General features: G+C 42.4%; 1 long non-coding RNA gene across 3 annotated transcripts; it reads right to left on the bottom strand.

The window, feature by feature from the left end:
- Positions 1–61,396: 61,396 nt before the first annotated feature.
- LOC140634767 (uncharacterized) lies at positions 61,397–114,108 on the bottom strand. 3 transcript variants are annotated; one of them, XR_012032148.1, is made up of 5 exons: positions 114,016–114,108; positions 89,600–89,680; positions 88,385–88,631; positions 62,320–62,412; positions 61,397–61,533 (listed from the first exon to the last, which is right to left on the bottom strand). It is a non-coding gene; the product is annotated as an uncharacterized lncRNA (long non-coding RNA). The 3 variants fall into 3 exon arrangements; XR_012032149.1 differs by lacking the exons at positions 61,397–61,533; positions 62,320–62,412 and adding an exon at positions 84,437–86,419; XR_012032150.1 differs by lacking the exons at positions 61,397–61,533; positions 62,320–62,412 and adding an exon at positions 87,684–88,193.
- Positions 114,109–128,876: the final 14,768 nt, after the last annotated feature.

Here is a 128,876-nt window from a genome sequence, read left to right as displayed (position 1 = left end):
CCCTTCTCTCTATGGGAGGTGAAGAATCCATGGAACCAAGGATGTGTGCCACCCTGAGCTCATGACTTGTCACCTTCACTTTCTAAATCATGCTCTAGTTTCAGAAACTTGAAATTCCTTGGGCTTCCAAGTCCAGCATAGACTGTTTCTTTGGCCAGCCCCCTGGAACACAGAACAAAATACTCTTGTGCACACCCTAGATCTGAAAGTTTGTGGGGAGTAGCGGCTTGCAGAAAGCATATTTGAGATTTGGGCATGTGGACTGGAGTGTCTGCTGATACAAGAGGCTTATGCTGTGCAGGATGGAGCCACAAATGGAAAGAGAAAAGGCAGCAGGGCAGGATCCTGGGATTGGCTTTTTCTATATATCCCAGGCCATGCACAAGTCTGAGTGCAAGAATTCTCATTGTGAAATTGGCTTTCCAGGTTGGTCTGAAGGTGTATTTGTAAGGTATGAACATAGAAGATATTTTCTTAAGCAGTTTGTTGACTTGGTATATATTAGACATGTCCAGTGTGGACTTCATTTGTATTCCTGCCCTGGGCATGCAAATGTTCCCTCACCTCCTCAAGATTATTGTTGAAGATTTTCCTTCGGTGGTAGCTGTTCATTGGACAGAGGATGAGGGCAGCAGAGATTGGGCCTCCATTTCCCACTGATGAATCAGACTTATTCTGGACAAAACACAACATATGTCCTGACAAGTAAGGCTAAGCTCCATGAGTTCTTCTCTCTGTGCATTTCGTTTGTCACAAGGTACCAGTTCTCATGTTGTGGTGTGTATAGGACAGGTGTACTGCCCATGTTCCCAAAGTTCTCTGACTCTCTCTGATAGAGAAGGAAAACTTGTAGAAGAATGAATTGTAAGAGAGATTTGCCTATGAGCATGTTCATTCTCTCTCTTTCTTTCTATCTCTCTCTCATATGTGTGTGTGCATATGCGTGCGCATGCACACACACACACATATGCTATTTGAGGAGCTTCCTTCCCATCCCTTTTTCTTTGTACACTTGGGAGGCTCTATGGAAGCTTTTCTTCCACCTGTTTGCATCGGCTACAAAAGGGGCTTGCAAAGAGAGTTGCTATGGCACATCTTTGCAGATAACAGAAGTTGGCAGATGTTTTTTAATTAAAGAAATTCAGGTTATGAAAAAGATGTCATGGGTAGAGAGAGTGGGAACTTGCCAGCCGCAAACCCCTGCTCATATCTGCTCAGCCCCAACACGGAGCATCTGCTTCTGGATTTCATGAAATGCCATTGTCGGAAGTGGAAGGGAGGGGGGAGCAGATGTAGGTATCAAGACGCTGCCAGCTCTTGATTATCTACCAGTACAGGGCCAAAACTGGAATGATCTATACCCATGGAGAACACAAAGCAACACTGTAGCACAATGTTTTGCCTTCTTTCTTTGACAAACTATCCATAGAAGCTCTTTAGAACTTGCAGTATTCTTGACTCCCTCCCCCTTCCTCTGGGGCCAATTATAATAAGGAAATAATGTACAAAGGACAGAGAAGCAAGTATCAAGTCCTGCTTTTCCATGTAGCTCTGTCTGATTGCTTTAGCCAGCAAAGCCATCATATTTTGGTCTTCAAGAGGAACTTGGAGGCCTTCACTTTGTCATTGAGGGAACAGAAGCCCATGGAGGAGAAATGGCTTGCTCAAGGCCTGCCACTGAAATCATTGACAACCTCGTCTAGAACCAGGTCTACTGACTCACTGTCACCAGACTGCCCATGAAGACTCCTTGCTTTTGAAATTCTTAGAGCCGTTTTGAATCATGCATGCTAACATTTGACTGAATGGTTGTTTTTTTTGTTTTGTTTTGTTTTTTGGTATTTCTCCTGTGTCAGTATCTTTTAATATGCCTAGTGCAAAAGGAGCATGACTATAAGAGTCACAAAATTTAAATGCTTACAGAAGTCAGGTAAAATAAATGTGTAAATAAGTCAAGTGACAACATAATAGGGAGTGGCGAGACCTGGGGCATACCTGAAGATACATGCCCATCTTTAAAGGCATCTAAACAATAAAAATATTTAAACACTGTCCTGGCCAAACAAAACATCTGTAGGACACAGTTGGCTCTTGTGTAGTCAGACTGCAACCCTGCCAAAGGGCCTAAGACTTTGGTAGTAGCCAGGCACAGGCATCAACAAGATCTGATAGAAATGCAAATGCAAGACTCTTCCGTATGTAACTTTAATTTCTAGTAACCATATTGACTGTTAAAAATAAAGAGGTAAAGTTAATTTTAATAATATACCTTGCTTAATCACATATATCCAAAATATTATCATTTCGACATGTAATTAACTTAAAAATTATTAATGAGATGTTTTACCTACTAAGCCTTTACAAGTTAGTGTATATGTTATGGGTCTGGGATTTGACTTTACCTTTCTTATAAGATACTCTCACAATTTCATGGAAGCTGGCAGAAGAGATCACATCCTTGGGTCAAAGATAAAGGACTTTATTACTCATGGCACAGGAAGCAGTGTGAGTACCAGCATATTTGCCTCAGCTCCCCTGGTCCCTGAAATAGGTAGAAGCCTAAGGTGGCCCCAGAAACCCTTAGTCCCTTATATACTCCCACCTTCTCCTAGTTATTTAATCCCTGTGAAGGGATTTTGCAGTCATAATTAAAGTCTGAAATCAGTTGACCCTAAAATAGGGTGATTAGGCAGGTATGTCTGACCTAATCACATGACCTTTTAAAATCTGGGTCTAGAGGTCAGAGATAGAGGAGTCAGAGAGATCAAACACATGGGAAGGATTTCACAATAGGAAATTCTCCATTGTTGGCTTTGACATGAAGGACATCATGTGGTGAGGAATGCAGGAGGCCTCTATGAGCTGACAGTGGCCCCTGCTGACAACCATCAAGGAAAATAGGGGGCTCTCAGTTATGCAATCATAAGGCATTACATTCTGCCAACAACTTGAATGAGCATGGAAGTGAACTTTGCCCCAGAGTCTCCAGATGAGAACTCAGCCTTGTGATACTTTATTTTTTTTTAATTTTTAAAAAAGATTTATTTATTTATTCATTTGAGAGAGAGAGTATGTGCATGCACACATGCAAGCATAAGCAGGGGGAGGGGCAGAGGGAGAAGCAGACTCCTCACTGAGCAAGTAGCCCAGTACAGGGACTCTGGGATCATGACCTAAGCTGAAGGCAGACACCCAACCAACTGCACTACCCAGGTGCCCCAACCTGGTGATACTTTAATTTCAGCCTTTGAGACCCTAAGCAGAGAACTCTGCATGGCTCACAACCTACAACACTATGAGCTAATGACTGGGTAATATTTTAAGTTGCAAAATTTGTGATAGTTTGTTATTCTGCAATAGAAAACTAATACCCCTCCAAAGTCCCATGGGGGTGACATTGTGCCCAGGTGGTTACCACACATGTAATGGGTTTATGTTATAGCTGAAGAACCCTAAGCCTGGGAAACTCACCTTTTCATAGAAAGCAGAAGGTAAAGCTGTTCTTTGTCCCAAAGGCAGATATTATCTCATCCTTCAAGGATGCTCACTGTGAACACAATTCTGATACATGCCCTAGGTAAAAAGTGATCAGTCTTCCATTCTTGGCATACCACTGTAGACTGAATGTCTGTGTCCACCCAAATTCATATGTTGAAATCAAGTCCCCAGTATAGTATGATGGTATTTGGAGGTGGGGCTTTGGAGAGGTGATTAGGTCAAGAGGGTGGAGCCCTTATGAGTAGGATTAGTATTCTTATGAAAGAGATCCCAGAGAGACCCCTCACCCTTTCTACATGAGGGCACAGCAAGAAGATGGCAGTCTACAAACCAGGAGGCAGGCCCTTAGCAGACACCAAATCTGCTGACAGCCTGACCTCAGACTTCCAGCCTCTAGAAGTGCGAGAAATAAATTTCTGTTGTTTAAGCCACCCAGACTATGGTATTTTTATTACATCAGCCCAAAAGGGCTAAGATTCAAACCAAGCAAAACATGTGGCAGCAAGAGAGATCCATGAAAGCATGTCTCAATATTTTATACTCATGGCATAAGTTTAAAAGCTCTTAATGAAGGACAGTTTAGTTAATTAGTCTGACCATTGACTAAATGGAGGATTACTTAAGGGCAAGATCTGACTGCCAGACTCCTTTGTATCCACCTATTCATGGGTACTATCATCTGTCTTCCTGGATATTTTTCAAACTTTCTTTTTTATTTTTAAAATCGCTGCCCTCTTGAGGATGTGGAAGGAAACCCATCGTACACTGTTGGTGGGAATGCGAGCTGGTGCAACCACTCTGGAAAACACTATGGAAGTCCCTCAAAAAGTTGAAAATAGAGCTACCCTATGACCCAAGCAATTGGGCTACTGGGTATTTACTCCAAAGATACAAATGTAGTGATCCAAAGGGCATCTGCCACCCCCCCCCCATGCTTTTATAGCAGCAATGTGCACCACAGCCAAACTATGGAAAGAGTCCAAATGTCCACTGAAAGATGACATATATATATATGATTATATATAATGATACCATTATATATAATCATATATATATACAATTATATATATAATATTCCATCATATATATATCATATCAGCCATCATGAAATCTTCCCATTTGAAATGATGTGGATGGAGCTAGAGGGTATTATTTTAAATGACATAAGTCAATCAGAGAAAGACAATTATCATATGATCTCACTCAAATGCAGAATTTAAGAAACAAAACAGAGGATCATAGGGGAAAAGAGGGAAAAATAAAACAAGACAAAATCAGAGAGGGAGATAAACCATAAGAGACTCTTAACTATAGGAAATAAACTGAGGGTTGCTAGAGGAGAGGGGGGATGGGGTAACTCGGTGATGGACATGAAGGAGGACACATGATGTAATGAGCACTGTGTGTTATAGTGTGACCTCTACCTCTGAAATTAATAATACACTGTATGTTAATTAATTGAATTTAAATAATAAAAACATTTTAAAAAATAAGATTGTTGCCCCCTTATGGAGCCTTTTAGGATTTTTTTTTCCTAATTGTTCCCTCCCCCCATGAACTTTTATACCACAGATATACTGTATATCTAATTATGTTCTATGACCCTTTAGAAGGCCATAAATCATTGTAATATTTAAGTATTTTTACTCCCTCCCCAACCAAATTTTGCTCCGTTGGGGGTAATATTGCCTCTGCTGAGAATGTATCCTCTAGAAGACTATTGTTGTAGTTCTCAGACTCAGCAGAGGCAGACTGATAAACTAGGTTGACATTGTATTTCATTTAAGGTGGAATAACTTTAGGGATGATCTCATGGTGTCAGGAGCTTAGAGCATGGGGATCCTGGGGGCATGCAGATTGGAGATCCAGAAAGTCAGGCTACCTTGTCATTGTCACCCTATGTCCGTGTTGCTGCATGAAGTGCCTCACCTCTTTTTTCTAGACTCTTATCCTGCCAGACTGCAACCCCTCCCCTAGGAACTACAATTTCGATAGAAGCCAGGCATATAGGCCAGTACTATCTTTCCTTGGAGACCACTCTGGATAAAAACCGAAGCATTTTTGTTCTTTTTTTAAAGATTTATTTATTTATGATAGACATAGAGAGAGAGGGAGAGAGGCAGAGACATAGGAGGAGGGAGAAGCAGGCTCCATGCAGGGAGCCTGATGCGGGACTCGACCCCAGGACTCCAGGATCCCGCCCTGGGCTAATGGCAGGCGCTAAACCGCTGAGCTACCCAGGGATCCCCAGCATTTTTGTTCTTAAGGTCCCCCTCACCCATCAGTTACACACTCCAATCCCAGTGACCAACCCCTTTTTTCTCAAGCAATTTTAGAAAACATATAGCCCAATTCATCTTTGAGATAGTTGTTTTGGTCTTTGGAAGAGTGGGGCAGAAATGTGTCTGCCCTAGGAAGAATATGTTAAGCCAAACTTTTCAGGTGAGAGTACTTCTAAATTCCTGAAAGTCAATTGTTGGAGCGGCAGGCCTAGGGGAGTCAAGATTGCATATTCAATATCCTTGGAGATCAGATCCTTTCTTTCTTCTGGGGCCACTGATTTAATTTTTAAAAGGGGATGTATTATCCATTTTACAAGTATACTTTTAACATCGTCAAAGTTTTTTTGTCATTAATTTCTAACTTACTTGTATAATGATCAAGGCATTTGATCTGTATATCATTTAAAAAAAATTTTTTTTAAATATTTTTATTTATTTATTTGGAGAGACAGAGAACAAGTGGTAGGGAGGGTCAGGGGGCAGAAAGAGAGAAAGAGAAAGAGAAGCAGGGACCCCAGTGCCAGGATTGATTCTAGAATCTGGATATCATGACCTGAGCTGAAGGCAGATGCTTAACTGACTAAGTCACCCAGGCACCCCTGTATGATACCAATCCTTTGGTTTTTATTGAAACTTGCTTAGTAGCCTAGCATATGACAAGTTTTGTTAATGCTTTCTGTGTGCTTGAAAAGGATATATTCCATAAAATTGCCTGAAACATTCTTTATATGACTTTAGGTAAAGTTTGTTAATTATGTTGGTGAATCTTCTGTGTCATTATTAAGTTTTCTATCTGCTTGATTTACTAATTTGAAAGAAGTATATTATCATCTCTTGTGAGGATGGATTTGTCAATTTCTTCTTGAAAGTATATTAATTTTTGTTTTGTTTATTTCAAAGCTTATGTCAATAGAAGTTTGTAATTATCTGATTTTTCTGATGAGTTGTTCTTTTTATCATTAGAAAGTACCTTTCTCTATCTCTAATAATTCTTGAAATCTATTTCATATGGAATTAACATGGTGACACTGGATTTCTATTAGATACCATTTATCTAATATGTTTTTTCCATCCTTTCATTTATAATATTTATATGCTTTTAAGTTTTAGCTATGTCTTTTATATAGTATAAATAGCTGCCTTTTTAAAAATCACAGTAAGAAAATCTCTGTCTTTTACTGGGGAAGTTTATTTCATTCATAGTTATTGGAATCACAGGTATATTTAAATTTATTTCTCCAAAAGATTTAGTGCTTTCATTTGTTGTGATTTAAGCTTTTCTTCTTTTTTCTCATCATCCCTATTTTATTTTGAGTAGGTAAAAAATATATTTATTCTGTATTTTACTGATTTTAATATTGTTCATCCTATTTTTGTTCTTAAAGGCAACCCTGACATATAGCACACATATTTGACTTAGAATGTATCATCCAGGATTGTGTTGTATACTTCTAGGGAGTATCAATTACATTGTTTTCTGTATTGTTAAGTGGTAAGACCCTGAAGTCTACCTTCTTTCCAGAAATATAAGGAGCTTAAAACATTAAAAAAAAAAATTTTTAATTCATCATTTCTTCCTGTCTCCCAGATTGTTGTCTAACATTTTAATTATCCCTTGCTTTTATACCACAAATTAGCCATTTTAAAATTATCATTGATTTATACTGTTCTTTCTCTCTCTCTCTTTCTTTCTTTTTTAGATTTGATTTATTTATTCATGAGAGACACACAGAGAGAGGCAGAGATATAGGCAGAGGGAGAAGCAGGCTTCCTGTGGGGAGCCTGTCATGGGACTTGATCTTAGGACCCTGGGATCATGACCTGAGCTGAAGGCAGGCACTCAACCATGGAGCTACCAAAGTACCCCATACTGTCCTTTTTATTTATATTTACCCATAACTTTACCAGTTGTTTTGCTCACCATTTTTGCCTCACATTTTAATTTTCCTTCTGGATTCAATTTTCTCCTTGAGGGGAAACACTTTAGTAGTTCTTGCATTGAGGGCTTGTTAACTTATACACCCTCAGTTTTTGATTGCCTGAAAAAGTCTTAGTTTACCTATATGTTACATATTTTCTCTTGTATGTATTGTATCAAGTGTAACAAAAAATTTTTTTAGCCATTGCTGTGCCTTGAATGATAGGTTAACTGGGTATAGAAATCTAGGTTCATAGGTATTGTTTTTCTTCAGCCCTTGGAAACTATTTGTGCTTGTTATTAATTTATTGCCTCTCAGCTTCAAATCTGCCCTTCTTTGTCATACACTGTGATATCAGACCTGAACTCTCTAGATTACATTTCTCTCTTGCCAGAGGGCTTCATGTTGGACTCTGCCAAGGGAGGGCGCCAGAGGGACATTACAAGGCTGGAAGAGGAAGAAGGAAAAAGGAAATTTTTTTCTTCTGTTCTGTTTTTTGGCTTAACATTGAACAAATCAAAGTATAAGGATCCTTGTTTATCTGTGGCACTCTCTAGCTAGTTTCTTTGTTACCATGTTGGAGAGTGGTTCTTAGATCTTATGGCTTATCAATGCCCAATTTCTTTGTTACCACATCAGTGGGCATCATATTCTTATGGCAACCATGTCCTCTTCTCAGAGGTCTGAATTTCAGCATTCTCAGGTCCTGTCCCCTGATATTTTAAGTTCTTTTCTTGTTCACTTTCCTCTCTTTTATAAGGGTGGCAGTTTTCCTGTGTGTATAGTTTCTATCTCTCACACCTTAGAGTTTGTTTTGGATTATCAGTTAATAATCCATTACATTAAGTTTTCCCTGTTTAAACTGCTGGTTTGGTTTCAGTCTCCTGATTGGACCCTGACTGATAAAATACTATTCTATTGTTTTCTGTTTTATATTGTTGCTATGCAAAACAATGTTCTCAGCAAAAAGGTTTGAATAGATACTTCATAAGAGAAGATATAAATCTGCCAATAAGCCTATGAAAAACTCTTCAACAATTATTAGTCATCAAAAAAAATGCAAGCTAAAATCACAATGAGATACCACTACACACCCACAGGAATGGCTAAAAATAAAAAGATTGACAATAGTAAATGTGACAAAAATGTGTAGCAACTTGTTGGGAATGTAAAATTATACAACCAATTTAGAGAAAAATCTGGTGGTGTCTTATAAGTGTACACCTCCTACCCTATGACCCCAGTTAGTCCACTCTAGGTATTTATCCAAGAGCTATACTGTTCACAAAAAGAGCTTTTCAAGAATTTTCATATTATTTTTTAAGTGACATGTTTCATCTATGGTTTTTTTCCTTTTTTTATGTTCTTTCCTTTTTTTATGTTCTGCACTTTCACTGCAATGTGTTTAGATACGAATTAATTTTTACTGCACTCAGAGTTAATAAGTTTACATCTTTTTTCATTTCTTGAAACTTCTCAACCCATATTTCATTGAATATTATCTTTTTTTCCCCTCTTTTTGCTGGAATTCCTGTTAGATTTGTATTTAAATTTCTTGTCCTATCATCCTCAGATCTTAGCCTCTCTTTTATATATCTTTGTCTCTCTCTGCTGCATTTGGGTGACCCTACCTTGCACCTTCAGGTATGTCATCCTGGTGTCCACTTTTCAGTTTACTCATTCTCTCTTTGGCTGCATCTATTATCCTGGTTACATACAGACTATGTTTTTCATTTCTAGAAATTCCATTTAGCTTTTTCTCAAAAATAATTATTTCATTGTGTTTTTTAAAAGATATTTTTATGTGGTTAAGCTTTTAAAACATATTTGTTTTTTAGCTTAATTCTGATAGTTTATTTCAAGTGGGTCTTCTCAGGGGTCAAAATCTGCTCTTTGCTATCTCTGCTGATTCCCACTCATTGTGGATTGCCTCCTTCATAAATTTGGATTGTGATTATGGTAATGGATATTTATCTGAGGGACTCTTCCAGCTTGAGGAAGTTTTGTCCCTCCAGAGAAATTTTCTTGTTTGTACAAGATGTACCAGAGTCATAGGCTCTAATCACTTTTTATATTAGTCATTCATATCGTGCATCTAGAGCAAAGTTGAACCCAAAACCCACATGAAGGCAAGCCTGTGCTCATGAATTATCAGAGGAGACTATTTCTTTTCTTTATCCAGAGCCTGGTTTAAGACAACTAAGCTTCTTGATCATCTTCCTGAGCCTGAGTATAGATTCTACTAAGATAGCACTTTGAGGCTTCTGGTTTTCTGTGGGGGAAAAGGAAAGAGAGGTGTTTGAATTCCACTTTCTTCATCATGTGGACTCAAGGCCTGTTCTCCTAACCACACAAGGATATTCATACCTAGGCCCTTGCATTACCAAATCTGGCCACCACCCCCCCATAGGCAGCTAGGGCATCTGTTCAGGCTTTGCACTCTGGAGTTTAGTTCTCCTTTTATTTTGAGTCTCTGGGAATTTCCCTCATTTTCTTATAAACCTAGCTATTGCTTTTAAAAGAATGTTCATTATAATCTACTCAGCATTTTCTAGGTGTTTCATATTGGGAGGGTCTTTAAGTAATTTGATCTTCCATAATGCCAGAAATGAAAGCTGTGTTAGGCATTTCACATGGATTATTTTGTTAATTCTTCACAACAAACATCTATGTATTATTAGTTCAGGAAATCCAGGCATAGGGGAATTAGGCAGTTTCCCCAGGTCTTACAAGCTGGTTGATGTGGAAAAATTGGGATTCTCCCATTGTCTAAATAATTCTGGTATGCAAGCTTTAGTTCTCTTGTGTTCCAAGGGTAGAGAAACCTACCTTCTGCCCTTGGAACATTGTTTTTCCTGGACCAGCAGTGTTACTCAATTAGTATTGTAACAATCTCCCTTCTGGGTGTGCATTCACTATCTTCTCACTCAGCAACAAGGCCTGAAGAGTGTTCTTCGGACCATGAGAAGCAGGTGGCTTTTGGAATTCTCCCATTACTTGTCATGTCCAGCCTGTGGGTTGTCTTGAAGACTAGCATTTGAGGTCCTTTAGGGGGCACTCTTAAGTGACCCCCTGCTGCTTGACCAGAAGACTCAACCACAGGAGCATGAGACTTCTGTGTCTCCTATAGATTTTGGACTGTTTTATTTGAGTTACCTGCTCTTATTTGCAGACTTGAGAAGCGATGAGCTTTCTGTTTGTCTCTGAAACGGCCTTGCAGACAATTAGGGTGACCAGATGCCCTGGTTTACCGGGGATGTGGTCTTTCCTAGGATGTGGGACTTTCAGTTCCCAAACTGGGTGAGTCCTGGAAAAAACAAAATGTTAGTCACTCTGCAGCCCATTCCAGGGGATCATTAACAAGATCAGTCCCAGTTCTTGGCCATGAGAGACCAGAGAGCATCTTCTGGTTTCCAGATTTCCCCAGAGATGAAAGGAAGGGGGTTTAATGGTGAGAAGAGGAGCACAGAGGACAGAAGATTCATTTCAAGGACATCTGGAATGAAGCAAAACATCAACAGGTATTTCACAGCTGTTTCTAGTTACATCCCAGCAAAAGATGGAGCAGCTTGGGGGTGGGGGCAGAAAGTAGGAGCGACAGTGCAAAGAACTGAGATTGACAGAGCATGGTTTTCTGATCCAGATATTTGGTTAGATTCTCAGTCTATATCATATGTTTTAGTCCTGACCAGAACTCTAAGAGGCAGACAATAGTATGCCCATTTTGAAGAGGAGGAAACTGAACCTCTGTACCTCTGCAAGCTTGAGCCCCTTGCCTAATATCATGTTTGTCAATAGTGCCGTTTGGATGCAAACCCAGGTGAGCTGGACCCCAAAGGCAGGCCTTCAAGTTGACCTTTGTGAGGGGATAAGGAAGAGTGCTCATTATCCCAAGCTGTGAGTCAAAAAAGGAGACACCAAAAAGAGGTGGGCTCTGCAAGCTGTCATAGTCTCACCAACAATCCCCACTGTTAGGAAAAACAGATGGTGACCACTGCTCCATCAGGCCTGGGAGATCCAGGGGCATGGACAGGAGAACATGGGGTGCCTCTACCTGTACCCTATCTCCCTCTTCCTTTTCTCCTCCCCGACATGCTGCTACCCACTGTCGGGTTCCATGGAGTGGTCAGGGATGCTGGGCTTGGAAATGAAGATTCTTTTCCACTCAGCTGTGCTGTTTATAGATCACTGTGCAAGCAGTCCCACCCTCTGGTGCCTGGTCTTTGCGCTTTGCTGTTGAGTGCCTTACTGCCTGGTCTGAGGTCATGAGCTTGGTCTATCATGCCCCCACTTGCTTATCTTCAGAAAAACAGCCTTCCTATTGCCTGTCGGCTGCATTGTAAAATGCTGTATCAATATTAACCATTATTAGGGCATCCTTCCCTAACAAACACATCCTAAGGATCCAGTGATCAGGGCTGCTTTTAAATGCCTCTTCTAATATTTACCTACCCTGCTTCCTTCTACACTCTTTGCCATGTTTTTCTGAAACAGCTGTGTAGAGAACAGAAGGCTCTTCTGTGCAAACTCATAAGTCACCTGCACTTATTTTGTGTATCTAGGGCTGTTATGCTCTGCAGCAAGCATTTAAAAAAAATAGGAGTGGATATTTGATATAATAGATTATTACATGTTCAGCATATAAATTACTAGGTCTTAGAAGCAAGAAATGAGTAATTTTGCTCTGAGGTAATATAACAGCTACTGTGGAGTCACTAAAATCAATTAAATAGATCATTTGTGGTCAGGGCAGAAGTGTGGAATTACTACCTGAATAGCATTCGGTAGCTGTTCCCTCATTTAATCATTCAACAACAGGTACTGAGAACCCAAGGTGAGTTTGGGACATTATCTAAGTGTTGGGCAAGACTACAAAGAAATACAAAACATATAGTCTCTAGGAAACCAAAGACTTTAGTCAATTCCTTTCCATAGCAAGTTAATGGAAGTCATTGCTCTGTTTGGTGGATATGAATAAGCAAGAGAAAAGTGGGCCTCTTAGAAAACAGCTGGACATGGAACCAGAAGCATGAGGGGTGACCTATATGGCTTTGTTTAGGATGGCATAGGGTGAATATGGATCAGACACGGAAGGTTCTGCCTCCAGAAGACCAGCTATAAGACAAGACATATTCAGAGCTGGGGGGTCTTGGTACCATGCCCAACTCAATCACTTCTTAGCTGAATGATTTGGGACAAGCTACTTTACCTCAATGCATTCCAGTTTTTTCATCTGCCAAAAGGGATAATCATACTATTTGCCTCAGAGTTATTATAAGAATTAAATGAGATCTCATATGTGAAATGCCTGGCACTCAAAGAAAAGTGTGGTCATGTGCTTTTAATACAGGCCCACATGAAAAGATGGGGTGCCATTCTCACCATGGGGATCATCCCACTCTGCCCAGAAGCCCAGAGCTGTGAAGGTCTAATCTTACCCTGGTTACTGACCTGTGTCACAGTTGAAAAAGAGACTCCAGTTTTCTCATGGCCCCCAAAGAAGAATCCAATTTTGTATGAGTCATGGAGAGTGCAGCATTCTCTGTCCAGGATATAAGACCATTTGCTACTGGATTCTCCTTGGGAAGAGAATTCATTTTTTGCTAGTAAGGAAATTTCATTTGCCTCTCTAATTGAAATAGGACCTCTGGGTCATGGGGTCAATATCATCTGGCCTATGAGTCATTCAGGGCAGTTGTCCACTTTATATCAAGTGAATTAAGAATCTATTGACCCAGGTCAAAGGATGTGGAGGGGTGTGAAATTATGTAATGAATCTGGGTGATCTAGCCCCACCCCTCTTCTGCTTCAGGGGGCATACCAACCTTCAACCCTGATGGCACCCACCCTTCCTTGTCACTGTAAAATCCATCTAACAAGAACGGGTGGGCCAAATTGGACTTCTTTTATTAGAGCACCAGTGAGTGAAAGATACTATAAAATAACTTATGTCAAAAACCAAAGTTAAAATAATGTCATACTCTGATAATTAATACTATCAGGCTTGACAGTGGAATATGCTAAAGAAGTCTTTAAATGCTTATGTTTCTTCCAATTATAGGTTTTGGGTCTAATAATTGCTTCACTGAATAGATGAATCGCCTCAATACTCTGCTTACTTTTGCCTGTAAAGATGTGACCTTTACAAACCAATATTCAGTAGAAATACTGCCCCCCCCCTTTCCTGGTCTCAATCTGTAAAAGGGAGGACATTTTGAAGATTATTAAAGGGACTCATGAGCATGATTTCAATTAGACGACCAATTTCTATAGGATATTGTCTCAATGTAAGGAGTAGGGCTGGCCACTGAACGGGACTCAGAGACAGGGAAGGAAAGTGGTTGTGAGGACTATGAGGGCAATAGAAGGCAGAAAGGGCCTTGAGGAGTAGGGTCAGCACAAAGCATTTTTAATGTTTTGTCGGTGGCTGGACCTTGGCAGCAGCGAAGAGGGTTGAGGAGAGTCTTTTGGTTTCCAAGACATGGCAAAGACAGGGAAGGACAGAAGGAATTCAGGGCCCTCAGAGATGGCTGTTCTTGGGCTCTTTGAACTTAATTCATGTAGTTCCCTGAATGTTAGGAATCCTGTGTCCCTTTAGCTCATTTCTAACCAGCTTGTAGTTGCTGGCAACTTGTGTCTGTCTGATGCTTTTGAGCATCTCACTACTGGTACTTAGACTTGAGACAGAGCAGATCCACCCAGGGCACTGTTGAGACACAGAATCCAGGATGTCACCCAGGTCTTCCCCAAAACCTCAGGTTGGAGCCTGGGCATGTGTATATTGATAACCTCTGGGGTTGTGCTTCTCAAACCTTATGTGCATAGGTCCCCCGAGGAGCTTGTTAAATGCAGGCCTGGGGCAGGGCCTGAGAGTCTTGCATTTCCTACCAGCATCCAGGGGAGGCTGAAGCTCTTTGTGCTTGGAGACAGGTCTACCCTTAAACAAGCAGGGTTCTGGGTTTCTGAGTCTTGCCCAAAGTTGACAGTCATCACCCTGGTCTATATGGTGTCTTATTTAGGTGTCTGCAAATATGGATACAACCATCCAAAGGGGATAGAGTGGCTCAGAGCTGAGAGGCGGAGGAAACCAGGACGGGGCTGAGCTGTGGAGTTCAAACTAGCAGAGTTTTAAGGCAGAGGGACTGGCAGGCAGATCTGTGTGTTTCAGAGAGGCCTTGATGGCCAAGCTCTATAGAAGGCAGGCTGGAGGTGATTCCATCCCTGCCAGATCCCACACACAAGACCCTCAGAAGGACCCATTGATTAAATAAATGTGTTCTCAATGTAGGAGGAAACTCCAGGTTTAAAACTAATTTCCTTCTGTGGGGCTCTTCCTCCCTTCCCCAGTATTGACACACATAGACATTCTCAGAGGAAATAACTGGGTGCTTTGAAACAAACCCACATGAGGCAGGCACACACACATTTTGATAGAAAGATGGCCTTCCTGATTTTTTCTGGTTCCCAGACTGGGGAAATATTATTATGTTCCAGTTACATTGAAATGAAACACATTTTAAAGTTGTTTTTTTTTTCTTAATAATGGAAAAAACAGGTAATCTGAAGAAGTGAATGTAATTCCTTTAAACCATTTTAAAAATAAATGAATTTTTTTAAAATTTTAAATCAGGAAATAGTTTCATTGTTTGAGTTTAGATATAATTAAACCATTGATTTGGCCTCATTAGAAAGTGAGTGTTTATCAAAGGGACAGGGACACTGTGACAAGGATGTAGGTGAAAGGGGGGGGGGACGACACAGACTTTGTCCAAATTCATTCCGTTAATTTCTTTATAAAAAGATAAAAATTAGGATTAGCGAGTGGCCTCAATAGGGAAGTGTAACAAATATCTTCTCGTTTTCCTAAGAGCCCACATCTTGGCAATATTGTGTTGCTTAGGAACTAACAAAACATGTCTGTGTGTGTGTGTGTGTGTGTGTGTGTGTCTTTTTTTTAATGGTCCCTTTGTGCCCTGATATTTTTCCAAGTTGGCAGCTGCGAGGAAAAACAATGTGATTTGGTTAGATGCAGCCTCCTTCTCTCAAGTCTGGAGCAGAATAGATAAGAACTTGTATGTCAGAATACAAGGTTTACTCAGCACCAGGCAAAAGCTTTTGATGTCGCCTGCCCAATCTGGCCTCACATCTTTGAAGTTCTATTACACATGCTAGGGTTCCGTCAATAAGAAACAGACCTTTCTTTCCCCTGCTAGTTAAAACATCTGCCTCCTGGAAACGCCCTGCATTAAAGCAGGTTACAATAGTCCCAGGGCTAATAGAGACCTGGGCTTTGCCACGTTAGTGACAAGAAGAGAAAGGTTTAGGGAATGGAAGGCATTTAAGAAAACCCTCAAGGATCAGGGGTGATGGTATTTTCTTACTCCGAGATTTCAGAGGAAAAGATTCAGCTTGGTTGGGTCTCTCATAAGCAGAGTGGCTGATCAAGGCAGACTTTCCGTGTGGCTCTTTATACAGAGCTGTATTCACGTTATAAGTCACATGTGATCTACACCCTTTATCTGGGGCATTAGCTGTTTTTACAGTGAATAGGAGCAGAGAAAACAGGCTCATTGGTTTGTAGTGTCACTCTTTGCAATGTCATTTAAACTGCTCAGCAAATGGCTTATTTGTCAGAGAATATTGCTTTTTCCTGGAACAAAACCCAGTTACTGATTGCTGAAACCTATGGATATCAGAAATGATATCATGATGTGCTTGCTGCTGCTGCTACAGAGTGGTGCCCTTTGAAGGGACAGAGAGGTGGGGGTAGAAGAGCCTTTGTTCCTGGAAATGAAAGCATCAAAACAATGGAGTATCTGAAGGACCTTACAGGCCAGGCTTCACGCCCCAAACTCTGGCTTGCAACAAAAGCCTTCAACTCAGAGAATCCAGTCCTGGAAATGTTGGAAGTGGGTGGAAGTCCAAGGAACATTGGTGAAGGGCAGGTAGGCAGACAAGCAGTTAAGACTGCAACCCAATGGCCAATGTCCCAATTGCAAGTCCTGATTCTATGGCTATAGACCTGCTGCATCAGCTGTTAGCGGATGTGGAGTGAAAGTCAAGAGGAAAAAACATGAGCCCATGCTTCAGAAAAATCTTTGCCAAAATGTTGAGCTCAATGTGCAAGTGGCAAGGACAGGGGCATGTGAGTGTGCTATGGGGCAACAACATTATTGGGCAGAAAAATTGTTTGCAGGCATCACTGACACCCCCTTTCTGTGCCTTTTCCTCTCTTGATAGCATCTTTTTTGTCTCTTAATCTTTACATTTTGTGCTCTCTTACTCTTTCGTTCCTATTTCCCTCCTTTTCCTCAAATGCTGACACAGGATTAAACTTACCCATTACAAGAATGAATGGCTTGAGATGCTCAATTAGTAACTTCTGCTTAGTGCATTTTCATTTTAAGGGAATACAGTGTTAAAGAAATGAATCTCTAATGGTGGAATTTTAGGAAATGGTGGCTGAATTTCTTTCCCCTGGACTTATACCATGGGAGAGCTCTACCAACCTTGCTAAGGAATGATAAACAGTCCTCAGTCACTTTGAAAAAATAATAGGGAAAAAAGTCACAAGAATTCTAGAATTCTTACTCTTGAAACATTTACAGGTAAACCAAGTCATGGTCCTGTTATGATATGGATGGTGGAAGGTCGATGGTGAGGAGGAGGCTGTGCAGGCTTAATCATATCTCCAAAGCTGATGTGAGTAGGTCCAATCTAAGTTTTAGGGATATGGTTAACAAGGAAGAAAGTCTGAGGCCCCCCCCCCCCATAGTGGTATGTAGGTCAACTACGTGTCGAGTCAGACAAACTGTGTGAGGGTGCTGGATGACAGACGGGAGAGGAAGATCCTGATCCCCAGGCTGGAGTTCGGGGCTTGCAAAACCAAGCCACCGTGAGAGGAACATGCTGATATTTGTGTCTGGAGAGAGCCACAGTGCATAGGCTGACTTTGAAGAGGCAGTGGGAAGGTGGAGACAGGGAAATTGTCTGAGAAAGATCCCAAAAAACAATCGGGTAAGGTGTTGAAAACAACTCTACACCTTGACTACCTGCTTGATCCCAGCTCTGCCATCCTATAGCTGTGTGACCCTGGGCAGATGATTTCATCTGAGCCACAGGGTCTTCTTCTATATGATGGGTTGATACTAGCATCTGTCTTTCAGTGGTCTGAGAAGGAGGAAGTTATATATATATTGAATATCTATTATCTATCTATCTATCTATCTATCTATCTATCTATCTATCTATCTCTCATGTGAAGCGCCTGATCTGTGCCTGGCACACAGCATATACTGTCAGCGTTAATATTTATGGCTGGTATCCAAATGTGAGGAGGGGAAGTGCAGACCCTCCATGTCCACCAGGCGTGATGCTGGTGGAACAGTCCCATGAGACCACAAGTAGGTCTTCAGACCTACTGTGACCCCCTGGATCTGTTGAGGCAAGGCAGGCCCGCAGAAATGTGATGCAACCTGCATGCTTGTCAACAGACACCTTTACCTCATGTCATTCCTTGGGTAACCTGTTGAGGAATTTAGCACCAATCTCAATAAGAAGATGCCAATCTTCAAATCTCTCCTCACATTCCCATTTAGGGAAAACTAAGAAATGGGCTCAACGTGCAGTTAGACAAAGAGTGGTACAAGCTGCAGGATGGGCTTCCCAAGAGTGAAATGGGGATTTTTGGATCTCCATTCCTGGGTTGGAAAAGGACTGTCAGCACCTCTGGGAGGGGTGGGTGGGGTGAACTGGATCATCTCTTAACTCTGCCTGTGCCACTCTTCCCAAGGGAGGGCATGGTGAAAATATGGGCCCAGAGAGTAGTTTCTGTGCCCGAAGCCTTCACTTTCTGCTCACAGCGCCAGGGCACCAATGACTGAGGTCAGCTGTCACCCTCTGAAAGAGAAGTGGCCTCACGGTGTCCACTGCTGCTCTTCATGGCTCCTCCACCCCTCCTCCTGCTTCCACCAGCCCCACCCCACCTCTGCTGTCATTCAAGTGACATTTTAATGTTACTTTTTTCCTTAGTTGCCATTCAGAGTCTATCCACTAGCTCTTTCCTATATTGTTTTTGTTCACAAGATACAGCCTTTGATGGGGGGTGAAAAGTCAGGAAAAGGAGCCATTTATTTAAAGAGAGAAACAGGGGAAAGGTACTTTTCTTTTTATTTGAGAACTTTTAAGATCTAGTCTCTTAGTAACTTTCAAATATACAATATAGTGTTAACTATAGTCACTGGGCTACACCTTATATCTCCAGGACTTATTTATCTTATATAACTGGAGCTTTGTACCTTTTGGCCATCTTCACCCATTTTTCCCACCCTGCAACCCTCACCCCTGACAACTGCTGATTGTTCTCTGTATTGATGAGTTCATTTTTTTTAAGATTCCAGATATAAACAAAATCATAGGATATTTGTCTTTGTCTGCCTTGTTTCATCTAGCAGAGTGCCCTCAAGATCCATCCATGTTGTCACTAGTGGAAAGACTCTCCTTTTTTAGGGCTGAATAATATTCCATTATATATGTATATTTTAATCCATTCATCCATCAATGGACATTTAGGTTGTTTCCATATCTTGGCTGTTTTTTTTTTTAAGATTTTATTTACTTATTTGAGAGAGAAAGAACATGCACAAGTTGGGGAGGGGGGTTGAGGGAGAAGGAGAAGCACACTCCCTACTGATCAGGGAACCTGATATGGGGTTCAATTCTAGGACCCTGAGAACATAACTCGAGCCAAAGGCAACCAACTGAGCCACCCAGGCACCTCAAGTCTTGGCTATTGTAAATAATGCTGCAGTGAACATGGGGGTCCAGATATTTTTTCCAATTTGTGTTTTCATGCCCTTCAGATAAATTCCCAGAAATGGAATTGCTGGATCATATGGTAGTCCTATTTTTAATTTTTTGAGGAAACTCCATGATGTTTTCCACAGTGGCTGCACCAATTTACATTCCCTCTAATAGTCTACAAGAGTTCCCTTTTCTCCACATCCTCACCAGCACTTGTTATTTCTTGTATTTTTTTTTATACTAGCCATTCTGACAGTAAGAGACACAGGGAGATATTTCATGGTTTTTGATCTGCATTTTGCTGATGATTGGTGATGCTGAGAATCTTTTCATGTACCTTGTTGGTCATACGTATGTTTTCTTTGGGAAAAATTCTGATAAAATCCTCAGCCCATTTTTAAATCAAGTTTTTTTCTTTTTTCTTTTCTTTTCTTTCTTTCTTTTTTGTTGGTATTGAGTTGTATGGGTTCTTTATATATTTTGGGCGTTAATACCTTGTCAAGTGGTTATTTACTGAAGCACTTTGTCATCATTATCCTAGCTGGGGAGAGCAGCTTGGAGAAAAACATGGGTGTGGGAGATCTGGATGGTATTTGCTGAATAAGAAGTAGTACTGTCTGGCTGGAATATAACTGACCAAGTACTTTAAACTGACCTCCCATTTGCTTGTGTTCCTGGTCATTCTTAGACACCACTTAATGATAGAAAATTTATCTGCTTTTCATAGGTAACTGTACTGAGTTACAGTAAGTCCCAGTATCTAGTCTGAGGTGACACAGCTACTACCTGCCCTGAGCTTCCCTCACTGCTTTACGTCTACTCAGTGGTTTGCATTGGGAAATGGTGGGAGTGAGTCTGGAAAACTAAACTGTGAAGGGATTAAGAAGAAACTTGAAAGATCAAGTCCTTTTATTCTGATAGCAATAGGGAGCCATCCATCAGAGGTTCTTGAGTAGGACAGGGATGTTGGCCAGACATCTGCTTTATTTTTTTAATATTTTATGTATTTATTTATTTACTTATTCATTTAGAGAGAGTGAGTGAGCTGGGGGCAGAGGGAGAGAGAGAAACTCAAGCAGATACCTCACTGAGCATGGAGCACAATCTCACAACCCTGAGATCATGAGCTGAGCTGAAATCAAGATCCAGAGGCTTAATTGACTGAGCCACCCAGACACCTGCTTTAGAAAGGGCAGTGAGAAATGGTTCGTGGAGAGCAGGGGAGCAGGGTGGAAATGAATGGTCATAAGCCCTGGGCAAGGTGGGCAGAGGGACATGGCAATGTGGGATTGAGGTTGGGGTGGGGGTGCTGAGCTGAAATGAACAGAGGAAGCCAGTTAACTGAGTGGTTAGGAGGCAGAGGACAGAAGGAGGGATGGTGTCAAGAGTCTCCATACCCTGCAGCCCAGAGTAGATCTGTCCACAGAAAGATGGCAATTTTTTAAAAAAAGATTTTATTTATTTATTTGAGAGCAAGAGAGAGCAGGAGAATATGAGCTGAGTGAGGAGCAGTAGGAGAAGCAGACACCCCGCTGAGCAGGGAGCGCCATGCTGGGCTCCATCCCAGGACCCTGAGATCATGACCTGAGTGCAAGGCAGATGCTCAGCAGACTGAGCCACCCAAGTGCCCCAAGATGGCAAACTGAAAGCCATGTCCTAAAGTGCTGGGGACTCCTTTCATGAAAGTTCTTGGTTTTTTCCATGGTTGAGTCTGCAGGGGGCACAAATGAGGGGGAAAACAAAAGAAAACCAGAAACAGGGGATCCCTAAGTGGCTCAGTGGTTTGGCACCTGCCTTCAGCCCAGGGTGTGATCCTGGGGTTCTGGGATCAAGGGTCGTGTTGGCCTCCCTGTGTGGAGCCTGCTTCTTCCTCTGCCTGTGTCTCTGCCTCTCTCTCTGTGTTTCTCATGAATAAATAAATAAAATTTAAAAAAAAGAAAAGAAAAAAGAAAACCAGAAACACAATATGTAGAGGCTGCCCTGGGCCAGAAATCAACTGTTTATAGGGGGATCAAATTTTCCAAGTGCAGTGGTGTTATGCCTAGGGACTGAAGCTCAGGCCTCTTGGCTTGGGTTCTTAGGTTGGGTTCTCTGAAGCAGCACTCAAGTGATTTATGGAGGGTGAGCTCTCAAGAGAGGTCGGTAAGGAGGTGAGGGAAACAGGATCAGGTGGACAAATAAGGTGTGCACAGGGGGCAGTTCTGCAGCCGGGCATCCCCTGTGTGGGCCCAGGGGGCCCTCTGGAGCCTGAACTCTACCTCGAGGAGGTGGTGCTGCCCAGAGCCAAGAGGGATGGGCTCTACCGCTGCAGGTCAGCCGCTGTTGGCCGGGATCTTCTGGAGGTGTGGGGAGTAGAAATGCCCAGGTGTCTCCAGGTAAGGCAGCTCCAGTCGGCCAAGGGCACCTCTCGCCAAGAGGGCAGATGTGAGACCCTCAAAGCTCATATTTGCTGCAAGTGGGGAAGCAAGCAGCTCCCAGTGTGTGTGTCCACCTCCCTCACATGAGCCTGGGGTCTGCTCAGTCTTCACTCCCAGCATCAACTGTTTGCATCCCCTGACCTTACCAGGCCTTTTCAGGCTCTGTGCTGTTCCACATGCTATGCCCTGTGCTCCGAAGGCCCTCGTTCCCTTGTCCTGGGTCATCATTTCAGACCAAGGTAGTGTCAGCTCCTCCGTGGACCCTTCTTTACTCCTCCCAAGCAAAAGCTGATTCTGACTTCTTCTGCCACATGCAGATGTGACCTCTGGCTATATCACAGCATGACAAGATATTGCTCTCATTTTTTTCTTGTGTATCTGTGATCTGAATACACTTTGGGCTCTTGGAATATAGGAAATGTATATATTTTTAAGATTCATTTTTGAACAGCCAATGGCTGTCCTCTGTGCCTGACAAATATTCTAAATATGTGCGAAATGAGAAGGTGTTGAATACATGAAGGAAGGTTCTGCAACCTGTAGGTACAGTTGAAAGGGGAGCAGACCCCGACTTCTGGCATAGAGTGCTACCTTCGTGCATGATTTTGGGTGAATAGCTTAGTTTTTCTGTGCTGTAACAAACTATTAGTAAACATGCGAGCCCCAGGACACTTCCAGCTAAACCCTGTTTTCCAGCAGCTTTAGGACCCTCCTGCCAAGCACAGACAAAACCCAAGCAAAAGATAGCCTCTCTCTACTATTTGCCAAAAGAACCTAAAATCCCCCCGACTGTATGTGATGTTGCTGCTAACCTACATCAGCCAGGATCACATTATTGATGAGGGGCACATCCTCAAAAACACCACAAACATTTAAAAATGAATATAAACATTTGAACTGTGACTCTTACCTATTAAAAGATGGCTATATGTAATCAAATGGGGCTCCTAGAGTTTTAAAGGAAGAATGGTTTTGGGGTGAGAGGCACAGTGGAAGATGGGAAATTCCTTTGGATTGGGATGAGGAGGAGGAAACAGGAAAATTAAGCACTTTGGCCAAGGTCACATAGCTAATAAATGATGGGAATTATCTGAACTTTAAAAAATATGTAAAAAATCAATTTTATCGAGTTATAATTTACATACAATAAAATGTACCCACTTGAAGTGTAGTTTGATGAGATTTTTAAAAATTCAGTAGGATTATATTGTTATGAGCTCTCCATGCAGTCTAGTAAATTGGTACTGTTTTAAACATCCATATACAAAGTAAATTTATGCTAATTTATAGTAGGAGCATTATTTTATTATTTTAAGTACTTGCAAATGTTAGTTGTGTTTTGGCATACTGTTGAACATGCCTTCATTTTTGTAAAGATGTTTTTTAATCCAGTTAGTTAACATACAGTGTAATATTAATTTCAGGTGTAAAATATAGTGACTCAGCACTTTCATACATCATCCAGTGCTCACCACCACAGATGCCCTCCTTAATCCCCATCACCTGTTTCACCCATCCCTCCACCCACCTCCCGTCTGGTAGCCACCAGTTTGTTGTCTATAGTTCAGAGACTATTTTTTGGTTTATCTCTTTTTCCCCTTCTATTTGTTTTGTTTCTTAAATGCCACATACAAGTGAAATTGTATGGTTTTTGCCTTTCTCCAGCTGACTTACTTCACTTAGCGTAGTTCTCTCTAGATCTATCCGTGTTGTTATTGCAAATGGCAAGATTTCATTCTTTTTTATGGCTGAATAATATTCCGTTGTAAATATATATGCCATCTTCATCCGTTCATTTATCGATGGACACTTGGGCTGCTTCCGTAATTTGGCTATATTGTAAGTAATGCTGTAGTAAACATAGGGGTGAATGTATCTTTTCAAATTAGTGTTTTCATAGTCTTTGAGCAAATACCCGGTAGTAGAATTACTGTTTTTTTGTTTGTTTGTTTGTTCTATTTTTTTTATTTTTGAGGAAACTCCATACTGTTTTTCAGAGTGGCTGTACCAGTTTGCATTCCCACCAACAGCGCTTCAGGGTTCTGGTTCTTTTTTCTCCACATCCTCACCAACACTTGTTGTTTCCTAAGTTGTTGATTTTAGCCAGTCTGACAGGTGTGAGGCCATATTTCAGTGTGGTTTTGGTGTGCATTTCCCTGATGAGGACTACTGAGTTTGATGAGCTTTAACAAATATACTTGCTTTGTAACACCTCCAAAATCAAGATGCAGAATCTTTTAATCACCTCCTAAAGTTCCCTCATGCCCCCTGTGTAGCCACTTCCCCTGCCCCTGGCCTAGGCATCTATTGATCTGCTTTCTGTCACTGTAGATTAGTTTTACTTTTTCTAGTATTTTATTGAAAAGGAATTATACAGTATGTAGTCCTCCACATCTGGTTTCTTTTTTCACTTGGCATATTGTTTTTGAGATTCACCTCCGTCGTATTTGTTGATTTGTTGATTTTTATTGCTGAGTCATGTTACACCATGTAGATGTTCCACATTTATTCATTCATTCACCAGGGGATGAGCTTTGGGCTGGTTCCAAATTTGAGCCTACTGTGAATAAAGCCACTCTGAACATTTGTGTGAACACATTTTCTTTTCTCTTGGGGAAATAATCCAGAGTAGAGCTGCTGGGTTGTATAGTAAGTATATGTTTAATTTTATAAGAAACTGTCCAACTGCTTTTCCAGGTGTTTGGGTCATTTTGTATTCTGAACAGCAGTGTGCATGTGTTCTGAGTTAAGGTTCACCTGATTATGAAGCTCAGGTCTTCTCTTTCATGTATACCACGTCTATTTTCAAATCCAGAATATGCATGTGAATCATCCAGGGACTCTATTAAAAATACAGATTCCAGGACCCATATGCTTAGAGTATCTAATTCAGTATCCTGGCGTAGAACTTGGGAATTTGCATTTTGGACAAGCACCCCAGAAGTTTGGGTGCTGGTGGTCCCTAGAACAGTCTTTGAGAAACCATGCTGGGTGGTTCACTGGATTTTCCAGAGAAAATCTCCCCAAACAGGGACATCTGGTATTCTAACAGGGAAATGGCTGCAGTTAACAAATGCCAACATCTGGCTTGTCCAGCTGTTTCTATATCACCATTATCTATGGATGCTCTAGATAAAGAGATAAATGACACTGAATGGTGGATAATTTCCAAATCTTTCTAAAGTGACTTTGAAATGTATGTTTATACTTATTTTTTCTAATATTATGCTCTAGGAATTCATGTCAAACAAATAAAGAGGCTACATTTGGAGGAGAGCAGTCAGGAACTGCTGGGAAACTGTGTAATTCCCCTTGCTGCTTAAGTCCTGCTGGACACCAACTATAGGCCTTGAAAAGATACATGGCTCTCAAATGTTATGTGCATAAGAATCTCCTGGGCATGTGTTAATATGCAGATTTTGGAAGAGCTCCCACCAGGAAACTGCATTTGATTAATATCCCAGTTACAGCTGCTGATGGCAGTGGGCCGTGAACCTCACTTTGAAAAACACTGAAATAGCCCAGTTTTTGAGTCTCTCTCCAGGGCAAGAAGAAATGGTCAACTGTCTGGATTCCTAGGAGTTATAGACAAATGAACAGAAGCTGAGTATATATATTTTTTATTTTGTAGTCTCCTCAGTTGGGTTATGATGCGATGGGTAAGAAATTGGTTTTTAGAATCAGATGTGAACTAGAGCTTCGACTACCACTTACTAGCTTTGTGATCCTGGGCTAGTTCTGTGGTACCCTAAGCTTCAGGTGCCTCATCTGTCAAATGGAAATAAAAATATCCACTTCATTTACCCTCCTTAGTTTTCAGTGTCTGTGAAGACTGATTGAGCTCCTTTCTGGAGCTTAGCATACAGTTAGCACTAAGTGGGTGTCAGAAGGAACAGCAGTACTGCCTGCTGTCATTCTTCTGGCCCATATTAGTCCAGGGCTATAAGCAGAGAATCTTCATCATACAGACTTTCCCTCTGCAGAGCCTGGGCCTTCAGAAACACACAGCGTTAGCTTTTCTCTGCTGTGCAAGGGACTGCATTTATTCCAAACCTTTCTCTTCTCCCAGGGGAATGAAAAGTACCCCCTCCTCCCAGCCCTCAGCCCTGTGGGCCTCAGTCCGTTTCCCCAGTGAGCCAGAGCTTATTGCCACTTGTCACTTCTTATCTGATCTCCAAATAACACAAAAGCAACTCCTGCCCAGTGAAGGTCTGATTGCAAGTGACCTTCAGACACCCGGGCGTGTGAATGTGTGAGAACAGCGCAGGCTGGTGCAAGGAATCTGTCTTCTCCCAGCTCGGCACTCCCTGGATGGAATCCTGCCCCTCTCTGGCCACTTCGGGGAGGCCTCCATAGCTGCATGAAAGTGCTTCCCCTCCTGAGGACTCAGCCCCAGGAAAGCGTCTGCAGGTGGAGGCAGGAGCATACTTTTCTGGGTCTCTCCACTCAAACCTGTGGCATAGCTCGACTTGACCTTTGCAGATGGTTCACTGTAATCAAGAGTGTATGTTCAGGTCAGGCTTCAGATTAGGGGCCAATGGCTGCGTTTTCTGGGGGTTTCCCAACCTCAGGTGGAGATGAGGCATGCTGAATTGACAGCAAAGGATCTCGCATCAGAATAAGACTATTTTTGTCTCTCTTGTTCCTCCCAGACACCAACCCTCAGGTTTCTTTCTTGCCCGTCCCATCCAGTCTCCCCAGGAGAACAATCTTCCTTTGGAATTCTTTGCTCCTGCTCTGAATGCATTCCTCTCGCCTCCCCTCCCCTTGCCATACACAGTGACCTTGGCATGTCTGCCAACACTCAACATCGTGAGGCTTTATAAACCTCATATCTCAGAAGGGGCTGACATTACATTACAAGAGGATCTGTAAACCTCCCCGGGATGACTGATGTCTTTTTTAAACAACAGACCAAGACTTCATTTAAATTAGTAACATGGAGATTAGAGGCGCTCTCTCAGCCCCTGGCTCGGCCACGCCGCGACGCTGGGAATATCAGTCACATGAAAGCTGTTAAGTTTGAGATGGAAATAAATCTGGGAGCCTGTAAAAACTGTCAGCAGGTCAGGGAAGTTTATGAACTCTTGCTGTATCTAATCATAAATCATCAGAATAAGCTAAAACTGAGAAGAAAAATGTCCTCTTTTGTAATCTAATGCTGTCTGTTAGGGCAATAAAACTCAAATGAAATGCATGCATTGCAATTTTTAGCTGATACTTTACATTATTAGCAAAGTGAAGGAAGAGACTCCAACTTAAGAGTGAGACAGATGAGGGGAAGGGCACCATCCTTCTAAGGCTCTGGCTCTCTCTCTGGCTCTGTGGCTCTTTCCTCTCTGCCACCTCCTTGGGGCTCAAAACAACAAGTTGTCAATGGTACAGATCCCAGGGACTTGGGTGCTAAGTGACAGTGTGAGAGTGTCCTGGTGATGGCCTTGAGAAGTCACACGGCCTGGTTCTCAGCTCCCAGCAGGGGGTTCCCACACTGGCCTTGTTCACCCAGTCAACATATTCCCACAGTTTCCAACCGTGGAGGGTGGAAGGTGTGTGCCAGCTTTCCTTGTTCCCAGCTGTCTGGACATTTACCTTCTATCCTTGAAGCCCTTTGAGGGTGACTCACTTCCAAGCTGAAGTTCTTGGGCACTTCTCAGTATCCCTGGAAACCTTCCACAATAATTCACCTATCCCATGTCTTTCTTCCATTTATTGTCTGTGATGTTTGATGTTAAGGATCACCTTTTGCCTTTATGTTTCCTGGGACCTTCCCAGGGATTATTAACAGTGCCCCAAGCAGACACAGAAGTTGTGTGAGGAACAGGCTTTTTTTTTTTTTTAATTTATATCAACTACTTATTGAGTGCTAGTATTCAAAGGAAAATAAGTCAATGTTCTACAATAGGATGGAGGTAGGGAGGAAGGTGGGAAGCCCTGGGTTCCTGTTCTAAATATCAAGGATGGCATCCAGCTTACCATGGCCTCTTGTCGGTCTTCCTAAACACTGGGAAGACATGAAAGATGAGAGATGGAGCAGGATGAGAGGCACAGATATGCCTTCAAGGAGATGATGGGTTTTCAGGAGGTAGACAAAGAAACACTGTCATCCACGACTGCTGATAATTGCAAAAGAAATGGGCTAACCTAGTGTTTGGCCATTGTAGGCATTGGAGTAGTTGATAAATAAAAGAATAAATGAATAAAATGAGTTTAAGGTAAAGCAATCTAGACTCTGACTGGATTTACTGTAGAAATTCCTGATCTTTGAGATGTTCAAACATTGGAATAAGGGAGCCTGGGGAGCCTGAGAAAACTGTATCTCTGAAGATCATCCAAAAAATATTAAATATCTATTTGTGTGAGTTTTGATATCCTACTGCAAGAAAGCAAAAGTCGAGTGAGTTCGTCCCTGGAGGTCCTGTTAGGTGCTTCTTTCTACTTTCAACTCAACTAAATTATAGGGTGGGAAATTCTCTTCCAGGTAGGTGGCAGTGTCTCTCATATCCTGTGCCACAAAACAATATCTCCCTGGCCTTAGTCACTGGTGCTCTGTGATTCTCTTCCCCTCAGTGGAAATTGAGTAAAGGTCAGGTGCCTCTGCAAGAGGTACATATACATCAACTTGGTGTAGGGATCAGCATGGCAGTTGGTCATTTCCATTGGCTCCTAGGTTGGGGGACACAGATGAGACTTATAAAGAATGAGCTTCCAAGAGTAGGCTCCCAACCCAAAGATAAACAGAAGAGGAAGGAAATTCAGAGATGGGCAACTTTAAAAAAAAATTAAATCTATAAGGAGCACAGGGAAGCAGCTACTAGAAGAGCATCTCTAGTTTGGCCTCTTACGGTAGAGGTGGGAGGTAGTGGGACATCTCAGCAGAAGCTTGATGCCTGCAGAAATCCCCTTCACCAGTGGATCTGTAGCCTTGAGTGAAAAACCCAAACCTGAGTCTTCTGGGGGCTTGTAGGAGGCCCAGGACCACTGAACTGTACATCTCTTACACTTGCTTAAATCTTAATCTTTCCTTTAGGCAACATGTACATTGGAAGAGAAAATTCAAAGAGATTTTGAATTTAAATTTGCCCTTATGGATATGTTACCACTTCCTATGAACTTCCACATATACATTTTTAGTTTAGCTTCTTGATGGTCCAAGGAAGAGGGTTGGTTGCTCAAAATCTATTCCCTTATTTTTAAAGTGGGAAAACAAAGAGCTTAAGAACAGCTAATAAGTGGCATAACCATGACTAAAACCCAGGTCTCTTTGCTTTCAGAGTTTACTATTACATTATTCTACCTGTTAGTCTTCTGAGATTCTGTTGGTCATAGAGGACCAGAGAATTTTTGTGAGCTAAAAAAAAAAAAAAAAAAAAAAGGAATTGGCTCTGCTACCCAGAGGCTGGAGGTTATCAGGTAATGGGCTAAAAGATGGCTAGTAAGATGGAACTCATGTATATTTTGTGGGTATGTTTTTGTCTCATCTTTGTGATAAGTGATGTGTATGTGTCTATGTCTGTGTGTGCACGTGTGTAGACCATCAATAATGGAGAGGAGTAGCATTACATAATGTAAATTTTTGTGTAAGATTCTGAAACTTCTAATACCCTCCTGACTTGGGAAAACCATTTGTTATACGTAGTACCCTCTGTTATATTTCCCAGGGGCAGAAAGAGAAGTTGATAGTTTACTTGTAAGGAATGTGAAGAGTAGGAGAGCTAATGATATCACAGCAATCCATTTATGCAGATGTGGGCATAAATCTTCTGCCAGTAGGTAGCATCCTATCATCAGAAAATCCTCTCTTTCAAGGAAAGGCTTCTATGATAAGCTTCATTTACCTTTAAAGAACGGGAGGAAGAAGAGGAGCATCCAGAGATGGAGGTGAAAGCTACCAGAGAGATAGGAGAAATGCAGCATTTGAGAATTAAGGGGCACTTAAAGAAGGAAAAGTCAACATGTCAAAAGTTGAATTTTCGGGGTTAAAGATCTGAGGAAGAAGATTAATGTGCAAGAAGTTTTTAGGGAGTGTTTTGGGAATCAGCACCAATAGAAGAGAAGGGGAAGAAGCAAGACTGGGTAGAGGGAGACACTGAGCCATATGTTCATTCTCAGCTGAGGTCACAGATGACGTAAGAGTGGTCGGAAATTGGAATGACACTTTAAAGATATCCTGAGATGGGGTGAGGGGACTGAACCTTTATACCCCCACACCTATTATACATAGGATGTGGGCTGCTCTGGAAAGGGGATATGATCTTGGGCAAGAGGGTTCTTATCTCTTGAGGCTACTCCCATAGATGACATCTTAGGACCATCTGCTGGCCACACTCCTGACAGCTGGGTGTGGTCATGGTGGTGGTTAGTCATCCTGAAGGGGAATCTAGGCAGTGCATTACAGTGTACACTATAGTTCACCCCTTATGCCTCTCAGAACAACTTCATATATGCTCTGGGAACAGCTCTTCCAGGATTCAATGGGAACTGAATTTCTTCCTGAGGAAAGCTTAGAAGAGGATGAATTAGTAGGACAAACTAAAGCCCCCACCACTGCAGCTAGTCTCAGGACCATGACTGATATTCCTCCTCTCCCCTGTCCCTCTGTCTTAGATTCCCTTCACCATCAGCTAGTACTTCTGTCGGTGTTGTTGGCTTAGTGGGTGCCATAACCCAAACCCTTATTTCTGAGAGTCTGAGCCACTGGACTCTATGCCCTTTTCAGATGAGAGTTGCTATATTTATCCATTTATTGTCAATTCAGCAAGAGAGAACCAAGAGATGCCGGAGCAGCACTTGGGTGCCAAAAATACTCTTCTCTATTCCCATTCTGTAACAACAGCCCTACTTCCTCCCAAAAGTCAGTGTCTATTCCCCTTGCCAGGATGGTGACTCCTCTCCTTGACTGCTTGTCCTTGCACACAAGCCCTCAAAGTACCAGTTATTCATGCTCAGGCTTTTGTTATCTTTTCAAGGTCTCAATAGAACTTCCCAAGGGCCACCAAATTCCACTGTCCTTATAATTATGTCTCTTGCCATGTTTCTCAAATACTTTATATGTTCCCCCAGCTAGTACATCCCCCTCCACCAGTGCAGCATCCCATTTCACCAGATAGGAAAGTCGTGACAATGGCCCTGTAACCCTAGGTAGAGGACTACCTGTGTTTGGCCCACCACCAGGGCTGGGTCCTTGTTACCAGATAGGTTGCAGGAGATCCAGTCAAAATTCTCACTTTTTACACCAGCAGCTACATTTGGGGTCCCTGGAGAGTAGAGTCAGATGAAGATTATGTGTAGGAGGTTCATTAGGGGATGCTTTTGGGAGTAATGTCTCTGAAAGGGAGGTTAATAAAACAAGGTTAGGCAGAGGGGGAAGTGGGGCTGTGCTGGAATTATAACTGAGGCCTCAGTGGACCCTAAGGGCAACTTCAAAGTGGGTGTGCCTCTGTAGAGATTTCCTGAGTTGGGGCAGTGAGATAGGACTTTATACTCTCTGTCAATCAGTCAGTGGATGTGAGCCACCCCAAGAAGGGGGCATGGCCTCATGCAAGGCAGCTCTATTCAGCTTAGGCAATCTGCAAAGGGGCTAAGGGTTGTCTGTAAGCAACACTCCCAGCAGTTTGGGGGTATCAGATTTACATTCTTGAAGGAGGTCCTGGGTGGTACATTTTACCACCCAGGGCATGACTGATTCCCAAGGTATGAAATGATCAAAGACAGTGAGGATTTCAGTAAAACATCATCGGATTTGGTACTCAAACCCCAATGACTTCTGAATTACTGAACTGAAGGGAGCACTATAAGAGAAATGTGAAAAAGAAAAAAAAGAAGAAATTATGGATTTTGGAATTGTTTTTGTCAAAGGTTCAGTTGCAATTGAATAAAAAATAAAAATCCAATTAAAGACATTTGAATTCAGAGTTGCAAAATGGTAGCTAAATGTATCTAGCAGTCTTATTTTGTGGTACAGTTTTAATAATTATAACATTTTATTTAAAATTTGAATGTCTAACTTTTCTTGTAAAATGAGAGATTCAGATTAAACTAGGCTAATAATTTTTTGCCTCTATGAAATGAAACAAGTACTATCCAATTGGCCACAGTCCCCACCCCTCCCTATTGTGCCTTACTCCTGTACTACTGCCAAATGTCTGTAGGGATTTGAATTTGTAACCACCCTTTTTGCTGCTTTGTGAATTATGATATAAATTTAGCCTTCCCTTAATATATCATTGGATTTTGCCAACTGCAGGAGTTACATGGGATTTTTATATTGATTCATAAATTGGAAGTATTAATGGAAGATTTCCATTTTGTTGGGCCTCCAGGTCCTGAAGTACAGTGATGAACAAAAGGGGAAAGTTGCCTGCTTACGTTATATTTTGTAGGCAGACATCAAGTGAGCCAATCAATTAATGATCAAACAGGTTGCTGTGAAAGACTCTAAGTCCAGGGGTTAAGAGTAGAGTCAGGCAAGGCCTCATGTATGACAAGAAGAAACCAACCAAGCAGTGAGGGAGATCTGGGGGTGTGGCCAAATGTGGCAAATGGAGGGTCCAGCAAGGGTACCAGCCCTAAGGTGGGCACGGACTCAGGGTGCTCAAGCAGCAAGAGGTAGGCCAGTGTGGCTGGACACAGTGAAAGGGGTGGTGATGGGAGTCAGGAGGAAGTAGGGCCTGCCCACAAGAGCTGTGAAGAGCTGGCTGAGAGATGTGTCTTTCATTTTAAGAAAAATGGCGAGACACTAGGAAGATTTTTGATGGGGAGATATATGGTCTAATTTGTATTTTTTTGACAAGGTCATGCTGGCTACTGTGTGGACTTTCAAGAGGGCCCGGGAAGGAAGCAGGGAGATTAAATAGGAGGCTACTGCTATGGTCCAGGCAAGAGGAAAATGGCTGATAAAGTTAGAGGTACTTCCCTGGAAGGTTTTATAATCAGGTCAGAAAAGTAGCATACACACACAAACATACATCTACACAGAGCAAACACATAGACCAAATAGTTCAGATTGCATACACAGAACTTTGACCACAGCAGGTTGTAAGGAATGGTAATAAGTCCTTTGGGGACAGCTGTGGGGAAAGGCTTTCATGGAGGAGGTGAGCTGGGAGTTAAAGGACGTGAGGGCCCTGAAAGAGAGGAGGGGAAGGCATTCCAGGTAATAGGTCCAAAGTAGGAAGGAGCTAGTGCAGGGGAATGAAGAGATCCTGGCTGGGCCAGGGAGTGCTATAGGCCACGTGGGAGGTGGGAGGCATGAGGTCAGTGGAGAAGTCAGTGGGGGGCTTAGACCTACCTACACAATCCAATACAGTGGCTTCTAGCCTGCTGTGTCTATTGAGCCCTTGAGATGTGGCTAGTGCACCTGAGGAATGGAATTTTAAGTTCTTTAAATTTAAATCTAAAAGCTGAAGCAATGCAGATAATTTTTTTTCCACTTGACAAAACTTCACTGTTTTGGGTTACATATGACTTCCACTGTTGAAAAATAAGCATCCAAATTAAGATGAGGTGTATGTGTAACCTACAGACCAGATTTCAAAGACGTAGCACACAAAAAAGTAGAGTATCTCATTAATGATTTTATATCAATTACATGCTGAAATGATAATGGTTTTGATTTGTGGGTAAAGTGTATTAACATTAATTTCATTTTTTCCTTTGCTGTTTAAAATGTGATTACTAGAAAATGCAAGATGACACATGACTCTCATGTATTCTATTCTGATAGCACTGCTCTAGGTGAGGAGTTCCCATAATTTCTCATCTGATCATTTAGAGTTGACTTTAAGTCAAGGTCCTCAAGTAGTGATTGCTTACACCACCCTGATCTTTATAACAATAACAATCTATTAATTAATCACCTCCAACAATACTATTAGTCAGCATTTATACTGTGCTTACTTATATAGTGCTCTTCCAAGTATTCTCTGTATCTATATATAAAGATACATATACATTTACATTTATAGACTCATTCTGGCACAGATCCTTTGGTGTGGTTGGCCAAATAGAAGGATTGACTCATGGCAGGAAGGGCCATGTAGGGCCAAGGGTAGGGTGCTGGAAGGAGAGAAGTGTTAGTCCAGAAGTGAGTGGAGGATGGAGAAGAAGTCCAAGTGAAGCCATTCCTCTTGGAAATGTGGCCTGAGTTTAAATTTCATTGAAAAAAAAATTGGCTCTCTTGGCCTTGAGGATGAGGGGGTAGGGTGATATGTTAGAAACATCAAATAGAAGAAGGAAGAGAGCCATTCCAGAACAATACTTCTTTATTTCCCATCTTGAGCTGTGAAAAGAGAAATTTCCTGTTTATGAAAACACAGTTGGACTGCATTCTGGGGCTGCAATGACACCACCACCACCAGGTCCCAGTCTCTTCCTCCTCTTTGTCTTCACTTTCAGGGTAAAGCTCCATCGTGATCTGTATCACATACAGTGACACAAATGTGGCATGTGGCCTCACACACAGACCCCAACTCTGCCTGTGGGTCAGAGAATTTCTTTTGCTTTCCTGCTAAAATTTCCACCTCCAACCATTGTCCCCTGGATGGAGTGACCCGTTTTGGGTTAATGACCGTGACTTCCTCTTGCAACCTCCAAAACACAGTTAATACTTGCTCTCCATCTCCCATGGGGCAGCAGGGCAGAGGAAAAGGTGATGAAACAGCCTCTTGTCCATTTCTCCTCTTTGTTGTGGTGAGAGGACATTACAACTGCATTTCCTCTGCAAAGGGCAAGCAGGAGAAGGGAGCAGACGGGTACACAGGTGTCGCCTTCCTGACTAGGAATGGCCGGGACACAGACCATCAGCCCTCCACACTCTCCTCAGTTGCTTTCAGAAGCAAATTGCTTTCTCCTGCTAGCCCCCCAAGGTGTGCCTTACTCGGGACACCATGTAGTCAGCTGACTTTTTGATGGATGTGCCCAAAGCCTTTACCCAGGGAGTTACAATGAAGCCAAAGTTGAACAGAGTATATATCATATGATATTGAGCCATGGACAGTCTCCATATTCAACAATTTTAGATCTAACAAATGGCAATTTCATAGATTTTTTTTCCACCTAAGAATGTATGAAACTGTGTGCCTTAGCCTACTGGAAGCTTCCATATCTTGCAGTGATTCCTGAATGACATGGCAAAATGCCCAGTTCCCCAAGAATTTTATTATATTGAAGATTTTTTGTTTTGTTTAAAATACTAGAAACAAAGGCAGAAGTATAGAGAGAAAGGGACATGGGAAAATAATTGCAGGAGGTAAGTTAATTTTGATTGCCAGATGGTTTAAGACTGAGTTACCAAAATGGTTAAGAATTGGCAAAGATTGGCTTGATTAGAAGGATGAAGACATTATCACAAGATACACTGGAAAGCCTTGCCAATTCAGATAAGGTATGAAGAGGGAATGAAAAAGTTTAGGGCATCTTAGTAAAAAAGAATAAAGAATTCTCTGTTCCTCTTTGGTCACACTTTGAGATAACACCTCGGGGGCTGTCCCATGGGCTGATGGGACTCAGTCTGAGTGTGGCTTTTCTGCCTGGTGGCTCTATTTTGGCTCAAGTTTCTGGCCCCAGTAGTCCACTGAGAGGTGGTTGTCTTCACATCTTTATTATTTTTAAAAGATATTTATTTATTTATTTATTTATTTATTTATTTATGAGAGGCAGAGCTAGAGAGAGAGCATGCACGTGCATGAGCAGGAGATAGGGGCAGAGATAGAAGCAGACCCCTTGCTGAGCAGGGAGCTTGATGCGGGGCTTGATCCAAGGACCCCGGGATCATGACCTGAGTCACAGGCAGAGGCTTAACCAACTGAGCCACCCAGAGGTACTCATCTTCCCATATTTATTTTACTTTTTAAAAAATATTTTATTTATTTATTTATGAGTGACACACAGAGAGAAGCAGAGACATAGGCAGAGGGAGAAGCAGCTCCCTCCCCTGCAGGGAGCCTGATGTGGGACTCGATTCCAGAACTCCGGGATCACACCCTGAGCTGAAGGCAGATGCTGAGTCACCCAGGTGTCCCTATCTTCCCATCTTTAAAGGGCTTTCTCCACCAGCCTTGTAAATGAGGTCCAGTTGGGGAAGGGACCAGAGTAAAGCTAGCCACTGAAGGAATTGGTTTTAGGTGGGCTTGGCTATGATAGAACAAAGGGTCAGCTTTTTCACTATGCACAATGTATATCAACAGGGGTCCCCTTTGTCAGGAAAGGGATGTTTGGGTAGGAATTTCATCATTCACGGTTCGATCTTCTAAATTACTTTGGCTAGTCATTGCTTAGATTGAAAATTGACAGCTGGTCCCAAAACCTTACTTCTGAAGAATTCAAATCCTTAAATTAACTTCCTTTCACTAGGCCGTAAGATTTTCATTCTCTTGTTCTTGCAATTATTTAGCAAATTTTTCTCAAATCTAGCACTAGTCTACGAGAGGAAGTCACAGTTTTTGCCCTTGTGAAGTCAAATATTGACATACATATTGGGTAAAACAATGAGAGAATTATCAAGGAAGATGATTACTTTAAGTGTTCGACACTGGTGTTCGACGCCCTGCCCTTGTCAGCCAGGGTAGCCACGTGGATAGATCACAGTAATGGGGGCTGGGCAGGGGCATTGCTCAAAGGGGAGCCAAAGTCAGGGTCAGGGTAGACAGTTCAAGACCAATGTACCGATTAGAGACTTCACAGACTGAGAGCCGAGGAGGATGGCATATCCGGACAAGGCAATGAAAGAAGCATATTGAGTCTTTGTTTCCTTTAACATATAGATGTTTCAATATTTTTTATAATTAAATATACTTTCCTTTGTGATTACTTCTATTGCTTTTAGGTTGAAAAAGTTACTTTCCATCCCTACAGTTAGAAAACAGATAAATATTCACGTATATTTTCCTGTAGTTAAGAAAGTATAAAACTGAAATTGGAATATCCAGGTAACACCCTTCCAGAGACTGGGAGAGAGGCAAGTCGGTGCTCAGATGCAAAGCAAGTGTAGATTCCTGGGTTGGGACCACATCAACCAGGACAAGGGTAAGTGAAGCAGAGCCAAGACCACAGCTGAGAGAGGGTAACTTTCAAGGACATCAAGAGAAAGATGGCTCAAAGCAGAGAGCTAGAAGACCCAGGAAGAGAGCTCATGGAAACCCAAGGAGGGGTTTGACAAAAGAGGGATAAAGTCCCACACCCAGTTTAGCAGGGCGATCCACTTAGGATGATGTAGGAAGGGGGACACGGAGGTCAAAGAGGCTCCAGGAGTGAGTTACCCAGAGGGTCAGCTGCTGTCTGGGACTGGCACTGGGTGACGGAGGCGGCTCTGATGTCTTTTCTGAAGGGTTTAGGTGCTCACTGGTGTCTTTCTCTGGGACCTCCTGATTACCGAGGAGCCCAGAGCTGCTCTGACTGAAGGACCACATTATTTTGTTATTAATTAGGGAAGACACTAATTAAACAGTGCAGGAAATAAACATTGTAAAGGACAGAGCTGGGACAAGGTTCAGGAGAACCTAACGGGGTGCATTCAAAAAGGCACTTGCAGGACCCTGAGGGTGAGCATCTCCTTCATGCCTACCCCACTAAGCACATAGATGGATGGACATGTAATGACTATAAGCCCAATTCCAAAAGGAAGATAGGCTTTAAGAAGTCACCTGTCAATTTCAGGGCTGTTAAAAATTTAAAAAGTCGCATAGACTGATAACTTGTCCCAAGACGCATAACAAAACAAAACTTCTAGAAACACAGTCTATGAAAATTCAGTTTTACCAGTGCCAGGAGAACATCCATGAGAGGAAGTGTATCTGTGCCTTCAGAAGTGGAGATATTGTTATGACCCATCACCTTCTGTGTTCCCTAGAAATGGATGGGAAGCCGGAGAAGGTGATGAGAAGTCACACGATACAACAGCACAATTGTGGAAAGTTACCTGCTAGCTTAAAGGACGCACAATCTCATGTTAATAAAGAGACTCTGCAAAGCCACTCAGCCCATACAAAAATTGAACTAGTTTTTAACTCACCTAATCAAGGTATTGAATTTTCTAGTGGTATACCTAAATTTTAATCCCAGCTCTGCTGCTGGCTATCTATGTGACCTTGGGAAAGTTACTTCCTCTCTTTGAGACCTCGGTTTTCCCAGCTATAAAATGGGTGGGTTGACTGAAATGATTGCCAACTGTCCCTATTCAACTTTAGCCATCCACAATGAACGAGGTTAAAAGAAGAGGAAAAATCAGAACTCTCCAGGAAAATACTAACTTTGAGATTTAGTATTTCAGTCCTTCAAAGCAGACTATATCTTACATTTACTATCTTGTGATATTTTAAGATTCTTGTGACTCTCCAAATTTTACGCGAACAAAACGCATGGGAATTTCACTCGCCCGGCGTGGTGTTTGGCATTGGGTATGAAGCTAGGATATGAGGGTAGCATGTTATTGTTTTGCACATTTATGACTGCTGGTTGCATTTGTTTTAAACAACTCTGTTCTATTTAGGGAGCTGGTGATCAATAAGGCAGATAATATTTTCATCATATTCCAAAAGACTAATGTTGTGAAGACAGCCTGTGGAGCGGGCTCTGTTTTCTTAGCAGCTTCATGATTTCCTGCAGACTGTCTCCTATCCAGGCTCTGTTCTTTGCTGGGTCTCTCCTCCGTTCCAAGTACCAGAAGAATCAGACCCAGTCATTTGTTAAAGCTAGAGAAACACACACACACACACACACACACACACACACACGAAGTGTTACTTCTGGTAGAACTAGGGGGAAAAAAAATCATGGCAAGATTTTCTTTTTCCATATTTCCAAACAGTGGGGGGAAAATAATGGAATGTTTGCCTTGAATTTTGTGTTGCTTTGGCTGCAATAAAGAGATAGTTTCTTGAAGGCAAAAATCTGTCTTTTGTCTTATTATTGCCATCTTCAAACACAGGAAAATCTGTTCTAGCTGGCGTTTTTGCATTATTACTTTTTCCCTCAAATCTGTCGTCTGCATTGGTTGTGGGGTTTCTTGACTCACACGTGGATTTGAAGGGTATGGTAAAGAAAGTGGCTGTGACTCATGAAACAGAGCAGAACTTTCAGCTTCTTCTCCCCTCATTGCCTCTTCTTGACAGCGGAGTCTGGGGAAGAAGCCTAGAATGGGCTCAGATGCTGGGGATTCCAGCAGTGGGGATGCTCCCGTCTGTCTGGGGTAGAAGGCTCTTGACAGCCCGGACACCACAGGAGCACCTAGCAGTCTCCCCCATTCTTTTGATAGTCACTTTTGAAACAAACAGAGAGCCATGAGGTGTCATTATCATTTTGTTGATTCTCCTCTGGGAAAATAACTTGATTTTCTATTCAGGCCTATGGTAAAGGTTGGGGGCAGAAATAGAGTGTACTTGCACCCCTTTTCTTAAGCCCTGTCCCCCAGAACTCTCTTAGTATTTCCTTTCTCTTAGTATTTCCTTTCTTATTCCCAAAGTGATGAGGGTGGTGTCTGTTTTGGGAGATGTCAAAATAAGAGCATTCTCTCTCCATCTGAACCTTAAGATCATTGGGAACCGACCCTCTATCCCCACCGCTCCCACTTTTCCCCATTAATAAGAGACTCACCAGAATTTTGACTTGAAATTTTTATACATCAAAAATTAGCAATCCTAGTGGGTACCTTTTTAATCAGATTATTTGATAAGATAGTCTCAAACATAATAGCCGATTCGTACTACTTAGGAATATTTGTCAAGGGAATGGATGAATAAGTAGTAGGACATTACATGGCCCCAAATACTGATTTTGTGGGAAGATTCGTGGGCTCCCCAGGCTGCAGGGTGGACAGGGCATTGTGACTCACGTGTGAGGCACTCCAGGTGAAGCAATGCTTTGCAAGCTGGAAAGAAATCATAAGGCAGGAACAAAGAACCAGAGAAGACAGATGCGTCCCGATCCCTCATGATCCCTCACACCCTGGCATGTGGCCAGATTCAGGGTTTTCAGAAACAGGTAAGAAATTCCACAAAATGAGTTGATTTTATTTTTCCAAAACAAAAGTCTGGCTCAGTCCAAATGAGTTAGATTTGAGGCAGCGGTTCATATTTATTTTTATTTGACTGGAATATGTTTGTTTAAAAAACAAGTCCTTAAGATACATGAAAAGGTCTCAGATGGTCAAGGATTAAGAAGATAGCCAGAGGTCCCAGGACCTTGACTCCCCTTGACTTAGGAGCCAGGATCGAGGAGCAAGCGCCCTCCAGGTGCAGGGTTTTCTGAGACTGTGCTCCTCACAAGCCTAGCCTGGGCTCGGATGTTAGGACAGGGCTCTGGGCTGGCAGCACTTGGTACCCTGGTCAGGCAGTGACTCAGAATGCTGGATGAGTGGGAATAGAGAGGCTGGTTTAGAAGACAGCCAAAATCTGACAGGTTGCAGTTTGAAGAAAGGGACTGGTGTTGGGGGTCTTCTGGGAAGGAGGCGCATGGGGAGGAGGGATGGGACAAAGACTCTGGCCTATTGGCCAATATCTATTGGGTCAGATATTGATATGATTCAATATCTCATGGTGCTCCCTGACAGTGGAGCTCCTTGGCTAGGACGTTTAATGGTTTCTCAGAACACAGTGGGTTCTTTGGAAGTATTCTCAGAACTCCATGCCTCCAAATTGGATTCTGTCCTTTCTCTATGGCTCTTTGGTTGTTGAAATGGTTAGATACTTTTTGTGCTCTATTTTCTTCCTGTGGGGCTAGAGAACAATTCTTCTCCTCCCACATAAAACTTTAATCTTCACCCACTCGTCATTCATTCATCCATCCTTCAGTTTCGATGAGAGGATATTTCGTGGCCTTTTTTGAGGTTTCTTAGGATCTCTGAGAGAAGAGGTTATGTTAGACTTGATTTTTCAATTAATATTCTGAGGCTCTCTACTTCCTAGGTCATGACCAGAGGCTCAAATCAAAATTAGGGTCACTGGAAAGCAGAGAGACCTGTTTATGTCTTAGCTAGAGATATTAGATGCTGAGCAAAAATGACAAATATTTTTCTCTAGCTGGGAACAGATATAACACCTGGCCATGAGCAGAAGCCAAGGAAAGGGGGCTCATGGAAAGAGGTAGCAGCAGAGGGATTGCCAGATTGTTGGTTTTCTTACTTTTTATCCTTCCTAATTCTAAAGCTGGCCTTGGTGTTGAATCAAACATCTGGTAGCCCCACCTCGTACCTTCTAATTATTGACATTCCATGTTTGTGTGGAGAACCAATCCATTTGGGGACAATCAGCTTCTCCAATGGCTTTGGTCTGCACTGGGAAAGGTCATTGCCCCAGGCAGCTTCTGCTTTTGTTTTATTTTCATTAAAGAAATCAAGGTGATAGTTTTGGTTTTTCACCGTGGAAAATTTGGGAAGTACAGAGAGGTAGGAAAGAGAAATTAACGACACTCTGCCCATTTAGAACTCATTTGGCTATATCTCCTTCTGGTCATTATTCCATTTCTTCTCTCCTGCCTGCTGTTTCCAACTGTATACACCTTGTAGGCATTTTGTTTTACAAATTAGGCGGCAACTGAATGTCCCAACTTCATATATTTGATTTTTTCCCCCCTATCCTCCGTGGTCTTATAGAACATGTTTGTTTTGTTTTGTTTTGTTTTGTTTTTTCATACTGCACAGTATTCCAAAGTGTAGTTTTACCATGATTTATTTAATGATCCCCAACTTTGGACGTTAAAGCTGTTTCTGATTTTCTCCTGTTATAACTAGACCACTTCCTGTCCACTGGTCCTTCTCAGCTCTGGGGCCTGTTTTTGTAACTGGGCTCCTACTTTGTTCTTTGTCATTGAACCTCCACCCTGTGCCCCATTTCTGGGAACTGTGTCCCTGCTCGGTTTCCTGCTCAGAACCTCAGTTCCTTCCAGGGACTAGAGTCCTGTCTCTGAAATCCAGTCTCTCCCTGGCTGGCTCTCTGTCACCTGCTGCCAGACCTGCCGTGCGGGCTGCTGACACCGCCCTTCTTGCCCGCTACCTGACACTGCTGGGGCAACTGTCTGCCTGGTCCCACCCCGGCAGACTTGTCAAATCTTTAGGTCTTGATTTTCCCTGCTTGGGTGTGATCCCAGGCCTTGGATGCCTGGGAATAGAAAGGAAGATGTTGGGCAGAGGCTTGGGGAAAGGGAGGGATGTGTAAGAGTGTGAGTGGTGCGCATGTGTGAAACAGGGGCTGGGTGGTCAGGGTGGCTCATCTTGGGGGAGCAGGAAGCTGGCACATTCGAGATAATTTACAGTTCCCTGACTCACCGTGTTCTTTCTCACATCTGAGCCTTGGATATTTTGTTAACTTGACCTGGAAAATTCTTTCCCTTCCCTTCAGCCCAACTAGAAGACCCTCATCTTTGGGACACTTCAGTGGCTCAGAGGTTGAGCATCTCCCAGAATCCCAGGATCGAGTCCCACATCGGGCTTCCTGCATAGAGCCTGCTTCTCTCTTTGCCTGTGTCTCTGCCTCTCTCTCTCTCTCTCTCTCTCTCTCTCTGTGTGTGTGTGTCTCTCATGAATAAATAAGTAAAATCTTTAAAAAAAATGCTTATCCTATGGGTTGCAGTTCAGATCAGAGATTTTCTTTTATTTTTGAAAGATTTTATGTATTTATTCATGAAAGACAGAGAGAGGCAGAGACACAGGCAGAGGGAGAAACAGGTTCCCTGCGGGGAGCCTGATGTGGGACTTGATCCCAGGATCCCGTAATCACCACCTGAGCCAAAGGCAGATGCTCAACCACTGAGCCAACCAGGTGCCCCTCAGATCATAGATTTTTTTTTTTTACGATTTTATTTATTTATTGAGAGACAGAGAGAGAGACAGAGAGAGAGAGAGGCAAAGACACAGGCAGAGGGAGAAGCAGGCTCCATGTAGGGAGTCTGACATGGGACTCGATCCTGTGTCTCTAGGATCAGGCCCTGGGCTGAAGGCAGTGTTAAACCGCTGAGCCACCCAGGCTGCCCTCAAATTTTCTCTCACTCGGTGTTCTTAGCGTCTCTAATTTTTCATGGAGCTTCCAGGCGCAGAGCAACCCGAACAGCTACTTGATTAAGTAGTTAGGTCTGAACAATGCAGTGTTTAAGCCTTAAGAAGTTAGTAGCCATTTAAAGAAAAACTCTCACAAATTGAAGGAAGTATAGTATTTAAAATTCATTCTTAAGTACCGTGGTTACCCACTCTCGGGATGCATGAGCTGTGGGAGACACTGTTCACTTGCTTAAGCTTTACAATCAGATAAGACAATACATTGAATTTTACCCAGTACCTGTTTTTTTTTTTAACACAGCGACACTAGAAAATCCCGCTCTGTATATACATCATGGAAAGGAATGCCCTGTGATTGAATGTGGATGCATATCCCACCCTGAGTCAGTAGTTCATGCTCTATCTGATGGGTGCTGAATACTGCTGTGACCCCTCAGGCTTCAAATATCCCATGGAGCCCCCTTGAGTTTGTCATGATGGTCTGGACTTCCTCGGGCCCTCCAGCCGGCGGTGTCTGTTTGCCTGTCCCTTCCCCATTACCTTCGTCGTGACCCCCCACACACGAAGATGGGGAACATACCTGTCTTGCCTCTAGACCACAGTGCTTGGCACAACTGAGGCGCCCAATAAGTCAACTTTGGTGAAGTGGAGGAACAGAGTCCACCAGGGTCTCCTGCCTGGTCTTTATGAGGCAAGGTTGGAGGATTTGGAAGCAAAGTAGCTGAAGTGCTGGGTGTTTGGTGAGATCAAGGACGGCCCTCCCAATTCGAGAGGCTCTGGTGGATGCTGAGGGGAAATAATCAAGGTTACAATGGAGGACGTATGCAAGGGATACGGCGCCAGGTGCTAAGAAGGATGCTGCTGATTACAGAATGAGGTTGAGGGAGTGCGAACCACGATAAGAAAAGCTCAAGGAGAGGATGAAAAGCAGATTGCACAAGGGGTCAAGACAGATAATGAGAAATGCTTCCCGTACATAAGGAATGTCCGCTCGGGGAGGACAGTGGCGGCAGCCCCTCCAAGACACAGCAAAAGCAATTTATTGACAGACACAGTTTCTGAAAATTAAATGGATCTTCGCCTTGGTAGGCTCACAAAAGAAGGGCAGAGGACAGATCCCACAATGACACAAATTTCCCAAGGGATGGAGAAGAAATATCGTGGAAGGTATGGAGGGTGAGTGGAGAGGAGAAAAAAAAAACACAACAACCCCTTATTTCCCTAGCATGGCTCTGACCTTCTGGGGCTGGCAAACGGTCCAAATGGGACACCAATTGAGGAAACCAATCTCTTATCGCTGGCCTTGCTGGCCTCAGAGCTGCCAAGTGTTTGGTGCCCACATCGGTCCTCAGGGACTCATTTTGTCACATTCTGTTCCTGGGTCCGAGGTGAGCGGCTCCAAACGGGCTTCCTTGCCAAGTCAGGGCAGCGAGAAAGCTGCACTTTTGAAGTCGGTAATAGTGTCTTCCTCGGCTGATTTCTATAAGGTATTGTTTTCCGGCAAAGGAGGAATAAGGGAAATACTTGAACAATAACGCTCTGAGGGAGTGTGTACAGGGAAATCATTATCTCTTATTGTGCCAATAAGTTTCAAGGCAACAAGCCAAGCTGTTCCTACTCCGAAGGAGCCCCGGCTGCTGCGCTGAGGGTGGCAATCTGAACCAAGGAGGGGGGCCTCCCCGGGACGCCCCGAACTGTCAGAGGCATATTTGACACCAACTGTGTCTCTCATTGTGATGCGATGGTTTCCAACTCTGTACTTCTAGGAGAGGAAAGAAATCCTCACAAGGAGAATAAAGCAGAGGAGCTGATGTTACCGAGGCCTTATTCTGTGCCAGGCATCGTCATAAACACTTTGTGTATAATCTCATTTAAAGCTCACTAAACCCCAATACGGGGTGGGGGGGCTGGAATTACCTCCGACTGCAGACGAGGAGACAGAGTGGGAATTGTCCCCAGGCCAGCTCGTTTGCAAAGCTTAGCTTTTCGCCAGGAAGTGATGCTGAGACCATCCAGCGGGTCCAGTTAGTCTTCCTGAACTCGTGTGATGCGCCCGGCGGGGTTTTCAGCCTTGAAGAGGCCATGTGAAGCGGCCATGTGAAGAAGAGTCAGATGTCCTGTCCCCTGTATGCCGAGCTGGAAAGAAATACAATTTCAGTTAAACTCTGGGGGTGTGGCAATATTATTACAAATTGGAAAAACCGATCAGATGTTAGAAAAAAAGGGATATAAGTGCATAGAACTACATAGTCTTAGAGGAAGAAAAGATGTGGAGATTTAGTATAATCCCCTCCCCTTTAAAAAAAAATTAAGGGCCATGTGGTTGTCACATAGGTGACATAGAGACCTGTCTCCTGTGGTCTGTATTCCAGTGTTTGCAATGAACTTCTGAACTAGTTTGTTACTCTCCACCTGCCTGCCTAGTGCTGGAGAAGGAGGGACCAGCCAAGTCTTCTCCCCACCACCCTTAGCCAAGGCCCTGTGCGTGATAGGGAAAGATGACAAGCAGGAGGAAGCCCACACCAGGGGACAGTGTTTACAGTGGCAGTCTGTCACTTGGAAGAGTTTTAAGAATAATACAATAGCAATAACAAATAGTTTCTTGGAGATCCTTAGGTGGCTTAGCAGTTTGGCGTCTGCCTTCAGCCCAGGACATGATCCTGGAGTCTCGGGATCGAGTCCCACATCGGGCTCCCTGTGTGGAGCCTGCTTCTCCCTTTGCCTGTGTCTCTGCCTCTCTCTCTCTCTCTCTCTCTGTGTGTGTCTCTCATGAATAAATAAATTAAAAAAACAAAAAAACAAATAGTTTCTTCTCTCAACTTGTAGAAATGTTGGTTTCGTGTCAAGGGTTGGCAGTTCAAGGCAGTTTCTCATTTGCATCCACATGCTTTATGTCTAGTTTGAGTAAGAGATGTCTAGACTCATCTGGCTTTCCTTCCAGTTTGTGTTTTCTGATGCTTAGGGAAGGTTTTCTCAATCCTTCCATCCTCTGGTCTTGTGGGCTCTGCTGAAAGGAGGTAATTTTGACCAGGATCCCAGAAATCTTGCTTCCCACTGCTATCCCCAAATGTCTTCTACATTCCGAAGTCTTGTGCCAGACATGCTGCCTTTGGGGATTCCTCTCTGGGCTGAGTTTGTCATCTCCCTGTTAAAAATGAGACTTTTAGAAGGGTAAGTGTTTGTGTGACTTAAATGAGCAGATCTTTTCACAGGAAGTGAGACATAATGAAAGTCCCTGCAGCATGGAGAATGGCCAGGGGGAGGTGATGAGAGTGTGTGGAGGCCTAGGGTGAATGCAGCGAGGTCCTCACAGCTCACAGAGGCCAGAACCCCTCAGGAAAAAGGCAGTGGATTCCCTTGGCTTTTGTAAGAGCATCCGTACTACTTCCCTCTAGAAGACATCCTCCTGGTAGCCCAGTGAAGAGTTAGCATGAGGCCTCCAGGGCTGCTCCAGGGCTGCTCCAGGAGCCCAAACGTCAGAAGGTACCGAAGGGAAATAACAGTTGGAAATCAGTATTCCACAGTGGCGACAGGTCGGAGGGTCCACTTGTGGATTACGTCAAAGGCCACCAGGGTATGGCTTCCTCATGGAAACACAAACCTGGACAAAGGCACAGACATGTTTAGACTTCTAAACATGTTTTTTCCTGATTATAAATGTAATCTCTAATCATTGTAGAAAAAAGCCAAAAATATTTTTAAAGATTTAATCAAACATATGCACAGCTAATATCTTCATGGTTTTCTATTATAATATATATATATATATATATATATATATATAGCAGAGAGCATATATGGTAAAATAAAAAATATGTCTATAAGATATTATATATTGTAATAAATGCAATACATATAATACATATTTATTGTATAAATACAATAAATATATTGTAATAAAATATATTATATAGATTATATGTAGATTATTATATAATAATCTCATATTTATATTTTTAAATTTATATTATACTATATTATATAATCTTGTACCTTGCTTTTCAATTAATATTGCATTGAGAATTTTTTTATGCTTTTTTATTCATGTAAAATTATTTCACTAATATAATTTTAAAATGTTTATACATATGATATGGGTATAACAAAATTCATTTGACTATTTAGGTTATCTTCATTTCTAGGTGCACAAATATTTGTCAACATTTCTAATCTTGTTTTTTAAGATTAGATTCATAGGCCTGGAAATATTAAAACAGAGAACAGCAGTTTGTTAGTATATGGTAAACAAAAAATACGAACATGGGGAGAGATTAAAAGTTATAGGGAGAAAGGAAGGAAAAGAAGAGGAAGAGGAATGGAGAGAGAGAGAGAGAGAGAGAATAAAATCCTTAATTCTATCCAAAGCAGGCCCATCTCTAACATTTTTGTGGGCTCTGACAAGATTATAAACGAGAGCCCACATACCATATATCTAAATATTTAGAAGTCATAAATCCCGCTATTTAATTAAATATGTTGTATCCTTATTGTTGTGACAATCTGAAAGTTTGGGTTCACATTTAGAGTTCAGTCGGAGAAGGACAAACATTATATGTTCTCATTCATTTGGGGAATATAAATAATAGTGAAAGGGAATATAAGGGAAGGGAGAAGAAATGTGTGAGAAATATCAGAAAGGGAGACAGAACGTAAAGACTGCTAACTCTGGGAAATGAACTAGGGGTGGTAGAAGGGGAGGAGGGCGGGGGGTGGGAGTGAATGGATGACGGGCACTGGGGGTTATTCTGTATGTTAGTAAATTGAACACCAATAAAAAATAAAAAAAAAATAAATGTGACTAATTTAGAATTAAATGTGTGACACATTTAGAGTTCTAAATGGGAATCCTTGAAATACCAGAGTGTGGTAGCAAGAGGAGAGATGACCTCAGGCCCTGGGCACCTCCTTTCTTGTCTCAGCCATGACTCCAGCCTTCATCTTGAGGGCCCATGTACACATTTGTGGACACTGCAGTCCCAAGTGCAAGTGCCACGCACACCCCTGCAAACAGCTTCCTCCTGACCACCTCCTTGGGTCCTGGGCATGCGCACCAGCCATATAATCCGCCCTCAGGGAAAGGGAACGAGGAAGAAGCTCTTGGGGTCCTAAAATGGGAATTCCAGCGTCCTGCATCCTAGAAGGAGGATAGGCCAGGGCTTCAGGTGGGTTCATCTCTTGGGCCTTGGGAGTCCTTGCCCCATAGAGGGAGGTTGGAGAAGGGCCAGAGTGAACCCTTTAGATGATGGGGCTCTAGGAAGGCCCAAGCCTACGGGTGGTATAGCTCTGAAAAAAAAAAAAAAAAAACAGAAATAAAAGTTGGGAATTCATCCTTTTAGATACTTTTCCACACCTACACCCACAGATAGGATTATTCTGGGTGAGCTATTTTATAATCATCTTTAAACACCAGAGATGTTGTGAACCTATTTCCAGGTTACTACATGTCCGTACACGAACACCTTTATTAAGATATTGTGAAGTGTCTTCCAGTTTTGCCGGCAGTACCTTGTTTTAAAACCATACCCTGTTCAAGGTGGAACATTTTAATGTTTGTTTCATTGTTGATGTATTAAGCAAAAGATAACATTTACTGTTGATTCATAGTCAGATTGAATGTGTCTCCATACATTCATGAACTGGCTTACTTTCTCTTAGATGCGTTGTCCCTTCACGTCCTTGGACTGTTTTACTGATAGGCATCATACAAGTGTTTCAGAGCCTGAAGTTGGGAGAAATGAGGTGTGTGTGGTGGGGGTGCTTGTGATGGATGAGGTGCTGAGGATGCCCCATCCCCACTGCTGGTCGCAAACTATTGCTTTGCCCTTGAGCGCTGAGACACCGAGAGTCCCCAGAGGGCCACCAGGGGAACTAGGCGTCTGTGCAGGAGCTGGGAGGATGTGGGGCGGAAGCACCTACTGTCAGCGATACGAGATCTGCCTCCACAGAGGAAATGCTGTCGACTTGTTTCCTGACCCCGGCCATCTTAGAGTTTCCTATATAATGATTCAGTCCTTCTCCCTCAGGAAAATATAATTTGGCTTGTGACCTTGAAGTTTATTTGGATCAGGGGAGGTGAATATGGTTTGGGACACACACCCCAACCCCCTCTCCCCATCCCGGATTGCAGGAAAACAATACATGACATTTGTCGGCTGACCAACACGTGCAAACAGTTCAGGTAGGAAAACGTCATTCCCTGAGGGTTAACTTGCTTCAGACAGATTTGTTTGTGCAAGGACTCAACACATCAGGTCAGCTGGAGTCACCTGCATTAGCCAGTGGGAGAAACTTGGCCCCTTTCCTGTTTGGGGCCCATCTGCCATGTTCATTGACACAAGTGACATCCCAGGGTCTGAAGCATGTCCTATGAATTCTTCTTGGGTTGCCTGTTGGGGTTGACACCAGAAATGCTCATGTAATGTTTTGTATTGCTTTATGTATGAAATTTCCCTGACAATAGTAAATAAAGGTTCCTTGGGACCTGATCTCTGTCTCCTTGATTCTTATTCAGCTCTGTTGGTGGTGGGGCCAGAGGGGATGCTCCTTCCCTGCCTTGTTTTCTTTCATTCCATGAAGGTTTCATTTGTTTAACACCCCTGGCCTTTCTCTCGGCCTCCTCATTCACTTCTTTCCAGAAGAGGAGGAATGGCCCATCTACCTGGTCAACCTCAGAATTCCTTCTTCCTTCTAGCTGGGTCTAGCTGCCCACATGAAGGGTAGGTTTTGCTCTGCCTTCATGTGGGTCTAGCTGCCCACATGAAGGGTAGGTTTTGCTCTGCCCCTCCATTCTCTGGGCTTTATAGGACAGGCTCCCCATGTGTGCCCATTGGGGCAGAGGTGGCGGAGGAATAAACTCAAAACTGGAAAATTATCCAGCCAACTCCATAGGACCTGCAACTCACACCTTAATGGAATATTTACTAATGAGTATTTATCAGAATGCTTTTTCTCCATGAAATGATAATAAGGGTTATTAAGGAAAGTAAAGGGGTTTGTAGTCATGTGAAATAGAGAAGAACCATGTTAAACAAGGTTAAACTGGTTTACATCCTGCAGGACTTCTTAGAGCGTTAAATGTACTCATGTGCATTTTGGATCTTGTGGGTATGCTGGGGGACAATGGTATGGGACAGCATATAGCCCTTGAGACAAAGTTGCTCCCCTGGCTAAAACTTGTGTGCCTAATTTCTGTCTTAAAGTCTTTGGGGTTTCTCAGAAACCATAGTGAAAGGCAAGGATTTGTAATTGTAGCCATCAAGCCGGAGTCTCACCACAATGGGAAAATGCCATTACCAGCATAGATATGAAATCTGTGGAGGGAAGCAGGTCCATGGCATTCACAGAACAAGCTCTTTCCTGGAAAAAATCTGAGCAATACAGGGGCTGGGAGATGAGGCAACATTCCTGTGATGAATTTCTGCCAAGGCCAGATGGATGGACCAGACCACAGATAGATGCAGAGGAGGAGGGAAGACTCACCTCTCCCTTCAAGATGCTTTAAGCTGAGTGAGAAAATCCCTAAATCTGTGGTTCTCCAGGTGTGGGCCCTGGGCCAGAAGCATCAACATCCCCTAAGAGCTTGTAGGACATACACATTCCCAGGCTCACCCCAGACCTACTGAATCAGACACTCCAGAGCTGGGGCCCAATGATGTGGTTTAACCAGCCTCCAGAGTATTCTAATACATGTGAGGGTTTTAGGACCCTTTGCTTTGTATAATACCCAGGTCTGCATTCTGATTCAGTAAGAGCCTCACATCCCACATTTTTACAATCAGTTACTCTGGTCGCTATTAGTGTCAAGATGAATGGTATAAATGGAAGGGCCTCAGAAATTGGGGAAATGATGTGGCCCAGTGGGAAGGGCTGAGGATCATCCAGAAATTCATCTTGTTTTCCTCATCTGCAAAGGGACTAAATGCTGCCCTGAGTGGCTTCTAGTACTATATAAACACTAACTGAGACATATAACTAAAGTTGCTACAGAGATGTAAGGTGTTTCACATGTGCAAAGACTAGTATTAAGTCAACGTTCTTTGAATCTGGCTTTGGCAATAACTACAGTCTCAGTAAAAATCCAAAGTTGCTTTGGATTCAGGCATCACTTTTACACTGAGACTTTACCTTCAAATAACCACTTGGGTTTTAGGGAGGATATTGGGAGATCTTTCCCTTCAACATAACATTATGAAGTCTGTTTGCTTTGGCAAAGGAAGGTGTAAAGGTGTACAATATTTTTATCAAATTATTCTTGATGTAATCTTAGCTTCTCCTTTAGAGAACAAGAAAAAAACTATATTTTCCACTCTTTAATACCATTTTTCATACCGAGCCTTCTGCAATGAGAATTGAGGAAATCAACACACCTTTCCCCTGGGATGGTGACTGTCATCACTCTTGCATTTTCTGCAATTGCCTAGATTGCCTGTGTCATCAGCAATTATAACTCATTCTCTCCCAACCCACTCTCTTCAACCACCCAAGAAGGCATTTGTTGGGTAGACTTCATCAAGATGTCAGCACATTTTCACTCAGCTAGTCATTATTATGAATGGCGGAAATCTGCAAAATTGCCTTTATGAGTTAGAGGACTTGGTGGCCCCTGGATGGAATAACTTTTGAGATAATTCTCTCCATCCCCAACTGCACCACCCAGCATCACTGTGCTGGGCTCTCCACCCCACGACTACTCCTCCTGCAGGCTCATCTTTGTTACTTCTTATTGTCCACTATGAAAAGTTAGTGCAGTCATGACCTACCTCCTTGAGGGGGTTGGACTTTGGGCTACAGTAAGCTTAGAGTGACAGGCAGGGTCAGAGTACGAGTCTTGGAGCAGGGTTCAGGTTCTTGTTAAGACAAATTGGGACAAAAAAATGGGAAAAGTCCAGAAAGGGAAAGAAAGTAGTGAGCTTTAGACTCCTGCCACTTGTCAACTTCATGAAAGACTATCTCTGGCTTTATTTATTTATTTATTTAGATTTTACTTATTTATTCACAAGACACACACACACACACACACTCAGAGGCAGAAACATAGGCAGAGAGAGAAGCAAGCTCCATGCAGGGAGCCCAATATGGGACTCGATACCAGGACTCCAGGATCACTCCTTGGGCCAAAGGCAGGCACTCAACCACTGAGCCACTCAGGTGTCCCTATCTCTGGCTTTAGAACCCATATGACAATTGGTTGCAGCCCATGTTACAGGAAAAAAAAATGTGTCTATTGGGCTTCCTCTTGCTTTCATATAGATTCTCTGATGGTGATTCTAAAGGCAGGGAAGATCTACTTGTAAACAAAAGTTTTAGAGATAACTCTAAGCTTGTGACATGTAAAGCTACAGTGCCTCAATGTCTCTGGACAAAGCACAAGAAGGCCAGGTGCCAGACAATGGATGCCCACCTCACTTGCCCAGGTGGGATTGCTCTCACCCAGCAAAGCCATCCCTAAGGCCAGTGTGGTTGGCTTACTTGTGAAAGCTGGTTCATATAGGAGCCAGTTGAGCTTGATAATCCTTTGTGTTTCACCAGATAAAGAGGCATTTTTCACAGCTGCTGGGTATAAATGTCCAAGGCAGGAGGGAATTGGCTGTTTCTAGGGCTGAGTGGAGGAAAGATCTTTGTATCTTAGGTCAAAGATCAGTGAGGGTCTCTCTAATCCTCATTCTTTCTGGACATGTGTCTGTTCCTAGCCAAGCTCACCAAGTCACAGAATCATTGATTGGTCTGGCCATGTTTGCCCACATTTCACTATAATAGCTGAAGATCTGCCTCCTGGGGAAGTGAAATGGCTCACCCAAAGTCACAGAGCAAAATATGTCAGTCCCAGGAATAAAATCTGGTCTCCTGATCCCCATTCTAGTTCTTTCAGGAATTACATGGATGTGTGGATACCCAGAGTGGGAAAGACTCTCTCATGCCCAAGGGGGTATCTTTTGAGAGTCCATTGTACCAGTTTGGCCTTTCCAGAGGGTGATCCATGGAGGGCTAATAACTCAGCTAAGAAAATTTAGGCATTTAGGGGCAAGTTAACAGCACATAACCTAATTGTGAGAACCATACCTTAGATAGCAATGCTCCTCTATTGTGAATCTTCTTTCTGGCTTTTGGTCAAAGTAGAACTCTGGGGGTCTCTTTGTTAGTGGAAATTAATGTCTCCCTCCACCATATTACCAGATGTTTTGGATGTCTTATTCTACTGCCAGCTGTGCTTCAGCACTATTCTCAGTTTGCATTCTTGGAGGGCAGAGATCACTTCTTAATCATTTCTTGGTTAATAGAGGTTTCCTTTTGGTTGGTGGTGAAGGGAGAGGGCTGGAGGAAGCATCCCACATGCCCCCAGAAACTTCACCACATGGGACCCAGGGTTAGGGGCAAGACTTGGATCATTCAGCCTGAGGAACAAGGGCTTACAAACCTTTGGGATTGTGACCCACAGGAGGAAATGCATTTTATACTGTGTGTGTGTGTGTGTGTGTGTGTGCGTGCACGCGCGCGGACATTTAAAAAATCTAGTGAAACAATACCATTCCAATGTGTGATGCACTAATATGTTCTATTCCATTCTATTTCGTTAAAACAATTGTTAGTCATGACCTGGTAAATTGAGTCTTTGTTCCGCTGATGGGCTGCGACCCCACGATCTGAAAACCACTGCCTCGGAGAACACACCTTCCTGTCCCTCTGAAACAGCATGGGGGCGTGGGAGGCTGGGGGTAGGGGAGCTGGAGCTTTATGTAGCCCAGGCGGGCTGCTCTGGGGGGCTCTGGAGCCAGGAGCACATGGAAGGAACAGTACTGGGGCTCTCGCATTGGCCAATGTCCTCATTCTGTGGATAAACAGAAGACACGAGCCTTCAGTGCCTGCAATCTGCTACCTTTCAAGAGCTTTCCAACTCAGCCTGAGAGAGGAAGGAAGGAAGGCTTGATTATAAAGAAGCAAGCAACCTCCTCTGCCCAGAACGCCTCTAGCACTCACAGGCTGGATGTGGCCAAGGCTTACTTTCACCATCAGGATGCCCGTTAAGAGCAAGACATCTTGTGGAAAGGCCAGGAAGAAGGGACAAATGATTTGGTGGCACTCAGCCCCCAGGCAGTTCTCCTCCCTTACTGGTGCCTCCCTCCATCCCCGCATGCTCCACAGAACGTGCCATCTGGGGGCCTTGATGCAGGAGATGGCTGGGATTCTGGGAGGCGGCTGAGCTGCTGCTAAGACAGAATGTGTCCCTGAGAGAATGTACACCGAGTCCAGGGGAGCCATCCAGCCTGCCTCCCTTTGAGCCTGGCTCTGCCAATCTCCATGGGGACTGTGGAGAGAGAGAGCCACTCTCTGCAAGGGGTAACTTGGAAGGGGGAGCAGAATGCCACCTCAAAGACTGTTCTGGGCTAGGGAGAGGTCACATGATTAAGAAAAGTTAGTTGGTTAGTTGACCAACTCTAGTCCCACACCCCAAGTGAACAAAGTGCCCCTTGGGTCAGGTGTTTAAAGGAATCCTGTTACATTATATGTCCTCCCCACTGCCCCACTGCAGGGGGTAAGAGTTTGGTAAGGACAGGATTGGAAAAGCAAAGGGCAAGCATGGTCCCAGCTTCTAAGGAGCTTACAATCCAATCAGAAAAAGGATATTAAAAACAGAAAGCTATTTATGCACAGGACATGAGACAAAGTAAGCAAATGCTAAGTGGGGCAGAATGTATATGCTGCAGGAGTTCAGGAAAGGGAAGGTGTGTGGTGTGTGGGGGCTGAGCAGCCAGGCGGTTCTCATAGAGGCCTGGGTGGGAAGGATGAGGGAAGGAAGCAATCCTAGGGGTGGGGCCACAGGGGAAAGGTCTAGGGGTGGGGAGAAAGGAGACTATGGTGTTGGGTGGCAGTGCAGACACACGGGAAGGAGGCCAGGGGGTCACATTGGAGGATGAAACAGTCTCTGCACACCCTTGATGTTTGGCTAATAAATGTCCTGGGGGAATTTAAAATCTAGATTCTTAATCCTTTGGTGGCATACATGACACATGCAGTGGGCAGACATACCATGAGGTGGGTACCAGAGCAGAAAATGGGTACCTGTAGTAAGGCAGCCACTGTAGGATACCTGATGGGACTGGGCTAAACTTCCAGGGCTTGAGGCCACTGAGAGTCTGAATCCCAGGAGGACAGATCTGTGAGTGGCTGCAGGGCATGATGAGTAGGCATGGTTCTGGAAACAGACAGGCCTGCATGCATACCCTTGCTCTGCCAACTTTGCACCATGAGATGCTGGCAACATCTGTGGGCCTCAGTGTTCTTGTTGGCAATAAGGGAGGCAGCACAGTAGTCCATCTGGGTCATCCATCAAATATAGATGCGATGGGTCTGGCACATACTTAAGCCCTTGCTTTGGTCTGAATGTTTGTGATCCCCTCCCCTCCACTGCCAAATTCATATGCTGAAATCCTAATGTGATGGTGTTTGAAGGTGGGGCCTTTGGGAGGTGGTTAGGTCATGAGGGTGAGGCCCTCATGAATGGGATTAGTGCCCATATAAAAGTGGCCCCCCAGATCTCCCCTGCTCCTTCCACCATGTGAGGACACAGTAAGAATTCAGTCTTTCTGCAATCCACAAGTAGTATCTCACCCAAACTAGACCATGTCAGCAACTTATATTGGACTTCCAGCTTCCAGAACTGTGAGAAGTAAATTTCTGCTGTTTATATGCCACTGTGTGTGGTATTTTGTTTTAGCAACCCAATGGACTAAGACAGCCCTCAATAGAGATACTTATTACTACTACTATTATTATTATTATTATTATTATTATTATTACTATTACTCCATTGCTCTTTCTTTAGGTTGGCCCCCTACTTCTTAATGCAGAATGACAGGCTCCTGCAAAGTTCACCCTACTTCCAGGGGTCATCCAGACATGTGTCACAGGAGCTCACCACATGGTGGCTGCCAGGCACTATTGCCCTTCTGTGGTGGTGAGGGGGGTGTGTCACCACATCTAATGAGAATGACAATGGTAATTTGCTGGATATCCTTAACAGGTACCACCCATGAGGCCCCCTAAAATAAACTGAATCTGTGCCAATTGAATGTATGGAACTGATAGCAAACAATAGGAGGGGAAAGGGCAAGGCATCGACCTGGATATAGAGATGGAAGGAAGAACACCAATCTGATCTCATTTTGTTTAATTTAAAAAATACCTTAAATGCCTTCTCTGTGCTTAGCATTGTGCTACTGCTATGTGCTATTGTACTGGGAAAAGAGCCACTCAATAATTGATTCCAATAATGAAATACTGGAAGTTTATTAGAAGTTAAAAAAACATAAATACTATATGTTAGATGATCCATGAAAGGAAGGTTTTGTTTTTAAGGGGAATGTTGAGTAGAGAAACTCATGTGCTCTTGTGAGAGATAAAAGCATGTCCCTGCAATTCCCTTACTGCAAGCGCTGGGCGATACCTGCTTTGCCTTCACTTCCAAGGAACCTGTTGAGTGGCTGATGATGAGTGCTGACCACTTGGTTCACTGGAACAAAGACATTCCAGTGCCCAAAAGTCTGGGATGGAAGCACAGAGATGCTCTACAGAATGAGGTTTCTCTTACTGCGCTAGCTCCTGTCTCCATCAAAGAGGTTTTGACAGAGGGGTCTTCTGAGAATGAAAAATGAGAGAGGTGCTGGAAATTAGGGAATTGCTCTCTGCAGCCTTGTTTCTTTGGAGGATTGGTTCTTCCTCATGATTTATTTTTTCACTTTGAAATATTTCATTCATTCTTCCCACAATTCATTCATGGCATTTCATCAACATGCCACAATGACAAACTGGGCCAACTTAATTTTTTTCCTTTAGCACTAAAAAAAGTTCCCCCAATTCAGTCACATTAGGTTACTTTCTGTTCTAAAAAGGTTGTTCTTTATTTGAAATGGATTTTTAAAACAATACACTGAAGGATGAGGGAGGAGTGATGCTCTATAATGATCTCACTGTAACTTCTAGTTGGTTAGCAGTATGAATAATAATATCAAAACAATGTGGCTGGTCATATCTACAGCTCCTTTGAGAACACTGGATAAGATCATGTGCATGGAAGCACTTTGATGAGTCTGTAGTGCTCAGAATGGGATTTTCTGGGAGCAATATGGGAAGAGCCCAGGGTCAGGAGTCAGACACCTGGGTTCAAATCCTGAGTTCATTATATACTGGCCCTGTGAGCTTTAGCAAGTTATTTGTCCCTGTTAGTTGGAGGTTATGCATATCGAGGAGTGTTTGAGAGATGGTGGACTCAGCTAATGGTAACCACTATTATTATGTAAAAGCAAGGCATTACTATAATCATTATAATGATTCTTTTTCTTATATTCAGCCTTAGTGTGAGTCATATGGCCTCTCTGCAACCTTCTTAAAGATATTTCATTCAGGTTAATGTCAAAATGAGATTGTGTTCCAGGACTCCCCATGTTAGTGAGAGGTGAGGCCAAGGAGTGCAAAGGATCAAGAGGCAATTCCTCAAGGTGAAACCTTGACAGAGAAGAATACCTAAAGTGGTGAACACTGTTTTTTTCTCTAATTGAAAACCCTTAGGTGAGTTCATTCTAGTTCATAAAAGTTCATCTCACTTACTCCATACTAGGTATTGGGAATGCAAAGAATAAACCTCAACAGGCACCTGAGCCGAGGATCACGTTATCACAGGATAATGTGGGGAGTGCAGGGATAGAGATGCTTGTGGCTTATGGGTAGAATAGAGTGGGCCATACGAATCCATAATAGGATGCTCTTGGCCACTAGTAACAGAAAGCTTGACTACAAATAGCTTAAACAATAAAGACATGTGTTATCTTCCATGAAAAGTAGCCCTAATGGAAGAGAGCCCAGAACTGGTTAGTGACTGGGTGCAGACCCAGGTTCTTCTCCTCTTCCCCCCATTGCTCTGGTCACTCAGGCTGCTGTTGAGATGCCCTCTTGATCACAAGATGGCTGCAGTAGCAGCAGACACCGTGTATCAACAGATGAACACACAGGGACACATAGGAGTCTATTTCTTCCACATGCGTCTCTTTTTAAGAACGAAGAATGCTTTCTGAAAAGTGCCTATTTCACCACCACGGACTTCTCCTAACATTGTCTAACCAAGTCACCTGGGCACCTGTGAAGAATCGCAGTAAGGAGAAGGAGAGCAGCACCAAAAATGACATTTAGACCTGTCAAAATGTACCAAGTCATGGGGGAAGGGAGAGGAAGAGGGAAGAGGCCTTGAAATAAAACCGGTTTTGTCAGCACTAAACAAAAGTTGGTCTTGGGGCAACTGGGTGGCTCAATCAGTTACATGTTCCACTCTTGATTTCAGTTTAAGTCACAATCTCAGGGTCCTGAGATCAAGACCTGTCAGGCCCTGTCAAGCTCCGTGCTGGGCATGGAGTCTGCTTGGGATTCCCTCTCTCTTCTTTCCATCAGCCTCTCCTCCCCATACCCTCCTCCTCACACGCTCTCTCTCTCCCTCAAAAACCAAACCAAAACAAAGCAAAGCAAAACACAACAAACACAAGTTGGTCTTTAGCTAGGCAGCCAAAAGTGTCTTCAGCAGCATCTAATAGTCTTAAGATGAGCAAATGGGAATCAGAGGGGCTTTTTTGGAGGAGGTAATTCCTACCAAGCTGAGACTGAAGCTTTGCTACTCCATGTGAAGACTATGAAAAAGCAGCATGGGCATTCCCTGGGGCTTGTTAGCAATGCAGAATTTAGAGTCTGTCCAGACCTACTGAATCAGAATCTGCCTTTTTATGAAATGCCCAGGTGAACAGTATATGCAGAGAGGTTTGAGAAGCCCCAATCTAAAGCATGAATAGGAGGTGGCCGAGTAAAAGTGTATGAATATGGAATAGGGCTAGGAAATGGGAGAGGTAACCTCATGAATGAGGGTAGTAGAGGAAAAGTGATCATATATATTTGGTTGACTGCCAGGAACTCAGGGCTGTGTATTTTTAGAGAGAGCTTCCAGTATTTTAAAATAGAAAATTTGATCTACCCAATGTTGCCTGAAGATGTCCCTGAAGAATCTGTAAGAGCTTGCAGGCTGTGTTGTGGAAGCTGTCCTCATCTATATTGGTTGCTCTGTATTGTGCTGTGAAGGTTGTTCTATTTTTGTGTGGCTGCTAAGCAAACTACATTAACTCTTAGAAAATTGAAACAACAACCATTTGACTATATTTCCTAATTTTATGGGTTGGAAATGTGGGCAGGGTTCTGCTGGGCGATTCTTCTGCTTCACGTTGTGTCAGTGTGATGGTATTCAGGTGGTGGTTGGGTCGGTCTTCAGAGTCCAAGATCGCTAGACTCACATGCTTGGTGCCTTGGCGGGGTGCCTGGAAGACTCAGCACACCCCTCTTCCTCTCCTTGTCATCTCATTGCCTCTTCGTGTGGCTTCTCCAGGGAGGTCACTGGCTAGAGACAAAGGTGGAACTACTGATTCTTGTAAAGATTAGGCCTTGAGCTGGCAAATTTCACTTCTGCTCTATGCTGTTAGCTAAGGTCATAACAGACCAGCCCAGAATCAAGGGGAAGGGGAATAAGATTCCACATTTTATTTTATTTTATTTTATTTTATTTTATTTTATTTCATTTCATTTCATTTTCACTTTTTATTTTATTTAAAAAATTTTTTTAATATTTTATTTCATTTATTTATGAGAGACACACAGAGAGAGGAAGCAACATAGACAGAGGGAGAAATAGGCTCCTCACATGGAGCCCGATGCAGGACTTGATCCCAGGACTCCAGGATCATGCCATGAGTAGAAGGCAGATGCTCAACTGCTGAGACACCCAGGTGTCCCAGATCTCACATTTTCATGGGAAGAATATCAAAGAATTTACAACAATTTTTGATCCACCAGACGCTAATTCATTTATTCCCCCAATCACCCTGACATAGTTATTATTAGTTTACAGGTAAGGAAATGGAGGTAGAGTGTGAGTAGCTTGCTCAAGGTCAATGCTCAGTAAGGGAAAGTGTCAAGATTAGAACTCAGTCACTGTGGCTTCAGCAACCATATTTAACCACTGTACCATTACTGCTTCTCCTAAGGAAGACCACATGCACCAAGAATTAGAAAGAATATGTTGCTGTATTTTTAAACCACAAGGAAAGCTATAGCTTCTTTTCTCTGAAGAACCATTTGGCTCTCTCGTTGGCTAACTCATTCTCCATGACACACTTGTTGAATAGCCCACTTACACTTTTAATACCCTGGTTTGGGCCCCACATTTTTAAAACGCTTTTGATCTCTTCTTTCTGTGTCCTGTAACCCTAGCTTGGGTGTGGAGGATCCAGCAGCAGATTAAATGCATTTCAAATAATGAGAAGACAAAACCCTGCCTTTGCTGCCCCCACTACTCCCCTGGATTGGTGACGGATTATTTACTGTGTTTGCCTTGACTTGAGCTATTTAATTTTTCCAAAACAGATGCAGCCGATTGATTAATGGCATTCCCCACTAAAAGTCAGAAATGTCAGCGAGACTCTTAGAAGCCAGTGTCACTCTGGACGAGGACAATAGATACGGCTGAGAAACAGGGACCTGTGCCAAGTATTCTTGAGGCTAGGAGGTCATGTGCCACTTTCCTGCTAAGAGAGAGAGATATATATATAAGGGCAAGGGAAACAGGAGTTTGGGGGGTTGGGGATGGCTGGGCATGTGCTAATAATAGGATGGATCACATGACGCCTAAGTCACCTCGAAAGAGGCTTAGTTGGTGGTGAATTAAAGTGCTCGGAATTAAGGACATTTCTTCAAATATCCCCTGATGTGTAAAAATAGACCCAAGGAAATAACATGTGTGATGAAGAGAGGATGGCGAGGTTAGGCTGACCTCCCTTCAGAGGGCTTTTGTGATTTGCTAAGCAGGACTGGCTACATAATTTGTGGGGCGCAATGCAAAATGCAAATGCCAAGCCACTTGTTTAAAAATTTCTCATTTAGAAATTCAAGATAATGACAACACACAAGTGTGGGGGGGCCTTCTGAGTGCAGAGGCCCTGGAGCCACGATACAGGTCTTTGCCCATGAAGCCAGCTCTGTTACTAGAAGCCGGCACCCGATTTCTCTAGAGCGGAGCAGCAGTGAGTGGATCTGACAGTGATTTGCGGGGTGGCCCCAGGCAAAACTGCACAGGACAGGTTTGTTTAGGAGCTGGCTTCAACTCTGTGGACCTTCCTCTGCTCCTCCTCCCTCAGTCCCCCAGAGATCTCTGGCTCCCTCCCCTGCTCCATCCCTGCCCCTCAGGAAACCCTGCAGGAAAGGATCCAAAAGGTTCCAGACATTGAGGTATAAATGACTGGTAATATTTGGAGTGCTCCCCGTTATGTGTTTGCATTTTTCTAGACGTTTAAGCCTCAAGCAAAGCCATGATGGAATTTCAGGTATTATCTGATTCATGGGAAAATTAAAATTTTTTTTTTTAGGCTGGGAGGTTTGCCCAGAGCCCTTGAGATCACACTGTGAGAGGCATCCACTTACTCTGGCAGCCATGGAGGCTTGTGGCTCTCTGCTGTCAGGAGAATTTATCCTGGAGGGTGTGAGTGGCAGCCTCTTCTTTTGCGAATGGTACTGGATGGACTCTTTTCGCCTGTCCCTAGGCTGGACAGTGGGACGTGCTGAAACACCATCCATGGGAGATGTCTATAGACTGAATTTCATTTTGCTTGTACATCTGTAGGCTGTCTTTCCCCCATCCCCGCCCTGAACCCTCCATGCCCACTCAGCTCTTTCAGAGGACACCACTCATGACTCAGCAGGCCTACACTGTCCTTTCTTTGACACCCTCTGGATACTGGAGACAGCCCCCACCCCCGGCCCCATTGGTTGCACATGTCTCAGGACGTTCGCTCCTCTAACCTCCAATAAGCACTCAATTCAAGGTGGGGGGTGGGGTGTCTTCCTGTGAGAAGGGTTGGATGCCATCTGGACATCCCAAACCGGGCTTTGCTCTCTTTCTCTTGGGCCTGCTGTGGATTGCCTGTCCTCTTCCCCTGCTTAGTGTCAAAGGAAACACCTTCTATAACCACAAACCACCAGGACCTCCCTCATTTCTCAGATGAACTTGGCTTCTAGGAAGTGGTTGTGGCCCACAAAGCCACGGCATGAGCCCGGGAGAAAGTCATTTTAGTCACAGAAGGCCAGAGAGAAGCTCGGCCTCCGTGTAGGAGGTTAATAATAGAGCCCATCCTAGAGGCTGTCCGGGAAAGCCTTTGGAATTCGCTGTCTTCAGATATGCCTCAGATGGAGCCATTCAGAAGCACTTTATTCTCTAGGCCTTTCTCTGTGGCAACCTGGCTCTAGAAGGAAGATGATTGCAGTCCTGGTTTTGAAACCTCGGATGCTAGGACTGTTTTAGGGTTTGAAGCCAAAACACATCGAGCAAATGAAAACCTCTGACTCACCAGGAATCTTCCCTCTTCGTTTTCAAACACATCAAAAGACGTGTCAACAGCATTGACGGAAGGTCTAGTCTGTGAAGAAGTATGGACAGGGCTCTGTGGGGAAATTTGCGGAACCTGTATTAATAGCTCATTCATCCATCTTTATCTAGCCATTTAATTCAATTTAGTGAATCAAACCAAATCAGAAATACCCACTGAGCTTTACTAGCCACAAACCCTGCCTTCCAGGGATGCCGGAAATATAGAGGTAGTAATGTATAAAAAGCCACTTGTAAAAGCCTCCCATGTAATGGAGGTGGTGGCAAAGGCAAAGACACAGAGAGGTTCAGCCAGGGGAACTATGATAAATACAACAAGAGAAGCTGCCCAGAAGTGAGCCAGAGATCCAGAGAAGGGACCTGTCACACTGAGTTGGAGGAATGATAAAATGCTGTTTCTTATTAGCAACTCCTGACTGGACACATTATATATTCAATAAGTATATGTTGGCAACTGAAATAAGGTGGGCATGGATACAGGCCTGGGAAGGCTGGTGTGAGAATTCATAATCAGTCAAAGGGAAGGTGGGGTGAAGCCACTGTCCATGGTCGTTTCCACTAGCAGCAAGTCTGGGGAGTCTAGGCGGGCAGCAAGCTGTTGTGCTTATTCATCCATCCTCATTCCTTCCATCTTAGTCATCCACCCACGACGTCATGCTGGCAGCGAGGGGCAGCCCGGGGTGTGTGTGTGGGGGTGTGTGTGTGGCAATTGTCATTGCATAGGCCATGAGTAGGAGCTAGAAAGTATTTGCAAAGTAGGAAACAATATCACAGGCCGGGCCAGCAGAATGGAGGAACGATGTTTGATGACAGATCGGGAAGGAGTCAGAGGCAGAGCCCAAAACCTGGGTCAGGGGCCAGAGACGGGGTGAGCAAATAAGGTGACTACATATAGACACCCCAGACGTGGTCACTGAGTCTCTGTGACTCGACTCTAGTTGGGCATTTAGGCCTGGCACTAAGTCTACATTAAGCACTTGCTGTATACTCAGCCTTGTGCCAGGTGAGAAAAAGATCCCAGAGAAATACATGAAATGGTCCTTGTCCTGACAGCGTATACTATCCAGCTGAGCAAAGCCAGAAACATGGTCAAGTACAGCGGAGTAGGAGAACGACTGCGAGAGTGTACGCGTCAAGTGTGAATGAGTCGTGGGAACTGGAAGAGGTTAATTGCGGGGCAAACGCACTTCATAAATACTAACGGGGTGCCTGGTTTCTCTAGGCAGTCACAAGAAGCATGCTGGAGGAGTTGGGTTTTGAACAAGACTCTCAAGACTGCCCAGTGAGATATGGTCAGGCTGGGGACCTCTGCCTCAGCCACCTGCCGCCCTTGGTACAGGTGTGTTCTGGGCCAGCGGTGCTCTGGAGCTGGCTCACCCAGGCTTGGCATAAGATGATTTTGTGTATCTCTTCTCAACTCACTTTCACATGACATCACGTAGGTAGCTTGAAATCGACCTGGACAGGACTGTTTACACCACAGACATCGGCAAATATTTCTTGTAGGGACTCCCTGTCGACCCCAACCCCGCCTGGATTTCTCATGTATCCACACGCTTTGTCCCTGACCCATTTTCCCCTGTCAGGGAAGGAAAGAATTAAATCACTGCTTCCAGGAGGAGACTTATCAGTCTGGATCTAATCAAGATTGTATTTTTATTTAAATTTCAATAAATAGTTCAAGAGTTCATTTCAAAAAAAAAAAAAAAAACAAAAACCAAAAAAAAAAAAAAACAAAAAACAGGCACTTTTCAGTACCTATGACCTAGTGGGCATTGTGCTGGTACCAGGAACCCAAAGAGGAGTATGATACCATGGTAAGGACAAGGGACACGCAAATCAGGGCAAGGGACACACGCCTTTGAAGGAAGTACCTCTAGGATGCTAGAGGAACCCAGGACAGGACCTGAGGGGGCAGAGAATCAGGAAGGGCTTTCCTGAGAAAGTACCAGTTGTCCTGATTTCCTGAAAGAGAATCCCAGGCAGGGAAGACATGCCAGCAAAAACAAAGGGATGCTTGAGGGCTTTTTGCTTTGTGCACTGTCATTTGTAAGGCTGGAACATAAGAGGAGCCACAGGGGGATGCTGGGCAGGTAGTCAGGGGCTCCTGATAGCAGTAAGAGCATTTGAATGCTGTCCTAAAGGTGAAGATGGGCCAGGGAGCAGGGTGCAGGGAGGCTGCAGGGGCCAGTAGAGTCGGTAGCTAACTGTGCCAGGTCTGTTTCTTACTTATTCTTACTTGACTTCTGTGAAACCCTTTCACAGCTTCTCACTAGAATTTCTGGGGCTGGGAGAGAAGTAGGGGTTCCCCTGCTTACTGCAGGCATAGGGCAGATCCCGTTCTTCCAAGACTTCTCCAGCCTGGCCTGACATCTCAGATCCACAGTAACTGAGCTTCTAGTTCTTGGGACCACCTGCTCCTTTGGTGATAGTAGAGTTCTCACTTGTCCACTGCCTTCTTTCTTTCTTTTTTTTTTTTTTTAGAGGGTTTTCCTTGTTTTTTTTTTTAAAGTATTTTTTTGACACACAAGTAATACATTAGCACATTTTCAGTGTAAAAAAAGAAAAAAAAACCTTAAAATATGTTTAAGTGCTCCCTATCTCATTTTTTTAAAAAATGTATTTATTTATTAGAAGTAGGAGAGAGCAAGGGGGAGTGGGAAAGGGACAGTGAGAATCCCAAGCAGACTCCCACCTGAGCCAGACACAGGGCTTGATCCCTGGATCCTGAGCAGAAATCAAGAGTTGGACACTCAACCAACTAAGCCACCCAGGCACCCCGTTCCCTATCCCATTTTAATTCTCAGAAGTACTGCTCTTAATTTGTTGTATCTTATAGACTCTTTACTACGCTATTATATGCATGTGCATTTATGAAATTTGTATATAAATATATATAAATGGTAACATGCTGTATGCATTGATTTGCAAGTTGCTTTTTTTTCACTTAAAAATGTCCTTTAATGTAGCTCTTTTCATGACACTACAAATAGGTTTGTCTCATTCTTTGAAGTCGTGTATTATATTCCAGAGTACAGGTAGACATTCTTGGTCATCCTTCTACCAAGGGATGTTTTGGTTGTCCTCAATTTTTACAAATAATGCCAGAACAAAGATACCCATATAAACCTCCCTGGGTATTTATATGAGCGCTTTTATATACAATAATTATGACTATTGGGCCATAAATGATAAATATTTAATATTCAAATAGGTAAATTATCTTTTTAACTGACTTACCAATTTATCTCTCACCAGTAGTCATTTCTCTGAATCTCTTACCTAGATAAAGGCTATTATCAAATGTGCTGATTTTTGCTATTTTGATGGATATCAGATCTCACTGCTTTCCTTTCCTTTCTAAAAACAATGTTAATTCTGAAAATACAGATCATTGCCTTCTGAAATTCTATGTTTAAAATTATCAGACAGTGAGATAGGCTTTTTTCTTTTGGTGTACAGTTTTATGAATTTCAACACCTGCACAATGAAGACAACCTCTTCCCATCCCTAACACCTGTCTGCCACTGATCCATTTTCTATCTCTAATGTTGTCTTTCTGAGAGTACCATATAAATGGATTACAGAGTTTGTCATCTTTGAAGTTTGGCCTCTTTTACTTAACAGAATGCTTTTGAAATTCACAAGAGTTGTTGCATAATGTCAATAAATTTTTCCTTATTATTGCTAAGTAGTATTCCACTTAATGGTTGTACCAGGTTCTGTTTAGCCATTCACTGAATGGAGGACATGTGGGGTGTTTCTAGTGTTGGGCAATTATGAATACAGGTACTCTAGACATTTGTGCACAAGAGGTTATGTCAATATATATTTTCATTTCTCTGGAGCAAATACCCAGAGACGGGGACTTCTGGGTCAAATGGTAAATGTATGTTAAACTCAAAGAAACTGTTGAACTATTTTCCAGAGTCGCTGTACCATTTTGCATTCCCACCACCAGTGTATGAGAGTTTTACTTGCTCTACTTCCTCATCAGCCTGCACTTGATAATGCCAGTTTTTTTTTTTTTTAATTTTAGCTGTTCTGATAGGTGTGTAGGGATATTTCACTGTGGTTTTAACTTTCATTTTCCTAATAGCTAATGATGTTGAGCATCTTTTATTTACCATCCTTATATCCTCTTTGGTTATGTGTCCAAATCTTTTGCTCACTTTTTAACTGGATTCTTTGTCTTCTTATTGTAGAGTTTTGAGAATTATTTTTATGTATTATGGATACAGGTCTTTTGTTGGAATTGTGATTTGGAAATATTTTCTCTGAGTTGCAGTTCATTTCATTTTCAAAGAAAAGTTTTTAATTTTGATAGGCTTCAAGCTATACGTTTTTCTTTTATGGATTATACTTTTGGTGTCAAATCTTAGAACTCTGCATAATCCAGGTCATTGTGACTTCCTCCTATGGTTTTTTTCTAAAAGTCTTGTATTTTACATTTAGATCTATGATTTCTTTTCAGTTAATTTTTGTATAGAGGTATAAGGCAAAGTTTATTGTTTTGCATATAAATGGCCAATTGTTTCATAATCATTTTTTTAAAAAAGACTCTCTTTTCTTCATTGAATGACTTTGCATGTCTATTAAATGCACATTTTTATGGGTCTAATTTTGGACTCTATTATGTTCTATTTATCTGTTTGTCTACCTTTTCATCAATACCATGCTGTTTTGAGTCCTGTATCTTAATAGTAAGTTTGAACATCATGTAGCTAGATTCCTCTAGACTTCTTATTTTCAAAGTTGCTTGTGGATATTCAGAGTCCTTTGCATTTCTGTATGAGTTTAGAATCTTCTCATTAATATATACAAAAAGGCCTGCTGAGATTTTGGCACTAAAGCTATCCATAGATTTAGGGAGAATTGATCTTTTAATTATGCTGAGTCTTTTGTTCCATGAACATGATATGTCTCCATTTATTTAGGTCTTCTAATTTCTTTAATCATCATTTCATAGCTCATAGGATACAGATTCTGTTTATGTTTTGTAATATTTATGCCCTTGTAATAAGTATTTCATTTTTTAGCTATTACAAATGGTATAGTTTTTATAATTTTAATTTCCAATTATACATTGCTAGTATACAGAGATACAATATACTTCTGTGTTGACACTGTATCCTGCAGCTTTGCTAAGTGCATGTTATTCTAGAAGATTTTTAGTAGAGCTGTGGGATTTTCTACATAGATGATCATATCATGTGTGAATAGGGACAATTTTATTTCTTCCTTTAAAATTTATATTCCTTTAATTTTGTTTTCTTGCATTATTACACTGGCTAAGGCTTCCAGTGTTATGTTGAATAAGAATTTTGGGAATAGATATCCTAGTCCTCTTTCTGATCCTAGGGGGAAAGCATCTCAGGGAAAAATCTTTTACTGTTAAGTATACTGTTAGCCAAGTATTGTTGGTTTTTTGTTTTGTTTTGTTTTTTTGTTTTTTTTAGTAGATGCTCCTTGTCATGTTGAAAAAATTCTCCTCTTCCTAATTTGCTAAGAGTGTTTATCATAATGGATGTTATTTTGCCATATGCTTTTCTGCATCTCTTGATAAGATCACAGGGTTTTTCCTCTTTTAGATGATTAGTATGGTAAATCATATTATTGGTGTCTGAATATTGAATCAGCTTTGAATTCCTGAAATAAATCTCAGTTAATCATGGTGAGTTTTTCTTTTTATATATTGCTATATTTCATTTGTTAAAATTTTGTTGAGGATTTTGTTTTCCTCTATGGTCATGAAAAATATTACTCTGTAGTTTTCTTTTTTCTGTACTGTATTTTTGTGGCTTGGTAGCAGTAAAGTGTTGGCCTTATAAAATGAGTTTGAAATTACTCCCCTTCTGTTTTCTGAAAGAAGTGCTACTTTAAATGTTTAGTAGAATTTTACAGAGGCTACTATTTGGACCTGGAGATTATTTTGGGGGAAGGTTTTGACTACACATTTAGTTTATTTAATAGTTGTAGAATTATGGGGTGTCTAGGTGGCTCAGCTGGTTAAGTGTCTGACTCTTAATTTCAGCTCATGATCTCAAAGTGGTGAGATTAAGCCTTGAGTGGGGACTCTGGGCATGGAGGCTGCTTGAGATTCTCTCTCTCCCTCTGCACCCCCCCCACCTCTAAAAAAATGGTTGTAGAATTATTCAAGTTATCTACTTCGCTTAGGATGAGTTTTAGTAGTTTTTGGTTTATAAAGAAACGGTCAATTGAATCTAAGTTGTCAGATTGCTGTCCATAGAGTTGCTTGGAATATTTTTTGTTCTTACTATCCTTGCAATGTCTGTGGCTTTTGCAGTGGTCCTGCCTCTTTCATTCTTGATATTGGTAATTTGTGTCTTCTTTCTTATTTATCAGTTTTGTTAGAGACTTATTAAGTTTATTGATTTTTTTCTCTAAAAACCAGCTTTTAATTTTAATGATTTTTCTCATATTTCTTCAATTTCATTGATTTCTGTATTTATCTTTATTATTTACTTTCTTCTGCTTGATTTGTGTTTATTTTGCTCTTCTTTTTCTAGTTTCCTAAGCTAGAGGCTTAGATTATTCAATACTCTTTTCTCTTTCTAGTATCGGCATTTTAGTGCTACAAATTTCCCTACAAGTGCTGCTTTAGCTGTGTCCCACATATTTTCCTATGTTGCATTTTCTTCTTTTATGCAGTTTAATTGAAACTTTCTCTTTGACCCTTTTTTTAAGATTTTGTTTATTTATTTAAGGGGGGGCAGAGAGAGAGAGTACAAGCAGGGGGGTAGAAGGAGAAGTAGGCTCCCCAGCCAGCCCTGTGATCATGACCTGAGCCAAAGGCAGATGCTTAACTGGCTGAGACACCCAGGCACCCTGACTCATGGATTATTTTTAAGTGTTTTAAATTTCCAAGTGTTTGGAGACTTTCCTGTTAAATTTCTATTACTGATTTCTAGTATAATTTCATTATGGCCAGAAAATACACTTTACATTATTTCAATTATTTTAAATTTGCTCATGCATATTTTATGATGCTGGATAATCCATTTCACTTAGAAAAAAAATGTTTTTTTCCTGCTATTTTTGGTTAATAATGAGGTCCAGCTGGTTGATAATGTCAATCATTTCTTCTATATTCTTGCTGATTTTTTTCTATTAGATCCACTACTGAGAGAGGAGTATTGAAGTGTGCAAGTATAATTATGAGTTTATCTTATTCCTTTATTTCTTCTGTCAGCTTTTGTTTCATGAATTTTGAAAGTCTGTTGTTAGGTGTACACATTTGGGATTATCATGCCTTTTTGGTTAATTGACACTTTTCACAATATGTAATACCTCTCCTTATGTTGAGGAACTTTGATATTAATATAACCATTTGATATTAATAACCTTGATATCCATATAACCATTTGTGGCAAGCAGGGTCTATAATGGCCCCCCAATGAAGTTCACTTTCTGGTATTCATGCCTTTATGCAATTCCCTCCTCTTGAGTGGAGGCTCAATATACCTTGATATTACCATGATATTCATATAGCCATTTGTGGCAAGCAGGGTCTATAATGGCCCCCCAATGAAATTCACTTTCTGGTATTCATGCCTTTATGTAATTCCCTCCTCTAGGGTGGAGGCTGACCCTTAGTTTCTTGCTCCCAACCAATAGAGCATAGCAAAGGCAATGGGATGTAATATTCATGATTAGATTGCAAAAGATTGTGACTTTAGTCTTGCTAGCAGAGTGTCTCTCTTGCTTTCTGGCATTGATTAAGCAAGTTGCTGTGTTGGAGAGGTTTTATTACACACAATTGAGATGTCCTTGAGGCAACAGTCTGTAAGGAATTGAGGCCATCAGTTCAGCCACCATCAAAGATTTGTATCCTGACAACAACTATGTTAGTAAGGACTTGAGAGAAATAGAACCAATAGACTATAAAAAGATATATAGGAGGAGAATTATTATAATAACTGGCTCATGCAGTTTGAATATGATTTACCTGGGTGTGGATTTCTTTAGGTTGACCCTGTTTGGGATACATTTATCTTCTTACAACTTTAGGTTTCTGTCTTTTGCCAAAGTTGAGAGGTTTCCAGCCATTATCGCTTCAGGTATTTTTTTCAAAACTCCCCCTTTTCTTATCCTCTTCTAGAAGTCTGATGACACGCATAGTAGACTTTTTGTTGCGGTCCCACAGGTCTCTGCAGCTCTGTTGTTGTTTTTCAATCTCTTTTCTTTCTGTTGTTCACAATGAATATTTCTATTGATCTATCTTCAAGCTCACTGACTCCTCTGTCATCTCCAATCAGTCCAGGATTTAGTTGCATTCAATGAAAGTGAAAGTATGGTTTGTGCTTTGCTTCATTTTACCTGGAACTGGCTTCCTGACTGTTGTCTGAATATACATTTCTCTGGTTATTTATGAGTTTGAATGTCTTTTCAGATTATTTCATATCTCATATTTTCTTCTGTGAATAATATTAATATCTTATGGTCATTTTAATTCCTGGAGTTATTTTTTCTTATTAATTGTAGGAGTATTTTTTGTCATGAATAGTAAAACTTTGATGATTTTCTATGTGACTAATAGTTTTTATCATGGAGGTCTCCACCCTCCTTTTTAGTTTTAAATTTTTCATAGCCAATGTTTTTTACTATAATCAAGAATTTAAATTTGATAAATTAGTCAAATTTATCAACATTTTCCTTTGAATTCTTCTTTTGATAACTTTATTTTTAGGATGGCCTTTTTAACTCTAGGGTCATGATTATATTTACCTATCATCTGTAATACTCATAAGTGTGCTTTCTTATATTTAGATCTTTTATTCATTAGAATAAATTTTTCTGAGTGTTATATGTTAGGAATGTAGTGTAATGTTTTTTCCCCAAATATGTTGCCATTTTTTTCCAACACTATTTATTATACATTGCTTTATTTGCTGATTTTATCAATCACTAAGTTCCCATATACACACTGCTTTGTTTTAGAATTATATTCAGTTCCACTGACCATTTATTCTTTCAGAAATTTATTCTTTCAGAAATATTACATTATTTTAACAAATACGGTTTTATAATATGGTTTAATAAATAATAGATCAATGACTTCCCTGACAAATTTTTCTTTCTCAAAATTGTCCTTATGGGACACCTGGGTGGCTCAGTGGTTGAGCATCTGCCTTTGACTCAGGGTGTGATCCTGGAGTACCGGGATCGAGTCTCACATCGGGTTCCCTGCAAGCAGCCTGCTTCTCCCTCTGCCTCTGCCTGTGCCTGTGTCTCTGCCTCTCTCTCCCTCTCTGTCTCTCATGAATAAATAAATAAAATCTTAAAAAAATTGTTCTTACTGTTTCTGGCATTTACATTTTTTCATGTGAATTTTAGAATAAAAATGTTTTGGAGATATTGATTAGAAGCACATTAAATCTATAGGTTAATTTGGGTGAAATTGCTATGTATATTGTATTTGGGTCTTCTTATTCATGAGTATGGTATATACCTTCATTTATTCAAATCTCCTTTTATGTTCTCTTAGAATGCTTTATAGTCTTTTTGTCCTATGGAGATTTTGTGTATATTTTATGAAATATATTCCCAGATGTAGTATGCTTTATTGATATTTTGAAGGGTGTTATTTCTATTTTTATATTATGCTTGGTTATTGTAGGTATATGTAAATGTTGATTTTTTTGTGTTTGTTTTGTATCCAGGGTTTTACTAAATTCAGCTATTTGTTCTATTAGTTTGTCAATTAAATCTTCTAGATTTGGGGGAATATGTGATCATATTTTTCATAAACAATGACTTTTTATTTTTTTATTCAATCTTTCTCTCTTTCCCTCTTCGTTGTGTGTGTGTGTGCATTTTGTGTTAACTAGGAATATCAGTATAATATTAAATTTAGAGCAGAAAGAACAATTTTATCTTATTCCAATTTTACTAGGAATTCTTTTTAACATTTCACCATTTAATGTTTCATTTTAATGTAATATAATGCTTGCTATAGATTTACAATAGATAGCATTCATTAAGGTCAGGAGGGTTTTTATTTATGTTGGGTCACATTTTTTTAAAAAAAATCACAAATGGATATTGAATTTTTTGGATATTGAATTTTATCAAATGATTGTTCAGCATTTATTCAGATTGCATAAACCTATTAGTAATTTTCTCCATCTTTGTTCTCCTAGGATCACTCTACTGTATAATGATTTTTTTATACACACAAAGACTCAATTTGTTAATAAATTATTTAGAAGTTTTGCATCTATATTTGTAAATGAAATTTCATTTATAAAAACATAAATGAAATTTTTCTTGTAGTGTTTCTATCTAGTACTAATATCAGAATTTCCATCACTACAGGAGATAAATATTATCAGTTTCTTACATATACATCTGGAGATATTTTAAGCATATACATGCAAATGCACACACACATATAATTCTATCTTTTCTGTTTTTATAAACAAATGTATATACGTATACATTTGCCAATGAGATGTGAAAAAAGTCATTAGGTATAGCTTCTAAGAAAGCAATTTAAAAGAGAAATGGGTGTAGACTCAACCTAGCCACTGCCTTCTTTCTTTCTTTCTTTCTTTCTTTCTTTCTTTCTTTCTTTCTTTCTTTCTTTTTTCTTTCTTTCTTTCTTTCTTTCTTTCTTTCTTTCTTTCTTTCTTTCTTTCTTCTTCTTTCTTTTTTCTTTCGTCTTTCTGTCTTTTTTCCCCCTTTTCCTCTCTGGAGTAGAGCAAACACAAAGCTGATGGCAATGAGTGCATGCTCCAAGATGACTGAACAGAAAGAAAAGAGGATTATGGGGCGTGGCAGAGAGGACATGTGAAGCACAGGGGACCTCACAGATACCAAATAAGTGACTGGTCACAGAAAGTTAAAATAAGAAGTAACCATAAATGTCAGCTAGTCCAGTGCCTCCCTTTTACAGATGAGAGCACTGAGAGTTAGAAAAGTGAAGTGGCTTGCTGAAGCTATCACTAAAACTGCCAACATTCACTGCCCTGTCCCCTGTCCCAAGCCCTAAAATTAGAGGGGTAGTTTTTAGAAAGGTCTTGCCAAGCTGGGAATATGCGGGTCCAGAAAAAAACAGGAGAGTGCCAGTATAAGCAATTATAAATATATCTTTTCAGAGGAAAATAATCCAACCTCTATTTGTCAAATGATGAACTTATCCAATGAGGTCCATTCAACAGTGCAAGACCTAAGCAACATAAGAAAAACATGTCCTTCAGCAGGCCTGGATGGCTCAGCGGTTGAATGTCTCTGCCTTCAGCTCAGGGCATGATCCCAAGGTCCCGGGATTGAGTCCCACATCGGGCTCCCTGCATGGAGCCTGCTTCTCCCTCTGCCTGTGTCTCTGCCTCGCTCTTTCTCCCTCTCCCTCTGTGTCTGTCATGAATAAATAAATAAAATATTTTAAAAAAGAGAAATATGTCCTTCACCTTCTCCCACAGTCCATACTCTTCATATTCTTTGCCAGATAACTATATATATATATATATATCTGTATATATACATACATATACACACACACATATATATGGAAATAAATAAATTCTGGGCATCAAGAAGAAGATTGGAAATAAATGAAAAAAATCCATTATTCCATTTAGTAAATTTATAGGACTTAGATTAGAAATGCATCTTAAGGAAAATCTAGAGAAAGTAAATAATATTCATATGGTGCATTTGCCTATAAGCCCTTGTTCAAGGTGTAAATATCTTATTTAGTCTTGAGAACAACTCTGTGTCCATATTATGTGGATGGGGAAACTGAGGCTTGTACCACATTAATTGCTAAAGATCAGAGACCGTGTATTATCATAATTAAGTGGTAGAAACCCAAATCAGTTCAGGTAGGACAAAGAATGTAGTAGTTAGGCTAACAAAACTTCAGGGAGGTGGAGAGGCAGCTGGTTTCCAGGACAAGTGGAAGCTGCTTTGGAGGCCTCCTTGCCCCTTCTGAAGGTCAGCCTCATTTCTCAGACCAGCTTTCTCTCTCCATCAGGACTCAGGGCAACCAATTGCTCAGGCTTTACATCTCATGGCCTTACTTTCAGGGAGGAGCTCAAGCCATCTTTTTTTAATGGCACTGTGATCGGCAGCTTCCATTACAACTATATGGTTTGAATGGGCCAAGGAGCAGCTCCCTAATAGAAGAGAGTGGATGTGAGCACAGAAGAAGAGAAAATGTGAGAATCAGAAATTCCACTTTAGTCAACATTCATTCTCAACAGTATTCTATTCCAAATTTCTGCTCTTAACTAGCATAACTCACAATGAATAATAACTAAATTGACTAAGGTTAATGAGAAAATGAGAGGTGGATTTCAGCTTTGACTGCATATTAGAATTCTCCAGCCCCATCTTCCACTAATCAGAATTTCTGAGGCTGAGGATGGAATACCAGGTTTTAGTTCTTACAGAGAATTAAGAACCTTGGAGGCAGCTCATCAACTTGAATGTGCACTTGAAATTATCCGAGGAACCTACTAAAATGGAGATTCTGATCCTGTAAGTCTGAGGTTGAACCATAGAGTTGGCATTTCTAATGAAATACCAGGTGATGCCCATGTTGCTGTTGCACGGACCATGCTCTGAGTAGCAGGGCTGCAGAGGGGCTTGCTTGTGAAGGAAATTTTAGAAGAAATAAAACAAACTGAACTTTTACATAGTGAGTCATAAGCCAGGAAGATACTTGGGCCCAACACATTAGCGTCCATCCTACTGGTTGCTGCAGAGACATCCACAGTCCTCTCTGCTCTCTGGTAGACACTCTATACCTGTCATTCTCCATCCTTCACATCCCAGCTGTGAGGCCACTTCAGGTCCCTTAGCTCTTTCTCTTTGTCCTAAATTCCTCTCAGTGACAAGGGAAAATATCTGTATCTAAATCCCAAATCTTATGTTAGGAGTAGATATAAGGTATAAAGTTTAGATGCTAAGAACCTTTTTTTTGTTTGCTTTTGCTTTTGTTTTGCTTTATTTTTTTTTTCTATACACCTTTGCTCTGCATGGCAAGGTGTATTTTGGAAGCAAGTAGAGGCTAACTAGCTAAACAAAAGCCATTAGAGGTGAAAAATCCATTGGTAAATGGTATTTCACAAAATTATTCTGACACACAGGGATAATAATAGTAGTTACTTTTAGGCCTGTTGAGAGAATTCAATGAGAGAGTGTGTTTAAAGGTGCCTGGACCAAAGAGAGGGTCCTCAAAATGTATCCAGTATTACTATCATTAGCTATTGTCCCTGGGGTGGTAGCCCCACCTCTGTGTCATCCGCTTGCCTGGGGTAAGATTTGTAGCTCACCCAGATTATGTATTAATAGTGACAATGAAGTGGTAGAGGCAGAGGGAGGGGTAGGGAGTCATGGGTTCATGGCAATAGCTCCGTTTTCTTAAAGGCTTCGGTGCAAAGCCTCTGATACAATTTGTTAGCCCACCCAACCCTGCAAATCGGAAATTGGGTTTATATTTGATCAATTTGGCTGGGCCACTGAAGCTTCATGTGTCAACAGCAGCACCGACTTATCGTCATAAAGCGCTCAGATGCCTGACCCGCTGCTCCAGCCTCTGGTTCACACCTCCCACAATCTCGAACTGGAAAGAAATTCACTCACCCTTCCAGGTGTCATTTCTGGGTCTGAGACTGTCATAGACAACTCAGTCAATCTTTGGAAGCAGTGGCTCCAGTAGCTTCAGAGAGAAATGCAGCAGCATCTGAAGCTGGAGTTTTGAAAAAAATCCCTTTGTTTCTCCTATGGCTGCTTTTAGCTTGTGAGGTCTATCTTCTAACGGGAAATTCTGAATATTGTAAAGCAACCCTGTTTCACAATTTGTAGTAAATGCTAAAGAGGTGTAGCACCATGAAGTGGGTGTCGATGCCTTAATTAGTTTGGATAGATCTACTTAGTTGTAAGAACCCAGGCACCAGGGCTACTGTGGTGACAAAAGGAATAAATTCTCCAATTATCAAAGTGAGAGGCATGTGGAATTTTCTGCCTGGTGTTAGGGATTGGACTAGGGAAGTGAAGGTAGTAGAAATAGTCTACAATCAGGAGAAGATGTGGAAGATGGTAGAAAGCTGGAAGCTGGGGAGCAGGCCAGGGAGAAAAGCTTTGTGAAGAGGAATGGCTGTTGACTTTTCCAGATAGTGATCCCAAACATGTACATTTTAGCTGGTTCCTGTTCTGTGTGCTCCCAGCCCCCTGACTATTTGTCTGGATCTGATATCAAGTGTTGTCTTGGAGAGAAGAAGAGTTGCCCTCCGTACTTGAGACTGTCGGGCAGGTGGCACAGCAGAGAGAACCACTGTGGGAGGCAAGGTGTGGAGGGCACACAACCCTTCCCCCAAGCAAGAGGAAGGAGGGAGAGGTGGAAAACAGAGCCCACCCCCTGCGCTGCCCTAAACTCTCCCAGGAATCACCACGGGCCATGGCGGAAGCACCGAACCCCCATCGGTACATGGGACAGAGCCTTCAACTAGTTCGTCTGCTTATAAAACATGAGTCAGAATAATATGTTCATATTCATCATATTTCTGAATCACACTTTGAATCTGAGAGCTGCTGTGGAAGCTCTGTGCAGGAGCTAGCAAGTGAGCCCAACTGCCTGCCCACATTCTGTGTCCCACGCGGCTTCGTTGTTCTCTACTTGGTTGGTCATGTTTTATTTTTAACACTATCCCAAACTGGGAGGATTAGAAAAGTTTGGGGAAAGTAGCCCTCTGGAATATACAGAGGCTGCTGATTTCATTTCCAGAATTTGGTCTCACTCCATCAAAAGAGATTGCTTTCCCTTACTTACAGGGTCCTGGAAAAGCGTCAACAAGTGAAGTTGTGTCACTGTTAATAGGTACAGATATCAATAAAAGCTCACAGGAGGAATGACCCACACATTCCTGAGTTGGAATTCTCCATTTCTATAAAAAGAGTTTTTTTTTTAAAGATTTTATTTATTTATTCAGGAGAAACACACAGACAGAGGGAGAGACACAGGCAGAGGGAGAAGCAGGCTCCATGTGGGGATCCCGATACGGGACTCGATCCCAAGACCCCGGGATCACGACCTGAACTGAAGGCAGATGCTCAACTGCTAGGCCACCCAAGTGTCCTTATAAATAAAGTTTTGAGAGAAAATTAATGAACGTTTAAATTATTATTATTACACAAATAATAGGAGTGATTCAGCTACTTGTTTTCAGCAGAGGGCATATAGGGAAGAATGAGACCCAAGTGGTAGTTGTTATTCTACCAATAACTGATTACTTTTGACAGCACCCCTTATCCTTGCTGAGCTGTGTCCTCTGCAAAAAGAGAGATTGTTCTAAATCATCTCTCAGGTGCCTTCCAACTTCAACTCTCTGTGATTTAAGAAAGTTGTAGCAGAAACCCAAGTTTGGGTAATCCATTAACTCGAACTTTCCCAAACTTCCTTTGTTGGCAGCCTCCTTCTCGTGCCTTAGTGATTTTGTTCATGGTGTCCCAAAGCCAAAATAAATACCCAAAAGTTCCATGTGCTAAATGGTTACGTCCAAACAGTAAGTGTTTACGTCCTGATAATTTAGTAGCCATTTGGAAAAATAATACACACCAACTGAATTGAAATGAATTGAAAACTATTTCATTCCTACATAATCACACTTACTCATAGGTGCTTATGCCCTTTGAATACCTCACAACCTCTCAGATCTTCGAATCAGACTGGACCATAGCACTCCCATTTCCTATTCCACATTGCTTTTCACTCAGTACTTGCTTTTCATCACAGCAATCACTAAAACCTAGTTTTTCAAAGCTATGATGTCATCGAAAGGAGCATAGTACCCTCCGTCTTGATACTGTGAACAATCTCTAACTAACAGTTGTGTGGTGTCTGACCCAGATGTTGCTGTGCTTCCCCCAAAATTAGAAATCTCCCAGAATACATTGTGAGTGTGCTGCACGGCCCCAGGGTGCCTTGGTGCACAGTTTGGGAACCATGGCTTTAAACAGTGTGTAAGATCTCCCTCTCATTTTTAATGGAATCGTATGTACTTCCCTGTTGCAGACATTTTTGGAACCCCATGGGCTAAGCACAGAACAAGGCACTTTTCAAAAACTAAGTGCAATGTCTCTGGGAATCTTGTCCTGTTAGTAAAGAATCAACCAGGTGATGACCTTCCCAGCGCGTCGGCCTTAAGTTTGCTGGTGACATTCCAGAGACAGGCAAGTTTCATCCTCACTCCACTGTGGCCACTGCTCCCAAGCCACACACTGGGCTTTGTCATCCCTTGGAACTCACCACGCTCCTCTGAAACCCCTGGATGTCACTCTGCTGTCACATCCTCTTACCCACCATCAGGCTTGGGCCCCTGCTCCCAGCCCACTTGCTCTTTGAAGTCATGGAGACCAGTCATCTCCTGACTTTTTCTTGCTAATCTCCCCAGGGGCTTCACTTCTCTTGCCAACCCTAGGATATATCACTTCCACCTTCTTCTCCCCAGCACCCTCAGTGTCTTACAATCCTACAAAAGCTCATTCGTGCTTCAATATAATGAATCATTTGCCTCATGTCTTCTCTCAACTGAGTTCAGATGAAGTAACCTGCCAACTGGGTGCCTCAGGCCACCACAGGTGTATGATCTATGGCCTCAGCTGAGCCCTCAGGTTCCTGAGCATGCTTTAATATAGCCAAGTGAGCTCTCCCAGCAACCAGTGAAATATCGCATGGTTTCTCCAGCCTCCTCCCTCATGCCAATCTCTCTTGCTCAGCAGATAACCTGTCTTCTAGCTCACAGAGTGGTGCAAAGCTCTCAGAAAGCTCTGGCCTCTCCCAGAGGCATTCCCTTCTGTACCTACTATGTGACTTTGTCCCTCGAGGCTCAAGAAGGAGGCATCACCCTGGTACTACAGGCTCACTCTTGCTCTGGGCCCTTGATCCCCTCTCTGCCTATGGTGCCTGGATCAACATCTGGCTCCAGTGAGTTGTTCCTCCCTCTCTCATACTTTCAAGTTCTCCTTCTTTACTGGTTCCTCCTACAGTGGTTCCTTTAATTGAGGAACCACTCAATTAAACACTGAGTGTGTTTTAATTCTCATACTTTTTTTTTTAAAGGTCTCTAACCACATCCTTTCAATGTCTGGACCCTGATTGTCTTCCTCCCATTGGCAGACAGGTTTCTGGCAAAGAGTCCATACTTACTGCCTCTATTTGTTGACCCCCACGCGCTCTTGCACTCCCTGCAGGCAGCCCCAGGCCCCCGCTCCCCTCCAGCGGCAGGAGACACCTGCAATTCTCAGAACAGGCTGTGCAGGCCACTCTTTGATGTCATTGTTCCCCACGCTCACTTTCTCCCTTGTCCACCTGGCAAGCAACACTTATTTCAAAACAGCCTCTGAGAAGCCTTTCTGGACCCTTCCTCCCTCCTCCGCCCACCAGGCAGAAATGGTCACTCCTCCATTGTGTTTCCAGCTGTCCCTCGAGTCACAGTGACTGTGACCATTTCCTTTCCATGTTTTCGTGCTCCACCCCCCACCCCGGAATGTATTATAAGTTGCCAGAGAGCTAGGACTGTGTCTTAACTGGATTCACATTCCCAGTGCCCAGAATACCTGGTGCACCTCCATGACCTGTGTTCAGTGAGTGACTGAATAGAGTTTATCTAGGTATAAAGAAGTCTCCCCACATGGCAGTGGTGGAAGTGGACAATCTACCCCGTGACATCCCGGTAGCAGACAGATGATCCCAAACAGTTTCTTCTAGGTCTCTTAGCATGCATGGCACTTTCTAGACGCCATCTCATTCTCCCTTATAGCAACTCCGAGGCAGGTATGTTTGACAGAAGAGGAAACTGAGGCTCAGGGAGCTTAAGGAAGCTTGCCCTGGTCACACAGCTGATAGTGGGGGAAGCAGGTACCAGCTCGGCTCTGGCTCCTTTCTGTGCACCCCAGCACCCCTACTTTACCCAGCCAGTGTGTGCTTATTGACTGCCACCTCATTAACTATCAGCCTTTAGAAACATAATGAAGATGGCAGGTCAGAAGCAAAAGCGCTAAGTAGCACATTCACACCCCAGTAGAGCCACAAATGCTTGAGAGTTATCAATGTTCGAGACTGTGAATTTGTGCTTTCATTTTGTTAACTTAACAACTACCATTCCTTTAATTAACAAGTCAGCCTTATCAAGGAATTAGACTTTACCAGAACAGTCAGCAGTCATGGCCTGGGAAGCCCTTCAATGCTGTTCATGAAGGTCTGAGTGCCCTCTGTTATTCTTCCTAACACGCCTGCTCTGGGACAGGCTAAGAACTCCCCTAAGTTGACTCCAGCTGCCAACCCCCACCTCATAGCATCTGCACCAGGTCCCCGTTGGGCCCCCTCTGCTCTGCCAACAGCTTCCCTGGGGAGAGGGGAAGGAGGGGCTGTCCCCTCAAGGAAACTTGGAGGAGTCTTTTGCCTCCTGAGCCCATCAGTTCCTGTCCTCCTCCCCACTCTTCCCTTTTTGTTTAGTTTGACCTTGGTCACTGATGACAAGGCTTCTTTTCCTGCCAAACCAATCAATAAGCTAAACAGACAGAAGATGAGTATTTAGAATATGGGAAGCCAAACTCAAACACAGATAGGTTATCAGTCTAGTCCAGAGCAGACTTCTGAGCAAATATTTCATTAACAAATTTTTCATGGCAACTTGCATGTTAAAAAAAAAAAGAGGGGGGAGGGAGAGACAGAGAGAGAGAACAGGAGTGGGGGGTTAAGGAAAAGGCTGGCTGAATCCTGAGCTGCCCTGGGAGGAGGTACTTCTAGGGGTTAGGAGTACAGAGTGGGGAGAAGGATGGGATGGCAGACAGGAGCTCTCAGGAAGGGGAGCCCCAGCCCCTTAAAATCTTTCAACTTCAAACCTCCCTCTCCTTGCAGAGCCAGCCAGGGGGATTCATCTTCAGCCATCTCCATGGCACTGGAGCCTGGTTAGGTCTCCTGGATACAAACCCCAGTCGGGCAGTCAGCAGCTGGCTGCAGAGCCCTGGACTGGTTGCACCGAGGGGGCTCAGGAGAGGGCAGGTGTTGGGTTCTTAGAGAGCCCCATTGGGGAGCTGGGGGGGCATAGGGAACACTAAATGTAATAATAATAAGAGCTCCTGCTAAGTTGTCGGCACCCTCAAAGGCTCTCCAGTATCCATCAATTAATCCTCAAGACCAGGCCCAAGCTGTGGGAGACACTGGTACTTATGCCCTCTGGTGTCTGAATGACGGCTCAATATTTTGAATATCATACATTACTCATGACAACCCTAAAAGTAAAGTACTTTGGTTTTAATGCATAGACGAGGAGCCTGAGATTGAGAGAGGTTAAGCAACTTGTTCAAGTTTGCACAGCTGGTAAATAGCAGGGGCAGAATTGGGAATAAGGTCTGTCTGATTCCAAAGACAGTTTTCAGCTCATTTCCACTCCCTCAATAATAGCTTTAAGAACACTTTAAAGGGAGGGGCCAAATCCACATCTGGCTCTTAATTTCAGCACAGGTTGTGATCTCGGGGTCCTGGGATGAAGCCCTGGGTCAGGCACCATGCTGAACATGGAGCCTGCTTGAGATTCTCTCTCTCCCTCTCTCTTTGCCTCCTCCCCCCAAGATAAATAAATAATCTTTTAAAAAATACTTTAAACGGAGGGCCAGCAAAAAATGAAATTACTGATACTTAATTCCTTTAAGTGCTGAGGGAAGAGAAGAATGAAAAGACTGGATTTTCTTTGCCTTATGTCCTGTGCTCCTTCCCACCTTAGCTTATATAGACATGGCTCCTGGCTCTTGAAGACCCCTGCCTGCCTTCATCTGGGCTCATGTGCACAGTATTCAGGCCTCAGCTGGCCACCACTTCATGAGGAGGCTCCTTGACTCACCCTGTGTGATTTGTTCTTGTCATTTTCCATTCTTCCCTCAGAGTGCTTGCACCACTACTGATCTTGGTATGCAACTTATTGGTGAATCTCTGTCTCCCACATAGACTGGATTAATACTAATACCAATACCATGCTAATAGCTAACCTCTATTCAATGCTTACTACAAGCCTGGCATGATCTTCAGGGCTTTACATATGTTAACTCATTTAATCCTCCCAAAGACCTTGGGAGGTAGTAACTGTGAGCACTCCCATTTTACAGATAATTGAGACACACAGACATAAAGGAACTTGTCCAGTGCTGCTTCACTAGCACATGAGTGAGTGACAGAGCAGGATATGAACTCAGGCGGTCTTTGGTTCCAGAATCCATGCTCTTAATCATGATGACATGGCCACAAATTCCTCCCATCTCAGTATGCACACTCCTTAGAGATGGAGTCTACTTCTCCACCTCTTGAGTCTGGGAAGCTCATGTGATTTGCTTTGACCAGCAAAGTACCAGAAAAGTGATGTTCTATGACTTCCAAGGCTAGGGCTTAATGCTCTTGCTCTCTCTTTCTCTTTCTCTTAGGATGCTGCCCTGGGACCACTGTGTAAGGAAGCTGGTGGAGAACAGAGACACCCCAACCAACAGCTTGCACCAACCTCCAGATTTGTCACTAGGGTGAGACCATCTTGGACAATGTAGCCCAACCGTACTTCCAGCTGAATGCAAGCACATGATTGAGCCAGGCACAGCCAGCTAGCCCACTGAATCGTTGAAATTAATAAATCATGGTTGTGCTAAGTCACTAAGTTTTGAGAAGTTCTATTTGCCCAGCAAGGGCTAACTTGGCAAGAACTGTCTTGTTCATGTTGCATGCCTCATGCCCACTGAGAAGTCTGGTCCATAGGACTTTGGTGGTAAAAATGTTTTGACTGAGTGAAGAAACAAAAGTGTGATTGATACAGGAAGGCCTCCTGGAAGACAATGACTGGCTATATAATACATTTCGGAATCCAGTCTATGGGATGCATTATGGAATTCCAGAACAGATAATAATTTTAAAATATTAATTTTTTGTAGTTGCTTTCAAGTTCTTATTGATCTAATTTCAGAATATGTTATAAAGTCATTGGTTGACATTTTAGGTATTTTTCTTTTGTGTTCTCTTCTTATTTAAGGCTCTTCAACCTTTATCTTGGCATCGTTTTATATTTATTTGTAGAATTATTTTATGGATGTAGCTCTTCCCCTAGATGATGAACTCAGACAGGGCAGGGACTCCGGCTCATTTTGCTCATGGGTGAAGGACCTGTTCTGGCAATCTGGCTCATACCAGGAGTTGAGTATGTACCACTGAATGGTCTGAATTTAAAAAAATTTGGTTTTAACGTATTTTGATTTCCAGTTTCCTTAGGCTGGCATTACAGTCTCATCTGGATTTTTGAGTTTTCCTTTTTAAATTCTGAATTATAGAATGCGAGAGGTGGTGGGGACCTCTTTTATAGGAAAAGGACATCCAGAGGAGAGCAGGTTGTCCCATTGTCACGGAGCTAGTTTACAGCAGAGTTAGGACATTGGTCACATCTTCATCATCCACTGACTTTACACTCTTCCAGAGGACAGATAGACTCTGGAGTCCCCATCGTACAGATGGGCAAACTGGGACAGAGCCAGCGCCAGACCACGGATGACTCATCTCTCAGCTGAAATCTGTCTTCGTGAGTCCAGGCTGACTCTAGGGTTAAGCTTCTGCCAGTTCCAAGTATTTTTTTTTCCTCTTTCATGTTGCTCTCAAATATATTTCTATCCCCGTCAGACCATCCCCCTTGTTCCCATTTAACCTGAGAAAGTTAAACCCACTTTTGATCATCATGTGAAAATCTGAAGCAAAGTGCTTCCTTCAAGGCAGATGTTTGGAAATGCTGAGCGGCAGGCGTTCAACTTGTCAAGTAACTTTTCAAATGATGAAAAAAAGGGGAAATGTAGGTCAGAAAGCAATAAACTATATTCACATCCAATATATCATTCTGGTTAAGGAGCCGACTTTGAATCTCCACCTTTTACTAAAATGAAACAAAAATCCAAATCCAACCCAAAGCATTACAGCTTTAAGTACTGAAAGTATTTATTATTTCTATTCAAGTAATCCAAAGGCATAATCTCAAGAACATCTATGCTACAGGAATGTCTCAAAACACCATGGATTTGATGCGATTCCTTTATCCAGATGTTTGTAGATGGCATGAGGGGAATTACAGATTTATTTTTAATATTTGAGAAAAGTCATATTTCTAATAACGTGAGCCTTAAAATGTGTCCTCAATTCTGCTGCCTCTCTCATCTTTCTCATTATTGTTTCTTTAAGTAATAGCTCTTAGTCTTCTAAATTATCAGCCTGGAGGTTTCCAAACGATAGTATTTAGATATTAGAAGAACAAGGTCACTGAGGTGCCTTCACTATAACTTTGATATTCACATCAACTTCAAGAGACAATTTTCACCCACAGAGTGAGTTATAACCGAGTCCTCCAAAAGATCACTTTTCATGGGGCAAAACCTCCAACAAACTTCCTGAGTCTTGCAGCCTTACCGGATAGTGTGACTTGCCTTTGAAGACCATGGTATGTTTCCAAGTATCCCATCAATCTAGATGCATGGCACCAGAGACCCCAACGGTTGCTGTATCCCTCCTGTGTCCAGCCATCCAACAATAAAATGTCTGGGATTCATGAGCTTTTTTTTATTATTTGAAGGCATCTCCCTTATCCATTATCCCCTTACCTGTAGAGAAGGATATTCTAAAACATGTTAGATTATATGAGTTGACTGAGTTTACCTGCTGGAGAAGACACATTTCAGGTTCTAGTGGCAGAGAGAAATTTAAAATTAGGTCACCTCATGGTTACAAGTTGTATCTATAACAGAAACTAAAAGGTCTCAGAGATCATACGCGTTCTTTGGTTGGGAGCCCAAAAGGGACCTACTGTGAAACATTCTTTAATTGGTTTGTTACATTCAAAATAAAAAATATACTGAATATCTCTGTGGAAACTGGAGTTTTGATATAAAATAATACAGCTAGGTTAGAATCTAAAATCTGAGCTCTAAAATCAGTTCCCAGAGAACTGGCGTGTGTGCTTGTTGGGCAGGCCAATCTGTGTGTTGTGATTTTAGGGAAACACAATAGTCCTTTCTAGCCTCTAAACCTTTCATTTCGTTTACTATCTCTTGAAACTGATGCATTAGAAGTCAGTCGTTTATTTTAAGATTTGAAGACTTCTGCAACATAAATGCTTCTTTTTTCTGTGGCTAACATCCATATGGTGCTTACTTCCAATGCGGTAGTCTCCTAATGCTTTATGAGTACTAATTTACTGAATGCTCTCTGGAACCTTCTGACTTAAGTGCGGGTGTTGTCCCCATTTTACAGATGAGGATCAGAGGCACAGAGAGGCTGAGTCACATATCAGAGGTCACAGAGCCATGTGTGAAATTGGAAAGTCTGACTCCAGAGCTGTCTTTTCTCTGCACCAGACCACCTCCTAGGTCCCTTGGTCTGCAGACTTTAGAAGCCTCCCTCCTTATGGAAAGGTTGGCGAGGGTGAATGGAGTTACGTCTTATAGAACATGGTAGCATTGGTGGGAATCTAGTGGGCTGGAGAGGAAGAGAAGCCTAAAAGAGAGCAAATAGAACCAAAGGGAGGCCATGACTAATGAGGACAAAGTCTGCTTATGTCTTAATTATGGTGGCAGCTGAGAGAAGGTTGTCACAATGGACACCCTTGGAACCATAGGACCCTTAGATATGGCGTTCAATCCCTCCTTGTACAACCAAAGAAAATGGAGACTAGGAGAACAGACTGAGGACAAAGGAAAAGAAGGAGCTGATACTTCTTCACAGGTGGTTAGTGGCAAAGTCAGGACTGGGGTGCCATTGCCTGATTCTAGATCTGGGGCCCTCTCCTCTGGAAGCAGCTTCATGGGCTCCAAATTACTGAGAGAGAATGGAGGAAGCTCAGCATAAAGGAGCCTTTTATTCCTGCCTGGGGTGAAATGTTTGTTCCCCGGGTGGCATAGGAGTAGACAATGACACGTGGAAGAGAATTCTTGTCCTACTGTGTACAGGGATTGTTTCCTTTTGGACACATTTCCCGAGAGCACCCTCTTCTCTCCCTGGAGTTACTTTTGGGGAGCAGGTGATGCACCTGAGACCAGAAGCAGAGTTCATTGTCACTATCCCATATCATAAAGATGCTGTGCATTTCTGAGGAGCATGGGAGGGGCCAGGTAAAAGCACAGGGGCTGGGGTGAGGGAAGAAATGGAGAACATGCTTGGAAATGAAAAGTATTCAAATATAAATTAATATAAACCCAGGGGTCATCTTGCATGCAGTCCTGGTAATAAGAGAATCCACAATGTGGATGAACAAGTTAAAAAAAGTAATCAAAGGTAAGAAAGAGGCGTATGTGAGGCATTAAGCATCAGGTACAGAGGCGGCCGGGGAGGATTACCGAACAAAGTCCAGAGAGTGTAAAAAAAGATAAGAAAGGCAAAGGTAGCAAATGAAAAAGAGATTGCACTGAAGGTTAAGAGAAATCATGGGAAAATTTTCCTAGTGCGTAAGGAACACAGGGGTCATTGAACTAGACAGCTGGATGGCGAAGACACGGGAAGGGTAATTTATTGAAAAAAGAAGTAGATGTGGCTAAAAATGTTTAAATAAATTTTTTTTCTGCCTTGGAACTTTCAGGAAGATGGGGAACAAATGTTAGAAAGAGACAGACATCTCCTAGGGGAAACCAAAGAAATATTGAAGACTAGCCGGAACATGCCACTTGGAGAGATTCAGAAATGAAGCGTGGGAAATGGAAAAAACTGGGAGAGACTTCGGTCCAAGGAAGAACATGTGCAAACACACTTGAATAATAAATAACAGGGACTTAAGAAGTGAGAATGTGAAAAGCAAAAGGTTTGGGGCCGAGGGGCGGAGGGGGCATCCCATGAGGAAATGATCAGTGAAGCCTCCTAGCTGTCTTACCTGATTAGACCCATCTTATCCTTGATTTCTCTCTTCTCCCTCCCTATGGTCCTTCCACAAGGAAGGAACTTTCATATATTTTGAAAATCGGCTACATGCTCACCATGATGCTGTATTTGGGAGGTACGTAAGGAGGTACGTAAATGAATAAGCTGTTGTCTGTGGTCCCTGCCTCAGCAAGTTTGCATTTCAGTGGAGCGGACCTGCTCTGTGAGCAGCTGTGGGATCTAACCATATGCCAGGAACTATGAACTGGTGGGGCGGTTGTAGGAAAAGAGATGTGGGTGGTCATTTTGGATTGAAACCCTCAAATTCCACCTTGAGGAGGAAATGAATAACATTGATACTTGTTGGAATTACAACAAATAACAATGGCCCCAGAGTTCCTGGGTTTATTTGATTTTGTATAGTGTTAAAAAGTTCCCATAAAGCCTGGTGTTAGTGGTATGGGTTATCTGGGGAGAGATGTTCTAGGAACCCATTTCATCTCGTTTTATAGGGTAATGTCTGCAAAAGCTTGGGGGAATCTGCTCCTGGATGAGGCTGCGGAGAAGTGGCCATGTCAGTGAACTTGGGCCCTAGGGCAGGGGTGAGTGTTTGGCCCACGGGGAGAAGGTATAAGAACTGAGCTTGCGAACTTGTCTCAGGGGACCCCCGTTCCCCCACACAGAATGAGAGAAGCCCCTGCAGGAGCTGACGAGCTCGGAGATGTAGGAGACAGGAACAAAGATGGTCAGTAAGGGCAATAAAACTCTAAGTGTTTGACCAGAGGAGGCAAGTAATTTGATTATCCAATTCAGTGTAGTGACACATAAGGTAATGAGACCAGGACAAGAAATTCAGAGGTAAAACAGATCCTCCACGGTCACAGGCAGGAGACTTGAGAGGAGGAATCCCAATGCAGAGGCAGATAAAATTTTAATGCCTTTGGCACCAGGATCTAGAGCAATAAAAGAAATCCAATGTGATTCTGGATTGCACAAATAGATTTGTGAAGAAGTCAAAAGGCAATTAACTCAGTTATAAAAGGGAATGATAGGTACTTGACCAAGGAAACTGGGGGAAATACATGCTAAATTCTCTCCATTCCCTGTCTCTTCCCATCCAGCCCTTTTGGCTTGTGTTCCCTACCTTTCACCTTGACTGTGGGTCTCTATGTTGTTCCCAGCCCTACATGTTGACAGCAAAGGTGTATAAGTAGCAGTTGCTCATCCAGCTGATAGTCTCACAAACCGGCAGGGCTGGGGTGACAATGGGATGTGGGGAAACTTGTATCATTTTAATCCTCCTCCAACCTTTGTGGTTCTGATATGCTTTGGTAGGATCGAGGTGTCCCACGCTGTCCAAGAATCCTCCTTCTAGGTCCCTTTCCAGTGATCTAAAATACAGATTTAAAAAACCAATTATTCATTTCTTTTTCTCAGACTGTCTTCATTGACTCCTAGGTCCCAAAGAATATTTTTGCAGAAAGAAATTAGTTACAGTCAAGTACAACTATGTTATTAGCTGTCCAAAGGGAAATTGCTACGATCTTTAAATTCAAACAGAAACAAATCACTTTATTGATTTAAGGATACTGCTTCTATTGGGGGCTGGGGGTTTAACTTCTCTCTGACACAAATGTTCAAGCTTCAAATTGTTACAATGAAGCTTTCTTCACACTTATTCTCAAAACAAATAATTACAAGTAAATATGCCAGAGACACATATATGCCTGTAAAGGTATATCATTCACAACATCGCTCAGAAATACCTTTGGATACCTTGAGGTCAATCAAGTTTTAAAAAAAGAAAATGATAGGGAAAAGGGAAGTAGTTTATCTGACTTCAGGAAAGCTATCTCCTCCATCCCTTGTTTACACCTGATAATACATCCACCAATTAAGCATTTAACTTATTTCTTTAAGGTCAGATTGCAAAGGGGTCAATTCAAATTGAGTCGTCAGGGACAATTTCACATGGGAAATCCACTTTATACCTACAGCAGGTGTGTGTCTTGGCTCAAAGAACAAGGTGTCTCAGGTGTGGTGGCCCCCATGTGCTCTCTGGGAGATCCGGGATCATTGGTTTAATATTAGCTCCGGGTACTTGGGCCTGGATGCAAGAGTCCCTAAAACTACCCTCTGTCCAGGAGGTGAGTTTATTTTGAAATGGTTGAATGTGTGAGGGACATGCTAAGATAATTCATTTAGTTGGAGTGACAGGGAGGAGGAATGGGAAGGGAATGAAGTTTAAATGTAAGCCAATATCTCTAGAGAATGTGAAAAATGTCCAGTTCCATGTTCAGAAGCCTTAGGGGATTTTGATGCCAGTGAGCTCATTTTGGACTCTACCCTCCCTGCGCACCGAAGCCCTCTGGGCACAGGTCCGGAATGCGGAAGGGAAGAAAGTGATCTTCGCCTACAAGTGCAGCCTCAGGATTTCCATCTGGAAAAAAATTAGGTCCATTTAGAAAAAAACCAACCAACCAACAAACAAAAACAGTCATTGCTCACTGACTCAATTTAGTTAATTACACATTGATTGAATACCTACTGTGTGCAAAGCTAACCAGCAAACCTTGTAGAAGATTCTAAGTGGTTCATTTTAAGGTGCTTAGGAAGACAGATGCATAAACAGCTCAAGTGCTTAGAAGGCTGGGATAGTGAATATAATAAAAGAATGGGATGAAAAATCATGTCCTCTGATGGTGATTTATTTATCCCTTTATTTATGCTTCATTCTGCAGTACACCTATCATGTCTCTAGCTGATCCTAAAAATTAAGGAGTAACTGTAAGGCAAGCAGCACTGTCGTCCTCTGTGTACACAGTAGGGCGATGCAGTAACACAACGGGCTTTCTTTGAGGGTTAGAAGAAATCGTTCTTATTGATTATGGTCATGTGGCATATTTACCCATTGTGCAAATTAGCCTTTAAGTCCTGCGGCAAGATTTCAGAGGTCACTCTGCCTTTAGAAACTAACTCCGAGCCATGAGGCTCTGTTCTATATTTTGAACCTTCAGGGCAGTTTTCACAGCCTTCCCTGGGAGTCTATTCTAGTCTGGAACGTTTTCATCTTAAGGAAATTCTTTATGTATGGTTGAAGTCACTCAGATAACTGGTTAATTTTGTCTCCACTTCCACATCCAAGAGCTTAGGCTACCCCCTTCTTCACCCTAGCAAATGGGGAATCCTTTCCCAGACATGCAGCCTTTTTGAAATTACAAATAAGTCGATAACTACAGGACTGACCCGATTACTGGTGCGTGAACCGGGTGAGCCCGAGTCATGCCCTCGTATGGAAACCCGGGGCTGGTGTCAAGGAGGCCAATGTGATGGCAGGATCTCAGGTACAGGGAAGTGAAAAATAATAGACGAGGCCCTGTGCTGGGCCGATCTGGAAGTCGGCGGGGTGGAACGGCCTGGGCGAGCCTCCTTGTCATGCCTCCAATGGCCCTTTTCAGAGTGTGAGCAGACCTTACAAAGAGGCACTGACCTCGCCTTTCAGATGACTAGCAGCTCACCATGATAACCAACCCCACGGGGATTTCTTTACAGTGATGTATGGTAAAGGTCAGTCTGAATCAGGAAGGAGTCTGAAATGGAGGAGGAGTTGAAGAAGTGCACTTCCATTACTTACGAGGGCCTATGATAACTCAAGCACACAGACTGAGTCTTATTTAGTAGTGAGAGGATCCTCTCTAATGAAACAGCGAGGGGGCTGTCGAGAGAACATCACATCAGCTATTTCATGTCAATGGTGCTCGTCAGGATATGCGAGGATCACGTGAAAATATTTTACTCTCTCCAATGCAGTAGATACTGCCCCCCCACCCCCGAAATATTTAAACTTGCCATTTGTCCTCGTTTGTGAGGTATGAATTTGCTTAGATAAAACTAAATTTCTGCCTGGCCAGTTAGAAGACTCACAAATTCTGATCTAGGGAGCTTGAATCAAGGCACTACCACTGTTTTCATGGTAAAATTCAGACTATATTCATAAAACTCTGAACTGAATTGATCCTACGGAATTGGTAGGCATGTGATTGGAACTGGGCTGACATTTGGAAGAAAGCACTTACCTACTCCATTTCTAGTGTAAAGTTAAATGCAGGGAGAACCCAGGGTTTTCAGGATCTTTCCCAGAATCCCTCTCATTCCCTTCCCTCCTTGTCAACATCAGAAATAGATTCACCCTCTGACTTTGGGATGGCTGGGATGGCTCCTTTTTCTTTTCTTTTCTTTTTTTTTTTTTTCAAGCACACAGGCTAGACACCTGAGAACGAGCTTTTATTATTCATTCCTTCCCCTGCTCACACATACATAACAACTCCTGTTTGTTCCTGAGATGTGTGTCTTATCAGATCCTTTCCCTCCACCTTCTTGGAGCCTTCCTTACCTCCTGCCTGGCCTATTCTAGCAGCTTACTGATATCTCCTTGCTCTGTTTCTGTTTCCTCTGATTTCATTCTATTCACTATCAACTAATTAACTTCCCCTACAGCATGACTTCGATCATATCTTTTCTGCTTATAAATGTTCCGTGGCTCAAGATTACCTACCAAATACACTATAAACCTCTCTGCCTGGAGATCTCAGAGTCTAGTCCAACCATCCTTCTGTTCCCTTTAAGGGCCCTCAACTCCAGCCACGCTGGCCTGTTTGCCAAGGTACAAGCTTGCTCCCTTTTTCCATCCCAGCCCTTTTGCTAGTGACCTGCCTCTGTTTATGGGTCCCACCCCCCCACACCCCCCCAAGCTTTCCTTTTAAATCCAATCCATGTGCATTCATTCAGTTAGTCATGTACTCAACTGTGTTCTTTAGCAAACCTTTACCAAGTACCCACCAAATGTTGGGTACAGCCTCTGGAAAGCATTCCCTGATTTTCCCATCCAGAAGTAACCTAGTCCCTCTCACTGATATTTTGGTGCTTTATATTGCTCTGAGAAGATTTCTCATAGGCTGGAAGTCAGGCCCCGGCTTTGCCTCCTGGACTGTCTATACTTCTGTTCCCCCGTCTGTGAACTAGTAAGTAGTTCCTCCCTCTTGTGGTCTTTGGATTGTGGGGATTAAACATGATGATGCAAACACAGTGCTTTGCAAAGCATCTGTGCCCTTGGGGTGAGCTGTTATTGTCCTTACTATTATTCCTTATTGTGTTATTATACCTCATTTCCTTCTCTTTGAGATAAGGGCTGTAATTTTGGAACCTCTGTATCCCCTCTAGAACTTTTCAGGTAGGGTTTGCTTTCATCATTTGATCTGGTTTATTTAGCTGCAAGACACAGAGTGCCCGTTCTGTTACTTCACAAGAAAAGGGTTGATTATACGTGTCTAGACTGGAACTGAGGACTCATCAGATTATTCTTTTTTTTTTTTTTGTATTTTTTTTATTGGAGTTCGATTTGCCAACATATAGCATAACACCCAGGGCTCATCCCATCAAGTGCTCCCCTCAGTGCCCATCACCCAGTCTCCCCACCCCCTTGTCCACCTCCCCTTCCACTACCCCTTGTTCGTTTCCCAGAGTTAGGAGTCTCTCATGTTCTGTGACCCTCTCTGATATTTCCCACTCATTTTCTCTCCTTTCCCCTTTATTCTCTGTCACTATTTTTTATATTCCCCAAATGAATGAGAATATATAATGTTTGTCCTTCTCTGATTGACTTATTTCACTCAGCATAATACCCTCCAGTTCTATCCACATTGAAGCAAATGGTGGGTATTTGTCATTTCTAATAGCTGAGTAATATTCCATTGTATACATAGACCACATCTTCTTTATCCATTCATCTTTCGTTGGACACCGAGGCTCCTTCCACAGTTTGGCTATTATGGACATTGCTGCTGTAAACATCGGGGTGCAAGTGTCCTGCCGCTTCACTGCATCTGTATCTTTGGGGTAAATCCCCAGTGCAATTGCTGGGTCGTAGGGTAGTTCTATTTTTTAACTCTTTGAGGAGCCTCCACACAGTTTTCCAGAATGGCTGTTCACATCACCAGATTATTCTTGACGTAACTCGTCCTCTCTCCATGTGTCAGTTCCTCTCTCTACATCTATTCTCTTCTCTGCTCCCTACTGATGGCTTCTGCAGCTGACTTAGAGTCTGGACCTATTACAGAATTTAGGGGGTCCCTTGTTCCAAAGGAGGGGTCCCTTGTTCCAAAAGGCAAAAACAGGTGTTGTTAAATGTGAACTAAAATATAAAACTTCTGCTTTCTCCAGAGGACTTTTCTCTCCCTTCTCTGTCTCTTTCTGTCTCCACCTGCATGCTGTTTCATATTTGCTATTCAACACTGGCCTCCCTCAGGCAAGGAGACACTGCTGTGAAAGCACACACCCTACTGGTACCTAGGGCCCCAGGCCTGCCACTAAACACCCACAGCTGGGTTCCCCTTCCCTGCCATCCACCAGAGGGGAGCACGGTGCCCAAGGCTCACTGTGCCCAAGGGAGGGGTGGAGAAATTGAGCCAGGCATCACCCCTTCCCCCAAGCCCACACCCCTAACCCAAGGCAGATAGGCAATCCCCAAGGCCCAGTGGTGTTGCCATCTCTGTCTGTGGTGATGCACAAAGTACCTGGATCAGGGGAGGCTGAAAGATCTGCTCCACTGAATCACCTGCCAAATGAGCCATGGTGTGCCAGCCTGGGGCTGGGACGCTTGGCACTGCACTCCATTTCCAGATGCCGTGGAGCACAGGAGCCCAACCATAACCAGCCCATGCTCAGTTCCCTGCTGGGCAGTGTGGAGAGGAGGAAGGAAGGAGAGGTGGGACGGTGAGGGGGAGCAGGTCTGAGAACTCCAGGCAGGGAGGCAGCTGCAGGAAGCAGAATTGTATGAGATGAGACTGGAGTGCCTGGAACCTGCTCCACTATCCCATCCACTTCACAACAAAACCCAAACTTGAAAATAAAATTCAGCACTAAATCCCAGCACGGGGCCCTGTTTGACCACTAGTCACCTGCCCACGAAGCTAGTAGCCCTTTGTAGAATTTTAAAAGGCCAACATACATATGGGAGAGCATAGCTCTATATTATGACTCTTCTGGTTGCATCTTCTACTGCTAACTGGTTTATCTTTTCAGGTTCCAGAAATTAAATTATAAAAACAGAAATATGACTGGCCCAGCTCTTTTCTTTACTTTTTTTTTTTCTTAATAAACCACATAGGTCATTGGTTGCTATCCAGCAAATGGATTGGCTGCTTTTGGGTCAGGTGTCTATTTGGGGTCCAATCATTTGAAGCCTAGAGGGCAAAGTGGTGCCCCCTGAAACATGGCTTGACCACGTTGTGGGAAGGAAGCATTGATGACTGTTGTTAGTTTGGAGCTCAGCCAATATATTGAATTTTGAATGAATGAATGAATTTGATTTTTTTTAATTAAAAATGTCCATCGAGACCCTAGTCAGCAATATTTTCTTGACAAGGTTATGGTTACATTTTACATATGGAAGGACTAAATGTTTTGTTAAGGTCTATCCTTTTGTTTTATTTTCAGAAATTTAGGCTGGGTGCCATACATCTGTGCCATAAAACTTCTAAAATGAAGTTTTAGATCATGTAAAATCGTGGCTCTATAGAACATACTTTAGAAATTATCTTGTACAAGTTATATCTTTTTATAAATGCAGAATGCATTAATTAGGTTAGGACAAAATAGGGTGATTTTGGCATAATACCAAAGCCAGGAAGAGTAAAGAGACAACCTGAATAAAACTACCAAAACAAAACAAAACCCACTACACATATATTTCTCTGTCAAAATTAAAGAGAATTTTAAAAATCTAACAAAGGCAACTAAAACTTGTAGAGAAAAGAGTTAATATCCTTAATACACAAAGCACTCAAATAAATCAATAAGGAAAAAAATCAATAGGAATATTGACAACAGGCATGAGTAGACAATTAACAAAAAAGAGTATAAATTGCCAGTAAGATGTTCAGCTTCACTATTTAGAAAAGAAATTAAAATGACAACAGAATTTTTTTCCAAATTGGCAAAGATGCAAAAGAATGATAAAACACAGGGCTGGTCTATAAACCCAGGGAAATAGGAGCATTCATATGCTTAGGAGGAGATTTTGGAAAGCCTTTAAAGGTTGGTTTGATGATATTGATCAAAATATGATAGACCCAAGAGTTCTGACCCTAAATTTTTACTTCTAGGTTCAACTCAAAGAAGCACTTATGTATGTGGACAATGGCATATGTGTAGACTGTTCCATCACAATATCATTTGTAAGGGTGACAAATTTGAAAATAAAAGTTAAGTAAATATATAATATTTTTTAGTCCATTCGATGAAATACCATGTAGCCAATACAAAGAATAAGAGAAGATCTCTATGCACCTACCTAGAAAGATGTCCAAATTATATTGTTCAATGGGAAAAAAATTAAAGAAAAAAAATCTATATTATGAACCCATTTATATAAAAACTTCTATATAGTACTATAAATATTTGTTACCTAATATTGATTAAACATTATGTATAACATAAAATAATGTTATAGTACAATTTTACAGCATGTATTCTGCATACGTTTGTGGGTGTGTGGAAGGAATGCTATCCAGGACCCCCCTCTTGGCAGTGGCCTTGCAGGGCAGATGCATGTTATTCCTGCTCTTACAGAGCTCACAGTCCAGGATAGGGGATGAAACTGGCTGCAAAGACTAAAAAGCATAGCATAGAATGTTGCCAGGTACTTACTGGTTCTAAAGTATTTTCATAATCATAGAAACCTTGTCAAGTAGATATAGATCCCCATTTTTTGGATGGCCAAACTGAGACTTCCCTAGAAACACAAGGGGGTGCTAAGTACGTGACCAATCATTTCCCCATAGTCCTTGGATGACCAGCATTTCACAACCTCCACTCTCACCTGTCTCTTGCAGCAGAGGCCTATCACCACCTCTGACTTTGAAAAAAAAAAAAAAAAAAAAAAGAAGTAATGCAAATATATTTTGATTATGTTTATAAAATATACAAATATGTTAGAATTCTACTCCTATTTCCTCTCTGCTGTAAATTCACAGAACTTTTTTTTTTCATATTTTACTCAATATTTACAGTGACAAGATTGTTTAAGGAGCCCTAGATTCTCAGCCTCTCTCATACTGTCACTTGCTTCTCGTGGGCTCTGGGCAAGCCCAGTGATAAAAAGTGTCCCTAACAGACCTGCTTTGTTTGTCTCCCTCCAGATGAAACAAAGTATGGGTGAGCCCTTTGAACCCAATAAAATAATGAAGATGACTAGTTTCTCCTCCACAAGACTTGAATCTGGGCTCTTTTTTTTTTCTTCTTCTTCCATTTCTCTGATTGAAGCATCATCACACAGAATCAGGAAACAAGGTCATTTTCTCTCTAAGAACCAGCTCACGTGCCTCTCCCTGCACCATATGGGGATCTTTCTTTGGAGAGGTTGCTTGGCCAGGTGAACAGCTGTTGCTGGGTGCCCTTATGAATAAGTGGCAATAACTCTGATAGAGTGAGCTTAAGAAGACAGCTTAACTACTTTACTGTGAGAGTAGGCTTGCTTTGGGTTTTTCCTTAGCTTATGCCACCCCTGGATTTATTTCTCTTGCTTTTGTGTATTTGGTGATCATGTAAGTTGGCATGCACTTAGAAAAATGCTCTTTGGGAACTCTAGATATTGTCACTTGACAAAATGTATGTTGGCTGGCAAAATGTACAGAAAAACAGACTTTTATGAAAAATCAGAAGGGTAAACATCAATATATATCAAATGCCTTAAATTATGTCCGTACTTCGTCCCGTAATTCTGTTGTGAGGGGTTTATTTGTCGGATAATATTGGACGTCTATGAAAATAGTAATTTTTAAGGAGGTTTATTTCAGTATTATTTATAAAGGTAAAAATAAGAAATGATCTCGTCGTATAAGAGGGGATTGGTTAAATAAATGAAAGTGCATCTACACAATAAAATATACGCAAGTATTAGAAATGATGTGGCAAATGTGTATGTTCGTTCACACACATGCACATACACAAATATGTCAAGAGATATTTTGTTGTCAAAATTGGGTTATAAAACAGTATGTGTAGTAAAATCTCATTTTGTTTTAAAATCTCTATCTTCACTTCTATATGAATTCTGGAAGATCATATACCAAAATGTGGACCTCATCCTTGGATGATGATATAGGATAAACACATACATATAAATACATAAACATATAGACATACATATATATACATTTTACCCAGTGATCAGGTATTATTAGTACAATTAAGAAAAAAACATGTAGGGACCCCTGGGTGGCTCAGTTGGTTAAGCATAACTCTTGATTTCAGCTCAGGTCATGATCTCAGGGTTGTGAGATGGAATCCTGTGTCAGGCTCTGAGCTGGGAATGGAGCCTGCTTAAGATTCTCTCTCTTCCTCTGCCTCTTCTCAACTCAAAAAAAAAAAAAAAAAAAGAAAAAACATGTATTTTTTCTTTAAACTGCAATTATGAGATTCTGTGTTTTTTTTCATAAAGATCAATTATAAAAACACAGAAGAATCTCAACTTACTGCACCAAGAACTCCAGTGAGGAGAAATAATTAACAAAGACCTTAGATCTCCCAGGAATTAACTGTTCTGGAAGTGGATCTGCAGAATTTTCAGAACTTCATATCCCTTTTCAGCAGTTTGCCCTCAGCCTGAATCTCTGATCGGTCTTTGACAGTTTTTGCTCTCTTTCTAATCCTTAGACAATGGGATTTGCACATGCACTTCTTAACAGTTCATCCCACTGGTTCATCCCATCGTGCTGTGAGTGCTGACTTACCTTCTGCCCTAGAGGCTGTGAGCTCCTTGTGGGCAAGCACCCCACAGAGGCTGCAGCGTGGCGCCTCTGAGTTCTCTATAGGTGTTGGGGAATGAATGCTTTGATAGCAAGAGGTGTTAATGAAGTATGTTTGTTAGAATTTTAAGGACGGGAGAGAAATCACTGTGAATTCTGGAGGAGATGGTACTTGACATGACCTGGAAGGATTTATCCAGGCACAAGTGCAGAGAGGAAGGCTACTGATTCCAGGCAGGTAGGGGGTGTAGCTGGGGAGCCAACTGGCCTTGTGTGCTCTGCACTGAGGGGTTTCCCGGGACTTAGGCCTTTTAGTGTCAAAACCCTAACAGTCCTCTGCAAACTGGATTGACTAGGGACTGACTGGTTACTTGGCTGAACAGGATAATCAAAGGCAGGAAAATAGAAAAGCAGAATTGAGAAACATGTTGTCCAGTTTGGTTATAGTATGGCTTATGCATAGGGAAACTGTTGCCAGTATGGCCAGGAAGGTTCCATTGGGCCCCCTTAGATGCCAGAGTGAGACTCTTATACCTCATTTTGTGTAAGTAGTAAGACCAAAGGTACTTTAAATCCTAAGGCTTGACTCTCCTAGTACACATTAAATGAATCTCTTTCTCTCTCTTTCTTTCTCCCCAATATCTCTCCTCAAAAGCATCTGTTACAGTTTTGGCTCTTTTGTCTTGACACGATTTTTTCCCCTTATGAAGCACACCTTGAATTTTCAAATGCAGTCCTCAAATGTAAGTGATAACTGCCTTCCCTTGCTGGAGGGAAGACACTCTTACCGCTGGTGGGGAAGGACTCTGCTGAGCCCAGCATTGGGCATTTTCAAGCCCAGCCCCTCTGTGACTGGCCACGTGTAGGAGATGACTCACTGGCTGGGATTTAAGACATGGTGGGCAGCATCTAGGGAGCAAAGCAGAGGTGGAGGGCTGCTGGGGGGTGAGAGCTGGTGACCCTGGCCTCATCTGCACCATGCTGCTGAGCAGGGAGCCGCAAACCCCTCCTGGAACATCTGAGGAGAGGCACGGGCTGTTACAGCATCAGGGGCTACACAGAAGGCCATTGCCATCCGCATCCTGGTCTCTCTGTCTGTGCACTATAAAAACTGACAAAAGGGGCCTCACTGCTGAGTTTCAGACTGAATGTTTAATGCAATTAATGCATATTTCATAGCACAATAACTGCCAGAGCTTTGCTCTGCCATCCTCCCTGGCTGAGTTATTTACACAGCCATTTTGAGCCCAGTCACAGAGGAAGTTGACAAATGAGTATCTGTGCAACACGTCTGGTCTTTTCCCATGCAGATCAGGGCCGCGCAACTTCAAAAAGTCCCTGAGCAGCATCTCAAACTCACCCCCCTCCCCTCATTTGGGTGAATAGATTTTCCCTTGGAAAAAAATCCCTTGCCTTACAGCTTTCCCTTTTCTCTCCTCCCAAGCCCCAAGAAAAGTACAGAAAAAGGGTTTTATGCTAAAATTGTCATGCCCCGAAATGAATCTTCGTGATTTCTCTCATTACAAAATCCCTTAAAAAAGAAGAGAGTGAGCTGTCCCCCTGGTCAGTGACTTCGTTTATTCATTGATCGGTTCTGACAGTCCTTTGCAAGGCAGCTCTGCCCCTAGGATGGTCTGACATAAATCAGAGGACTCCTCAGCTCACCTGCTCATCACGGGTGACGGATTTGGCAGGTTTTCAGGTTCCTGTGAAACAGATCTCTGGACCGGGAGAGCCAGACTGGGACTCCGACGGTAGCATTCAGCACGAGAGGGATGTCGACTGACTCACATCTCGTGCCGGTTTTCACTCACTAGGCACAAATCCAGCCCTTTGAGTCTGAGTTGTAACCTTCGATTAAACATCAAGAAGCTTCAGGTGTACTTCTCTTTGTGCAACTGTCGTGTTCCTGACAAGTTGTAGATAATCATTTCTTTGGGTAAACGTGATCCTGTGTTTCCAGTGACTCATTTACAGACATTCTGGGTTGCTCTTCCTTTAACATGTGAACTTTTTCTGCTTCCCTCGTCCCCCTCCCCAATCACTTGCCAAATACTTAGAGAAAAAGAAACAAGTTTAGAAAAGAGAAGCTGAGAAGCACGCTAAAACAAATCCTTTTACAGTGTCTGAATAGTCACCTTTAATATCTCCGTTTTGTCACTGTGGATTTTTTTTTTTTATGCCAGGTTTTCCTAAATAGAGGTCCATCTACCATAAACTACCCTGGCAAATCAAAACAGCTGGCTCGTTTTATTTTTTAATGAATGTACAAAGCTACATTCAGCAAGTTTGATTTTTATGATGAACAGATTCTTAAAACTACAGTCAGATGTAGTAAGCTCTCCTTTATCAACCATGTTTGGTTTTGAGGTCCTGCCATGGTAGAAAGCAGGGGGATGATGGAAAGACTCAGGTCTCAGAGTCAAAAACTAGGTTCAAATATGACACCCAGACACCCAGAGGGAAAGGTTATTTAGACATTTTGGCCAATGAGAGAATTGACTTAGAGAACAGGTAAGGAGCACAGATGGTAGCCACGCACGGCCCTGTTGTGGCTATGGGTTTATAGTGGGAAGTCCTACTGGCCTGGTTTGATTGTCGGCTCCACCCTCTACCAGCTGGGGGACTTGGAGCTACTTGTCTTTATCAAGCCTTACTTTTCTAACTGTAAAATGGGTATAAAATAAAACTTAATGCCCTTACCAGGGTTAGATTATGCCCAGATGCTGCTTTAGCATGGTCCTGATCATCACACTATTCACTGGCTACTAGCATAAACAGGGTAGACTGTGGTTTGGTGTGTTTTGATCTTCCCGGCCTCTCGGTGACATAGGACATTATCATCCCTATTTTGTAAAGAGAACATTGAAACCCAGTGAGATCCTAGGTCTTGCCAATCATATAATGAAGGACCCAGGAATAAAGTCCAGTGAGTTCCAAGAACTCATGGCAGCCCTTGACTTTGCTCCTTGGATACTGGGCGATATGGCATAAAATAAAAGTCCTCACATCCTTCCCCATAACCCAGTTACTTTGCCTGAACTGACCGGCGGGGACTGGAGAGGGAAGCAGCCAGCCTCCCCTTCCCTAGATGTCAGGCCTCTGAGGACCAGGCTACTCCTCTCTCTTCTTTAATTCAGCAGGGATGCTGAGATGGTAACAGCTTCCAGTTATTGAGGGCTTGCTTTTCGCATGGGATCTTGCTGAACGTTTTACCCACATGAGGGCTGGCTGCCCTTAGTGGGTTTTACAAATGACAGAGCAGGCTCAGAGAGGTAGGGTGACTTGCTCAAGGAGGATAGCTAGCAAGTTGTCACATCATGACTGAAATCAATTCCTTAAGTCAGTCTGACCCCAAGCAGGACTTAACATCACTTTGCCATGCAGTGAATCAAGTTCAGGTTTAAGGTTCCCTCAAGCAGAAATGACCAAACCCGACTAATCATCAGAATTGCCTGGGATGCTCATAAAAGAATGCAGATCCCTAGGTACCATTCTTGGAGACTGATTCAGTAGGTCTAGATGAGACAAAAAAATCTGTATTTTTAAAATCCTCTTTTGAGTCTTGTGATCAACCAGGTGTGGGGAAGTCAGCTTTAGGACACATGGCCAGCTGCCCTCCAAAGTGTCCGACCTTGTAGGTGGCTTAATTCATTACTTCCTTGTCCTATGAAGCCATTTTTATTTCTGGTACCTTCCTCACCTTCGGGCTCAGCATTTCAGTCCACACATCAAATATTTATGGAATGCCCTACTGTGAGCAGGACACACTTGCTCTAAGAGACCAATAACTTATGGCCGCTGGGATAGCTGTGTTCACAGCCCAGAGGTGGGTATATGTGCAAGCTTCTGGAAGCATGTTTCTTTGTAAAGGCTTTAAGCGTTTTGCATGTATCTCTTGTGTTATCTGTTGCCCCAGAAATCAAGGGCCAGTCCCCTTTGTGCTTTCACAACACCCCATACAAACTAATGACACCTAGTGCATGGCCCCATGGTTAGTAAAAATGCTTGATAGCATTTTTGGGTTTGAACAAAATGGAAAATTCCTTCTTTAGAAGGAATTAAGCAATCACTAGTTGGGGATTTCTGGCCTGGCCCATGTAGGTTCTTACCTGAGTTTTCTATCTTTTAGTATACAGCAACCCAGCCTTCTTCTTCCTAATTATCCCTCCCAATCCCATCCCATGCATAGATCCAATGAGTTTGGACAGAGGCTAGGAAAGAGGCTGAGAAGCAACATGGCACTGCAGTGATTCTGACCTCTAGCTCCACATTAGCCTCACAGAGGGAGTTCCTAAAATACATTAATGCTTGCATCCCTCCAAAGTCCAATGAAATGAAAACTCTGCAGGTGGGATCTGGGGAAAGATTTTTCATTTTGTTTTTTACTTATTAATTTATTTTTTTAGAGTGAAGGGGCAGAGGGAGAAAGAGAGAGAATCTTAAGCAGGCTCCACACCTAGTGTGAAGCCCAATGCAGGGCTGGATCTCACAACCCTGAGTCAGTCAGGTGTTTAATCAACTGAGCTACCCAGATGCCCTCAAAGTTTTATTGTTTTTTTTTTTTTCTTAAGATCCCCAGGTGATTCTATTGTGTAATACATTGAGAAGCCCTGTTGTAGCAGAGGAGAACTGGACCAGGAATTGGGAGGATATCTGGGGTCACCTGTATGACATTTACACATGGCTGTCCCTGGCTGAGCTTCCCTAACACCTGTACAAGAAGGATGCTGGACTAGATTTCTCATGGACTAGTCTCTCTATTTTCAGCTGTCACATTCTAAGTTTTAATGGTCTGGGGTCAGCTTACATGAAGAGGGAGGGTTGGGTGGGGAATAGCAGCAGAGACCTTGTTTCTTTTTAAGGGCCAGATGCACAGAGGGAGGCAGACAGCAAGAGGGAAAGAACAGGAGCTGGATGCTAATTGGAAAGGATCAGGGACATGTCGAGTTGTCAGTTTCACTCGCGGGGACCTGGTCTGTGAATGCTGGAGCAGCACTGGTGGATCACAGGAAAGATCTTGGGCATGCCAGGGTCTGTCCTCTCTCCTATCTGTCTATCTGTCGGCATGCTATTCCATAGCAGAGGGCCTCTGTTTGTTTTCTTTAGGACAATTAAGTCTTTCTAAGTCTCCCTTAGCAGAGCCTATGATTGAAAGTGACAATTGAAGTCTACCCTATTTAAAAGCCGCCACTTTGTATTAGCAGAAGGATCAGCTCAGGTTGGAAGATATTTTACTGAGGCATTTTAAAACTTGATCACAGAGAAATGAACAGGTGTATGGAAGCAGGGGCAGAGTAGGATGTACAGAAAAGTTGGAGAAGAAGTGACAGGGCTTCATTCTTAGTTTAGAAGGCAGCTCCGAACAGAGCAAACCCAATGCTCTCCTTCAAAAGGGCAAAGTAAAATGGAACACTGGGCAAGGAGGAGGTGACTTTGGGTGGTGTGAACAGCTCTGACTGAGGGGACCCAAGGGCCAATAGAGTAGAGGACTGTGAGCATCAGTCCATTGCTGATTTAGACCTCAGCCCTCAACTTAAAGCAAAATATTCTCAATGTCTTCGTTCCTTCTTCCTCATGAAGACCATTCTTCCTACACGTGCAGTTCCTTTCTTTCCTCTCCATTCCTCAGACAAAACTGCTGTGAGACATTTGTAGAATGCCTACTGTATGACAGGCACCATCCTGAGCACTCTAGGAGACAGAATGGTAACCAACAAGTAGATTCGCATGTGACTAGTGCGAAGGGCAGGTAACTTACAGCATTGTGGGTATAGGGCACTCATCAACCTGGAGAGTGAAGAGGGACGCTTAAGCTGATTTTTGCATTTGGAAGGGGAAAAAGAGAACGGCATACACAAAGGTATGGAGGCCCCAGTTCTGCATGTTCCATTCAGGGAATTGAATGTGTTTCAATATAGCCGGAAGAGAAGTAGAAGGGAAGCTAAAGAGGAAGACAGGAGGCAAATCACAAACGATGGTATAGGTTTAGTTGAGTGAGGAATTTATCTGAAAGCTAAAAGAAGCCATTGAAAGGCTTCAGAGAAGAATATACAATTAAATGTATATTTTAGAAAGATCATTTCAGGAGCAAAATATAAGAGATAGAAGATTGGTCAAAGGAAAAATAAGTCTATCACACACTAAAAAATAGAGGGCTACTCCAATGGCTTTTTGGAGTTTTCCAGGGCATACTGAAACCATGGAACATAGGAAGCTAGTTTCTCCTTGTACTGAGAATCTTTCCCTCTCCTTGAGTTTCTAGGTCTGGACATGAGGTAAGACACCTGGTCAGAATTTATATAGATGGTGCTTCTAAGAGTGCCTGACCTGACCTTGACCTTGAGTGCATGCCAATTTCATGCTCAGGCACTGCACTTGCCAGGGATATGCCTTCAATTTGTACAGTCAAACCCTCATCACTTCCAGCTTCTAACACCCACTGCAGTTTCTCTAGTCTGAGCATTGCTAGTCTGTCTTTTTCTCAGCTGACTGACAGATTCACCTCTTCTTTCTCTTCAGCAATGATTAGATCTACCAACAGTGAAAATCTAAGTGGCTTCTAGAGAAGCAATGGAATCCATTGTTGTTTAGAATCCAGTGTGGTTTAGACACACATTGTCTCATTGTGTGTTCCCCAGAGAAAATTTCACTTAGCTACTCCTACCTTATTCTGCAGTCCCCTGGCAGATGGGAATTCAAAGCAATTTTTCTAATCAGGAATAACGGTACAGGACATCTCACTGGGCTGCTGATCCATGGTTATGAATATAGCATATGAATCCCAGTTGCTGTCAACCCTGCACAAGAGCTTCTAAATCAGAATCACATGGAAACTTTAGTTTTTTATGGCTTTGGGTCCATGAAAAATTCTTGCAGGCTCTCTCATGCATAACTCTCTCTGCCCAGAGTTTGTCCATCCCTTTATACTTGCTATGGAGATGCCTTTTAGTCATCCTGGTACTGCATCCTAGCAGGTTTCTCTTGGATCTGATAAAAGATAATGTGTTTTGTCTGTATCAGTATTTCCACAGCCTGAATGTTTGCTGACCCACACTAGCGTCCAAGGAACTGGGTCTCCTGGCAACCAGGGGAGTAAAAAGAACTCCTTGAATTGGTCTGAGCATACCTGACACCAATATCCTTTCTCTTTCTCTTTCTCTCTCTCTCTCTTTTTAAAATTTCTTTACTTATTTGAGAAAGAGAGATAGAGAGTGCACACAAGCAGAGGGAAGGGGAAAGAATCTCAAACAGACTCCCCACTGAGTGTGGAACCTGAGGAGGGGCTTGATCTCGCAACTCTGAGATCATGACCTGAGCCAAACTCAAGAGTCCAATGCCTAATCAACTGAGCCACTCAGGCACCCCCACCAATATCCTCTTTCAAATGAAAGGACTTACTAAGAAATCAAATATCTGTATAAAAATCAGTCTGACCCATTATTTCTAGGGAGATTTTTTTTCCCCTTTTAGATTTTGTAAACTTACATGATTACATAAGTCTAGTTCTTTTTCTGAAAAGTTCTTTACGTAACTATATTCTTCCCCAAATTATAATTTTAAGCTTAACATGGTCTCTTCAAGGTGCCTATGATTTTTCACAAAAGTCTTCATGGCTCATAATTGGGCTAACATTTACATTTTTTTACTTGTAAGTTTAGCATTCAGGGATTCATATATTCTCAGCATCAACTTAGGATAATCATTCTGTCAGGTATAGGTGATTATGGCACCCTAACTAAGTCCAGAATTCTAGATGACATTTCCTCAGATTATAACTTTATGTAACTATGAACCATGTGGTCTCATCCCATTGGGTTACTGCTGTTTAAAAAAAAAAATCAACAAGCAAATTATTTCAGAATAACTCAAGTTTTCTACTTGTATTTTTGAACATTTTGTCTTTTTCGTTCACTATTATATCTCCAACATCTAATAAGATAATGACTGATAAGTACTAAATACACAATAATATTTTGTTAAGTGAATACATTGACCATACGAATTTACACCCCCCCCCCGCCCCTTGTCCTCTTTTATCTACTTTCCCATTTACAAGAGCTCCTCCAGAGATTTTTTTACCCCAAACTTCATCCCTGGCCCTTGCCCATTTCAGCCTTAAAAGATAGGAGAGGAAAAAGAATGAATGGGCCCAGCCAGAGGAAAGGCAGGCAATACTTTTTGAGTTGTCAGAGGAAAGGCAGGAGACACTAACAACAAGAGTTGTTTTGTCTCATCATATAGAGATCGGCTCAGAGTCACTGACGAGTTTTTAGTGGGTCTCTTTTAGGAGAATGATTGTGAGTTTGAAGACCTGCCCCACTCAGTCCAGCATATGTTAGTTAACTGATTCTTTGTAGAGATAGTCTTCCCAAGGGCAAGTTGTTATGGAGTCTTTCCTCTATGCCACACAGCTGGGTACTGATGGGATAAGAAATTATAGAAAACAAAAATTTTTGTTTTCTATCATAGAAATCATCATAGAAAACATCATAGAAAACAAACATCATAGAAAACAAAAATTCTCTTTTTTTCTGTTTTAAAGGGGTAAATAAAGGCAGAAGAGAAAAACATATATAACCTGGAATTTGGGCACCCTCTTGAGTTTTCCTAGCATAATTTGACCCCAAACTCTCTCTGGCATTATTGACATCTCGGTTCTAACATCATGATGGAAATATTCCAGGTAGAGAAGTTAGAAGGAGGAAAGACCTCTAGAAGCACGAGGCAGAAAATCAGGAAATGAGATTGAAGTTGTACATAAGAGAATGGTCTCGGAGGTCCACAGGCAACTGGTGGGGGTTATGATAAGATTTAAGATAACAAAAGTCTTCAACTAGGGAAGTGCCACGGTCAGACCTGCGTTTAAATGGATTTTTTAAAAAATTTGGTGGCTCTATAGAGGATGGATTTGAGAAGAATAAGATTAGAGGTAAGGAGATCAGTTGGGAGAATGCTTCATGTTAATGGAAAAGGGATAATGACCTGAACTAGAACTGGGGTAGGAAAGACAGAGAGGATGGGGTAGATTTGAGAGGTTCTTTTAGAAGGCACAACTAACAGGACTTCAAGTTTGTTGGCATTTGGATGGAGCAACAGGGATTCCCATGGTTCTGGCCTGGTAATGGGGTGGATGGAAATGCCAGCAACTGAGATTGAAAATGGTCAAAGGAATGCTGTTTGGAGACGAGATGATGAGTTTGTCATTAGGTATGTTGAGAGGTTCATCTGGGTAAAAGAATCTAGCCCACTTGTTGACTATGCAAATCTGAAGCTGAAGGGAAAGTTTTGGGCTATAAATAGTGATTTACATGTGGTAGTTGAGACACACAGACTGGATAAGGTCAGAAGACAAGAGAGAGTAGGATAAAACTGTAGAATACCTATATTTCATGAGAGACTAGAAGAGGTCTCCACTCAGGAGATGAAGTTGTAACAAATCAGAGGGATGTGATGAAGGCCAAATGGGTATGCCATCACAGAAGCTAAGGTAATCTAAAATTTTAAGAAAAATGGCATTTTTAATGTGTTACTTCAGTTAGGAAGTATGATAAAGATTTGAGTTTGGTAATTAATATTTTCTAATGACTTTGGCAAGAGCACTTTCAGTAAAGTAGTGAAGGGGCCGCCAGACTGAAATTAGTTTGAGAAAGAGAGGGAGCTACAGAAATTGATGCTTCGAGTACAGACAAGTCTTTCAGGAAGTAGATGAGAGGGAGAAGAAAGAGACTGGGTTGTGGCCATCTTTGTATGGAAGATTTTAATTTGCTCTTGTTATAGGATGAGATATGTTGAACATGTGCACAGGCTGAAAGGAAGGTTTACCCATAGAGGAAGAGGTTGAGAATGGCTAATGGGACAAGGTCTTGAAGATGTTGGAGAGGGTGGAGTCAAGAGCATCCTGGTGAGCCTTGAAGAAGAGGGATTCTTCATCCTTTGATACTAGGTTGTGTGTGCTTAAAGATACTGGTATAGATAGAGATATGGGGTGGAAAGTTGTGGGCCATCACCCTTGCCAGCCTCAATTTTCTTAATGAAGAAAAAATAATTTAATTGGAATGGAGTGTGGTGGAAGGCTCAGATTCTAACCCCCCCTTCTCTGGGCTTTTCCGTCAAAGGTGCCAACAGTTAGTATAAATTGCTCATTCCTGGGGGCAGAGCAAGGCCCCATCCATTGTCCTCATTAAGCCCCACAGCTTCCTGAGAGTGAATAGTACAGAGGATCAGAATCCACAATACTGTTGAGTAAACCTGGCCAAGCTAGGGACCTGCCCAAGGTCACAGAGGGAGAGAAGAGAAGTGCTGGAACTGGAAGCTGCTCTCCCTGCCCCGTCCCTCAGCCAACCGACAAGTGACAAGCGGGAGGGAAGAAGGGATGTGCATGATTCAGTGGGACCATCCCCACCACAAACGAGGTGAAATCAGAAGAGCAGGTGCACTCCATGGCTTCCAGGTCAGTCCTCGCCTGGCAGGTGCAGCCCAGGTGCAGATGTTTGCAAACACAGCCAGGCCCCCATTCCAGGCTGGGGGAGGGTGGAAGCCACTCACTCTCCATTGTTATGCTTGGCTCTTCTTGCAGAGGGAATCTTTGCTGTCTGTTCCTGAGAGCAAGGAGGCTTTGATTCTGGAGGAGCGGTGCTTCTGACTTTCATCTCTCACAAATCAGGTCTTTGCACACTCCCAAGAGAACATTTTACATTTTAAAGGCTCAGAGCTGGCTGTCTCTTTTGCTCACCTGTGGAGCTGCTCTTCCCCTCACAGGCTCATCCTTCCAGCAAAACGGGCCCCTGGGCAACTTGTCCAGGACAGTCAGTGAAAACAGGCTGCCCAAGAGGGCTTCTGAGCGAAGAGCAACCGAGCTAGCGGCAGCCCAGATCATAGACTGACACAACCCCACCCATGGCTTGGGGCTTAGTGGAGCATCCACAGTTAAGGGCAGAAGAATCTGAATAACACAAACTGGGAAGCCTTGCTCACCTGTGAACAGCACGGAGGTCTTTTCAAAGCACTTGCAACACTCTGCCACTGAGGCTTCATAGCCTCTGCGGGGGGTGGGCTGGGTGGGTAATGATGCAACCTCCCTGGGGCAGGTGACAAAGCTAAAACTGGGACCAATTTTGGATTGGGAAGATCCAAGATTACAACACACACCTTTAGATTTCTTACCCTGAACCCTGTCAATCATTCCAGAGATCTTGTAGGTAGAGCCAGAAGACTCCGAAAACGTTTTCCACGGCCAGGACAGCCAGGCTAGAGAAGAGTGCCAGCCTCCCAAGGTTACAGACCATATAGCTACAGAACCCTGGACATGGTAGTTAGAAGAAGTTAACTCTGACTCTCTCATGTATCATCAGTTGAGATCTTGAACAAGTGACATAACCTTTCTGAACTGCTTCTGTAATAAAACCTGTCTGCCTGCATCATAGGGAAAATTGAATAAGGTAAATTATTTGAAATTCCTCTGTGAATTGTTAAGTGCTCCAAGCAAGTAAGTAATTATTTATCTTCATTCTTATTTCTCTCTGGAATCTTATTTGAGTCAGCCTGGGATCACTGGGGTCAAGAGTCTCTCCAGTTTGTCTTCAAGCTAGGCCAGGGACACAATCTCCTCTGCATCCACCTTCCGTGTTTCTTGGACAAGCACTGCTTCCTACTGTTCTTTGTTTATCCTAAGGATGTTGGAGGTGCAACGGATGAACCCCAACTGTGATGAGAAATCCATATCTCCAGGTGCCCAGGGCAGCACTCCTTCCACTATATACACATTAAGAAAAATGCCTTCTCCTTCCCACCCACACCCAGCACCCTCACTAGGTCCTCCTGGGCTGAAAAAAAATTCTGCAATTGTAAGCCGGCAATTGAGCTCAACTTGGAAGGGCGCAGAGAACTGGTTAGTAAACAAAAGTGATTTTCCTTAATCAGTGCTGGTCACACGTGAGAGCTGGAACTGTACGAGTTCCACCTGCTACTTTCTAATCCTCCTCACACACACCCGCTTTCTACCCTCTAGGGACCTTGGCCCAGCCCTCCCCAACTCTCTGTCTTCCACCTGTTGCTGTGATTTCTTTGGTGGCAGACAGAGGAAAGGGCCTCCCAGAAACTAAACACTGGCCAAGGGCGGAGCCAGCTTCCCTCTCCTACCTGGGAAAGCTGGCCCTGCCTGGGGGAGTCCTCCCTAACTGGAATTACCTGCAGCTCCTTTATAGGCACTAACTTATAGCCATAATAAAAAGTCCTCTTCCCAATACCATTCCAAGGAAACATCAGCTTACTGAAACTAAGTTTTAGCCTCGATATATGTGGGGCTCACTGTATGTGAGACTATGCATTCATCACCCTGGCTATTTGGACCTAGCAGTCCAATTTAGTTACAATTCTCTGTACACACCCTACTTATTCCTGTCTCCTGTCTCTGCTGATGGTAGTCCCTTGCCTCAAACACACTCTGATATTTATAAATCTTTTTCACTTAGCATTTCAAAAAGCTTTCATGTCTGTGATCTCATCCAATTGGATCATATCATGATCCTCAGAGCAACCCAGAGGGTTTTGTTATTACTATTATTTAAATTATTATTCTGTTATATTTGAGGAACTGAGGCTCAGAGAGGCTCAATGACTTGTTCAAAGTCACATCAGTAGTTACATCGAGAGCTGGGATTACAACAAGGACTTCATGACCCCCTCTCCTGGGGCTTCTTCACTGCCCCATGCTGTGTCCCTTTCACCACTGAAACATCTACCTAGGGATGCCTCCAGGAGCTTCCCCCAACTCTGCTTCCAAGATAACTTGTGCCTAAGTTATAATACCCCAATTTTTCCCAGTCTCCACCCCCTAAGATCATGTGATTTTAGTGGGACTGATCTCGTCCCTTGGGTCGTTGGTGAACCATGATCAGAGCTGGCCAGTCCAAGTAGTACATCTCCCTGACCATAGAGATTAGTTCAGAGAGAACACGTGACCAAATCCAGCACAGTGAGATGCAAGCCCAAGTCTTCTGCTGGAGTTGTCTGAGAAGAGACTTTCTGCTGAGATTTCTAAATCTGTGAAACGTAAGCTTGCAGTTGTAGGGCCACCACTGCCTGAGAATAAAGCTGACCAAGAAAAACACAAAGCAAAGCAAGCCATTGCTCAAGCCATTGGGGTCTGTCATGTATGAAGCCAGTTTGAGCTGGTTGCCTGAAGCTGGTTTCAGTTCGGTTTCTGTCACCTGTATTAAAAAACAGCCTTGACCAATTTGCCCATCCCCTTGGAAAATCCTCCATTTATTTCTTGCTTCTACATCCCCTTATAATAGTCTGGTTACATGTTACTCTGGATTAAAATATTGTCAATATTATGTGTTCTAGTTCTTCCACTTTATTATTACAAGTAGTTCGAGGAGGGGAAGTGTTCTTTTCTTTTACCTGTGCAGTGGAAAGAGCACCGGTTTTGGACTCAGAAAACCTGGTATGAGTCCTCCCTTTGCTACAAGCTGAATGGTCTCGAATGGATAACTTCATTTTCTTGAAACTTATTTTTTTTAATCTGTAAGAGTTAAAAAAACACTTCCCTTTCAGGCTTATAATGAGGATCAAATGAGGTAAAGTATATAAAAAAGTCCTTCTCAAACTTTTTAAAAATTAGATGATGTTCCAAGATAAGAAATTATGGAAATCAGTGTCTGGCATGTAATAAACACCATAAAAGTCTCTGGTAAATTAAAAAATAAATAAAAATAATTATTGAACACAGCTTTTGTGTGTTGATGTTCTCTGCTTGGATTCTTTGCTTTAGGAAAAGGGTTAATGGCAAATTGGGAACAGAGCATTTGGATGCTCGAGTGATTTTTAAATTTTTTTTTTTTTTTTGCAAATTTGTCATAGAGGACCTCAATGGGGGCATCTATCACCAGGTAAGAGAAGATGTATCCTTAAGGGTGGGAGAGAGGGGCAAGAAGACAAAGCATGTCTTCATTTCTTTGTCTTTCATTTGCATTGAGACCACACACAAGGCTGGCCCAAGCACCATCTCTGAGTAGGAGCCCATGTTGGAGGGAAGGAAGACTAGGGGGTGTCTACCATCTTAGTCCATAGAGACTCACTGTGGTCCCCCAGTTTCAACCATTTGCCAGCTCTCTCTATCAAGAAAAAGTACAGCAAAGTGAGATCAGCTTAGGACACTGCCCTCTGGAAGACATTCATGCGTTTCAACAATAGCCTTTTTGCAGACCTTCTTTGGAGGCCACAAATCTTTTGCACACTCATATGAGGGAATGTGTAGTAGCTTTAGCTCCTTATTGGTTCCAGCTGAGAAAGAACTCCTGGGTTGGAAACTGAGGTCAGTGTAGTTCAAAAGCAAGCTCTTGGCAACCTTGACCTTTTTAGATTCCTGGCCACTCACCCAAGTGAACTTCACCCAGAGAATTTGAAAATGCCCTGAGGAAATAGTTGTTTGTTAAATCATTTTGTGTGGAGGATCAGGAGAACTGAGTATGTGAACTTGGCATCATGTCATGAATTTCCTTTTTCTTTTTTTCTTTTGCTACTAATTTCAAGCACTTATCTCTGGTAGACCCCATAATGAGTACATAACATGTGATATATCATTTAATTCTCCACTTACCTCTTTGAGTTTCTATTATTCCCCCATTATGGAGAGGTTTAAATAACTCACAGAAGGCCTCATTGTTAGTAAGTGGCAAAGCTGGGTCTTAAGTCCAAGTTTATTTCATTCTTGGATCTGAGTTCTTCTTGCCTACCTTCCCTCCCTCCATCTATTCTGAGAATCTATGGTGTCTGCATCTCTTCCTAAACACCTGGCACTTGATTGAATACATGTATATATTATATAATGCCACAAACTCCTTGAAGTTAGGGATTGAACACTATTTTCCTCTGCATTTCTCACACATGAAAACCACAGGGAAATATGCCACACACTGGTAGGAGGTGGATGAATGGAGCCATGTGGAGCTAGAGAGAAATATCCTAGAGTCTCAGGCCTCAAGAACTTGACAATTAGCATGAGAAACAAAACATCTATGAGAAACTGACATTTATAATAAGAAAGTCCCCACTACCGCCATGATTATCCGACAAGTGAATGATAAACCCATGAAGTGTTCATTCTCACAGAGAGATAGATGTCTTTGGGCTGGTTCACACTGTAACATCGCTATCTGCATTTTGGGGTTCTGACTCCCCAGTTAGCTTCTTCTGCTCAGGCTCCCAGGGAGTCTCTGGGAAGCAGTGACTTCCAATGCATCCAGGCCCTGTAACCCAGGCCTTTGAGGGGAAGATGCTGAGTAAGTGCTAGTTTATGATGATTGATGATCACTCCCAGATTACTCTCAGCCTGTGTGTGGCCCTAAGTTCCTCAATTTTCATTTAATTAGCTTCCCCCTTTCTTCAGCTTCTCCCAGGAAAAGCAAGCTCTTGTCGCTTCTAAGAAATTCTTTGCCAGTTCCCACCCTTTTGGAAGACACCCTGTGGAACATGGAGGACCCAGAGAGGAAGTAGTTCTCTCTCCGTCTAAGTCTGATTGCCCAGTTCCCTCCTACTTCCTCCTCCCCAATCTCAGTTCAAGGCCACCTCTGGTAGTCTTGGCTATATCCTACCTGAGACAGTCTTCCAACTCCCAGGTGTCATAAATATCGCTCATATCACTTCTTTCATTTTATTGGTCTGGTTGAACTTCTCCTTCCTCAGCCCCCACCCTCCTTATTCTATCTCTGATTCTCTGATCTCTCAGTCTCCACAGCTGGGAACCTCCCGGGTTGCACTTCTAACATGCCCAGAGGTAAATCAATTTGGTTTTACCTCTCTCAGATAAGGAGCAAGCAGGAAGGAATAACTTAGCTACTCATGTTCTCAAAACTTTCTGGAAAATGGGGAAGTTGCTAGGCCTGATTAGTGAAGATTGACTCCCTCTGATGTTGTCCTTCTCAGAGAACTATCCTGACTACTCCTTAAACTCTTCCAAACTCACATTTCTGAAGGCATATGTGGTACATGTGGATTCAGGATCCAGGCCCAGCATAACTGCGGAGTAGAATTTTCTCAGAGGTCCCTTGCCTCCTCATTTCACACACACAATGATCCAGACACCACATCACAATTGCCACCTGCTCTGTAGTGAGCCTCCCCGGCCTGTTAGAGAAAACACACTTGCAGAAAGCTGGGAACTTTTCCAGCACTATGGTCTATTTTCCCCTCTAACTAATGTTCCTTTTTTTTTTTTTTCCTTTCATTTTTTGGGGAAGAGAGAGAGAATAGGAATGCTGGAGAGAAGGGGATTACAACGGGATTCATCATTTTGTGGTTGAATCTAAGTAATATTTCACAGCAATGCTGCATTGTGTGTTGAAGACTCTTCACTGAATGTTCATCTTTCTCTTCAAGGCTCCTGGCAACAGTCAGAGGAGGGCTCCCACACTAACCTGAAGCTCCTCTCTTAACCTCTGGATTTTAGAGGTGGAGCCGAGTCAACGCCTTACACCAATGGCTGGATGCTGGGCTAGAATAGAGGAATAATCAATCTCTGGGTCCCCCCCAAGGTTCCTTCCCTTTTTTACCTCTCTTTCATGTTCAGTGCTTCCTCAGTAGCCTCTGGCTGCTGGCTGGAAGGGCAGGCTCCAACCATACACCTGGTGCTACCACGAAGTGGTTTTCTACCTTTTAGATCTCCTTTCTGTAGGGTCTTTGAAGGTCCCTGTTCTCACACTGGGCTACCATGATTCTACTGTTCAATGCAATTCCACTCTATTAAGGTCAGGATTGCATTTATTGGGCCCAGTTAATGCTGGGCTGTGTAAGGCAAGAACCTAACTTCTCAGAGCTTGGGTTTCCTCACTTGCAAATTGTGAATTAGATCAGAGGTCCTCTAATTCCTCTGCATATGAGAATTGCTGGAGAGTTTTTCAGAAGCTGCTTCACATCTCAGCTCCCAGGGATTCTATCACCACATTTCTGTAGCAAGGCCCAGGAGTCTACTTTTTAAACAAACCTCATTTTGGTGCAGATCTTCTGGAGAACACCTTTTGAGAAGCATCGGGTGATGCAATCTCCAAGCTGAATGTCTATTAATCAACATATAGGTTGGAGCCCCTCCTGTGACCATGAGGCAGAACCCCGTAGGAGGCAAAAGCCTATTAATTAGCCCTACAGGAAAAAGAGGGTTGGGGTTTTTGCTTAGACATTTTCCCTAAAGGGGAATCAACATGGAGTTTGAACTTCTTGCACAGAAAGAGTAGGTGGCTGCCAGCCAGTGTGAAGTTCTATGTGTCGATGATAGCTAATCTCTTCCCTCAAGTATTTTTCTAGATCAAACCTCTTTGAGTTTTGAATGCTTCAAGAATCCTTAGATTTCAATTCAATGTCACCTGGAATAGGTTATTAACCAACAGTAACCGAACAGCTCTGATAGAAGCTAAAAGATGTATTTTTGGGGGGTGGAGCTGGGGGAAGAACATTGACAATACATACTCTGTGCATGTATGTGCAGGACTCAGGGAAGCCACAGGTTTGGTCTGCAAAACTGTGGCATTAAGAGACATGTAGAACAAAGGGTCAAGCCAGCCAAGGACTGGGGGATCACTGAGTTCCGAGGTAGGCAGCCTTCTCAGGGCCCCAAATGGAGCCTTTAACTCCTACCCTTGCTGTGTGGTCCAGGGGCAGGAGAACAGTCTTCTGGGACATAGTTACCTTTAGACTTTCCTGAATGGTTCTCCTTCTTGTGCTACAGCTTGTCATTTCCAAGCAGCTATTCTGCAAGGGATCTTCCCTAGGCCTGTCCTCTGGCCTCTTACTTCTTTCCCTGCATCAAACACACCCACACCCACACCCACACCCACCCACACACACACTTGCTCTTGTGCTGTGTTCTTCCTGTGTTACCTTTGCACTGATTGGAATGTCTCATGGTCATCCATTGCTTTCAAAATCCCTTGGAGAAGTTCACCCTGGATATTTTATCTCATATCTCCAAACAGGCAGCATGGTCCTTGAGGGCTTCTATTTCTTCTCTTTCGTCCCTTCCCTTGGTGCTCAGTGCAATGCTCAAAGAAGATCTTTTCTATTTGTTTGTCCATCTACTAACTCATGACACCTACTTCTACCTAGTAGGCCATTTTCCTGATGTCAGGTAAATGAGCAGATTTTCTGGAAGGGAGGGAGAGGGAGCGAGCAGAGAACCAGATGCTTCAAGTCCTCCCAGTTCCCACTAGAATGCCCCATCTCATCAGTCAGTCACTAGACACTTGTCTTGAGAAATCCTCCCAGAAATGTAGCAACCAAGTTTCTTGACTGGCCAATTTGAAGGGTTTCCACATTGATCTTCCAGCATGGGAGTAGGATGTGATGAGCTATAAGACAAAGTGATCTTATTCTTTTTTTGAAGAGGATACTGTCTGTACTAGTGGCTCAGAGCCTGGGCTTTGAAGTCAGACATGTCAATTCTAATTTTGCCTCTACGTGTTGCCAGCTATCTTACTTTTTATGAACTTCTCAATCTCCATGGTCCTCAGTTTTCTCAGCTGGAAAATGGGGATAAAAATAGAGTGTCTCTGTCACAGATTTGTTGGTGGGAGTGGGAGCTAGGAATAAATGAATACATGAAATAATACAGTTGAGACACTTTACCCAGTGGCTTGCACAGAGTGGACACTTCAAATTATCAGCCGCTGAAGGAGCACTAAAAAGGCTTTCTGCTTGTGTGAAAGTCCAAGGCTCTCCCCACAGCTGCCTTTCTAATTATCCCACCAACTCCCTCTTTGACAGCTTTACTCCCTCCCCCATCCCTTGGTGGACATAATCCAAATTGGAGAACAGAGCATGAGGGGAACCCCTAGTGTCTGCCTGGAACTGCCCCTCTCCAAGAACTGCCCATTGCCTTTTCTTACAAGCCAAGCTCACAAGCTCCAAGACATGGGCATCACCCCTTCCCCTCCACTGGTCAGAGTGGCCACTGGAAGCCTCCTGGGCTCAGGGCCACCCTGGACTCACCCTGTCCTCTGTTCCACAGAGCCAAATTGAAACTGAGAGATTCACTTTTTAATTGAAAATCCTCAATCAGGACAGTACAAAAAGATTCTCTTTTGAATGTAAACCTCCAAATGCAAATACTTGAGCGGATGTGCAGTCCTCTTATGTCATGCTTTTCTTTCCTGTATGAAGCAAACTCCTCTTGTGAGACCTTGGGGTCCCAGTAAAGAGGCCTCTTTGCAATCGTACATTACGAATTTGTGCAAAGGGACTCCTTAGTGGATTGCTAAGTGCCCTTAAAACAGATTTTATAAATATTTCAAGCAGGATTTTCTATTAGATTCCATCTTTTAGAAACTTCTGTTGCTAGCTGGATAGTCAGTTTTTCAAGGATATACTTCCTTTTAGTTGAAATCATAGCCTCAAAGAAGTGCCTCAGCCTCCAAAGTATCTTCTAAACAGTGTGGTTGACCCAGGAGCCCAAATTAAATTATTCTGTGTTCTAATGATGAAAAATGGCCCTAGGAAAAATTGTGTTTTATTGTAGATTTTGGCTCCAGATGTGTTAATCTGGGAAGTAGATGAGTCCTGAAAGGACATCTGGGAAGATGTTTCTCAAGATTATTTCAACAGAGGTGTGAGGAAGAAGGCTTATCACGACTCAAGTCCTTATCAGAACGAATCTTCTGCAAGCTGGAGGCACTGACCTTCTGGCTGAAGAGCTTCCCTAGAGGGGCAGGAAGGCTCAAGGACAAGTGACACAGAAGGGGACTGGGTATCAGCCCAAGACCTGCTTTCACTTTCCCTGAGGCTCTAGTTCCTGGTACAGACCAAAAACCCTGCCCTGAGGGGCTTCAGGATACACCAACAAAGGCAGATAAGAACAAAATTTAAAGTCTGGCATTCAAGGCTGGATTTTGTCAACTGCCTCCCAACTGTCTTCTCACTCCCCTCCCTTCTTGCCTTCCTCCAATCCAAGCTCATCAGCCAGGGAGAGCTTTGTAAGCCTACTCTCTGGCTATACCTTCCTGGCTCCCAGCCCACCCTTGACTCCCAGCTTCTGACTAACTTGTATTCTATCCTTCAGATCTCGATTTAGGATGCTGGTTATTCAAGAAGTCAGAGTGCCATCACCCCCACCCCCCAGCCCCGTCACCCCTCTCTTATGCCAAGCTTGCAGTTCACCCTGTGTGTGCAGTATGGCAACACCCCTGTTTCCCAACAATGGTCTTCTCCCCCATCTAGACTACAGGCCCCCTGAAGACTGGGCTTTGTTTTGTTAAGGATGTGTTCCTAGCATCCAACACCCAACATTCAGGGGTTGATAAGGAACCTAACAGCTGCCATCAAACCACTCAGCCAGACACTGGAAGAATGGGAAACAAAACCAAGTGGTCACCCAGCTGCAGAGTAGAGATCAAGACCATCCTGTTCCAGCTGAGGAAGGAAACCGGTGGTGTTAGGCAGCCCTTGGTCCTGCTTTTCAGAGAATCACTATCAGACAGTGTCCTTTGAAGCCAATCAGAGGAAGGCATAGAGAAGAAAACCCTTTTGGGTGGGCTACAGAAACTTAGCAGCCCACTTCCTGTTGGTATGAGTTTGGGGCCTGTGTATCGCCTTATATGTTAAATAGCCAATAATGCACTTCTTTTTAAAAGACTAGGTTGGCTTGTAATCTGTTAGTGCTCAGTCAATTCCACAGGGCAAAGATTTTTTCTAGTCATGGTCCTTGAGTCTGAGAATTCCTACCCCCCCATCTGTCCTCTGGGTTCTGTCCATTACCCTGGCCCCTACTTCAATGGCCTCTGCCTTGAGGCAATTTGAAACAATAGCTTGGTGGGGAGATACCACCCATAATCTGATTTTTCCCAGCCAGCATCTTCACAATAAGCCTGAGTGTCTTCTTTGTCTAATGGAGAATGCTTAACAGGAGGTGCTGGGAAGGCTGGGGATCCGGATTATAGTTTGGCTCAATCTTATCTCCTGCTCAATCTCCTACCTCTTTGCCTCTGCTCCCACTGACTTTATCTAAGAGTAGAGAATTCTGCTTTTTCAACCTGAAAGGCTTCAAGTTATTGGACTCCTAGTCAATCAATTTAGATCTCTGAGTATAGACAGACAGAAAGCAACTCTCTCAGCATAGCTGTCTTTTCTTCCCCCTCTCTGTTTTAAGATAGGTCACCTTTCGTCTGAGCTAATCTCATTCATGTATAACCTGACTGGAGACTGCAAAAAAAAAGAAGAGATGCCAATATTCTGTATTTCCCCTAACATCTCCCCTAATACTGCAGCCTCTGTGAGTCCATGGTTGGTGTCCTGCCTTTGGCAGGCAGCAGTTTGACTGTCTATCTACCATTCTCGAATGAGAGTCACCAACCTCCCCACAAGGAAGACTGGGGGTCCCTCCTGCTTTCCTCCTTTCCTTCCTCCATCCAACCTAACTGCAGCATCTGTTTCTTGCAGCACACCAGTTCCTGGTACAAATTCTGTGCCATGTGGGATGATTTTGGATTAAGGTAGCATGTGACCATATGAAGGAGGATAGATTCCCCCTGAACAATAGGGATTTTGAGTTTCTTTTAGTTAGAAAGGAGGAAGAATAAAGGTAATGAATGCAGGGAGACAGCCAGTAGTACTACTGCACCATTCTCTTTGACATTCATATGTTCGATGAGCATTTAGTGAACATCTACTACATTCCAGGCATTAGAGAGGCAGGAAAATCAACAAGATGAGTTCCACCTGCACAAACCTATGGAGATGCAGACATAGATGCCCCCTAATAAAATGAGAATGGCATAATAGAGGCCCAGAGAGTGCTGGGGGAATCCGGAGTTAGACGGGCTAACCCAAACAGGATGTCCCCGAAGACGTGACTCCTCCCCTCACTAAAGGTGCATTCCATGAGGCTAGGCATTTTGTCAGATGTATTCATTGCTGCATTCTTAAAGTCTGTCATAATGCCTGCCACACAGTAGGCACTCAATAAATATTTGTTCAGTGAATGATAGTGACACCTGAGATGGATCTTGAAAGATGAATAGGCATAATCAGAGTGAAGAAGGCTAGTGGTATAGGCACATGTACTACATTAAACACAGAGGGCAATGATGTCTTCAAAATGCCTTGGGAATGAGAGATTATAGCTATTCCTCCATGATGCCAGCATTTAAATAAAATTTGAAAGAGTAGTAGGTGAGTAGATGCAATTCCTGAGGAAGGGGTCATTGCAGGAGTGGCAGATCAGAAGACAGAGCCAGATACTAGATTTTAAGAGGGAAGTGTTGATCTGACTCTAAATGCACTGAAGGAGGTTTAGGAGATGAAAATGAAAAAGGACAATGGCAACTATCCTGGGAGCAGTGAGGAGCCCATTGCAAAAAAGAGGTTTTGTCTCCCCTTCTATCCATGCTCTCAGTGTGACCAGCACCGTGTTATGAGGACTTATAAGATCTGGACTGCAAGTCCAGCTGTCAACAGGCTGGCCTTTCCTTTTGGGAGTTCACCTTCACCCAGAATGCATGGCCATCAGGTGATTGGTATTGTTTTATTATCCCGTTCTATAGATGTAGCTAGGAAAGACATCAACATTCTTTTCTATCCACTTGCAATTTCTTTCGATGTAACTTAAAAGAATAACTTATTAAAACAACTAAGGAGGGCAGCCCCGGTGGCACAGCGGTTTAGCACCGCCTGCAGCCCAGGGTGTGATCCTGGAGACCCTGGATCGAGTCCCATGTCGGGCTCTCTGCATGGAGCCTGCTTCTCCCTCTGCCTGTGTCTCTGCCTCTCTCTCTGTCTCTATAAATAAATAAATAAATAAATAAATAAATAAATAAATAAATAAATATCTTAAAAAAAAATAAAACAACTAAGGATATTCATCAAAGAGTAGAGTAGAAAGTTTAATGAGTACACATGTTTAAATAAAACATACAGCTTCCTAAACTGTCAATAACTTCATTAGAATTTATATTTTAATCTTAAAGATGAGAAAGCTGGTCCTTCAAATCATCCTGAAGCTTTGACTTGGACCTCTCCAATGCTTTAGATCAGATTAAAATCCACATTTCCTCCAGTGAACTTCCCTCAATTCTTCCACTGCCTGGAATTGAAGTCATCTTGCAATAGCCCATAGTTGTTGACGATCTCATCAGTATAGGAAGTGACTTTGGATACTGCCTTCCCTTTAGATTGCTGAGAAAGTAATTCCTGTTCCCCTTTCTCCATGAAATTCTCTTTTTAAGAAGGAAGCTGAGGGAAAGAGCAGTGGAAGTGTCTAGCCTATGACGTATTTAAAACTTAAAAAAATTTTTTTCCAGTTGAGTACATTTCTCAACCTGATACTTTCACACCTTTCTGAGCAGAGTGTGATCTGATAACCATTAACAGATACAATTATTCTTCAATTAACCAGAAACTATAATAAAGAGTAGGAATCATGGACACTTCAATATATGTTGGAAACTCTTCTAAAACTGTCTCTTCTAGACAAAGAACCATATACCCAGTTTGTTTTTAGAATGTAGTCTAAATAGAAATTTTGGTATGATTGGTAAATAAATAAATAAATAAATAAATAGCTGTATGCACACAAAACTACATGCATGGTTACAGCTTTTTATAATTAGGCATAGCTACATCAGGTGTGTTTATTGATTTTACTGTAACTGGCGGCTGGTCTTTGTACCCACAGAACCAGAACAAATGAATCATAACCTGAGTCTTGGGACCTGAGACCAAGATGTAAAAGACATGTCCAAGTTTAGAGCCTTTTGTATGACTCAGAGTTCTCTGTGTGGTTAAGGTGTGGTTAAACAAAGTATAGCCATCTGGTTATTTTAATATTGTTTAGGGTATGACATCAAGAGACAATTCTTGCTCTCTCTTTCCCTTCATCTCCACAATTATTAAGAGTTTTTCCCCTAAATCAGAATAAAAGGTCAGTACCACACACCACACACCATACACCACACACACAGTCAGAACACGGAGACTAGACTATAAACAGAGATTAAGTTGCTCCATTTGGGAGAGGCTGTATGTCTGACTTCAGTTTATCTTTCATGGTTGGTCTTAAGAAACTTAAAGGCTGTGCCATTTTATGTCATGAATTCCCGAACCTGGCTGCACATCATAACTACCTGCATTAAAAATGCAGACTATCAGTCTCCAACTGAAGCCTGCTGATTTCAGAATATTAAGAGGCAGGCCCCTGGAAGCAGTATTTCTTACAAGCTCTGCAGACAAGGCTAAGACAGGTCAGTACCCATCAGAGGGCCAGTCCTCGGGAAGCTCTCATCTTCATGAAAATGAATAATTGTGTAGATGTAAATTCCTGATTTTCAACTCATTTTTTTAAAGTTCCTATGTAGACTATAATTATGTAGTTTGGGGACAGAAATATGAGGCTAACTGTTGAACTTCAGGAACCAAACAGGCTGGTATGTCTGGATGCAGCAAATTGCAATCCTCTATTGAAAAACTCAACAAGATAGGATGGGATCCCTCTGACCCAACATGGCATTCACCACCCTCAAAGGAACAGTGTCTCCCTCACCCCAGGGCAGACTGATCAGCAGACACTGTGTTTTATCTCCTTTGGGCTCTAAGAACACTTGTCTCTCCATCACTCTGCCTCCACCACCTCATAGTTACTGAGCTCTGTACCCTTGCTTGAGTCTTGCCTGAGGGCTGAGATTGAGTCTAATAAGGATCATTGCCTGTTGGAACTGTTATGATTTAAAGTTCCATGCTGCCTCTCTTGACCAGAGCAGGATGGTATAAAATGGAAAGTAAAATCATTCTCCTGCCTCACAGCCCCATTCTTCCCATTTTTGTCAGGTCTAGTGGTTTCCTGTATAATTCTGATTAATGTGATCATTCTACAGTGTTTTGATTTCTCAACTTTTGACAGTTGAGAAACAACCTTATTTCTACTTATCTTCTTGTACACATTTCTCTTGCTAATATTATGACACATTTTTTCTTATTCCTTTGCTTTTGTTTATAAATTTTAGTAATATGCTTAAAACTTTGTTTCTTGATACGTTAATTTTAGATAACATATCTTGACTCTTCAGTAAGTTGAAGAAACTAATAACCTCTCTAGATCCCTCCACTTCTCCCCAGCTTCATAAATATCTCAGTAATATTTCACTGGTCCTGTCATGGTTTATTACATGTACATTATGGATATAATTATACTTCAATTTTCTAGGATTTATTCAAAGTTTGAATCTGATAGCCAAAAAGCAAACCATACTTATCTATTTTAGAGTTCATATTGGGCCATGATTTTCTTGTGTAACTTTTAGAGTTTCCAAATATTTGGAAATATTTTTCCTGTTGAAAAATAATATATATATGCTTTTTCATTCTCCATAGATGTTTGTTTTTAAAGTTGTTCAAAGCTGAAAGGAGTTATATATTTTCTTCCCAGAATCCTAACAGCTAGGAATACACACGAGGTGGAAGCTAGACCATTTGGTTAAACGTGAGGGTTTGAATCTTGATGGAGTGATACATACAGGATGGTCTGATCATCTATGGCAGCTCTGAGAGTCTAACAGTGCAGCATGCAGTGAGGAGAGTACAGAGGTGACAAAGACTAATGGTACCGTAGCAGGTGCTCAGTAGTAATGGCATCTATGGGGCTTCAGCTGGGTCTTGCCTCCCTTGGATTTTGCCCTTTACTCTAGGCCTAGAGATTTCAACTTTTTAATATTTTCTCAGAATAGCCCAATATTCTTCCAGTAAATTCCTTTTTTTTTTTTAAGGTTAGCAAAGTTGGTATCCATCGTTTACAACCAAGAATCAAGAATTATATAGACAACTAGTACTGATAGTGGATTATCACTGAGAAACACTTGGTAACAAAAGGGAAGGAGAAGGAATGTGGGGTTGGTTATCTGGCCTAACACCTGAAGACAGTAGCACTCCTAATATTCAGAGATAGGAATCTTCATATGGCATGGAGGAATTAAATCATTAAAGCTAGAATAAAGTTTTCATAGTGCTTTAGGACCAAAAACAGATGAGATACTCATAAAAGTCCAACTTGATTAGAATGACCAGAAAGTAAACAAAAGCAACAGGAAACAAAAAAACAAAACAAAACAAAAAACAAAAACTCTAAATCCATTGAATAAAGGCCTAGAGTGACCAATTCCTGGACTTCAGTTAATTCATAGATCCAGAGTCTGTTGTGTGGAGGAAAGGCTAACTGGGATTTTACGGTAATATTACAAGGAATTTCTGTACAGCTTCCTCCTAGTACTCCCTGAGGGGACCATCATTTACTAAATTGTCTTAGACCAGAATCTTTTGAAAACAGAGCCTGAGGCAAAGACTTTTTTGTGGAGAAGTAAAATCCCAGGGTAATGAGAGTGAGGTAAAAGAGAAGCAAAGAGGGAAAGATGACAAATAAATGCAGTGTGATGCATTACTGCTTTATGACATGGTGCTAAGGGGGCTGAAACCCAACAGGTGTACCCACTCCGCCAAAGGGGATCCTCCAGAAAGGTTGTATGCAACAACTGTGCCTTGAGACAGGTGATCAGATGGAGGATTAGAGAGGAAATTCATCTCCTGTCTCCTGCCTCCTTTGGCTAGTCCAATGGAAAGTTAACTCCCTTGCACTTCCGGATTGTATCCCTTGGCTCCTTCTGCAGCTGTTTGGGAATTTGAATCCTCCAATCTGTGGAGTGAGGCCTCACAGGAGTTTGGAAGCAGTTGGAGGAGACTTAGATTCTAGATGTAGCCTTAAGTCCTCATAAGAACTACATAGGCGGGATCCCTGGGTGGCACAGCGGTTTGGCGCCTGCCTTTGGCTCAGGGCGCGATCCTGGAGACCCGGAATCGAATCCCACATCGGGCTCCCGGTGCATGGAGCCTGCTTCTCCCTCTGCCTGTGTCTCTGCCTCTCTCTCTCTCTCTCTCTGTGACTATCATAAATAAATAAAAATTAAAAAAAAAAAAAAAAGAACTACATAGGCCTGTACATTGGTCTGGCTACACCAGTTCAGATACATGAAAAGGGCTAAGGTACCAGATTATAGATGAAGCCAAGAGGACTAAAGAAAAGCTTAAGATGTGTCTAAAACATAGAAAGTAAATGCTCTGATATACTAAAATTATTACACAATGACTCTGAGTCCCATTAATTCTTTGGGATCCAGAATATCCTTCTGGTCAAAGTAGGGATTTCTGAGATCAGACAAAAAATAGAATTTTGTACTGAGTCTGCCTCAAAGTAAAACACTGATTCTTTTCCAGCTCTTGAATATATAGTTTAAATGTATATCTTCAAAACCCAACATTACCTCCCTGTCTTATGGGATAACCCCATTTTAGTAGAGAAAGCCAAGCAGAAACTTCATGCTCTCCTACTCTCTACCAAAATAGTAGATCAAATATTATGACCTTGAGGGGATCACAGAGATCAGTACCACCACCAATATGTTAAATGCTAGACTGACTGTGATTTTGAACACATCTTCCATTGGATTATAACAAGTTTAATCAGTTGACTTCAAGTGCAAATGATGTTCTAGATGTTGTCTCCTCCCTAGAACAAATCACTTTAGTTCTTGAAACTTGGTGTAAGACTAGTAATCTAGTCTAAATCTTTTTCTTTCTTTCCCAAACCCCCAAAATATCAGAATAGTTTGTCTACAGAAGGAGTTAACAGAAACTCTAAAACCTCAAAGATACATCAACAGTGCTAGGGACACATCAATCATGCAAAGATTTAATCTGCGGGCAACTTCTCTGGTTCTCCATCCCACAGTATATCAAACTAAAAACATTATGCTGAAAAGACCCTGAGAGCAGGAAGTAACAGGTGCTCTAGTTTTCTTGTTAAGACATTTGTGTGCCAGAGGAATAAGAAATAAGTCCCATAAAAGTATAGGGAGCTGCCATCTCAGTAAAGGTTCTGGGGCTCTGTTGGCCTGAGGCATCTTGGGCACATTCTTGCTCCTTTGGCCCCTTATCATTATGCTCATTCAATTCCTTACTCATACCACTTGTTAAATAATCAATTTTGAAAGGCTGCTTTCTGGACCTGCTATATGCCTCCTGAGATTACTTTTTAAAAAGCACTCTGGGCCTAGTTCCACTATATTTTTTGGATCCCATATTTTCATGTTGCATAAGTGCACCCTCACTTCTGTATTTTTTCCTCATAAGCCCCTCTAATACAGAGGCTTACTTTTATCAAAGCATGCAAACCAAGAAGGCAACGGAAACAGCCTACTTGCATGACAGAATCACAGTCCTATGCAACATAATCATGTAAGTTATATCCTATCACCTTTGTAATGTTCTATTGGTTAGAAGCAAGATGGTCATTGTGAGCCATCTCAAAGCCTGCCCACCACCCAGATCAGATATGAGTTTTCTCTTTGGAAACTTTTAGTAACTATTTGTGATCACCAGGGTCCTAATATTCCATGAGGATTTGTCTAGAGTGTGTCTTTTTTCATTAGTCATGCTTATATTTAGCCTTAGAAAGTTTTCTTCGATTATTTCTTTGTTTAATTTATCCTTCCCATTTTAAAGAGAATTCGTCTTCCTGAATAGATCCTTTATGTCACTTACCCATATTATTTTCCTCCTACTTAACCTGTCATGGTTTGAAAGAGATGAGTTCAAGTCTTCTATGTCACAATGATCCTTTATATTCCAAATTTCTGTTTTCTTAATGATAATACTGTCATTTCTGCACTGAATTTCACTCCATTCTTTACTTTTGTTTAACTAATTTTGGCCTTAATTCCCCATTGTCTGAACATCCATTCCTTTTTTGCTTGTTTTTATTTGTTGACTGTATCTCTGTATAAAATTAGGTTTTGCTTTATTCTTTGTCTAAAGAAATTTTAAAATCTTTTTCTTTAGAATGATAAATGAGGCATACATATTTTTAGCACAAGAAATATGTTTAGTTTTAGTCTGGTCATATTACTTTCAATTTTGTTTCTATATGTGTGTGTACACACACACAATCTGTTTATGTGATTTGTTCTATTCGCTTTGTTTATATCGTTCCTCTGATATTCAGGAAGGTTTCTATTATACTATAGTGGTTATTTTCAAAATTATAACTTCGGGTAATACCTCTGGTTCTTTGCTTCTTAATTCTTTATGAGAAATGACAAAATTAACTTATCCCCTCTTCTTCCCTATCCCCCTTTTTCTCCATTATTACCGATATTAGTCAGTAACATTATCTTTTTTAGTATTTACCTTTGTGCTATTAAACAATATATTTGACTCCTAGCTATGGTAGAAACTTTAACTTGCCTCTTTCAATCAATGATATTAGTTTACCTTTCATTTTCTTTCTTTCTTTCTTTCTCCTTTTTCTAATTTTGTTAGTCTGATCATTTCTACATGGCCAGACTAATAATACATACATCTGGCTTGTCACTGTAATTCCCACCTGTGATTTTATCTTGATTTTTCTGGGTAAATATATTTAATTCTCACAGAATATCACTTTTCCATTCTGTTCTGTTATCACTTGTTTGGCCTAAGTTCATCTCCAGTAGTTTCCTTAAGAAGAGCTCACTGAGACAGTATTCCTTAAGTGCTTGCATGCTTAAAATTGCTTTAAAAAAAATAGTCCTGGGTACATAGTAATTGTTATATAGTTGTTGGTCGTGATGAATGTTATTGCGATTACTTTTACCAAAAATGTCACGTTGGATTTTAAAAATTTCTCTTTGTGCTTTTGCATAACTTCTGGGAAGAAGAAAGTGCTGACTTAGTCATCTTCACACATTATCCTTCCCTTTTAAACTGCTCATTTCCTTAATATTTATTGATCCTTAGTTGTCCATTTGCACTTAAGAATGGTTTGGGGCACCTAGGTGGCTCAGTGGTTGAGCATCAGGATGAGCATGCCTTGGCTCAGGTCATGATCCAAGGGACCTGGGATAGATGCCTGCATCAGCCTCCCTGCAGGGAGCCTGCTTCTCCCTCTGCCTATGTCTCTGCTTCTCTCTGTGTGTCTCTCATGAATAAACAAATAAAATCTATTAAAGAAGAAAAAAGAAAAGAAGAAGAAGAACAAAGAAGAAGGAGGAGGAGGAGGAGGAAGGGGAGGAGGAGGAAGGGGAGGAGGAGGAAGGGGAGGAGGAGGAGGAAGAAGGGGAGAAGGAAGGGGAAGAAGAAAGGGAGGAGGAAGTGGAGGAGAAGGAGGAAAGATTCAGGTGACTAATATAGATGGCTAACGTGAGTTTCTTCTGCCATTTCAGGCCTTTCTCTGTCCTGAGAACCCTGACTACCTGTCTGGACAGGTATGCAGGGCATGGCATACTGTGGGCTTCTCTTCACGGGGTATTCTGAGCTGTGCAAGTCTAGGTTGAAATCATTTCTCTCAGAAATTTGAATCCATTCTCTGACCAATGCCAGAACAAGGAGGGCCCTATTCTCAGGCATCAACTTCCACTCTGGGAACTCTAGGCCCTTCTATGCAGATTGGCTTGATTTCTTCAGAGAGCATTTCCTGTATTCTACCATTCAGCCTGGAGATAAACATTGCTGCTGCTGCTGGGGGTGGAGGAGGCCAACAGTGCGGCCATTCACAGGCTGTTTGCCAATCAGCCCTCACAAGCAGGTCTGACTGCAGGCTCTGTGTCAGTGTGAGGGTGGGGCCTCACTCCACAGGCTGCCCTTTAGGGAGGGAACAGTAGAGCAAAGGGGTGCAGAGAGGAGTCTCTCAGAGTCTGCAGGGCCCCAAAGTGGGATGGGAAGAGAAGAAGAACCAGAGAGATTATTCAGATCATGGTCAAGGAGAGAAGGAAAGGGCCAATGCTGGTGAAGTGAAGCTCTCATTTAGGTCTAAGCTGTGAGGCAAGATTG

The sequence above is a fragment of the Canis lupus genome, chromosome 6 (assembly GCF_048164855.1).
Source record: "Canis lupus baileyi chromosome 6, mCanLup2.hap1, whole genome shotgun sequence".
In the NCBI taxonomy this organism is placed as follows: Eukaryota; Metazoa; Chordata; class Mammalia; order Carnivora; family Canidae; genus Canis; species Canis lupus.
Note: the sequence above shows the minus strand (reverse complement) of the source record. Positions and strands in the feature narration are given on the sequence as shown.